The 134,819-nt window shown below is 52.2% G+C and overlaps 11 protein-coding genes, 1 long non-coding RNA gene and 1 pseudogene across 37 annotated transcripts; 8 read left to right on the top strand and 5 right to left on the bottom strand.

The window, feature by feature from the left end:
* Positions 1-1,239: 1,239 nt before the first annotated feature.
* On the top strand, positions 1,240-15,145 carry CADM4 (cell adhesion molecule 4). Its single transcript, XM_082369684.1, has 9 exons — positions 1,240-1,373; positions 10,276-10,422; positions 10,730-10,882; positions 11,152-11,286; positions 11,702-11,866; positions 11,993-12,083; positions 12,477-12,649; positions 13,465-13,593; positions 14,088-15,145. The coding sequence occupies exons 1-9, from the start codon at positions 1,310-1,312 to the stop codon at positions 14,195-14,197; spliced, it is 1,167 nt and encodes a 388-aa protein (XP_082225810.1). The 5' UTR covers positions 1,240-1,309; the 3' UTR covers positions 14,198-15,145.
* A 464-nt stretch (positions 15,146-15,609) lies between these two features.
* Positions 15,610-17,515, bottom strand: LOC309617424. The gene is made up of 2 exons (XR_014237998.1): positions 17,422-17,515; positions 15,610-15,819 (listed from the first exon to the last, which is right to left on the bottom strand). It is a non-coding gene; the product is annotated as an uncharacterized lncRNA (long non-coding RNA).
* On the top strand, positions 17,222-25,531 carry ZNF428 (zinc finger protein 428). Of its 2 annotated transcripts, none has more exons than XM_082369698.1 (3): positions 17,222-17,496; positions 20,401-20,605; positions 24,990-25,531. In XM_082369698.1, exons 2-3 carry the CDS (start codon positions 20,530-20,532, stop codon positions 25,496-25,498), a joined length of 585 nt encoding a protein of 194 aa, XP_082225824.1. In that variant the 5' UTR covers positions 17,222-17,496; positions 20,401-20,529; the 3' UTR covers positions 25,499-25,531. The 2 variants fall into 2 exon arrangements, with proteins under 2 accessions (XP_082225824.1, XP_082225825.1); XM_082369699.1 differs by lacking the exon at positions 17,222-17,496 and adding an exon at positions 17,694-17,858.
* SRRM5 (serine/arginine repetitive matrix 5) lies at positions 21,124-23,518 on the bottom strand. The gene is given in 2 exon segments (XM_082369683.1): positions 21,124-22,374; positions 22,378-23,518. Coding segments are annotated over 2 exon segments (1,173 nt in total). The 5' UTR covers positions 22,585-23,518; the 3' UTR covers positions 21,124-21,408.
* A 5,315-nt stretch (positions 25,532-30,846) lies between the features above and the next one.
* On the bottom strand, positions 30,847-34,100 carry ZNF576 (zinc finger protein 576). Of its 14 annotated transcripts, none has more exons than XM_082369705.1 (3): positions 33,969-34,100; positions 33,235-33,335; positions 30,847-31,579 (listed from the first exon to the last, which is right to left on the bottom strand). In XM_082369705.1, exons 2-3 carry the CDS (start codon positions 33,317-33,319, stop codon positions 31,152-31,154), a joined length of 513 nt encoding a protein of 170 aa, XP_082225831.1. In that variant the 5' UTR covers positions 33,320-33,335; positions 33,969-34,100; the 3' UTR covers positions 30,847-31,151. The 14 variants fall into 14 exon arrangements, 4 of the variants coding, with proteins under 4 accessions (XP_082225831.1, XP_082225828.1, XP_082225829.1 ...); XM_082369702.1 differs by having other exon boundaries at positions 33,716-34,087; XM_082369703.1 differs by having other exon boundaries at positions 33,497-34,085.
* On the top strand, positions 34,088-41,886 carry IRGQ (immunity related GTPase Q; the record flags this gene model as incomplete). Of its 3 annotated transcripts, none has more annotated exons than XM_082369674.1 (3): positions 34,088-34,343; positions 34,810-35,341; positions 36,592-41,886. In XM_082369674.1, 3 exons carry the CDS (start codon positions 34,088-34,090, stop codon positions 37,913-37,915), a joined length of 2,112 nt encoding a protein of 703 aa, XP_082225800.1. In that variant the 3' UTR covers positions 37,916-41,886. The 3 variants fall into 3 exon arrangements, with proteins under 3 accessions (XP_082225800.1, XP_082225802.1, XP_082225801.1); XM_082369676.1 differs by having other exon boundaries at positions 34,235-34,501; XM_082369675.1 differs by lacking the exon at positions 34,088-34,343 and adding an exon at positions 34,461-34,530.
* A 2,587-nt stretch (positions 41,887-44,473) lies between these two features.
* Positions 44,474-49,729, bottom strand: PINLYP (phospholipase A2 inhibitor and LY6/PLAUR domain containing). Of its 2 annotated transcripts, none has more exons than XM_082369697.1 (6): positions 48,833-49,729; positions 48,325-48,482; positions 47,085-47,201; positions 45,282-45,434; positions 44,902-45,045; positions 44,474-44,708 (listed from the first exon to the last, which is right to left on the bottom strand). In XM_082369697.1, exons 2-6 carry the CDS (start codon positions 48,392-48,394, stop codon positions 44,563-44,565), a joined length of 630 nt encoding a protein of 209 aa, XP_082225823.1. In that variant the 5' UTR covers positions 48,395-48,482; positions 48,833-49,729; the 3' UTR covers positions 44,474-44,562. The 2 variants fall into 2 exon arrangements, with proteins under 2 accessions (XP_082225823.1, XP_082225822.1); XM_082369696.1 differs by lacking the exon at positions 48,833-49,729 and adding an exon at positions 48,708-48,826.
* Positions 49,730-49,832: 103 nt separating this feature from the next.
* On the top strand, positions 49,833-74,142 carry XRCC1 (X-ray repair cross complementing 1). Of its 2 annotated transcripts, XM_082369678.1 has the most exons (17): positions 49,836-50,017; positions 50,874-50,966; positions 60,168-60,278; positions 66,863-67,021; positions 67,936-68,010; positions 68,107-68,212; positions 68,411-68,520; positions 68,602-68,707; positions 69,111-69,369; positions 69,683-69,799; positions 70,687-70,780; positions 70,941-71,073; positions 71,796-71,847; positions 71,940-72,076; positions 73,307-73,397; positions 73,799-73,874; positions 73,980-74,142. In XM_082369678.1, the coding sequence occupies exons 1-17, from the start codon at positions 49,967-49,969 to the stop codon at positions 74,091-74,093; spliced, it is 1,884 nt and encodes a 627-aa protein (XP_082225804.1). In that variant the 5' UTR covers positions 49,836-49,966; the 3' UTR covers positions 74,094-74,142. The 2 variants fall into 2 exon arrangements, with proteins under 2 accessions (XP_082225803.1, XP_082225804.1); XM_082369677.1 differs by having other exon boundaries at positions 49,833-50,017; positions 68,411-68,707.
* A 3,065-nt stretch (positions 74,143-77,207) lies between these two features.
* ZNF575 (zinc finger protein 575) lies at positions 77,208-81,615 on the bottom strand. 2 transcript variants are annotated; one of them, XM_082369694.1, is made up of 4 exons: positions 81,478-81,615; positions 81,091-81,200; positions 80,523-80,655; positions 77,208-80,074 (listed from the first exon to the last, which is right to left on the bottom strand). In XM_082369694.1, exons 3-4 carry the CDS (start codon positions 80,623-80,625, stop codon positions 79,416-79,418), a joined length of 762 nt encoding a protein of 253 aa, XP_082225820.1. In that variant the 5' UTR covers positions 80,626-80,655; positions 81,091-81,200; positions 81,478-81,615; the 3' UTR covers positions 77,208-79,415. The 2 variants fall into 2 exon arrangements, with proteins under 2 accessions (XP_082225820.1, XP_082225821.1); XM_082369695.1 differs by having other exon boundaries at positions 80,541-80,655.
* A 54-nt stretch (positions 81,616-81,669) lies between these two features.
* Positions 81,670-101,267, top strand: ETHE1 (ETHE1 persulfide dioxygenase). Of its 3 annotated transcripts, none has more exons than XM_082369686.1 (7): positions 81,670-82,009; positions 88,461-88,605; positions 88,769-88,917; positions 98,469-98,598; positions 100,269-100,358; positions 100,730-100,846; positions 101,074-101,267. In XM_082369686.1, the coding sequence occupies exons 1-7, from the start codon at positions 81,680-81,682 to the stop codon at positions 101,124-101,126; spliced, it is 1,014 nt and encodes a 337-aa protein (XP_082225812.1). In that variant the 5' UTR covers positions 81,670-81,679; the 3' UTR covers positions 101,127-101,267. The 3 variants fall into 3 exon arrangements, with proteins under 3 accessions (XP_082225812.1, XP_082225813.1, XP_082225814.1); XM_082369687.1 differs by lacking the exon at positions 81,670-82,009 and adding an exon at positions 86,853-87,000; XM_082369688.1 differs by lacking the exons at positions 81,670-82,009; positions 88,461-88,605; positions 88,769-88,917 and adding an exon at positions 86,853-87,000.
* On the top strand, positions 87,020-88,452 carry LOC309617421 (small integral membrane protein 30 pseudogene; annotated as a pseudogene). The gene has a single exon. The product of its transcript is annotated as a small integral membrane protein 30 pseudogene (transcript).
* A 1,121-nt stretch (positions 101,268-102,388) lies between the features above and the next one.
* On the top strand, positions 102,389-123,142 carry PHLDB3 (pleckstrin homology like domain family B member 3). 4 transcript variants are annotated; one of them, XM_082369680.1, is made up of 16 exons: positions 102,390-102,517; positions 102,987-103,351; positions 104,034-104,216; positions 104,441-104,578; positions 108,579-108,707; positions 108,920-109,081; positions 110,071-110,181; positions 110,343-110,426; positions 110,745-110,855; positions 116,053-116,152; positions 116,303-116,393; positions 116,478-116,565; positions 117,574-117,630; positions 120,784-121,003; positions 121,612-121,697; positions 122,711-123,142. In XM_082369680.1, exons 2-16 carry the CDS (start codon positions 103,118-103,120, stop codon positions 122,843-122,845), a joined length of 1,929 nt encoding a protein of 642 aa, XP_082225806.1. In that variant the 5' UTR covers positions 102,390-102,517; positions 102,987-103,117; the 3' UTR covers positions 122,846-123,142. The 4 variants fall into 4 exon arrangements, with proteins under 4 accessions (XP_082225807.1, XP_082225806.1, XP_082225805.1 ...); XM_082369679.1 differs by having other exon boundaries at positions 116,288-116,393; XM_082369681.1 differs by lacking the exon at positions 110,745-110,855 and having other exon boundaries at positions 102,389-102,517; positions 116,288-116,393.
* A 4,995-nt stretch (positions 123,143-128,137) lies between these two features.
* On the top strand, positions 128,138-132,212 carry LYPD3 (LY6/PLAUR domain containing 3). The gene is made up of 5 exons (XM_082369685.1): positions 128,138-128,295; positions 128,883-129,014; positions 129,783-129,953; positions 130,199-130,360; positions 131,222-132,212. Exons 1-5 carry the CDS (start codon positions 128,208-128,210, stop codon positions 131,704-131,706), a joined length of 1,038 nt encoding a protein of 345 aa, XP_082225811.1. The 5' UTR covers positions 128,138-128,207; the 3' UTR covers positions 131,707-132,212.
* The last annotated feature ends 2,607 nt before the right edge of the window (positions 132,213-134,819 follow it).

Genomic DNA, 134,819 nt, shown 5'->3' with positions numbered 1-134,819 from the left:
AGAACTCAGCACTGAGGACAGAAGAGGTGCCGGGAGCTGAAGTCTATTGCAGGACCTGGATGTAGTATTTTTTGGTAGTGATGGAGATAAAGAGCAAGGATTTTCATAGTTGGCATATCCCAGTTTCCCTGATTGTCAAATGGTGGTGGGAGAGGTTGAGGTCTCCTACCTTCCATGGTTTCTCACTCTTCCTGGGTTCTAAGGGTGATAATCCTGCACCAGGTCTACAAGGTCCCACAGAAGTGGGCTCAGGGAGACTCACCTCCCAGGAGGGAGAAGGGACTCAAGTCTGGAGAGGTGAGTCAGCACCAACAATGGAAGAGAAGCGGGGAGAGCACATAGAGAGACAGGGACACAAAGAGAGACTGGGGCTGGAAGAGCAGGGAAGCAGGGTGGGGAAGCTAGACGCTAGGGCCTGGGAGGGGTCCACCGGAGCCTCTCCCTCCGGGGAATGATGCAGAAACACGGTGAGGACAGGAGGGAGGGTGAGACCTGACCCCAGCCCAGCCTAGCCCTGCCCTGGGAGATCCTGGACCTGCCCAGACAACAAGCTGCTGCCTTCCTCTCAAAGTGGCTCAGCTCACAGCCTGGCACATGACACTTTCACCCTCACACTCACCTGTCCACAGAATACCTCTCACAGTCACCTCTCCCAAAGCCCACTCCCGTTCCCTCCACACTCACACCTTCACCTACGCTCCGCCTCTGGAATATGTGCACGCCCCCGCCTTCACCTCCACCCATCTGTCCACGGAGCACCTCCACCTGCCCACTGAACACCTCTCACACTCACCTTTCCCACCAAACTCCCCCTCCCTGGACACTCAGCCTCACACACATCCTCACTCAACACTCTCCCCTCCACACACACCCGCACCGTGGCGCACCCTTCCAACAGCACCCTCACCTTTCACGTGACACACTCCCCCTCACACACCCCCTGCACGCGCTCCCCTCTTCTCCATCATCCACCCCCTCTGCCGTCACCCAGCCCCCGCACTCTCCGGCCGCGAGTCGCGCTCGCACACGCCGCCTGCACGCCTCCGCCCGCGGACCCCCAGCTCTCGGGCGCCTCCCCTCAGTCCGGCTCCCCCAACCCTCTCGCGGCGCCCTCTCCCCCATTGTCTGGGGCCTCCCCGCGTCTCCCTGCCCCATCCCCGCGCCGGCCCCGCCCCGGCCTCGGCGCCCCGCCCCCCGGGCGGGCAGGGGGCGGGGCGAGGGGCGCGGGGGGCGGGGCGGGCGGCGCGGGAGGTGCAGGTGCCGGCCGGGAGCGAGCGGCGGCGGCGGCGGCGGCGGCGGCGGCGGCACCATGGGCCGGGCCCGGCGCTTCCAGTGGCCGCTGCTGCTGCTGTGGGCGGCCGCGGCGGGGCCAGGTAGGGTCGGGGGCCGGGGCGGGGGGCGCGCCGCAGTGACAGCCAGGCGGCCGCGGGGCCGCAGAGGCGGAACAATGCGCGCGGGGCCGGGCCGGGCCCCCTCCCCGGGACAAAGCGCAGCGCGGGCCGGGAGCCGCGAGCCGGGAGCCGCGAGCGGGGGAGGGGGCGCGGGCCCCGGCCGCCGTGCCGCAGCCCCCCCCCCGACCCCGCACAGGCCCCGATCCCGGCGGGACAAAGGGCCCGAGACCCCCAGTCCAACCCCAAGCCAGCCTTCTCCGGGCCGGCCCCGCTGTCCTTCTGTCCGGTCTCTGGGTCCCTCTGTCCGCCTGTCTCTGAGTCCCTCAGTCTCTCTCCTTGTCCCCCTACCCTTGTCCTCTGTCCCTCAGTCTCCAAGACTGTCCCTCTCTGTCCCCCTTTCTCCTTGCCTCCCTGTCCCCCAGCTCTCTAGCCTGTCTTTGTCCCCTACATTTGTCCCTTGGTCTCTGTCCCTTTTTACTGGGTCACTCTGCCCGCCCCTCATTCTCTTCTCGACTCCCTTCTCTGTCCCCCTGTATTTTTGCCCTCCCTCTCTGCCCCCATTCTCCTTCTCTGTCCCTGTCTCACTGTCACCTCTGGTTCTCTGTCCCCCATCTGTCCCATTCCCTTGTCTCTCTGTCCCCTATCTTTCTGTCATTCCTGTTTCTCTAGTCCCCTCTATCACCTATCTCCCTCATTCCCCGCTCTCTCCCCTCTCTCTGTCCCACTGTCTCCCTGTTCCCTGTCTCTCCGCCTCTCCTTTCTACCCTTACAGCCTCCATCCTGGGCTCCCCCATTGCCATCCTTCGTTTCTCCATATCTCTATCCCTTTGTGCCCCTGAAGAGGAATTGAGTCAGGGAGGGCATCCTGAAGGGCCCTGGAGGGAAAATGTGTATGGGGAACCTTGGCATGTGGACACACACGTGGATTCAGCAAGTGCCTCCCAAACGCTGCCCCTCTCCACCCGTTCACACACCCAGGCCACGACCTACAGAGAAGCCCCCTCCAGGACCTCCAGGGAGCCCTCCACATACCCTTATCACGCACAGTGAAAAGCTGGAGACCTCCAAGATAGGGTGACCCTGAGATCCGGGACAAGGTCAGGAAATGTCAGCCCCACACTCACACTCTCACACTGTGTGTGCCTGGTACCTGCCACAGGTCCCCCCGTCCCCGGTGGGGGAAGCCACTCCTGGGGGGAATGGATGACTGGGAGGTGGCTGAGCAGAAGTGGGAGGGCCGTATGTCCTGCAGAAATCTGGGAGCTGTGACCAGATGGCACAGGGCCGGGGGCCTGCCTGGGTTTAAATCCTGGCTCTTGCCATTTGCCAGGGTAGCCAATGGCAAGCACCCTCCTCTCTCGGGGCCTCAGTTTCCCTTTCTGTAAAGTGGGGATGTTGAACTCGGTGACCTGAAAGGAAAGGAACTGCAGCTTGGACCCCTGAAGGGGTTTCTGGCAAGTTGGGTGCAGTGACACCTTCCCCACTCGAGTCTGAGGCAGAGCCTCCCTCTCCTCTCCTCGGGGCAAGGTGAGGGGCAGAGTGGACCTGTCACCCTCCACCTTGCTTTCTTTTATAGTCTTCTGCCATCGCTTCAAAACTTTCACCATTACCTCCTTTCTTTGTGGCGGACACGCCACAATTTCCCAGATGAGCACTTTGGTACCTTAGCTACATCTCCATCCAATTTTGTCTTTCTTTCTTTCTTTGTTAGGCACTAAAAACCAGGCTCATAGATTCCTAGAACCAACGAATCCAGTAAACAAAGAACCTGAGGTTATTTTAGAACCGTTGACATCTTTAGGCTTCCAGAATCCCAAAGTCTTTAGAATCTTGACACCTTTAAAGTTCTAGATCCTTGCTGGCATTAGCATTCTAGCCTCCTGATATCTTCACAATTCTGAAACCTTGACCTCTTGGAGATCCTGAATCTTGACACCTCTGACATCTAGAATCTTGACGGCTTAGAATCGTGGGAATTAGGATTCTCAGAATCAGAATATAGCCTAAGATGACCACCTTCCCAGTTCGAGAATCCTTTCTCCAGCACTTCTGGGAGGTAGCTCTACAGGCTTGTCCCTTGTTTGGTTTTAAAGTCACTGCTTCCTGGAACACTAATCCCTTCTATAAACTTTCTCTAAATAAAATGGTGTGGGACTTTACAAGTTGGGAGAGAGCTAGGTGTCATGGGAAGCACCCTGGAACCAGGCCTCTCTGGTGTAATTCTGGGTCAGCCCCTGCCCTTTCCGGCTCTGAGCCTCACTTCCCCTTCTGTAATGCATGGAGTAGGCAGCTGGAGTACCTGATCTCAGAGGACCCTTCATGCTTTCCTTTTCTCTGGATATCTCTGAATGGCTTTGGCCACCAGATTTTAGGAGTTGTCCATGGTCCCCATGTTTCCCTCTTAGTCACTCCCCTTCCCCTCTCACCTTGCCCAGCCAGCAGGAGTGGGGATGGAAGATGGGGTTCATTTACACCCTTTCAAAACTGTATTCTCTTTTTCCTGGCTCCCTCATCTACCAAGAATACCAGCAGAGGCTGATGAGATTTATGCCAAGAGAAAGAAGGGGTCCAGGGTGGGCGGGCGAGAGGAAGTGAGAGAGAGATGGGTTGCCTGCCCAGAGATGCCCACAGGCAGAAACAGAGACCCACAGGCCAGGAATTGGATGGAACAGAAAGGAGCAGAGGAAACAGATCTCCAGATCCAAAGAAAAGATAAAGAAGCTATGAAGAGTTGGGGGGCTTTGTGGAGGGAGAGTTTGTTGATCCCGAATAATGTTTCCCTCCCAAGTGACTCACTCCTCCCTCCCTCCTAAAGTTCTGCCCAGCCACGCTGAAAGCAGAGTTCTGTCACTGGTCCTCACCCACCCATGAGCCGAATGCCTGAGTCCCCAGAGCGGGGGTCAGGTTCCACGATGGATTCCAAGACCTTAGACGCAGCAGGGCTGGGGCCTGGGGTGGGTTAATGTCGTGTGAGCCTGGCCTGTCCCCGTCTTGGGGAACACAAAGGCAGCTTTCTCTCTCTGGGTGGGGTGAGGGGGGGGTGCCGGGAGACCGTTGGACTCGCCAGCACCCATTGGCCTGTGGCACTAGGACACGAGCACCCACTGGTTCCTGCCTGTGCAGACCCCGGGCCCATAGGTCCTCTGGGAACCGGGCACCAAGGCTCCTCAGCCGGCACCCAGTGGGGCAAGAGGGCGGCTGCAGAGCCCGGGCTCTTCTGGAAGGGGGCAAATAGAGGGCGCTGGGGGCGGAGGAGAGGACAGTGGGTGCTCAGTGCGGGCTCACCCCCTTCCTGGACCAGGAATTCTTCCCCTGACCCCAAACCCAGGGGGAACCTCCGGAGGACTCCCCTACCCCCTGGCTGGGCTTGAGGCCCGGAATCCAGGGAGCTCTAAGTATCCCAGGAACGTGGGGACCACAGGGGGAACTTTGTGTGTGAGCTGCTGACTCACCCCTACGCCCCCACCTGATGCTTGCTTCGCAGACAGGAGGAGGACGAGCGGGCTGCGGAGCTGGGCCGTGGTTCTGGGGGTTGAGGACTGTGGAGCTGGAGTCAGAAGTTCCCAGGAGGGGGCTGGGGGCCTGGACTCTGGGTCTGAGGGAGGAGGGGCCGGGGGCCTGGACTCTGGGTCTGAGGGGGGAGGGGCCGGGGGCCTGGATCCTGGGTCTGAGGGGGGAGGGGCCGGGGGTCTGGATCCTGGGTCTGAGGGAGGAGGGGCCGGGAGCCTCGACTCTGGGTCTGAGGGGGGAGGGACCGGGGGTCTGGACTCTGGGTCTGAGGGGGGAGGGGCCGGGGGCCTGGATCCTGGGTCTGAGGGGGGAGGGACCGGGGGTCTGGACTCTGGGTCTGAGGGGGGAGGGGCTGAGGGGCCTGGATGCTGGGTCTGAGAGAGGAGGGGCTGGGGTCTTAGACTCCTGGATCTGAGGGAGGAAGGGAGCTTGAACTCCTGGGTCCAGAGGGAGAAGGGGGCTGGGGTCCCAGACTCCTAGCTCTTGATGGAGGGTGGGGTGGGTACAGACTCTTGAGTCCTGAGAGAGGAAGGGGCTGGGGGTCTCAGTCCAGGTTTCTGAGGGAGGCGGGGCTGGGACCCTGATGCCTAGGTCCTGCGAATACAGGCGCCTTCACAAGGCTGAGTTGGGGAAGAATTGATGCTTTGTGTGAGGATGTTCGGACTCCGCCATTGATGGGGGGCTGAGGGGGGGGTCGGTCAGGACGCAGGGATGTACCACCTCCCTAGGGGAGGATGTGGGGGAAGGAGGCATGATGCCACGAGCCCCCTGGGGAGAGGATATGGAGGCGGTGGCTGTGACCTTCCCGGAACTGTGACCTTGAGACTCCCTTGGGTATTCGCTGACTCAGGACCCAGGAAGTACTCCCCCCACTCGGCTTAGTCTCCGTGGAAACATCCACCAGCTGTGTAGTCTGGACCCCTGACTCCTGGGTCCTGAAGGAGGAGGGGGTTGGAGGCCCAGAATCCTGGATTTGAGGAGGGAGAAGGCTGAGGGCTTGGGACTTCTGGATTTGAGGGAAGAAGATGCAGAGGACCCCGATTCCTGATCCTGATGGAGGAGGGCACTAGGAACCAGGACTCCTGGATCCTGGTAGAGGAGGCAGCTGGGGGGGCTGGATTTCCAGGTCTAAAGGAGAAGGGTGCTGGATTCTGGGTCTCTACATATCACCTGTTCAGCCACTCTTCCCCAAACCCTCCCTAGTCCCTTTTTCCAGGCACCATCCCCATGACGACTCCAGGCTGTCAACACAGTTTAAAGGGCCAGTGCCCCAGTCCCCAAGCTCAGCCCCTCTCTGACCAGAAAGTCCTGCCTCACCACCCCCCAACCCCGAAACAAAAGCTCCTAGGACATTAATATTCCAGGCACAGACACTGTTGGTTACTGACTCCTCAGGAGGGGGAGGGAATAAGACAAAAGCCCCCCACCCTCACCCCATGTGCACCCTCAAGCAGAGAGCAGGGGACACATTTGGGGGGGGGCAGACCCAGAGGTCCTGAGGGCTCCCAAGAGATGTTGAGTTTCTGCCACTGACTTGCCTGGGACCCCTGAGCCTCGTTTTCCACATCTATAAAATGGGGGGCTAGCATTGGGCTAGTCCTGAGGTCCAGGATCCACGGATAGGCTTCAAGATGTTTTTTTTTAAAGTGCCAGAATGTGCAAGCAGGCCACTTTTCAGGTGGATGGGCATGTTTCCGGAGATTATAATAACAGCAGCTTTGCACAGAGGGCTCCCTGAGCCTCAGGTCCTGGGCTAATCCTTGTGAATCAGGCACTGGCATCATCCCCACTTTACAGACAGGGCATCTGAGGCTCAGAAAGGTTAAGCCAGTTGTCCCAGGTCACACAGATGGCAAGTGGTCCAGCTGGGATCCACCCAGGTGTTTAAGATGAGAATAATGTGATGTCACAAAGTTGTTGTGAAGATGAAATGAGATCCTGCCTGACACGTGCGATTCATGCATCAGTCTCCCCAGAGACGTCCCCATGCATGTGCCTCCCCAGGCACACTTCCAGGCACTAGGGTGCAGCAGTAAACCCAAGGGATTACACCCCTGCCTTCATGGGGTGTATATTCGAGTGACGAGGGACAAACAGACAACAAACAAGTATGCAAATTAATAAAATAATTTCAGTGAAATTTCCATAGAGGAAATAAAACAGTGGTGACGAAACAGGAAGTGTTCTGGAGGGGAAGGCACAGGGAGTGAGCAAAGGCCTCTCTGATCTGAGGCACAGAGACCTGAATGAGAACAGGAGGCAATCCTGGGATGATCAAGGGGGAAGAACATTCCTGGCAGATGGAAGAGCCACTGCAAAGGCCCTGAGGTGGGAACAAGCTCAGCATGTTTGAGGGACCTCAAGGCCAGTGAGCCCAGAGTGAAGTGAGTAGCAGGAGGGTGGTTGGAACTGTGGTCAGAGAAGGGCCACCATCAAGCACCTTGAAGACGCAGGGAAGGGGTCTAGATTTTATTCGAAGTGTAATGGACAGCCTTCAGAGTGTTGTAAACACTCTGGCTGTGTTGAGACTGGCCTGGGGGGAGGCAGGTGGGGAAGAGGGGAGACTCATGAATAGTTCTTGAAGGACCAGGTAAGAGATGGTGTCCTTGGACTCGATGATGGTGGGTGAGGTAGCCAAAGGTGAACAGGTTTGGGATATATTTTGGAAATAGAATCGATAGATCTTGCTGATGTTAGAGGTGAGGGAAAGGGTGAAAACTTGGATGATTTCTGGGTATTTTGGTCTGAGCAACCAGGTTGTGACATTTACCGAGGCTGAGAAAACATGGGAAGGAAAATATTTGGGGCAAGGATTGGACATGTTAAAATTGATATTCCGGGAAGGACTAGATAAACCCCTAATAGTGGCTTAAATTCACAAAGCATTATATTCAAAGACAAAAGAAGCCAGAAGTAGGCATCCAGGCCTTTTATGGCAGTTCCACATCATCACCAGAGACCCAGGCACCTTCCAGCTCTTGGTTCCAGAATTCCATCACATCCTAATTCCATAAAGGTGACCTGGTGGAAAAAGGACTTATCCCCTTTCTTTAGAAAGTCCTCTCAAAATTATCACGTGACACTTTTCCTGATATTCAGTCAGACAAAATTTTATCACATGGCCTCACTTAGCTGCAAAGGAGTCTGGGAAATTTCTCTTTCTGCTGGATATAGGGCAACTGTAAAATACAACCAGGGTTCTTTTTCTAAAGAGAAAGGGAAGAATGCATGCTGGGTAGGAAGCTAGCTGTCTCTGCCTCCTCTCCCCAGAATTAATCTTTTCCGCCCCTCCTCCCCCAAAATCAGGTTACCTATCCCTCTTACAGGGACCATAACACTTCTGATGGGATTTTACAGTGATCTGTGTCTACCTCCCCATAAATAATTGAAGGCCTTCCAGGACAGGGACCTCATGTGACTCATCTCTGGGCACCCAGCCCCTGAAAGCCTCCCCGCTGCTCAAATGAATGAATGAGACAGTATGTAAGAGACATGAAGCGATAGTTGTCCAACATTTAAAGGTAAATAACCAGATCTGATCATGGCTCTTTCCTGCTTCAGTTTCTCCACTGGCCTTCAGGATAAAAGCTAATCTCCTAGCCTGGCATTTGAGGCCCTTCATAAGCACATCCCACAACCCCTCACCAATGCTGGACACTCTTCACCCAGAGAACCAGGAATGGATGTGGATGCAGGTTATGGAATCAGAAAGATCTGGAGGCAGACCCTGCCTCTGCCACTCTCAGGCTGTGACCTTGGCCAAGTCATTTTCTCTCTCTGGACCAATTTTCTCATCTATAAAATGGGAACTGGGAAAAAAAAACAAACTGGGGACTGATAATAATGCCTCCCTTGTTCAGGTATTGTGATGATTAAATGGAAATCATATAGGTAATGCCCCTAGCACAAAGCCTGGAACAGGAGGTGCCTAATAAACAGAAGCTGTTATGGTTATTGTTGTTTTGAAGTTGACAGTGACAATGATGATGCTGATAATTAATCTCACCTTTGAGCTTCATGCTGTTTCCTTGGCCGGAAACACCCCCTTACTAACCCCCTACCTTGTCCCTCTGTTGGATTAATCAGGGTAAGTTAGCTGCTATAACAACAGCCCTGAAATCTCAATGGCTTAACAGAAAAGTGTATTTCTCACTCATGCTACAGTCCTGTGCAGGCAGGTCACAGGGGGCAGGAAGTCAGGGCCCTGGGCTCCTTCCAGCTTGTGATCCTGTCCTCCTCTGGGTTTTTGGGAGTCCTCTCCATTCAGCCAGTATGAAGGACTGCAAGTGAGATGAGCCAGGCTGGAAGAGGGGTTTCTCTCTTCTGCCTACAGCCCATTGGCCAGAAATCAGTCACATGGCCCCACCTAAGCACAGGGGATCCTAGGAAATGTAGCCTAATAGTGTGTGGTACCAGTTAACTTTAGCGGTGTTAAGAGACCCTCCAAAACATAGTGTCTTTAAACAACAATTATGTTTTTTGCTCATGACTCTGGGGGTCAGCAATTTGGACTGTATCAGTTGGGTATTTCTTCTCTTGGTCTCACCTGGAGTCACTCATGTGGCTACAGTCACCTGGTGGTGCCACTGGGGCTGGGTGGTCTGGGATGGCCTCACTCACATAGCTGGCAGTTGGTGCTGGCTTCTGGCTGGGCTTCTCTCGCCGTGTGGTCTCTCATCCTCAAGGAAGCTGGTTCGGGCATGTTCATCTGACAGTGTCAGGGCAGCAAGAGGGCATGCACGGAAGCTGCAAGGTCTCTTGAGACCTAGGCTCCAGAACTCATACAATATCACTTCTAGCAAAGTGATATTGACTTCAAAGCAAGTCACAGGGCCTCCCCAGATTCGCAGGGTCAGAGTGCTTCGTTAATGGGAAGAGCAGCAGAGTCAGCTCACAAAGGGCACATACAGGGATGGGAAGAATATCGTGGCCATCTCTACAGACAAGTTACAACATGTGCTCAGGTGTGAAAGACGGGGTTTGGTGAACACATAGCAGTTTCCCGTACCTGGTGAACTCCTGTGCACTCTTTAAAATGTGGATCCAATGGAGCTTTCTTGTAGAGCCTTCCCTGATCACCCCTCTCCCTGGGGTGGTCTTAGTCTCCACTTCCTCTGGGCTCCCAGCGTGCCCTGTGCTACCCCCATTAGAGCATATTCCACTGGATCTTGACTGCACCTCCTCTAGAGCAGGGGGCAGGTTTTCTCTATCTCCCGGACTCCAGCCTGCAGGAAGTGTTGGGTGTAATGAACTGAATGAAAGGGAAAGGAGAGGGATTGGAGGTTTGGATGGGCGAGGAACAGAGGGAGAGAGCAAAGACTGAATTGCACCCCTCAGTGAGTCTCCTATCCTGTCTCTCTGTCTGCTGGTCCAGGGGCAGGACAGGAAGTACAGACAGAGAATGTGACAGTGGCTGAGGGTGGGGTGGCTGAGATAACCTGCCGTCTGCACCAGTATGATGGATCTATAGTTGTCATTCAGAACCCCGCCCGGCAGACCCTCTTCTTCAATGGTACCCGTGGTGAGTGCTGGGGTCTGGAATCCTGAGTCTTGAAGGAGGAGAGGGCTGGGGCCTGACGGAGGACAGAGCTGAGACTCTGGACTCCAGGGTCTGAGGGAGGAGGGGGCTGGGGGCCTGGACTCCTGGTCCTGTGGGTGGGAGGGCATGAAAGGTTCTGGGTACCCAAGGGAGTAACTAGGTGGGCACCTTAGACGCATGCGTATGGTTGGAGAAAAGAGGCAGAGGGCTGAACTCTAAGCTCCTGGAGAAAGGGTGGGACTTCTGAGGTCAGGATTCCCCAAGTTCACTCTTGTCGTTCACTCTCTAGCCCTGAAGGATGAGCGTTTCCAGCTGGAGGAGTTCTCCCCACGCCGGGTACGGATCCGGCTCTCAGATGCGCGCCTGGAGGACGAGGGGGGCTACTTCTGCCAGCTCTACACGGAGGATACCCACCACCAGATTGCCACGCTCACTGTACTGGGTAACGGCCTCCCCCTCCTCAGACCCATCCCTTCTCTTTTCTCCTCTGCTTATCCCTTATCCTGAGACCTGACGCTGGCTGTTTTTAACCTCCTGGACATCTGGTCCCAGTAAATAAGGCCGGCCTTCGTGACCTCTGGCCTCTGTGTTTGACCCCTGCCACCTGGGACCCTTGTTCCCTTTGGTCCCTGGAATCCCGCAGCCTGGTTACTTTGAGCCCACCTTGGTGCCTCCCTTGACCTCCTCCTTGCCCCCTTCTCCCTGCGGCAGTGGCCCCGGAGAATCCTGTAGTGGAGGTCCGGGAACAGGCGGTGGAGGGCGGCGAGGTGGAGCTCAGCTGCCTCGTTCCACGGTCCCGCCCGGCCGCCGTCCTGCGCTGGTACCGGGACCGAAAGGAGCTGAAAGGTACTACCTGGGGTCAGGGATGGGGGTGGGCGGGGGAGGTGCCAGCGAAGGGCGGGACTTAAGAGGAGGCGGGGTTCCAGGAGGCATGGCTTGGGAAGGGTTGGTTTATATGTGGGCGGGGCCTGAAGAAGAGTGCACAGGTTTGGCAGACACTAGTCACTCAATATATAGCTATTGAATGAACTGATAGGTGAGAGGGCGTGGGGTGAAAGAGGGGTGAGCTTTGGGAAGAGCCACGTGGGGTGGTGGGCCTCTTTCGAGGAAGGGCGTGGTTTGGAGAAGTAGAGGCGAGGGCTGTGGATAAGGGGCGGAGCTTGGCAAATAGCCTGCTTCGGGATTGGCTTGGGGGTGGGGTGCTCCTTCGGTGGGCGGAGCCATAACCCCGACCAGACAGTGTTTGGGCGGGTCTTGGCAGGAGTGAGCAGCAGCCAGGAAAATGGCAAGGTCTGGAGCGTGGCGAGCACAGTGCGGTTTCGTGTGGACCGCAAGGACGACGGAGGTATCGTCATCTGCGAGGCGCAGAACCAGGCGCTGCCCTCTGGACACAGCAAACAGACGCAGTACGTGCTGGATGTGCAGTGTAAGTGCCTGGCGGGCCAGCACCCGGGGGAGGGAGTGTACCAACCCCCGCCGCCTGTCCCCGGGGGAGTTCCTAGTCTGCATGATGACCCGGACAACCACTCTCCCATCTCACTTCTGCCCACAGACTCCCCCACGGCCCGGATCCATGCCTCCCAAGCTGTGGTGAGGGAGGGAGACACGCTGGTGCTGACATGTGCTGTGACGGGGAACCCCAGGTGAGCTCTGGGGCCCGAGACTCCAGGGCCCTGAGGAGAATAGGGCTGGGGACCTGGACACCTGTGTCTCAGGAAAGAGGGGACTGGGCTAACAGAGGGGGCTGCGGCCCAGACTTCTGAGTCCTGAGAAAGTCCTGGAGCTAGATCGTGAGGAAGGAGGCCGTGGGGTCCCGGACTCCTGGATTCTCAGGGTGGAAGGGGCTGGGGGAAAGGCTGGGATTCCTGAGACCCTGGTGATGGGTGGAAGCTGGGTCCAGGACTGTTGGTTTTCTAGGAAGGAAAGGGCTAATAAGGACCCTCTTATTTGGAGATGCGGCATGTCTAGATTCCTGAGACGTCAGAATCGGGTGCTGGCACCTGCGTCCCTAACTCTCATTATATACCCCCGCCCAGGCCAAACCAGATCCGCTGGAACCGCGGTAACGAGTCTTTGCCAGAGCGGGCCGAGGCAGTCGGGGAGACGCTTACGCTGCCCGGCCTGGTATCCGCGGATAATGGCACCTACACCTGCGAGGCGTCGAACAAGCACGGCCACGCGAGGGCGCTCTATGTGCTCGTGGTCTACGGTGAGGACGCGCGGCGGCAGGCCTGGGGGCAGGGCTCAGGGTAGGGGCGGGGCCTCCTGGGATCTCCGCACTGTCCTGTGTGGGACTGGGCCTTGGGAACGAGCGGGCTGGATTGGATGGTGTTTGAGGCCCCGGCCTGTACAAAGAATGATTCCAGGGGGTCAAAAGCCCACAGAGTTCTTATAGTTCTGGGGCCAGACTGATCGTCTGGGTTCAGATTCAGTTCTGCAGCGTCCTGTTGCGGGTAACTTCGTGCCTTAGTTTCCTCATCGGTAAAGTGGAAATAAACAACAGCACCTACCTCATAGGGTTGTTGTGAAGACTATATGAGCTAAATATATAAAGCGGTTGGAGGCCCCTAGCACAAACTCAGTGTTATGTGTTTAGCTCCTGTGACGGTGGGGCAGGAATTTTGGAGTGGTTGGGCCCTAGCTCAGCATTTTAAATACCTGGAGCGTTTCAGACAAGATGGGGAGGGACTTGGACCTGAAGTCAAAAGAAAAGGGATGTGTTCTTTCTGTTCTCTGGGGGGTGGGGTGGGGTGGGGCGGGGGGGAGGAGACAGGTAGACATTAGTGAAATGACTCGGGGGCTGGGTCGGGCATTGTACAAACCTACACGCATTCCTTGAGGAAGCGGAGCATTAAGGATGGCACCAGGGGAAGGGGCCACCATGTGGCAGTGATTTGAGGGGCGTGGCACATAAGGGGGCGCGGTTGGACGTGGCGTGCAGAATGGTTTAAGAGATTGGCAGCGATTGGCCCGGGCTGGGACCGTCCTCTGCTGACCTGGGCCTGCCCCCTGTCCCTTTGGCAGACCCTGGTGCGGTGGTAGAGGCTCAGACGTCGGTGCCGTACGCCATTGTGGGCGGCATCCTGGCGCTACTGGTGTTTCTGATCATCTGTGTGCTGGTGGGCATGGTCTGGTGCTCAGTACGGCAGAAGGGTGAGTGGGGGCGGGGTCTCAAATTCAGCGAGGGGTGTGGTTGGTTGTGGCGTTCGGAAAGGGGTGGGGCCTAAAACCGATTCGAAAGAGGGCGGGCGTAGAGCCGGGAGGGGGAGGAGCCTAGATCCAGGATTTGAAACCTGAGGCCCAGATCCCAAAAAGGGGCGGGTCTTTTGGTCCAGGACCCTAAAAGAGGTGAAGGGTTGAAGCTGAATTAAGACCATGCGTTTGAATTCCTAATTGCTGAGTTCGTTGGGAGCAGAGCAAGGGGATACTATCAAGAGAACGGATAAGGGTTGATCTTTCCGTGAACTTTTGGAGTCTTTCTAATTCTGCTTTTACCTCTTCCTCTGCCCCTGTTTTGCTATTCCCTGGACTTGATTCCCTCTCCCTGTATGTTCCGTCTCTCTCTCTTCCTTCGTCTGGTATGTCTTGTCGGCCTCTTGGGTCCACACATATCTGTTGCCTCTGCCCGGGGGTCTGTCACCCCTCAGGCTCCTATCTGACCCATGAGGCCAGTGGCCTGGATGAGCAGGGAGAAGCAAGAGAAGCCTTTCTCAATGGCAGCGATGGACACAAGAGGAAAGAAGAATTCTTTATCTGACCCCACCTCCACCCCAGGCATGGGCCTGGGCTGGGGTCCACCCCACTGCCAGCTGCAAAGACATTTACCAGAGTCTGGGATGGTGGGCTTCTCCCCCCACCACTAACACCTCAGACGCTTGGGCAGGGATGGGGGTGTCGGATGCCTGGGTCTCTGCAAGGGCCAGAAGCAAGGGCCCAGAGGTCTGGGTCCCCCAGGGGGGCAAGGGCCAAAGGTCCAGACCCTCAAGTCCAGGGAGGGCGGTAGGGATTGGGTTGGGGGAAGATAACTGGGGGAAGGCCAAGGCCCCTAGGCTGCAGAACCAGGTCTTGTGGGGAGGGGTCAGATTCTGGGAAGGGTGGGGTGGGCAGGGAAGGGGAACAGAGATATCTTTGGGGGTCCCAGACCCCATGCCAGCCATTGGAGGAGTTCCACAGAGCTCTGGGCACCTCTTTGCAAAGCCATGTTTGCACGGTGGGGGTAAGGGTGGGGGGAGGGCGTGGAAACAGGGATTCTGTGTCTTTGTGTCATAACTTTGATGGGGGCGATAAGGGAGACAGCCCCAACTTTTCTCCAATCCCTCCTTCCCCAGGCTCCTGGGCTCTCCTTCCCTCCACCTCCCTTCCCCCACATCTGTCCCTTCCATATTTGTCTCTCTGTCCACCCACTCCTTGGGGGGCCTTCCCCATCTCTCCTCCAGGCCCCCCGGGGAGGGGGAAAGGAGTTTGGGGGGAGGGTGCGTTGCTCTCTATGGTTTTATATATAATATATTAAAAAAAATCAAAAATCTATGAAAATATCAGATTGCGCCCCCCTCCCCCCATTCCTGGCTTTTGCCCCCTTTTTCTTGTTTAAACACACACACACACACACACACACACACACACACATTTTGTACGGGGCAGGGAGGGTAACGGGGAGGGGGTTTGGCAATCCCACTAACCACCATTAAACTGAGGAGAGAACAAGTGTTTGGGGTGGCTGTGTGTCTGTTCCTCTGCCCAGAGCTGTACCACGTCGGGAGGGGTGCTGAACTGAGGGAGGGGGGAGGGAGGGTGATGGTTGCTGGTGGACGGTATAGGCCAGGAGAGGGTCCTTACTTCTCCAAGGGCACCTCCACCCTTCCAAGAAACCTGTTTTTTTTCTGGTCAGTCTTTCAGCCAAAAATCACCAAGTCTTGTCTCTTCAGTAGCCACTGAGCTACCCCATCCCCACCCAATAGCCTGGACCCTTTCCCCGGCTTACCCCCACCCCTAACATCAATCTCCAGAGGAGCTTTCAATTACTCACATCTTGCCCTGTCAAAACCTGTTCCTGCCCTGCTCAAAAATCTTTCCCTAGCTCCCCTTCATCTCTAGATCAAGTCAAAGCCCCTTAGCCTGGCATTCCAGGCCCCTCATTCATTCATCTAAATTTTAGACAAGTGATTCTAATTTTTGAGTCAAAAACATATTGACCTTACTTTGTGCCAGTCGCTGCTCAAAGGCCTGGAGATGCCATGGTGAATAAAACAGGCAAACGTTAGGTGCTCCAGACAGCTTAGCACTAAGCGCAAACTTGATCCTGTTCTAGGCACTGAGGACCCAAAGTGAAAAAGATTGACTCCAGTCTTAGCTTCACAAAGCTTTCATGAGGAAACCAGACTACAGCAAGGACGGAAAAAAACAAAACAAAACAAAAACTTAACTTCAGATTGCCATAAGTACTATTAATATAAAATACAGAGTAAGGGGATGTGGGTACTGTTTTCTTTTAACTTGTTATTATGGAAAACATCAAACATACAGAAGTAGACAGAACAGGACAATGAAGCCCCATGTATCTGTCACCCCAGCTTCAACAACCATCACCTCATAGCCAATCCTGCTTTATCCATAACCCGCTCACTTCTCTAAAGCCAATCTGGAGGTGCTATCTTAAAAAGATCAGAGGAAGCCTGTCACATTGACATCTGTGCCAAGATATGAATGATGAGCACAAGAGCAGCTACTCGAAGATCAGAAGGAAAAGCATTTTCAGGCAAAGGGAACAGCAAGGGCAAAGACCTGAGATGGTAAAGAGATTGGGGTGTTAGAGGGGAAGTGGAAGTAGACAGGATTGGATGGGATGGGGGTTGAAGTCAGAGATGAGCAGGGTTAGACCATGTGTATAGCTCCTGGGCCATGATAAAGGGTTTGGATTTTTTTCTAAATGTAACGGGATCTCATTGGAGAGTTTTAAACTGGAATGTGAGTCACATCCAGGAAGCCTGGAATTCTGCAATAGCTTCCTATACCTTCATCGTAAAGTCTGAGCTCCTAACGTCGCCTGTAGGAGACTTTCCCCTCTCTGACTCTGTTCCAGGTGCACCAAACTGCTTTCACTTCCTCCAACAAAGCAATTTTTTTTTTGCCTTTAGGCCTTTGCCCTTGCTGTTCTCTCTGCCAGAAAGACTCCCTGGGGCAGGCGCCTCCTGTGGCTCCCACAGCTTCCTCTGCTTTACTCATCCCAAGTCTGACCACTCCGGGTTGTGGTTCTGATTATGTGTGAATCTCCTTCCTTTGACTGGGGGGCCAGCAGGATAGAGGCTGGGTATGTTCACTGCGGAAACCATAGTGCCCTCTAGCACAGGGCCTGACACACAAGAGAGCAATAAATATTTATCCTGGTTATGGGGGTAGGGTTGTGAGGGTTGGTAAGGGTCTTGTCCCTTGTGCCCCCTCTCCGGATGCAAACTGATTCCGACTGAACGGAGGCTGCCCGCTTCGCGCTAGTCCGCAGTCCCTGTGCGCATGCGCTATTGCCCGGCGTTTTCCATCCCCCCACCACCAAGCCCCTCATATGCTAATCAATGCGCTCCAGAGTATGGCCCCTCCGGGGACTATGCAAATCAACTCTTCCATCGCCCGAGGCCTCCCATTGTCCCGCGCTAAGATTATGCAAATGAGCAGGCCTCAGGTCCAGGATCCAGGCAGAACTGGTACCCCCACCCCACCCCACCCCACCCCACCCCACCCCCAGCGCGTCCCATTCTTTGTAAGACGCGTTCATGATCGCTCACGCACGCGCAAGCCTTGCAGTTTCTCGTTCCGTCCGGCTGCGGACTGTACCAAGTAAACCCGGACAGCGAGGGGCAAGGCCCGGAACCCCCTGCGCGAGCCTTGTCGATGGCCCCACTAGACCCCTCTTCCCACCATGCTACAGGAATGGTCTATCTCGCCGCGCAAGCGCCCTAGGCTCTTCACGCCCCTCGCACTCCCTCCTACCCCACTTGCAGCGCAGGCGCAAAGCCTGGGCGTGCAGCCGCTGTCGCCGAGCCGGAGCTGGGGCCGCCAGCGCCGGTGAGTGTCCGGGATGGAGGTGCGCGGGGCATGCTGGGAAGCGGGCACTACGGCACCGCTGCATGATGGGAGTGACGGCTCCCGTCACGGAGGAGCCGGCAGCAGTCTTGGGCCGTGATGGCTTGAGGGCGAGATTCAGGCTCCCTTTTCTCCCCCAACGCATCTCCGTGCCGTCCTGGGGCATCCTGGGAAAATGGGACGCAGTGCTCTAAAGCACTGTGGGAGTCTGTCCCCTAGTCGTTATGGGCCTGGTGCATTCTGGGATTATCCTAGCTTCTTGTGGGGAACCGTCCCTTTTGTCATACACCTTCCGCTGAGCATCCTGGAAGCTTGGAGTGCTTCGACGAAGAGCGCCTTGGAAGGTGGTCATTATAGGCCCGAGGCATCCTGGGGAAAATTGCAGCAGCAGGGGGGACCGGTCCTTATGGTCCTGTCTAAGGTTTTGATCTTGCCTCCTCTCCCTAGCGTTGTGGGAATGGGTGCCTATTATGTTCGCGCATGGCATCTTGGGAGTTGGTTGCTGTAGGTTCATGACACTGTGGGGTCTCCGGCACTGTTTGCATTATGGTAGGGAGAGAACCTCATTTATGCCCCTCTATGATCGTAGAAGCCAGTCTGACCGCCATGTTCACTGTAGGAATGGGACTTTGGCACCAAGGACTGCCTCCACCTGACATCTGGAATACTCTGGAAGGAGCTTTGTGTGATGTGGGCTTGGGGAAGGGTAGGCTGCACCGGTGAGCAATGTCTCCTGCGAATCCCATAGGAAGTTCTGATTGTCCCTGGTGTATGGTTGCCGGTTAAAATATAGAACCTCCAGTTAAATTTGAATTTCAGATTAACAACAAAGAACTATTTAATATATCCATGTTCCATGCAGTATTTGAGGTGTACATTTCTAAAAGACTCATCTGGAATCAAATTTAACTGGGTATTGTATACTTTTATTTACTAAATCTGGCAACCTATCCTGGCATAAAGTAGAGTTCCCAAATTAAATGGAGCCCTATAGGCAATAGGGTATTATGAGAACTCTTCTCTGCCAGTTATGAATCCTCTCTGTCCTTAAAGCCCAATCCAAGTGTCTTTAGAAAGCTCACCTGCCATTGATGCCAGCTTTCCCGTGCCCCAGCCTCCTCCAGGCTTCAATCCTAATCTTTTTCTCTTTAGTCCCCAGCATTAAACTCGACCCCTAGAGTTTGAAGGGAATCATGCGTTTTCCACCATATTAGCCAGTGCCCAGCACAGGCCTTGGTATATAAGAGGTGCAGCTGAGGCTGCCAGCCCCTTCATAACTTGCTCTTCCTGGCTCTCTACTCTCAGGGAGCACAGTGGGAGAAAAAGAAGTGCTGTGTGTGTGTGTGTGTGTGTGTGTGTGTGTGTGTGTGTGTGTGTGTGTGTGTGTGTGTGTGTGTCGGGAGTACTGATGAAGAGGGAGAAAAAGGAGAGGAGTCTTGAAAGTCTTCTTGGAAGAGGCAGAGGTGGTGTTTGGCTGAGGAGAAGTATAGAGGTTCTTGTGTTTGAGGTGGGCTTTGGAGAGAGAGTAAGAATTCTCCAGGCAGACATGGGGGAAGGAGCACATCCTAGACAGCAGTTGTAGGATTTACTAAGACCCACAGATGTGAAAAGTCCTGTTGTGCACAGGGAGAGGTGAGAAGTCTGGAATGGCGGGGGTTTATAGAGGGTTGGGGTTGCGGGTAGTAATAGCCACTGCTAATGGAGTACCTGCCACATACCACCAATTTATATCAACGAGCCTACTGAATCTTCAAAAAATCTTTTCCACTGAAGGATCATTTTATGAGAGGTAGGATGACATGGCTTCAAATCCTAGTTCACCCACCTACTAGTTGGTATGATAATTCTCTTTGTGCCTCCATTTTCTCATCTGTGCAAAGGAGATAATAATGTCTCAACGTGGTTACAAGTACGTAAGTTAAGCCCTAGAAGCTCTTTTTGTACCTAGAAGGAAACAGGCTAGAGAAGATACGTCCTTTGTTTGAAGCTACGCAGCTAGAATGTGGCAGATTTAGGATTCAAACCTAGGCATCATCTTGCCAAGGTGTAAACTGATAAAGAATTAGGGCAGGGACTTCCCTGGTGGCGCAGTGGTTAAGAATTCGCCTGCCAATGCAGGGGACACGGGTTCGAGCCCTGGTCCAGGAAGATCCCACATGCTGTGGAGCGACTAAGCCCGTGAGCCACAACTACTGAGCCTGCGCTCTAGAGCCTGCGAGCCACAACTACGGAGCCCGCGCGCCTAGAGCCCGTGCTCCACAACAGGAGAAGCCACCGCAATGAGAAGCCCGCGCACCACAATGAAGAGTAGCCCCTGCTCGCCACAGCTAGAGAAAGCCCGTGTGCAGCAACGAAGACCCAGTGCAGCCAAAAATAAATAAAAACTAAATTAAAAAGAAAGAAAGAGTTAGGGCTGACATTCACAAATCAGTGCAGCCATACTAGTTTTTTAAATATAGAACTACTTCTAGACTGGTTGGTATATCACCACTATTCCAAGTAATCCCTACCCCCGGCTGCCACTTTGGACTCTTCCCCCCGCCCCAGACTTTCCCACAGCCTAGCAAGTAAAGGGTTAATGCCTGGCATAGGCCCCTGTTCCCCTCTCTGTTCTGATTGGTGCCCATGTTGGTACTCGCTGTTAAATACTTGGAGTATTACCCTTCCCACCCCATTGAATGAGAACCAGATGGGGAAATAAAGGCCTACAGAGGGGTAGAACCTGCAGTGAAGGCTCTGTAGGCAGTCAAGGCCCTTTAGGCAGTCAAGGACAGGGTTGGGATCGTCTTTGCCTTGCCCACAACACTGAGCGCACCGAGTCCTGGGGAGGCAGATGCTATGTAAAAGTTTATTGAGTCATCACAGGCCTTTCCTTCCCCTGTCCAGCATCCCTCTCTACCTGCTGACATCCTGCATCAGAGGACTTGTGGCCGACGTGTGGCTGTGGAAAGCTGGCCAGGGAGGGACACTGCCCAGCTGCTGCTCTGCTCCTGTCTCCTGTCCCCTCCCCTGGCCATGACAGAAACCCGTGAGCCAGCTGAGACTGGGGGCTACGCCAGCCTGGAGGAAGACGATGAGGACCTCTCTCCAGGTGAGATGGCCTTCGAGGTGGTGGTGTTGGCTTGACTATCTTCCTGGTTTGGGATTGGGGCTCCGCTGAGAAATCTTGACGGGGAGTGGCTCCTTATCTCGCTAGGTTTTCTGTTCTGATTAGGACTCTGTGCCCTGCTAGGGGATTCCTTCCTGCTGAGACTTCTGGGGGTTATAGATTGGCTGGGATTGCTCTCCTTGTTGTGATCGCTTTCTTTGCTGGAAGTTCTGGATCGGCTGTGGTCTCTCTTCTTTCTGGGAGTTCTAGATCGGCTGTAATCGCTCTCCTTGCTAGAAGTTCTAGTTTGGCTGAGATCTCTCCCCTTGCTGGAGGTTCGAGATTGTCTGAGAGCACTCTCTTTTCTGGGGGTTCTGGATCGACTGTAATATCTTTCCCTGCTGGAGGTTCTAGTTTGGCTGTGATCTCTCTCCTCACTGGAGGTTCTAGATTGTCTCTGATCTTTCTCTTTTCTGGGGTTTCTGGATTGGCTGTGATCTTTCTCTTTTCTAAGGGTTCTAGATTGGCTGTGATTTCTTTCCTTGCTGGAGGTTCTAAATCGGCTGTGATCTCTTTCCTTGCTGGAGATTCTAGTTTGGCTGTAATCTCTCTCCATCCTGGGGGTTCTGGAGCGGCTGCGACCGCTCTCCTTACTGGGGGTTCTAGACAGGGTGCAACCTCTCTCCTTACTGGGTGTTCTAGATCGGCTGTGGTCTCTCTCCTTGCTGGGGCTTCTAGACCATCTGCGACCTCTCTCCTTGCTGTGGGTTCTAGATCGGCTGTGACCTCTCTCCGTGCTGGGGCTTCTAGACTGGCTGTAACATCTTTCCCTTTTGGGGGGTTCTAAATTGGTTATAACTTTTCCCCTTGCTGCAGATTCTAGAGTGGCTGTGTCTTCCCATCTGACTGGGAGTTCCCTTCTGGGTACGACTTCTTGCCCTGCTATGATTTCTCTTCCAACTGTGACTTCTCACCCTGCTGTGGGCCCTCTCCCTGCTGCGACTTCTTGCCCTTCTGGGCATTCTAGACCGGCTGCGACTTCGGGGCTGGCTGGGGGTGCTAGACTGGCTGTGACTTTGGGGCCTGCTGGGTGCACTACCTTGGCTGTAACTCTCGACCCTGCTGAACACTTCAGTAGGGCTGTAACTCCATCCCCTGCTGGGGGTGATCATCTGACTATAACTCTTCGCTGTCCTCGATGATGACGGAGACGGGCAGTAACCTTTCTCCTCGAAGGGAGTTCTAGTGGGGCTATAACTCTTTGCCCTACTGTGGGTTCCAGCCAGGCTGGAACTCCTCCCCATATCCAAGGCTCCTGGGGGGCTGTAGCTCCTCTTTGTGCTCGCATTTCTAGGCCGGCCGGCACTCCTTTCCCGGTTGTTGGTTCTCGGCTGGCTGCCACTCTTCCCTCCACTCTGTTTTTGCAGGGAAGTAGGAGTTCTCACCCTGCTGGGCGTACCTGGTCTGGCACCATTAGTTCTTATCCTGCTGGGAGTGCTGGCCCCGTTGGCTGACCTCTTGGAGCTGCGGCTTCCCCTTCTGCCGGGAGTTCTGCCCCGGCTGTGGGTGCCTCTGCGCCGGGGGCGTCTTACCCTGCTGGCCTTGCTGGCTTTGCCGGCCCTGATGTCAGTGCTGGCTTTGCAAGGCGTTCGGGCCGTGCCGTGGACTCGGGACTTGTTGCTGGGCTGGTTAGAAGGGGCTGCCTTTGTACTTGCCCATTTGGGAGATTTGGAACTGCTTGGGCTCGTGACCAGGTTAGGGGCGGTCAGAGGTTAGGTGGACACTGAGGAGCTGTTGGGCATTGCCGACTTGGTGCTCTTCAAGGAGGCAGGAGGACTGGGAGACGCTGCGGGCATCGAGGGTCCCGTGGACTCCGGAGACATGCTGGGCTTCCGGGCTCTCGCAGGTGGAGAAGGCATGGTGGCCGCGCAAGGGCTTGTGGTCCAGGAAGTCACGGTGGACACAAAAGGCCTGGTAGCCATGGGTGACCACCTGATTGCCTTTCCCGGGCCAACTTCGTGAAGTCTCAGTGGGCAGTGAAGACTCTGGAGGGGAGGTGGTGTGAAGTCAGAGGTGGGGGGAGAAAGAGGGGTGGGGCCCCAGCTCAAAGCTGGAGGTGATTCATCTGTGGTTTGTAGCAAATGCCTCCCCAGGCTGCCTTATGCTCAGCATTGCTAGGGACACAGAGATGGGTCAGACCCAGGTCCTGCCTTCCAGGAGTCTCCAGTCTCTAGACCCAGACCGTCACTGTCCAGGCTGTCACGGTGTGTTACGGGGCAGGGGGAGCCCAGACGAGAGAGGCACTGACCGCCTGGGCAGTCAGGGAGGACCTCACAGAGGAGGTGACGTGGAGCTGGCGCCTTAAAGAGGAGCAGGAGTTTGCTAGTCGAGAAGGAGAGGGTCGCCCCAGGTGGGAGAAGAGCAGAGGCGAAGGCCTGGAGGAGGGAGAGCAGGGCCACCCTTGTTCATTCAACCCACACATCCCGTTGGGGACCCCAGATGAGTCAGAGCTGCCCCTGAGGGGTTCCTAGCCTGAAGGAGGAGACATTCTGGGGCCCAGATGGCTACAGCCTTTAGGACAGTGACAGAGGAGATGGAGCCAGGGTGGAGGGAACAGGGGAGAGACCCTCTGCCTGAAGTCATCGGGGGTGGTGACTTCATGGAGGACAGAGCCTGTGCTGGGTCCTGAAGGATGAGTAGGAGATCGCCAGGCAGATAGAGTGGGGAACAGCGTTCCAGGCAGAGGGACCAGCCCATGCCAGGGCCTCCGGAAACATTTGTTAAATGGCAGACAGACAGCAGGACAGAGGCAGGAACAAGTAAGAGACAGAGAGAGCTACAGGGAAGGACGGACGCTCAGCAAACATAACTTGTTCTTCTGAGCTAGGTGATGCTGGGGACCCAGCAATGAGTCAGACCAGGGCTGCCCGCTGGTCTGGTGGGAAAGGACTGGGACACAGGGGACCACAGCCCTGCAGGCTCGGGGCTAGGACAGACAGGGGGCAAAAGCAAGTGACCGGCTGCCTGGGATTAAGAGATCTGGGATGCCCTCACCAGGGAGGAAGGCCTCCTTCTGGGTCCTTAAAGGATAATGGGAGACATTTCCAGCAGAGGGAATGGCATGTGTGAAAGCCGCAGAAAAGCTCTGTCAAATTGAATGCCAGGCACAAAGAAAGTGTTCTAGATGCTAGGGACGCAGTCATGAGCCAGACGAAGTCCCTGCTTTCAGGGACAGGCAGTAAATGTATAAGCAGGTGTTACATACAATACCTTGAGGAGAAAAATAAAGCAGAGTTAGGGGCGTAGAGAGTGCTAGGGAGGGATTGCTGGTTAGACAGACTGACCAGGGTTTCACCGAAGTGACACTTGAGCAGAGATGTGACAGAGGGGAGGGATCAAGCCTTAGTCCGTCTGCAGAAAGGGTGGCAAAGGCCCTGAGGTGGGTGCCGGCCTGGGGAGTTGAGGGACGTGAGGAGGCGGTGGGGCTGGCCCAGTTGTAACGGGGTCCCCGTACGCTGCCAGAGGAAACTGAGGAAGGGGGGCCAGTGGATGCAGGGCTAGGCTGTCACAGTCCTAGGGGATGCTTTGGGCAGGCTCCTGCCACCACGTCTGTAGAAGCCGGTATTTTGCTGCCGCTGTAATGGGGGCTCCCCTCTCCACACCCCCCATAACAGTTGTTGGTGTCACCCTTCCTGTACATTGACTTTCCATTTTTTTCTTTTTTTTTTAAACCTAAACTTGTCCTAGGCATGTCCTTCATACCCATGAAATCACAGTAATCTATCTATACTTATAAATATTTTAACTCACTTAACTAGATATTTTTATATTTATATATATATATATATAAAACCACATATATCAGAGTATGTGTATGTGTTCTAATTTGCTGAAGTACCTGTTCAAGTGTTTGTCTCCCTAAAATGATCCAGTGTAGGCCATCACCCACCTTTAGCTTTTTCCCCGTTTAGCTGTGTGACTGGAGGCCAGTGAGTCGCCTAACCTCTCTGTGCCTCAGTTTCCCCACTTGTCACTTAGGGATAATAGTACCTCCCTCAGGGTTGTTGTAAGGATTAGTTGAGTTAATATATAAAAAACAAGGTTCTTAAAATAGCAGTGGACGCTGTCATTGTTGTTTTTATTACTCCTATGTCTCCTACTTTGTTCTTTTTAAACCCCTAAGATGCAGTTCTTGCAAGACGTTCATTTGCTTGACACACAGATACAGCCTGTTCTGCACGATGGGGATCCATCTGTGGGGAGAGCAGGGCCGGGCCCGGGCTGCCCTCTCCATACTGTGGCGAGTCTACGGGGCTCAGGGAGGGGACAGCCGGGCACAGCCCTCTGTCCCCTGATGCCGCCGTCTTTCCTCTTCCACCCCCTCTAGGCCCCGAGCATTCCTCTGACTCCGAATATACTCTCTCAGAGCCGGACTCCGAAGAGGAAGAAGATGAGGAGGAGGAGGAAGAGGAGACCACTGACGATCCCGAATATGACCCCGGCTACAAGGTGAAGCAGCGCCTGGGGGGGGGCCGGGGGGGCCCATCCCGCCGGGCCCCCCGTGCAGCCCAGCTCCCGGGCCCCCCAGCCCAGCCCTGCCAGCTCTGTGGCCGCTCAGCCCTTGGGGAGGCCCCACCGGGCACCCCGCCTTGCCGGCTCTGCTGCCCCGCTACAGCCCCCCAGGAAGCGCCAGCTCCTGAAAGCAGGGCCCTCGGGGAGGAAGAGGAGGAGCCGCCTCGGGCTGGGGAGGGCCGACCAGCTGGGAGGGAGGAGGAGGAGGAGGAGGAAGAGGAGGAGGAGGAGGGCACCTACCACTGTACCGAGTGCGAGGATTCCTTTGACAACCTCGGGGAGCTGCATGGGCACTTCATGCTGCATGCGCGGGGTGAGGTGTAGGCAGCGCCCCGACCTAGGGAGCTTGGCAGAGGGGTGGGGCGGGTGGGGTGGGAGGAGGGGGCTGAGGACATCGGGGTGGTCGCGGTGGTCATGGGGATGGGGTCCCACTGATCTGTGTCGTCTTAGCAGTAGTTGTGTGAAAGCCAGAATAAAAGCCAAATTCTGTGTGTCGGCCGAATGTGCATTTGAGGTCTGTGTGTGTGTGTGTGTGTGTGTGTGTGTGTGTGTGTATGTGTGTGTAAGCTCGAGTGTGTAAGGCATGCGCCTGGGCATTTACCTCACCATCCCTGGGCTCCTTGGGGAAAGCTAAGGATCATTGTTGCCAAGATAATTAACGTTTACTAAGTGCCTATGTTCAATGTGGTTCCCATGTATTTCATCATAGACCCCGTGATGTACAGGCTCAAACACAACAGAATTTTCTTGCTTACGTCATAGTCCAGGATGGGTGTTTCAGGTTGGCAGGTAACCTCCATATGGTGATTTGGGGACCCAGGCCATCCTGTAAGCCTTTTGTCATTCACGTGGTCATGGCTGGGTGTCCATGGCCTGGGTTCTGCCAGAGGAAGAGGAAAGAGAGCCTGGAGAGGTACACATGTTCTCTTAGAAGCCCCAGCCTGGAGGTGGCACATAGCGCTTCCACTTACGTTCCTTTGCTGAGAGATCAGTCACATGGCCACAGGCTGCTGCAAGGGAGTCTGGGAAAGGCGGTCTAGCCAAGTGCCCAGAAAACGGTTTGTGGAAGACAGCTAGTGCTCTCTGCCACTTCATCCAAGAACCTTCACAAAGAGGACTTTAATTATAATCATAGCTCTGCTTCCTGAGCGCTTCTTGGGTGCCAAGTGCCAGTCCAAGAGCTTTATGTATATTGACTTAGAGAAGTTGTGCATCTAGGAACTTACAAAAATAGAACTTTAATTATAATTACAGCTGCCATTTCCCCAGCACTTACAGAGCGCTGCATTTTATTCACATGAGATCATCGGGTCCTTAGAATAACTCTGTGAGGCAGGGGCTGTGACGCATTAATTCATTTAATAAGTATCTTTTGAATACTTGCTGTGCGCTAAGCATTGGGAACACACCAGTGAATAAAATAAAATCCTTGTCCTCGTGGAGCTTACATGGAGGTGGGAAGGGGCCACCGGTGGGGACAGATAGTAAACAAGAAATAAACAAGAAAGATGTAACATATGCTGGATGGTGGTAAGTGCTGGGGAGAAAAATAGAGAAGGGAGAACAGTTCTGGAAGAGGGTGCAGTTTAAATAGTGTAGTCCTCCCTGAGGAGGTGACATAGAGACCTGAGACCTAAGCAGAGACCTGAGAAAGGGAGGGAGGGAGCCTGGCACACGGGTGGGGAGAGCGATCTAGGCTAGGGGGCGGTGGGGCAGGAGCCTGCCACACGTGTCAATTAGGCGAGAGTAGCTCGAGGGATGAGGTCAGAGGGGAACAGAGGGTCAGCTTATTACAGCCTTGTGGAAACACAGGCTCTTGCTCTGAGATGGGAAGTACTAATTCACAGAAGCTTGGCACTGAAGCTCCTTTGAAAATAGAAGCCTAATTATAATAATAGCTAGCATTTACTGAGCATTTACTGTGTGCCAAGCTCTGTTCTAAGGCGCTTTACATGTGTTAACTCATAGAAGCTTGGCAACTAAGAACCTTCAAGAATAGAACCTGAATTACCATAATGGCTCACAGCGGACCAGGCCCTGGGCTAAGCGCTTTATATGGACGATCACATCGGATCCTTATGAGGTAGGGACTGTTACTTATTACTCATTCATTCAACAATGATTTATTGAGCACCTAGGAGATGCAGGCACTATTTGGGGAGCTGGGAGTAGAGTGGTGAACACAATGAACAAAAATTCCTGCCTTGGTGAGGTTATATTATAAAGGGGAAAACAGATACTTGAATATTTAAGTGAACATTTAAAATGTTAGAAGGTTATAAGTGCTGTGGAGGAAAAGAGAAGGGGGATGGGGAGGCTTGTGTGTGTGTGTGAAGCAGTTTCAAATGGGGTAGTCAGGAAAGGCTTCACTAAGAAGGTGACATCAGAGCAGAGACCTAGAGGAGGAGGAACAGGTCATGTGGCTGTGGGAACAGCAAGTGCAAAGGCCCTGAGGTGGAACCTGCTTGGGATGTTGGTGGAAGCGCACTTGGGGCCACAAGGCTGTTGCTGAGGAAGGCAGGGGGAAGACTGGTGGGAACACAAGAGCTGAGAGGGGCAGAGAAAAGCAGAGGGGAAGAGGACCGGGTCACACAGGCCATTAATACCGACTCTGACTTTCTCTCTGAGTCTGTCATCATCATCATAATTCTTAGAGGCATAGGGGCTACTATCATGACCATTTTACAACTGCTACAACCAGGGCACAGAGAGGTTGAGTAATCTTCTAGAGGTCACACAGCTGGGAAGAAGCAGAGGCCAGGTTTGAATCCAGACAACTGGAGGTAAGGCACCCATTCTTAGCCACTAAGCCACACACCAGAAATGGCTGTCCACAGCCACCATCTGACTTGCAGGAGGGTATTTGGTCTCCAGAGTTACTGAGGTTTTTTTAATCACGTTGGTTACCAACATTTAAAAATGGGCAGGTTTGACACAAAAATGGAAGTTTCTGGCTTCCTTGTGAGACTGATTGCTGAACCCACAATCCCATGGGGCAATAGTCTGCTGGAGCTGAGTAGGGGTCACCTCCTATTAATGGGGCATTCCCTCCCGCATGCCCAGTCCCCACTGTCTGGCATCTGGACCCCTTACACCCTGCTTGCCTCACTGATTTATGGTACCTGCTTGGCCCCAAAGAGCATTTACATTCTGACGCCTGTTACAGGACCTTGACCAAAGCATCTTTCAAAACCCATACTTTTCATCCTAGAAGCTCAGAATCTTATATTTATGCACTCTTTGAGACTTTCATAACCACTATAGCTTAGCATCAATGAATCTCAGAATCATCAAAGCAGAAATTCACAGCTCATTAAAACAACATGGATGGATCTTATTTCCTGGAGCAGCATGCCTAAGCCCTCTTCTGCCCTAAGACAGGGCTTTCTAAGCATAGAAATAGCGAATTATCCATTCATCATCAAAAGTTCCTAAGGATCACGAGAGACTGGGAATCAAGAGACCTAGTCTACTGCCAATGGGGTCATTCAGTTCTTCAGGGCCCAGGCAGGATATGGAGACCAAGCTAGGAATTCCAGAGGATTCAGTACCGGGAGTTGGTTACACAGGTACTAAAACGCTGAGAGCACAAACATGGAAAAGTGAGGTGACTGAGAAATGAGTGTCTGCAAGAAGCTCCCACCTCTAGGACTGGGATGCAGAAAGAGAAGCGCAATGACCAGAACCCAGTGGGAGCTTGGAGGGCAGGCCTCGCCACGTGTGTGGCTGGTGCAGGGACTGGCTACCACACAGCTGCTGCTTAAACCCCAAGAGGGGCACGGTGCCTTGTTCTGAGAGTGTAGAAAGGTGTTGGAGCCCGAACTGCTGCTGGAGGGGTTCCAGCAGGCGCCCAAGGCAAGGTGAGTCCCTTCTCCCCTCTTCCAACCTTCCTTCTGCCCATACCTCCTGTGGGATGAACTTAAGGAAGCCAGCTCTCCAGAGAGTCTGGGAAGCATAGCTGCAGAAAGCCCAGCCTCACAGAGCAGTGTGGAAGGGTGGGCTGAGGCTGAGAAATAGGTAAACAACTGGGCACAGTCAAGGAGTTCTTTCTTGAGCCTCCATGGTAAGCGCTGTCCTAGGTGCTGGGGATGAAGCAATGAGGAAGACAACCCACTTGCCCTCAGAAGCTTGGATTCTAGAGGAAGGACACGGATGATGACAGAAACACAGGTGTGATAATTCCAAGTGTTGAAGAGTGCTGGGAAGAAACGAAATCAGGCTAAGGGTTGGAGGTGCTATTTTAGCCAAGGAGGACCTCTCTGAAGTGGCAGGTATTGAGACCTGAATAATGAGGAGGCAGCCTTTCAAAGTTCTGGGTGAGAGGGAACAGCAAGTGCAAAGGCTCTGAGGCAGATGCCAGCCTGGCATGTGTGGCTAGAGTGTAGTGAAAAAGACAGAACCGGGAGGGAGTTGAGATTGCTTAATGGGCTGGGACCTAATCACTGTTGGGTTTTGTGGGCCTGGGTAAGGCCTTTGGATGTTACTTATGGGATGCCGTTGGAGGGTTTTGAATGAGGAGTGATGTAAGCTGACTTACATGTACACAGGGGGTGGTCTGTAGTAGAGAGACTGGAAGGGTGGGGGGAGCAGTAGTGATAGCAGACCCAGCCTCCTGCTGTCTTCTTGCTCTGCCATCCTGTTGTCGCTCTCATGGTCCAAGATGGCTGGATACCATGTCCACATTCCAGGCGAGAAGGTGGAGGAAAGGCAGGTTCCTTTCTGAAGCTTGAGGACTCTACCCAGGAATTTAGTCAGAACTCAGTCACATGGCCACGTCAGGCTGCAAGGAAATCTGGGAAAGGCAGTCTTTGTAGCCACCGTGTGCCTAGCTAAGAAGTGGGAGATAGCTCGGTCTCTACCATATCCATCTCACCTGTGGGCTTTCAAAATATCCCTCAATTCAAATGCAGTCTGTGATTATTGTATGCAGGGCTGTGATTATTGTATGCAGGGCATCGACCATTGTCTCTAGGGGCAGGGCAGGTAATGCAAGGGAGTAAAACTGGTCCAGTGGAACTCAGCCCAGGGTTGGGCCTTTCAAGAGCTGAAAATAGGATCTTAACGGAATATCTCCCTGTGTTGGCCAAATACAACAGGAAACAGAAGGTATCTCTGTTTGACTCCAAACCAGTTTGCCCACAGGGCCAGGCCAGGTCTGCCCTGAGCTCCCCACTCCCCATGCCCTTATGTTCTCTGGGAATTCCTGCTCAAAAGCCAGAGTTCCTTGTTTAGACATTTTATTGTGGACCTTTTGTTTTTAGATACTATTTCTGTTAGTTTATTCATGCCACCTCACCTACACATACAAAAAATATTCCGTGACCAGAATGGTACATAAAATTATTTAAATGAACAATAAATTATCTGGGGAGGAGGAGGGCAGAGCCATCCAATGCCATGGCCCCTCCTTGAGTGGGAAAGGCTGGCAGGGAGTGGGAAGAGACAAGGGCCCAGATTGCAACCCTCACATGACTCAGTACAGCCTCCGACTTTGCTGTCCCATCCCCAAAGGCTCAAGTTGCTCCACGTGTGGGACCCGTTCGGTGGCGTTACAGACAGGCGACACCTCACTTTCCCTCCCCCATTCAGGCCCAAATCCAGGCACTTGGCTCTTGCAGCCCCATCGCATCCATCTGGGAAGAATTAATGGTGATAACACAATCTGCAGCTAGTTGTGATTTCAAACTATTTAATTGGGAACGAGGAAGATACAAATAACAAATTTCCCTCTTTCTTGTTAATTTCATTTTTTTTAAACAAAAGATCTCACTATTGTTTGATTTTACTGTTTCCCTGAAGGCTTTTGTGTCTTCCAAAGACGGAAGCTCTAAATGAGCATCTTCTGGGTCCTATTGATCAGGAGTCCTTTGCCTTTCTAGGGAGGAAAGTAAATCCCTCCAAGGCTCCCATCCCATATCAGACGGGGGTCCCACCAGCCACAGAGCTTCCATTGCCCTAGGGAGGGCTGGACCAACACTCAGAGCTCCCCCCGGGCATGCCGGATGTAGTGCTGATGCAGCCCTGCTTCCTGGGCAAAGTCCTGCCCGCACTCAGTGCAGGCGAAGGGGCCAGGAAGGGGGTGGGCCTCGTGCGCCTGGCGATGCCGCCTCAGAGAAGCGGCCTGCCCAAAGGTCTTGCCACAGTCAGGACAGGGGAAGGTGGGTGGGGTGGTGGTGGGCACAGCCGGCTGGGAGGGCCTGGCCGCTGGACCGTGGCTGCGCTGGTGGGTGATCAGGGCCTTGGAGGAGGGGAAGGAGCGGGCGCACGTGAAGCAGATGAAGAGGACCCCCTGCAGCTTCTGGGCCACGAAGTCCGCTGGGTGCTCCCGCTTCATGTGACGCTCCTGGAACTTGGAGTCTGCGAAGGTGATGAGGCAGCGGGTGCACTGCAGGGCCCCCAAGTGGCCTGAGGGACACGAGGAGAGGTTGGGGGAGGCCAGCAGGAGTCTCGAGGGCCTCTCCCAGCCTCAGAATCGCACCAACAGTGAGCATGCAGGGCTTACTATGTGCCAGGTGCTATGCCAGGCCTGGACGGCAGACTTACTGGACCTGTGTTATGGATGAGCAGACCGAGGCTCAGAAAGGTTAGGTAACTTGCCGACAGTCATGAAGCTAGGAAATGAAACGGCGGAGTCAGGACCGGAACCAGGGGGTCTGCCCTTCCTACAGAGCCGTGTGACAAGAGCACAGCCTCTGGACCCAGACTGCCTGGAACTGACTCCTGGTTCTACCACTTCCGAGGCAAGTGGAAACGGCGTTTTCATCTGGAAAATGGGGTAATGACCACATCAGTATCTACTTTATAGGGCTGTTGTAAGGAATAAACGAATTAACGTATAAAAAGTGCTTAGAACAGTGCTACACGATGGTTTGCAATAATTATTGTTGAGAAAGAAAAGAAGTCCCACAGCTAGGAGCTGGCCTGGCGCTCACAGCTAGGCCTTGGTGTTCTCCTGTTCAGCATAAACAATTTCACAGAACATCGTCAGACAAGGCCATGCTGTGACTGAGACGAATCAAGACTTAAGACCATGCCATGATGCCTTCCAAACACAGACAAAACGTGAACACTGTCCAAGCCACGAAAATGGCCAGACACCCCCGAGTCGTGGCTAATTTGAGTGCCTGCTGCTGCTTTACCAATTACACCTGGAGCCTTGCTTTGTCCCTCCCTTCTTCTAGGTGAGATGTATTAAGACGGCCAGCCATGTAATTGCCCCTGCTTCCTGGCAGCGTCCATCCACAGCAAAACCCTTTTCTTGAACCCTTCCCCAGATCACCTACCACAAGCCTAAATCCTGTAATAAGTCCTTTCTTATTACTGAGATGCCCCACGGTATGTCTGCTTCCTCAGCGCAGTGAGCAATAAGCCCAACTTGGTCAACTCCAGGTGTGTTCCTGGTGGTCTCCGGCTGGAGAGCATTGACACTGTGGCTTTCATCGTTATAAATACTTAACCTCTCTCTGCCTCGGTTCCCTCATGTGAAAGTGATAATTACCAATTTCACAGAGTCTGTTAGGAGGACGGAATGAGATAACAAATGTTAAACTCTTAGAATGCACCTAGCACATAATAAGCATTCAGTAGAAGCTGCTGCTATTATCCTAGGTCAAATTGGCTACCTTCATTAACATTAAGCTTTCCCCTTTTCTGCCACTAATCCCCATACCAGCCAGCCCCGTGAGGTGAATAGTGGCAAGCCCTTTTGACAGATTGGGAAACTGAGGCCCAAGTCACACTGAGAGTCTGGGGCAGAGTTGGGACTGGGGTTCTCTGCCCTTTCCCAGCCACCTCTCCCACCCCAAGCCTCTCTGGATGCCACTCTGTGCCTCTGAACTGCATCCCATTCATGCTTATGTGGATAGAGCAGGATGGGTACGTCTGAGGGTAATAAGGGTAGGGGTGGGGAGTAGCAGGTCCTGGGAGGGCAGCTCCGGGACCATTAACAGCTCCTTCCCAACAGGCAAATCCCTGCAACGCCCTGGACACTGAAATGCTATAGAAATCCTTTCAGCATCACAGCTCCTGCACCCCACCCATCTCTGATCAGCACTACTCACAGATGTCACCTCCCGGACTTTGGGGACGTCTCTCCTTGGACGAATCCTGCTGCTCCATGGCCTCTTTGGGGTGCCGGTCCTCCATGGTGACTGAGACCCCTCTGGTCAAGAGAGGAGCACGCATGACAGAACAGTAAATCAAGTGAAGTCTCTTATCTACAGCGAGTCTTAGAGGGCCCGCCAATCCTATGACCTTTGACAGGCTTGGCTTTGCCAGCCTTTGGCCGACCCCCCACGAGATAACATCTCCTTGAATTCTAACCTGATAGAGCAGCTCGCTAGAGAAGATTCAATCCTCCCAGAAGAGTCAACTCCCCGGGTTTGTGACTCCCCTTAGAGCCTTCTCACTTGCGTGAGACCTCTGACCTATGCCTCCTACATCAAACTAACTCCCTGAACTCAGAGCGCGGGACCCTTGATCTTTGACACCAGCCTCATCGCCTTCTCTCCCACCTGTCTTGAGGCAGGTAGTGGTACCCACGCTTTAGCCTGCCTCCTTCCGGGAGACATCTTTCTCTGACATCCCGAAACTCTTATTGCACCTAGAGCCCCCGCTTCCCACGCGCGCTTTCAGCCGCTGTGACCCGCTGCCCCAAGCACTGCCCTCGGCTCCCTCCCGAGGCCGGTAGCTCAGGCCTCTGCTTTTCTCCAGACAGCAGAGGGCTGCCTTTCGTTGCGCCTGTCAGTTGCTCGTCACAGCGCCGTCACCCGAAGGGAAGCGGGGTAGGGCCCACCGAGTCTCAAAGTCCCGGTGGTTTCCACGGCCTTTCGCCTGATAAGCCTTTCGAAGCCCAGATCTCGGGTTGCCAAACGACTGCAGTGATTCAGTCGCGCCAACCCGGTCCTCAAAATAATGGGAGGGGTCCTTCTCTGCACTGGGGTGCGTAATGATGACGTTGCAAGCCTCCCTTGCCGTACAGACCTAAGCTTAGTGCGCAAGTGTGTTAGGCGCTCCTGGCGCGCACGCGCTTTGGCTCCCTCATTGTTCAAGGTTCGGCGACCGTGGAGGAGCGAGCGCCCTTCGGCCGCTCTGCGCAGGCGCTGCAAAGGGCCCTGTCCCCGAGGTTACGCTTTCAAGACACACCCCCTCCTAAAAGGAATGACGTCAGGTTAGAGCCCCGGGAAAGGGTCTGGACATCCCCAAATCCCGGCGCTTTAGCCTCATGGGCCTCCGTCCTCGGACCCCAGAGGCGGGGCTTCTCAGCGGCTGACCGACTGCTACCGACTGCTACCGACTGCGCTGTCCCGTGTGCCGGCTGTTTGCTCGGTCGGTGATTTGGAAGGGAGGAGTGAGGGGTAAAAACATCTGTGTCCCTGAGGGAGGAGGGGGCTAGAGGGCGATTTCTGAGTTTTTGAAGCGTAAAGGGAAACGCATCCAGAAAGAGGGCGGACAGGACTCCCAGGTCCCTGGGGAATAGGGCCTGGGCGCCAGATTTCTAGGTGCCTGGGAGTGATACCCGAGAACGAAAGAAGTGGACAGGGTAAAAGGCTGAAGTCTGAGACCAGAGTGGGGAAGCTAGGAAAGAAAAAGGTTGGGTGCTCCGTGACCCGGGTCTTCCTCTCCCCGCTTTCCAGCCATGCCTCCGCCGCGGGGTGACGTGACCGTCTTATTCCTGGGGCCTCCGGGCTCGGGAAAGTCTGCTCTGATCGCAGCGCTGTGCGACAAGGATGTGGAGACGGTAGAGATCCCCGACGGACGGCCGGATTCCGGGCTCCCCAGCCTGAGAGCTGCAGGCCCAGGCCTTTTCCTGGGCGAGCTGAGCTGCCCACCCGCAGCGCCGGGGCCGTGGGCGGCGGAAGCCAACATGCTGGTATTGGTGCTGCCCGGCCCCGAGGGGGATGAGGAACCCTTGGCCCCAGCGCTGGGGGAGGCAGCGCGGGCCGCCCTGGCCCGAGGGACCCCGCTGCTGGCTGTGCGGAACCTCCGTCCCGAGGAGTCACAGCATGTAGCCCAGGCCCGGGATCACACCGCAGCCCGGCTGGACAGCGCCGGGTTGGGCGCCGCGGCTCTCTTTGTGCTACAGACCGACTGCCGCAGCAGCGACGGCTGCGAGGAGCTAGAGCGCCTGCGGGCGGCGCTGCGGAGCCAGGCGGAGGCACTGCAGAGGTGAGCGCGGCGTTTCAGGGTGGGTTGAAGAGGACTGGTGCTTTATTTAGTCTGTACCTCCCACCCCTAAGGTGCTCTTTGAGGTCTGCGAGACCCCGCCCTCAGCGAGTTTGGGGCCAACCTTAACGGGGTATCTGCTGGAAGCCCTGCTCCCTCGTCCAAATCCCGACCCTCAGCGCAGGTTTTGAGGTCCACGAGGTTCCACCTCAAACTAGCGCTGTGTGCTTGACCCTTTTCTATCATCTAGGCCAAGGGTCAGCTAGAAGTCCGGACCTGTCATCCAGGTTCCGCCTCCTGCGAGCGCTCTGAGGTCTTGAGCCCCCGCTCCCTCGCGAGAATTCTAGGAGGGGCCGGGACCTAGCGCCCAAACACTGCCCCCAGGCCAAAGTGTGAACGAGGGCTCACTCTCTCCAGGCAAGCTGGTGATCCCCGCGAAGCTTTTACCCGAAGACTCCACTCTCCAGTCTTCACCCTCCTGCCCACCATCTGCTTGGTTCTCAAGCGACCCCAGTCTCTGGAGAGCCACACCCTAAGCGAGCTTGGTCGTTTCGGGGGCCCTCCCCCACTTCCTTTCTCTAATCCCCTCTCGTTTCTGTGTCCACTTGCTGGCTACCTCCTGAATTTTCTCCCCCAACCCCAAGCGGCCTCCTTTTATAGACGTCAGAACGAGGCTCAGCGAGGGGCAGCCTCTCCCCCAGGCCCACCACTCGTCTTTCTTCCTTAGCCACACGCCCTTGGTAAGAACTAGTAGATGAGGGTTCTCCCCTCACCTGTCTTTACAGCCCTCCTAACTCCTAGTCTCAGGAAAGAGCGCTCTTGGTGACCTTGCCCTTGTCGAATAGGGCTCGATTTTCGTTTAGTCCTCAATACAGTCGCCATGCTTTCTTTGCTCTAAACTCCACTCTCTATGAGTTTTGCCCCGCCCAGCAGGGCTTTTTCTTAATCCTGCAGGTCCCTCGGAAAGACCCGCTCCCGCAGAGTTGAACCCCGGGAAAGACTTAGCCGGGTCCCCGTTTTCGGCTCAGTTGGCAACCTGATTTCTGATTTCAGTCCAGCCGTCCCACCCCTTCTTTAAGCCCCTCCCTTTTCTTCATAGCCTCTGATTCTGTGCCATTAGTCTGGCCCCTCCCTTTCCTGATTATTCGGAAAGCTCCGCCTTGTCATCATAGCCCAGTCCTGTCCCCCTAGCCCAGCTCGCCAGCATTTAGCCCCTCTTCTGCCCTTGACCCCATCCCTCCCTTTCCCCGCAGGCTCCTGCCACCGGCTCAGGATGGCTTCGAGGTGCTGGGCGCTGCAGAGTTGGAGGCTGTGCGCGAGGCCTTCGAGACGGGTGGCCTGGAGGCGGCGCTGTCATGGGTTCGGGCCGGCCTGGAGCGACTGGGCAGCGCGCGCCTGGACCTGGCCGTGGCCGGTAGGGCTGACGTGAGCTTTGTGCTGAACATGCTACTCGGGTTAGATCCTGACGACCCAGGTGCGGTGCCTGCTTCGGCGCCCGCGGAGCCCATGCCCTACCCGGCCCCAGAGCGCCCCAACGTGGTGCTCTGGACCGTGCCTCTGGGCTCCGCGGGCACTGCTGCCGCCCCCCACCCAACCCACTACGACGCTCTCATCCTCGTCACCCCTGGGCCCCCCACTGAGAAGGACTGGGCCCAAGTCCGGCCCTTGGTGCTACCAGATACGCCGCTGGTCTGCGTGCGAACAGACGGCGAGGGCGAGGATCCGGAGTCCCTGGACGAAGAGGAAAAGAGCGGCGAGAGCTTAGAGAACGCAGGCGGAGGGGGGTTTGAGAATGCACGCAGTGAGGGAAGGGAGAAACGTGGCCCTGGATCGCAGAAAGCAGGCAGTGGGGAAGGTTCAGAGGACGCAGGCAGCGAGAGTTTGAAGCCGGTTGGCGTCGGCGTGAAGAAACCGGGCAGCGGGGACTCAGAGCGCGCGGCCGCACTGAGCCCAGAGGACGAGACGTGGGAGGTGCTGGAGGAGGCGCCGCCGCCGGTGTTCCCGCTGCGGCCGGGTGGCCTCCCGGGGCTGTGCGAGTGGCTACGGCGTGCGCTACCCCCGGCCCAGGCGGGAGCGCTGCTGCTGGCTCTGCCACCCACGTCTCCCCGCGCGGCCCGGACCAAGGCTGCGGCGCTGCGGGCCGGGGCGTGGCGGCCAGCCCTGTTGGCTAGCCTGGCGGCGGCGGCGGCCCCGGTACCGGGGCTGGGATGGGCCTGCGACGTGGCGCTCCTGCGAGGTCAGCTGGCCGAGTGGCGGCGGGCGCTGGGGCTCGAACCCGCGGCGCTGGCACGACGCGAGCGCGCGCTGGGCCTGGCGCCGGGGGAGCTGGCCGAGCGGACGCGCTTCCCGGGTCCGGTGACGCGCGCCGAAGTGGAGGCGAGGCTGGGCTCGTGGGCGGGCGAGGGCACCGCCGGGGGCGCGGCGCTGGGCGCGCTCTCCTTCCTCTGGCCGGCGGGCGGCGCGGCGGCCACAGGGGGCCTGGGCTACCGCGCGGCACACGGCGTCCTGCTGCAGGCGCTCGACGAGATGCTGGCCGACGCCGAAGCAGTGCTGGCACCGCAGGTGCCCGCGCAGTGAGGGGGGTGTTGAGGACCGGGGCTTCCGGGGTGCCCCGTGTCCCGGCTGCTCGGCTTGGTCAGGGGTTGAGGACTCCAAGTCGCCGTAAGAGGGAGAGGGCGTGGGGATCCAGACTCTGGCATGCTAGTATGGGATGTCTGGGCTTGTGAGATCACAGCGGTGGGGGGGAGGGGGGGAGGGGCGCGGGGGCCGCCACTCAGAATCCCGGGTGCTTGAAGGCGATGAGGGTTCTGACTACCGGTTGGAATGTGACTTCTCGTCACCAGGATTCCTGGGTCCTGAAGGGGAATAGAGTTCGGGGGACATGACTTCTGATTTCTCTGGGGGAGCAGAGGGTGTGACCCTCAGACTCCTAGACTCCTGAACTCCTGAAGGGAGTTGAGGGTTTGGGACTCCTCCAAGGGGGTATATCTTGGTCTCCAAAGAGTAGAAACTGGATCTGTTAGGTGTCTAGTCCTCCAGGGGGAGAGGAGGTGGAAGCCCTGCTTCCTGATGAAGGGGGTCTCCATCACACCGGGGACTCTAGCGTGGAGGAGGGGGTCTGGGTTCCCCAGGGAGCTGGAATCCTTGGGCTTCTGAGCCACAAAGGGATATAAGGTCTGGGTTTCTGGGGGGTGGGGGGGATAGGCCTGCATACAAAGGGGGCTTTGAATTTTCATTGGGGGGAGGAAGGCTCTCTGGAGTCTCAGAACTCCTGGCTCCCAAGAGGGCTGTGGACCTTGGTTCCTAATTCATGGGTGGTGGAAGGTCTCCATCTAGAGGAGGGGATAGGGGGCTGTGCGAGAGAGCTGGAGACCTTTGGTTCCTCTTGGGGAATAGAGGGGTCTCTAATAATTGCTCCACTAGGGGCCTGGTGACCCAGATTTCTTTCCCAGTTGTTGTGGGGAGAATGGTACCACAAAAATGAGAGGAAGTAAGAGTTCTGGGCATGGTGGGCTCTGGGGGGTAGCCGGAGACCAGGAATGAGGCCTTCTGGGTGTGGAAGGACAGAAACCCCTACCTCAGAGGTATCTCCCAGAAGTCCCTAATGGATTTGGATCCTGGTAACTAACTGCCTTTCTCTGAGTTTGACTGGAGAGGGATATGACTGCCCCCCATTTTAGAGGTGCTGAGCGATTATGGGGCTCTCTGGGGACCCTGTTCCTCTGTCCCTCTCTCCTTTAGGGGTTTCTCTCTTTTTTTGGTCTTGGTTTCTTCTGTCATTAAACCTTAACCCTTTCTGACCTTGGTATTATATACACCTGCCTTTTGGGAAAAGCAACTGTACTGCTGCACTGATCCAAACGCTTCTGTGTTGGCTACCTCAGGTATCCCCGAGAGACACAGAGAATGCCACAGTGAGCAAGGGACCCACGGAGCAGCTGGGCAGGTGTTCCAGACCGTGGGAATGTGCCACAGTGAGGCAAAGGCAGAAACCACAGTGCCGGGAATGTTCTAGGCTGCCAGCTCCAAGTAGAGGAGAAGCCACAGGTCAGAGAACGCTTCAATGCCAAAAACAGAAAGGGAGGACCTGAGAGGCCATCCAGCAGAATCTCTGTTATGTTAGATGGGGAAAGCAAAGCCCAGAGAGGGCAGGCTCTAGGCCCAACAGCACACAGCAAGGCCCCTGCCTGTTCTTATTTCCTGCCCCCGCCCATCCCCCAATCAACCTGATCTTCCTTCTGATGTTTGAGTGGGCCACCTGGGATCCTGCCTCAGGACCTTTGCACTTTCTGTTATTTCTGCCTAGAACGCTCTGCTCCCCGATCTTCCCACGACTGGCTCCTTCTTGTCAATCAGGTCTCAGCTCAAGTGTCCCCTCAGAGAAGCCTTCCCTGACCTCTGTAACTGAAGTAGCTCACACCCCCACCCCTATTATTCATCTTGGCGGGTTATTTTTCCTTGTAGCAATTATTACTGTAGAAAATGACCTTATTTATTTATTTACCTATTTATTGGTTATTATCCCCATACGTGTCCTGTTCTCTGCTGTACCCCCAGCACCTAGAACAGTGCTTGACACACACAAGGTGCTTAGTAAATAGTTAATTCATTAATCAGTGGCAGAACTAGGGCTGGAATTTAGGTCATCAGCCTCTTGCCACAAGACAGGGAAAAGGTGTGAGATGGGGGGAGAAACAAGTACCTCATGGGAGAGGAAGCTCCTGTCTGAGGTCAGGGGACCTGGGAAGCAAACACAGCTTTGCCACTGTCACTCCGGGTGACGTGGGCCAGTGCCTTATTTTCCCACCTGTGAAATGAAAGGGCTGGACAAGAACCATAAACGCTTCCGAGATCCTGTTTCCTCTGACAGCTGAACGCAAGGGTAACCAGTCTGAGGGGCGCTTCCACCACGTCTACCTTGAGCTCCCACCACCGGCACAATCTGTGCCATCAAAGTTGAGATGGCCAAGATGGGGAAGAGCATTTGGCTCTATACTGAACGGCTCCAAGCATTGTCCTCAAAGCTCTTCCGGCCTTAGGAGAATGTCCCTCATCCATTTCTGCAATACCCAGTACGACGCTGGCTCCTCCTCAAGTCCAGCGTTCAAGCATCTCCGTCAAGCCTGCCTGCCACGTGCAGGGGCAGGAGGCGCGCAGAGCCGTGCTGTCCAGTAGAAACAGGATGTGAGCCACACGGGTAGTTTCAAATGTTCTAGTAGCCACATTAAAAAAGGAAAAGGAAACAGGCGAAACTAATTCTAATATGTTTTACCTCAATATATCCAAAATATTATCATTTCAGCACGTAATCAGTATAGGAAAACTACTAATGAGATATTTCACATTCTTTTTACGCTAAGTCTTTGAAATCTGCTGTGTATTTCTCACAACACATCTCAATTCAGATGATAAATTTTCATCAGAAATATCTGACCTCAATTTAGACTTCAGAAAACTCACATTTGGAGAAGTCGATTCATATACCCAAGTTGTCCCAATTATCTTGGATAGTTTTCCAATAACTGAGATGAGTAGCAATTTTTTAATTAATCAGAAGTAATTAAAATGTAAACTTCAGTTTCCCCGTTGCACCAGGCACACGTGGTGAGTAGCCACTGTGTTAGACAGCACAGCCCTAGAACACTTCCCATTATCACAGGGAACTCTGTGCACATTGCTCTAGGGTCAGACAGCCCTTTGACTGACCATGGGGGTGACCTTGGGCAAGTCACTCAGCAAATGGCATCTACCTCACAGGGTTATGGTGAGAATTCAGTGTATGCACGTATGTACATGCATTCTCTCTCGTGCACAGCAACGAACTTGCAGCCCCTCCTGGAAGCTGGCACACTGGGAGCCCGAACGGTAGTCTCACCCCCATGCCTTTGCTCGGAGTGCCCTCCTCTCTTCCTGCCGCTTTGCCACCATCTCTGACTTGGTCCAGTCTGACATCTCTGCTCTCTACGTGTCTCTGTTCCAAATTCCCTCTGCCCTCATGCCAATGGGAATCATGCCTGAGATCAAATCTGAGAAAGCAAGACCCAGTTTTGTTTTCACGTGTTGCTGTCCATTGTGGGGTGTGCTGATTGTGTTTGTGTAGTTGTATATTGGCACTCTTGGGTGTCACGACTATCTTTTAGAGTGGTTGCCTTTTAAATCATGACTTTTAAAGGGATTGAATTTTAGACTCTGTAGAGGCAGCAAGTTGCAAGTGAGGCATCTGTCTCTGGGAGCATCCAAGCAGAAAAGACTAAGGCTCCCTTTTGGATGGATTGCTGGCTGCCATCAGGGTGTATCTACAAGGCACCTGCAGGCTGGAAGGCCCTTGAAGGCAGAAATTCAAGGAAAAGTATGGTGAATCTTGGCGTTGCCATCGCCAGAAGCAGAAGAGGCACAAAAGCCTCATGACCTTAGCTGAGTTTCATACTTGTCTGGATAATGATGGAGAGACTTGTGTCCACTGAGGTAGGAAACCATGAAGGCGGGTGAATCAAGGGTTGGTTGGCCTGTGGTGCTTTTTGGAGGAGTGAATAAAAAAGTAGAAATTCTATTGTGTGTCTGTTCTTTCGGGGTTTAAAGGGGAAAAAAGATGCTTGGGATTTTGACTGGAGCTGGAAGCCTAGACTCCTGGGTCCCTGGAGAGGAGAGACAGTGGGGGTCTGTGCAGGAGAGGATCCCTTGGGCTGGAATTGAGAGACTTTGAGTTTTGCCACCCTGGAGGGGCTGGAGCGGACTATTCATTGTTTACACCTTGGGGGCTGTGATGGTAAACGTCGTAGCTCCGGAACCAGCTTGGCCCATCAATGCCCCCAGTATGTTCAGCTTTTCTGCAGCCCTGCCCTGGGATTGTCCCTTCTCATCCCGACTCTAGACCTGGTCATGGGATCTGCTTGGCTACTGAGACAACAGCAAAGATGATGGGCAGAGGCTTGAAAAGTGCTCGTGCATTGGGACTTCCTGTCTTGCTACCCGGGGGACCCCTGTCACCGCCACCACATCAAGAAGTCCAGGCTAGGGAATTCCCTGGTGGTGCAGTGGTTAGGACTCGGCGCTTTCACTTCCGGGGCATGGGTTCCATTCCCGGCTGGGGAACTAAGATCCCGCAAACCCCACAGTGTGGCCAAAAAAAAAAGTCCAGGCTAACCTGCTGGTGATAAGAGACATGTGGCCCAGTCAGCCCTGACACCCCAACCAGTGTCAACCCTCTGAAAGAGAGCTGCCTAGCTGACCGGCAGCTGAACCCAGCAGACACCAACAGAACCATCACCCAGCTGATCCCAGACCACATTGCCAACCGATTATTCTAAACAACCGAGGTTTCGAGAGGCTTGTTACGTAGCAAAGGATAACTGATACAGGCTTGTCCGCGCTCTCTGTGATGTGGTCTCTTTCTCCCCTCAGTGTGACCCAATGACTAAAATCTTAAGCTCTGCCACTTTTTAGCTGCTACGACCACCAATGTGACATTCCTTCTCTGAGCCTCAGATTCTTCTGAAAACAGGGATGAGAATAATAGCGCCTATCACATGGAGTAGTTGTGAAGACAAAATGAAAAACAGCCCCAAGAGGTCATGGTGGCCATTCGTGCTGGTTATGAAATGTGTCTGGCGAGGCGGGGGCTGGAGTGGGGCATTCGGGGCCCGGACTGCGCCTTCTCCTCCTCTCCCGGTGGGGTTTGGTAGGGTCATGTGACTAGCTCCATCCAGTGAATTGTGTCAAGTCCCTTCTGGGTGGCAGCATTTAGTCATCCATGTGAAACCTTGCTGGACTCTCTCCCGTGCACAGAAATCGGCATTAAGTTGGTGACTGCTCCACAATTACGATGAGAACGCCCTGTGGACGGTGCTAGACGTGGAAGGTCAAGGATAAACCAAACTTTTTTTTTTTTTTTAAAGATTTTTTGGATGTGGACCATTTTTAAAGTCTTTATTGAATTTGTTACAATATTGCTTCTGTTTTATGTTTTGGTTTTTTGGCTGCGAGGCGTGTGGGATCTTAGTTCCCCGACCAGGGATCGAACCTGCACCCCCTGCATTGGAAGGCAAAGTCTTAACCACTGGACCACCAGGGAAGTCCCTTAAATCAGCCTTTTGTGAATGGGTACTTCTTCAGCAAATACCCCTCCTCTCCCTCCCACTGGAGGGGGAGTGTACTTCCCTGCTCCACTGATGTTGGCTTTGACCATATGATTTACTTCACTCCATGGAACGTTAGCACCCCTGACCTCAGCAGAGGCCTTTGGTGCACTTGGTTTTTGTGCCCCTGTGATCTGCCACGAGAAAGACATTAGCCAGGGAGCCGCTGATCCCAGAAGACTGTGAAATGCCACGGAGGAGAACTTGAATCCCCCTCCCAAACTGGACCCAAACCCATCGAAGCACAGCCAGAAGCAGAGCTGCCCCAGCCACCTACAAACCGTTAGAAAGAAGAAAGATTGTTGTTACAATCTCAGTTTGGGGATGGTTTGTTACACAAGCATTACTACAGCATGAATTGACTAATATAACTTTGTTTCTTTAAACCACTGTGATTAGGGACTTGTTTGTTACTGTAGCATAATCGATTCTGTCCTGACTGATGCCAGGGTCTAGCACCTGCCAACTAATGGCCACTCAGTAAGTGGCAGCTATTAGGATGATAACTATTTGGCCAGACACATTGTCTCCAGAACCAACATCGTCCTAAAGGTGCTGGGCACTGCACTAAGTGCTTTTTTAGTTTTCTTTCATTTGACTCTTAAGACAGCCCTTTGAGGTTATGACTATTAATATCCACATTTTACAAACGTGAAAACTGAGGCAAAATAGGGAGAGGTTAACCAGGAGAGGTGATCATGGACTCTGGAGTCTGATCTTCCCTAGCTGTTTGATCCAAGCCAAGTGACACCGCAACCTGTGCCTCAGTTTGTTCCTCTGTAAAATGGGGACAATACTTTCAACTTCACAGAGTTGTTGTGATTATGAAATGAGGTACCTCAGGAAAACACTTAGCATGGGGACCCGGCAGGGAGTAATCCCTTAACAGAAGGTAGGGTCTTGCCTCTCTTCCTTCCAAAGAGGGGGTTCCCAAAGGTTGAGACCCCCTGCTTTTTGCATCCCACCTCCCTGAAATGCATCACATCACAAGAACTCAGGCTTGTTCTGTTAAGTTGTTTAATATATTGGCACATGGGAAGCTGTAGCTGAGAACAAATCGAGACCAAATGTGGCATATGCCTCAGTTCTTCACTTAGCCTTGCCGGAAGGCTGGGGGTCTGGAAGACAGTTGGCCTGGGTGATGGTGTAGATACGAGAGGCTGAGGGCACCAGGGTCCCAGGCTTGGTGTGGCAGGCATTCTCTGTAGCGCAGCCCCGAGTAGCAAATATGACGCCTGTTGGGGGGGAGGGATTTCAGACGGGAGTCAGGACTTCCAACCCCTCCCTCCTCATGACCCTGGGGTCATGCCCCTGCCACCTCCTCACCCAGTTCTCTGGACCCACTCTCTCCCCTAGAATCTGGAAGTATGAGCCTCCAGTTCTGGAAGCCTCCCTGTACCCTCCTCCAGAAATCTAGGTGCCCCTCACCAGTCTGCACTTTGCCAGCACAGGTGATACAGTGGCTTTCCTGGCCAACACAGAGTACTTTCTTAGTTGAAGAGCATGTTTCCTTGAAGGGGCTGATGCAGGTAGGGCACTGGAGGCCATTCTCCGTACGATTGTTCTCGGGAGCTGGGGAGGAGGGTGGAGTGTAAGGTGTAAGGTACGTTAAACCCTTTCCCAACCTCACAACAACCCTGGGGACACCGGTTGCTAATGGACACTGCGTTTCACAGGCGAGGAACTGAGGCTCAGAGCAAGGAAGATGCTTGCCAAAGGTTACAGCGCGGGTCAGTGGCGGGTGCTCACAGCAGGCTCTCAGGCGGGGCAGGAAGGGACTCCAGATGTGGGGCTGAGCTGGCACTTACTGGGCAGGGGATCGTGGTTGCAGACATCGCTCTGGCAGCAGCGTGTGTTGGACACCATGTAGTTCTCAGGGTCCATGGTGATGGAGACGAATCCTGAGCTGCAGGCGCTGGATTTCATGCAACCCTTATAGGTGTTCACCGCCTGGTGGCCCTCTGCAGGATGGCGAGGGAGGGGAGGGCTCAGGGGCCCTGGCCTGGACCCTGGCTTCCAGGTCTCTCCCAACCTTACAGCTGCCCCAGCCCGTTGCTGTCTAGGGAGGTCTCTTCCAGCCCCCCAGAGTCATACCCCCTTATCTGCCTGGGGCATGGTCTGGACTGTTTATTAGGTCCACTCCACCCCACCCCCTCCAGGCTTTGGTGGTCTCTTGCAGTTCCCATCGGCAAGCCCTGGTGCCTGCCTGAGTGGTGCCTTCCGCCCCATGCCACCCCACTGCCATCCTCTAAGGGTCACACCTGTAGTGGTCTTTTTCAGGCCGCCTATGGCTATCCCCATGGCGGTGTGAAATGATCGCTTCCAGCCTTTCGCCCTCCCCTGACCCTTGGAATCCCTTCCACCAAATGCTGCAACGCCACCCTCGCCCCCCCCCACCCTGTAACACCCATATCCTTCTCTGTCTAACGTGGTCTCTTCCAGATTTCCCCAGGGTCACTCCCCAGACCTCCCACCGAAGGTCTCTTGCTGCCCTCCTTGGCTATTCTCAGGTCTTGCCTGAAGTGGTCTCCGTCCAGTCTCCACGGCCTTCCCCCTCCCCCTCCCCACAGTACGGTGGTCTCTTCCAACCCTAGAGTTTCCCCTCTTTACCCCACAGAAAGGTGTTTTTTCCCCCAACTTCCTCCTGCGGTCCCAGGGTCCCATCTCCCTCCCATATACTCCTGGGTGGTCTCTTCAAGACTTTCAGGTCCTTCCCCCACCTGCCCACTCTTGCTAGGTGAGTAGGGCAGCGTGCAATCTTCTATCCCACTTTGCACACCCCCTCCGGTTGGAATGGTTCCTTCCTACACTCAACGTGGGCCTTGCCTCCTGTCACATCCTTCCTTCTCCAGGCTCACGCCCTGCCCCACCATCTTCCTTTAACTAAGGGTTTCTGGGTCTCTTTCAGCTTTGAATGAACACCCCACCCCCCGTGGTTTCTTCCTTTGCTCCCCTTCTCCCCGATCCTCTCTCAGGTCTGGGACAGTCCCTGACATTTAAGTCTTGCCCCTCCTCTCCCATTGTACTCATATGTCTCCCCATTGCTGCAGCTCCACTTCTTCTTTGTGATAATTTGCTCCATACTTCAGGATTATCTTCCCTCTCCTGTCTGTTCTTTTATATCTCTCCCTCTACCCCAATATCATCTCTCCTCTTCTTGTCAGGAATGGTCTCTTCCAACCCATATCCCTAGGGGATCCCTCCCGCCCCAAATGGTCAACCTGGTCACATTCCTTCCAACCCACCCCAGCCCCTTCCTTCTCCTCTACACGCCCCCCTCCACCTCTTGCATATTAGATTTTTCCCCTCTCGCGATTTCTCTCTTCTCCCTTGTCCTTTCCTTTCCTAATCCCCTCCTGCCTAAGAAAGTCTCTATATCTGCCCCCCACCCCCACCCCATCAACTCTTTGGAGTCTAATGTTCAGAAATCCCTGACAACAGTGGTTTCTGTCGTTCCATCGGATTCTCTTCCCTCCATCCACCTCGAGATTGCCTTTCCCTCTTTCCTGCCCGCTCACCACTGGAAGGTTCCTCCCTGCGCGTGCTGGTACCTGCTACCCCGAAAGCACAGCCCCGTCCCCAGGATCTGACGCCACGCCCTGCCCTCTTACTTCTGTTGGTGTGAGCCACGATGACCACGCAGGAGTCCTGGTCGGGGTCACAAGTTTGCACATTTCCACTGCACGTGGGTCCGGAGCCTGTACACACCTCACAGCTCAGTGGGTACCCTGCAGTGTAGAGAGCAGGGCTCTAGTCAAGGGTGGTGTGGTCTGCGGACCAAGACTTTGGACGGAGTCCAGAGGGGGATGCGGGGGGCGGTCTGAGGGAGGAAGGAAGGGTATCTTCCTGATTGTTCTTGGGCGGGGCATTGGCGGCTGTCCAGGGAGCTGTCCGAAGCTCCGGCAGAGACGCGGTGGTGCTCCAGCAAAGCTGCTTTCAGGGGTGGGAAGCGACTCCACCAGGGAGCAAGTTTACCTAATTACAAGGCTGGGGACTTTGGACGCTAGGGTCCTCTGAGAAAGTTTGGGGACAGGGAGGGGTCCTGGTGAAGGCTTCCACGGACTTTTGTGAAACTTCAGGTCGAGCTGGTTCTCGGAAGTGAGACTCTCTTCCTTGTAGGTACCACACGTAGGTCTTGTAGACAGTAGGAGCCCAGGCAGGGGTACCTGAGGCTGGGATCTGCATCCCAGGTCAAGAAGGGAGAGCGAGGACCAGGAGGGCAAGCGCATGGGCTCCCTGGTCCTGAGAGAGGAGGCAACTGGGGGCCCAGACACTGGGCAACTGCGTCCTGGGGAAGGTGGGGCTCGCCTGAATTCCTGCATCAAGGGGAGGACACCAGGGGTCTGAATTCCCTAGAGTTCTGGGAGAAAGAAAATCTCTCCCCTGCCCCATCATTTTTTTTAAAAAAGATTTCCCTTTCTAATCATACTCTCATCTGATTTTCTAAAATTCAGACGTCTTTTTTTTTTTTTTGGCCGAGCTGCATGGCATGCGGGATCTTAGTTCCCCAACCAGGAGTCGAACCCACGCCCCCTGCAGTGGAAGCGCAGAGTCTTAACAACTGGACCCCCAGGGAAATCCCCAGATGGCTTATTTTGAGACCCTGCCTGTGGGACAGGGGATTCAGAGCCCATCAAACCCCCTCCTTTCTCAGGGATTCACACACACAAGTTTCTGAGCTATTCTTCCCTTGGGGCCCCAGTCTTTCTCTCCTTTACCCTCTGCCTTTGCCGTGAATCTGAATTCCCAGGACACCTCGTCTTTCCCCCTCGCCCCTGGAGGACCTTGCTGAATGCCCTCTCATAGTCCTCTTTCCGAAGGTCCCAGGATTCCAGGCCCCTAGTCACTTACCCAGGCCCAGGAGGGTGCAGAGCAGCACGGAGGCCAGCAGGAAGGTCTGGGGTTTTGTGGAAAGCCTCATGATGGATGAGTGAGTGAACCTGCAGTCCCAGGTCCCCAGCTCTTCTTATAGGAAGCTGAGGAGGGGTGGGTCTGGACCCACCCTACCCCTAGGGTGAGAAAGAAGTGATGTAAGATCTGGGGGCAGGTCTCTGTAGCTCTGGGGTGGGGAGGCAGAACCAGAATCCGAATGCGACATGGGCATCTTGTGCCCAGCCCCCTCCTCCACGGGGACCCCAGGAGTCTGGACTTCCAGCCCTCTCTTCCATCAGGACCCAGAAGGTCACTTCCCTATTTTCTCACATTCCCACCCCCCCCCCTTTTTTTTTTCTGACCTGAGGCCCAAGATCAGAATCTCAGAATCGGGTCATTTGATTCCCTGTAGGGTAGAGCGGCTGCTAGGACTGAGATACCCTTCTTTTTCTTCCCAAGGAGGTGCCCAGCGTGGGTGGGGCCCTACCTGGGAGCGTCCAGCATGTCCAGGCTTATTCTGTAGGGGCACGCTTGGCTCATATTCACTTTTCTGTGTTTGGGCTGCCTCCAGCTCCGACCGCACCCCAAGATGCCCTTCTGGGTCTCTCGGGGACTGAACGGAGGGGTGCTTGTCACCGGGCAGGGGTGGGCGTGGTATGAGACACATGCCCATAGGTCACATTGGAAAACTGAGGCATGGTTGGAAGCACTCAAGGCTGGATGTGTGTTTGGGCACATGCATTGTGTTTTATTTAGGTTCTTTTTTTTTTTTTTTTTTTTAATTTATTTATGGCTGTGTTGGGTCTTCGTTTCTGTGCGAGGGCTTTCTCTAGTTGTGGCAAGCGGGGGCCCCTCTTCATCGCGGTGCGCGGGCCTCTCACTATCGCGGCCTCTCTTGTTGCGGAGCACAGGCTCCAGATGCGCAGGCTCAGTAATTGTGGCTCACGGGCCTAGTTGCTCCGCGGCATGTGGGATCTTCCCAGACTAGGGCTCGAACCCGTGTCCCCTGCATTAGCAGGCGGATTCTCACCCACTGCGCTACCAGAGAAGCCCTTATTTAAGTTCTTTACCCACTCTCTCTGCCTCAGGCATAAGCTTGAGAGATCAGAGATTGTGTGTGTGTGTGTGTGTGTGTGTGTGTGTGTGTGTTGGTGGCGGGCATGGGGAGGGTAGCCAGCAACCGGTGGAGGGGATCCTGTTGCGGTAGGCTCCAGGCTCCCTGCAAAAATCCACTCAGATTTGCTGGCCTCTTGCTTTCCAGGCTTCAGTTGGGGTGGTGAGGATGGCGAATTTCTTCTGGGGACCAGTCCTGGAGGCCACGCCAGTGCTAGGCGCCCAGAAAACCTAGTGTGAAAGTCACCGGGAGGAGGGGCTAGAGCGCGGTTTGGCCAGAGGGAGGCGGGAAAAGCCCGTTGCTAGGCAACTCAGCCCCTCTCGCTTCTCTCGGGAGAGGCGCACTGGGCTTGCGCAGTGTTGACGCGACCTCCGGCGCGCCGCTGTTTGAAAGGCCCGAGCGTCGTGCGCTTGCGCAGTTAAGCCCGCGCCGGGCGCCCCAGCTGTCTGCACCCTAAACTCAGACCCTCCAGCATCTTCTTGGTCAGGCGAAGCCCACGACGTTGACATGCCGGAGATCCGCCTCCGCCATGTGGTGTCCTGCAGTAGCCAGGACTCGGTGAGGGACCGGCGTGGAGGAGGTTGGAAGAAGTAAAGGAATTCTTGAGGGGGCTCTAGGAGAACTTTTGGAGTCTAAAAGGGGTTGAACAATAATCAGTATCCGGGCTGCGAAGAAAAAAGAACTTTATTTGGGGTCTTAGGAACTGATATTAGAGAGACACAGATTTCCGTAAAACTGGAAGAGTGTTGGGAGAGAGAGTCAGGGGCTTATGAGGACAAAGGTCACCAGGTGGTTAAAGTCGTCTAGAGAGAATTGTAATTGCCTCTGATACAAGAAATATTTGGCTTTAAAAAATAGGCTGTCATGAGTTACTTTAGCGTAAATGTCCCATAAATAGATAGGCCGTCATGAGTTACTTTATGGTAAGTGTCCGATAAGTATCCTGAGTTTCTGGTAGACGTTCTGGATGCCTGTGTTTACTGCCATAAGTGGTCAAAAGGTCACATTCCATCCAGGCTGAGACCTGCCTGGTCACAATTCCTCAGTGGCCTCCCAGCTCCATTTTAGAGGAGCCCTTTTAGCACTACCGACTTCATTTTGATTTTCCTTTCACAAAAGGGACTTGGTGGAATTCTAAGGAGGGTCATGGGAGAATTTCTCAGAGGCCATAAGGGAATTCTAGAGAGATGTGGAATAGAGGAACTTCCAGAGAGAAAAGGAGGGATAGGGGAGCTTCCTTGGAAGGCCCAGGGGTGAATTTCCAGGGGAAAATGCTGTAGGGGACTCAAGGCAGAGTGTGTGGGGATTAATAGGGAAACTTAAATCCGGGGGATCTCAATGGAATAATCTGAGAGCTGGGGACCTAGCTCTCATCTCTGTACCCTAACTTTCCCTTTCCCACTCTTCTCTCCAGACCTACTGTGCAGAAAACCTTCTCAAGGCAGACACTTACCGAAAATGGCGGGCAGCCAAGGCGGGCGAGAAGACCATCTCTGTGGTGCTCCAGGTGATTCTGCCCCACCCCACCCCCCCATCTTCTTAGTAGGAGTCTGGAGACCCAGGGTCCTGACTCTGCTCTGGAGTTAACTGGCAGTGAGTGGAGGCACTTTCCCTTTGGGCGTCAGCTTCCTCACCCGGAAAATGAGCAGTGTGATCCCGGGGAGAAAGGTGATCCAAGCACTAGGCCAGGGATGAATCGCTGTGTGGCCCAGGTAGGTTGCTGCTACTTTCGGGGCCTCAGTTTCCTCAGCTGGAACAGAGCGAATCATTGCCATGTATCCTGCCTTCTGAAGTCTCTGGGCTCAGGGCTGGAAGGTGTCTCATATCATCTAAGCCAATCAACCTCATTTTATTTTTTTATTTTAAAAAATATTTATTTACTTATTTGGCTGCGCTGGTCTTAGTTGTGGCAGGCAGGATCTAGTTCCCTGACCAGGGATCCAGCCCGGGCTCTCTGCATTGGGAGTGTGGAGTCTTAACCACTGGACCACCAGGGAAGTCCACAATCAACCTCATTTTAAAGATGAGGAAACTGGGGCATAGGGCAGGGCGAAGTGAAGTGGCCAGTCTAAGCTACCATGTCTGGAATGCTGAACGCTTTGGTACATTCTCTGTGAAGTTGGAGGGAGGCAAAGAGGAAAGGGTAGTTTGACCCAGGATGGTTACAGAATTCCAAACAGGCTGTTCCTCTCCGGCATAAGAAACTGGTGGGAGAAGCGAGCTAGGTGTGTTGCCAAGCATCTGCTCTTTGCCAGGTGCCGCCGGCCTCGGTGTTTTACCTGTGTGACCTGACTCTTCATGGAGTTGGATAATGTAGGGGCTGTTATCACCACTAATAAGTGGCGGTGCTAAGACCTGAACCTATTGTGGGTGTTCTTAGCCACTTTGTCACGCTGCTTTGTGTTCATACCTTGGCTTTCTTGATTTTGGCCACATTCCTCCCTTCTGAATGTAGGGGGTGTTTGGGGAGGGATGTTGGGGGCAAGGCTTACCTGATTGAGTTAAAACATATTATTGTCTCTCTCTTGCCCAGTGGTTCTGGAAAAGTTTTGGTTCACAGAACCTTTTGAGAATTAGGGAGAATCTGAGAATTCTCTTCCCAGGAAAAATACACAGCCCCACAAGATTTTCTGAATGATTTTAGGAATTTAAATATCTCCTAGGTCCCTAACATAGCAAGAATAATGAGAGCCAACATTTATTCAACATTACAGCTGCCTGGGAATTCCCTGGTGGTCCAGTGGTTAGGACTCCATGCTCCGAGGGCCCGGGTTCAATCCCTGGTCAGGGAACTAAAAGAACAAAAATTACAACTGCCGGTCACCATTCTAAACACTTCACGTGGGTTAATTCATTGAATCCTCATAAAAACCCCATGACCTCGAGTCTTTTATTATCCCCTTTTACAAGGAAGAAACTAGGCCCAGAGAGGTTATACAACTTGCCTAGAGCCAATGTTTTTTTATTAGTCTTGGGACATGGATTTAAGACCCCACATGTCCCTCTTACTCACCCTGTGACCTCAGGCAAATGGTTTCTTTTCTCTGAACCTGTTTTCTCATCTGCCCATTGGGAATAATGTGATCTGAGCCCAGGGTTGTTGTGAAAATCCCGTGATGTAATGTTTGCAAAGGTGCCGTGTCAGCAGGCAGGTGTTTGTGTAAAGGGAGGGATTCGTGTGTTAATTACTGGGCGATGATTCTGCTGGGCTCTCTTATGATCAGGAACATCCCATTTGGGTCTGCACCCCAGTTGCAGTGGGAGCAAGAAGAGACAGGATATGGGGAGCGAGGGAGCCAGAGGAGCCAGACAAGGCACAGGGTTCTCTGGCCTGGGAGACCAAAGGGGATATTGCAGCTGTCACCAAAGTGGGAAGCCTCGAGAAGGGGCAGCTTGAGAAGGTGATACATTGGTTGCGATGTCCGGGTTTGCTATGACTTTGGGACGTCCAGGGGACAGCTAGCGATTGGACATGGAGCTGCAGATAGGGCTGTAGGAGTTGTCAGCACAGGGACAGGCCCTGGAGACTTGGGAGTGGCTGGATTCATTTGTTCATTCATTCATAGAAGCGCCTTCTGTAGGCCCAGCACTGTTTTAGGTACTGGGGCATAGTGCAGTGGACAGCACAAGACAAACGTACGTCAGTCCTGTGGAGACTTTACGTTGGCAAGGAAAGACTGACAGGTTAATAAGTAAAATGTACGTATGTCAGGTGACGAGTGTTAGGGAGGAAATTGCATGGTTAAGAGAAGTGAGGAGGGACTTCCCTGGTGGCACAGTGGTTAAGACTCTGCGCTCCCAATGTAGGGGGCTGGGGTTCGATCCCTGGTCAGGGAACTAGATCTCACATGCGTGCCGCGACTAAGAGTTCACGTGCCACAACTAAGGAGCCCGTGGGCCACAACTAAGGAGCTGGTGAGCTGCAAGTAAGGAGCCTGCCTATCGCAACTAAGACCCAGTGCAACCAAATAAATAAATAAATATTAAAAAAAGAAAAAACAGGAATGAGAAATGCCTCCAGTAGGAGATGAGGCAGTGGCAAGAGGTTTTTTTCTAAATACGGCATTAGGGAAGGCCTTCCTCAGAAGCTAACCTTCAAGCAGAGTGAGTTATGCAGGCACCTGGGAAAGAAACAGAGTCCAAGGCAGGCTGGCGCCTGGTAGGCTGGTGCCTGGCGGGCTGGAGGGACAACAGCGAGCCCTGTGTGTGGGTGGAGTGGAGTTGACAGGGGAGAGGGGTAGGAGCTGATGGGGTGTGGGTAGAGGACCCCTAACCTACGTAAGGCCTAAAAGCCATTGTAAGGATTTAAGCATTTACTCTGCATGAGATGGGAGCCGTGGAAGACCTCTGAGCAGAGGAGGAACAGAATGTGACTTAGGTTCTCACAGAATCTTCTATTTATTTATTTATTTGTTTATTTATTTATTTATTTATTTATTGGCTGTGTTGGGTCTTCGTTGCTGTGTGCGGGCTTTCTCTAGTTGCGGGGAGCGGGGGCTACTCTTCGTTGCAGCGTGAGGGCTTCTTATTGCGGTGGCTTCTCTTGTTGCAGAGCACGGGCTCTAGGCACGCGGGCTTCAGTAGTTGTGGCTTGCGGGCTCAGTAGTTGTGGCTCGCGGGCTCTAGAGCGCAGGCTCAGTAGCTGTGGCGCACGGGCTTAGTTGCTCCGTGGCATGTTGGATCTTCCCGGACCAGGGCTCGAACCCGAGTCCCCTGCATTGGCAGGTGGATTCTTAACCACTGAGCCACCAGGGAAGCCCCCTCTCACAGAATCTTCTGTGAGGTTTCCAGGTAGAGAATAAACTGCAGGGGAGAAGTGCTGGAGCAGGCAGCACTGTCACAGCAGTTGTCGATTTATTTCGTGTTGGAGACCCTTCGGAAAATCTGGTGGCATTTGGCACTTGCCAGCATGCAGGGTGACTCCAAACTCACCAAATGCTAATTTTGGTTCTTTTCAAGCAAGTGATAAGCGGAAACTTCAGGACACCAAGACAGGTAGATTGATCTGTGGATTTTCCTACTACTGTGTATTTTTTTCCCCTCAAATAGTATCTCACAGTATCTCTGTATTACCATCTGGGGTTCAGCCCTCTGCTCGTGACAGCCCCGCACGCCTTTTTCGTTTGTGGTGGCCGAAAGAGGCTCTGTCGCCAACCCATCACCTGCTCCCAGGAGGGCAGTTCCAGCCTCCTTGCTAACCGCTCCTGGGCCGGTGGGAGTGGCTGAGACGCAGCCCAGGTGTAACTCCCGCCCCCGGATGCCGAGGTGTGTTCTTTAGAAAAGATGTTCAGTAGCAAGGTGGACGCGTTGTGTTTCTGTGTTTCAGTGGTTTTCTCATCACCCAGTTTGCCACTGTGGTGTTTTAAAATTTCTTACCTTCTTTTGACATGACACGTGTGTACTGCAAAGCATACAGTCCAGTGAATCATCACAAACTGCAGCCCTGTGTACTGCCAACCAGATCAAGGAACAGGACACACCCCCCTCCCACGTTCCTTCGTGTCACTGCCCCCCGCAAGGGTAACCATGACCCTGATTTTTAACAGCATGGATTAGCTTTGGCTGGGTTTGATTGTACATAAATGGAATCGCACGGTATGTAGTACTTTCACCTCTGGCTGCTCTTTTCTTTCCCAGCATCGTTTGTTAGTTTCATTTTGTTAGTTTCATCCTCCCTGCTGGGTGTGGCTGCATAGTATTCCATTGTTGCAGATAACCACTGTGGTTTTATTAACTTATCAGATGGGTGTGATATGCGTATGGTGCATAAACTCAGAAGGCACAAAAAGGAGGGTATACAGTGAAAAGGAAAAATTCCTCCTCGCCACCTGCTTCCATTCCCTACCCCCACCCTCCCGATTTCTGCTGCCCAGGTCTTCCCTCCTGTGGCAGCCACTGTGAGCAGTTTCTCATGTGGCCCCCCCGGGTCACTCTGTCCACCTACAAGCATATATATCCACCCCTCCCCGCCTTTTAGAAAGTACACTGTATGTAAACAGTCCTCTCCCTTGTCTTCTTCCAAGAAACTATATCTTGGAGATCCATTGTCATGGCATCAAGTTCTACCTTATTCTCTTTAATGGTGCATCAAGTTCTATCTTATTCTTTTTAATGGTGCATCAAGTTCTACCTTATTCTTTTTAATGGTGCATCAAGTTCTACCTTATTCTTTCATGGATGTGGAACAGTTTTTTTTGTTGTTGTTATATTGGAGTAGAGTTTATTAACAATGTTGTGTTAGTTTCAAGTGTACAGCAAAGTGATTCAGTTATACAAATACATGTATGTATTCTTTTTCAAATTCTTTTCCCATTTAGGTTATTACAGAGTATTGAGCAGAGTTTCCTGTGCTGTACAATAGGTCCTTGTTGGTTATCTATTTTAAATATAGCAGTGTGTACATGTCAATCCCAAACTCCCAATCTGTGCCTCCCCGCAACCCTAGCCCCTGGTAACCATAAGTTCGTTCTCGAAGTCTGTGAGTCTGTTTCTGTTTTGTAGATAAGTTCGTTTGTATCTTTTTTTTTTTTTTTATAGACTCGGCATATAAGCAATATCATATGATATTTGTCTTGGAACAGTTTTTTTAATAAGATGTCTCTGGGACTTTGCAAACCTTCCATGTCTCATTTCTTCCACTGTCGTGAGTTCTGTCTTCCTGGGAAAGGTGCACACAAACCTGGGCCACAGATGACTCGTCTTGTGCTTAAGCCTTTCTCCTAACAGGTGATCCTTACTGAACACTCACTTGTTTTTTCTTGAGATAAAATTCACGTAACGTAAAGGTCATTATTTTAACCATTTAGAGTGTACAGTTCAGGGTTTTTTAGTATATTGACAATGTTCTGCATTCATTACTGCTGTCTAATCCAGAACATTTTCACCACCCCAAAAAGAAACCGAAAACCATTAAGTGATCACTCCCTATTCCCCTCTCCCCAGGTTGCCGCTGGCAACCACCGATGTACTTTTTTTTAAATAGGGAATTCAATTGTTTATTTTTTTTCACTCAAGTGAATTTACTGAATTAATCTGCATTTAACACTGCTGGTGTACATTTAAATCAACACTTGATATTAACCTTCTTTTTAATTTTTAAATCTTCAAGAAAAAAATATATTACTATTTTAGTTTAAACTTAAAAAAAATATATTCATTTATTTATTTTTATTTGGTTGTGCTGGGTCTTAGTTGTGGCAGGTGGGCTCCTCGGTTGCAGCTCCCCGGCTCCCCATTTGCAGCACGTGGACTCAGTTGAAGCCAGTGAGCTCCTTAGCTGTGGCTCGAGAGCTCCTTAGTTGCGGAGGCGGGCTCCTTAGTTGTGGCACGCGAACCCTTAGTTGCGGCATGCACATGTGATCTAGTTCCCTGACCAGGGATCAAACCCGGGCCCCCCGCATTGGGAGCATGGAGTAGGAACCACTGCGCCACCAGGGAAGTCCCTCCAATTTTTTTAAATTGAAGTATAGTTGATTTATAATGTTGTGTTCGTTTTAGATTTTTTTTCAGATTCTCTTCCGTTACAGGTTACTACAAAATATGAAGTATAGTTCCGTGTGCAACACAGTAGGTCCGTGTTGGTTTTCTACTTTATATGCACTAGCGTGTGTATGTTTCACTGATATACTTTTTGTCTCTGTGGACTTGTCTCTACCGGACATTTATATGAATAAGACCATAGAATGTGTGGCCTTTTGTGTCTGGCTCCTTTCACTCAGCATCGGGTTTTCTGGGTTCCTACATGTTGTAGCTTAGATCAGTGCTTCATTCCTTTTTACAGCTGAATACTGTTCCGTTGTAGGGAATATCATACAGTGTGTATCCATTCATAAACTGATGGGCATTTAGGTTGTTTCCATGTTTTGTTTTGTTTTTTTAATTTTTATTTATTATTTATTTATTATGTTTATTTTTGGCTGTGTTGGGTCTTCGTTTCTGTGTGAGGGCTTTCTCCAGTTGCGGCAAGTGGGGGCCACTGTTCATCGCGGTGCGCGGGCCTGTCACTATCGCGGCCTCTCTTGCTGGGGAGCAGAGGCTCCAGACACTCAGGCTCAGTAGCTGTGGCTCACGGGCCCAGTTGCTCCGCGGCATGTGGGATCTTCCCAGACCAGGGCTCGAACCCGTGTCCCCTGCATTGGCAGGCAGATTCTCAACCACTGCGCCACCAGGGAAGCCCTGTTTCCATGTTTTTATAAGAGATTTTTTATTTATCATAAGAAAGACGGGGGAGTACATGTGTGTGTTTAAACTAGAAGTAGTCGTATATGAAATAAGAACCATTCATTAAAATACAAATATGTACAGCCTACTAGATGGAGGGCCCCATGCTTTAAATGTGGGAGAGGCAGAGATTTTTTTTTTTTTTCAGCCACGCCCCACGGCATGCGGGATCTTAGTTCCCCGACCAGGGATCGAACCCTTGCTCCCTGCAGTGGAAGCTTGGAGTCTGAACCACTGGGCCGCCAGGGAATTCCCAAGCTGTTGAGTTTTTATGTCAAGGATTGAAAGTGGGGAATTGGGAAGCAGTGTTGGCTTGTCGTCAGGCAGTTGGGTCTGAATTTCTCTGCCAGTCACTAGCTATGTGTGACATGTGAGCCATTTATTTACCTGTCTGAGCCTCAGTTTCCCCATCTGAAAAGCTGGGAGAGTTACAGACCCTTCCTTCCAAGGTGGTTGTGAGGATTCAGTGATGCCTGGCCCAGGAAGAGCTTAGCTAAGTGTGGTAGGCAGAATAATGCCCCCCAGTAGATATCCACATCCTAATCCCAGAACCTGTGAATATGTCCTTTACATGGCAAAAGGGACTTTGTGGATGTGATGAACTGAGGATCTTGAGATGGTGAGATTGGCCTGGATGATTGGGGCGGGGGTGTGTGTGTGTGCAGCGTAATCACAAGGGTCCTTGTAAGGGAAGGAGGGAGGCAGGAGAACCAGAGTCAGAGGAGATGTGAAGACGGAAGCAGAGGTTGGAGCAATGCCATTGCTGGCTCCAAAGATGGAGGAAGGGGCCACAGCCGAGGAGTGCAGGGGCCTCTAGAAACTGGAAACAAGACAAGGAAACGGGCTTCCCTGGTGGCGCAGTGGTTAAGAATCCCCCTGCCAATGCAGGGGACACGGGTTCGAGCCCTGGTCCTGGAAGATCCCACATGCCACGGAGCAACTAAACCCGTGCGCCACAACTACTGAGTCTGCGAGCTTAGAGCCCGTGCTGCGCAGCAAGAGAAGCCACTGCAGTGAGAAGCCCGCGCACCTCAATGAAGACCCAACGCAGCCAAAAATAAATAAAATAAAATAAATTAATTTTTTAAAAAAGCTGTAATAATTAAAAAAAAAAAAAGACAAGGAAACGATTCTCCCCCAGAAGTTCTAGAAGGAATGCAGCCCTGCTGACACCTTTATTTTAGCCCAGCCAGGTTACCTGGGTGCCAGCTGTGTGACCTCAGGGAAGTGATACAACCGCTTCCTGCCTCCATTTGTTTACATGTGAAATAGAGATAATAACAGCTCCTGTCTCGCAGAGCTGTGGGGCGGAGAGAAGATACAGGTATTTCGGGTCCGCCACGTCTGAGCACTTAGATGTCCGCTGCAATGGCTGTGGGTTGTGGTTAGTACGTGTCATCTAGACTCCCTTCGGAAGGAGGACTATTATGATGACCCTCCCCTTTCACTTGTGAGGAAACTGCAGCTCAGAGAGGTTATACGCCACCCAGGGCTGCACCGCTTGGAAGTGGCAGGGCTGGATTTGAAGTCAGGCTGGCCTCCCCACAAGCCCAGGCTCCTTCCTTCCCTGGAGCGATGTTCTGCCTGCAGCAACGTGCAGTCAGTGTCCGGGCCGCCTCCCGACTGGGAGGTGACAGGGCAGATCGGACCGTCAGATGATCCTGGTGTAGGGTGGCAGACTAGGTACCTTTGGGGGTCGTAGTAACTTGTCATTCTAGGAGCCAAATAAAAGATCCCCAGAGTGGAAAGCAGGAGGCTTGCTTCAGCCGTTCCTAACTGCCTTCCACCCCCACCTGGCCTTTACTGTCAGACAGAAATGGCAGAAACTTTGGGGGAAGCCACCCTACAGTCAGCTCTTTCCTTCTTTTGACAAATAGTCATCAAGCAGCGACTAATATTGCCTTCTGACTGGCAGCGGCAGGGTGCCTGCTACATGCCAGGCCCTGAAGCCGTAGTATTTATGTGCGTAATCCTAGATAGGGTGATCATCCCCACTTTACAGGTGAGGAAACTGAGGCTCCAAGGGGTGAGCTGACAAGGCCATATAGCTAGCGTGTGGCAGAGCTGGGACTCAAACCCAGGAATCAGTGGTGAGCAAAACCAGACTAGGCCCCTACCCTCAGGGAGCTTCCCTGGAGCCCTGTGTGATTGGGGTTGGGGGTGACAGATATGCCATTTGTCTGCATAGTGCCACCAAGGAGAGCTCCGTGGTGGCGGGTTAGAGGCCCATCCGGCAGAGTGTGGCGGAGTCAGGGAAGTGGGTGTGGGAGCTTATGCAGTCGGTCGGTGAATATTTTCGAGCTCTGACTCTACACCCTGTGCTGCGTGCAGGGGACACAGTGGCCCCACTCAGCCCTGTCTTCACTGTCACCGAGTTGACTTTGCAAGGAGACAGGGGGGCCCGGATGGGGGTCATCCGTCTTCCGAGGTCCCGCAGGGAGCTGGGGAGGCAGAGCAGCACTGAGAGTGCGCTTTCCCGCCCCTGCAGTTAGAGAAGGAGGAGCAGATACACAGCGTGGACATCGGGAACGACGGCTCGGCCTTCGTGGAGGTGCTGGTGGGCAGCTCAGCCGGAGGGGCCGGGGAGCAGGACTACGAGGTAAGCAGGGCCTTGGGGTGGGCCCCCTGCTGATCCCTGCCCCAGGTGCCCCCAGCGAGGCCCCAGGCCTCCCCGGCGCCAGGCCAGGGTGGAGGCGAGTCACTCTGACCGTGGCCCTCTGGAGGAGCCCAGGGTTCCAGGAGACAAAGAGCAGACCCAGGTGATGAGCTGTGTGCGGCAGGGACGGGGCGCAGGGACGGGGCGCAGGGACGGGGCTGAAATTGCAACATGGTTGCAGAAACAACCAGAGGCACCTGTTTGTTCTACCATTCAGTCTGCTGCTTGAGAGCAAAACTCCTTTTTTTCTGGTCCCAGAACTTCTGAGATGTCGCAGCCAATTGGGATTCCGAATTGCTTGGGGTGCCTCTCTTAGTTACTTTATTTGTGACAAATGTTTACAAGCCTTTTGCTCTATTACAAATACAGTAAATCCCTTACATATGAATGAGTTCCGTTCCGAGAGCCCGTTCGTAAGTCCAGTTTGTTCATAAGTCCAACAAAGTTAGCCTAGGTACCCAACTAACACAATAGTATAGTACTGTACTGTAATAGGTTTATAATACTTCTCACACAAATAATACATAAAAAACAAACACACAAAAAAAAACATTTTTAATCTTACAGTAGAGTACCTTGAAAAGTACAGTAGTACAGTACAACAGCTGGCATACAGGGACACAGTCGCATCTTTGAAAGTTCACAACTTGAAAGTTTGTATGTAGGGGACTTACTGAATTTTAAAAATTGGCCCAATCCGCTTCCCTGGTGGCGCAGTGGTTGAGAATCTGCCTGCCAATGCAGGGGACACGGGTTCGAGCCCTGGTCTGGGAAGATCCCACATGCCGCGGAGCAACTGGGCCCGTGAGCCACAGCTACTGAGCCTGAGTGTCTGGAGCCTCTGCTCCCCAGCAAGAGAGGCCGCGATAGTGAGAGGCCCGCGCACCGCGATGAAGAGTGGCCCCCACTTGCCGCAACTAGAGAAAGCCCTTGCACAGAAACGAAGACCCAACACAGCCATAAATAAATAAATAAATAAACCCAAAAAAGTTTAAAAAAAAAAAAAAAAGTAAATACTATTTAAAAAAAAAAAAAAAAATTGGCCCAATCCTTTTTTTAACCGGTTGAATGAATTCGAGCCGGAGTGGTGAGATCATAATGAGCCAGCTGGTCAATCAGCGAATTGATTTTGGGTAAAAATAAACCTAGTGTGAAAAAGAGAGGTTACAATTTTAAGTGAACAAATCAGTTTTCTACAAGATACGGTTTTTTTTCTTGCAGTGAGAAATTGTTTTCAATTGAGGTATATTTCTCATATAATGAAACGCACAGGTCAGCGTTTTGACAGATGTACACACCTGCGTAACCGTCCCCCAGATCAAGACGTAGAGCATCGCCGGCCTTCCTGAAAGTTCCCTCGTGTCCCTTTGCAGTCACTCCTGCCACCCTCAGCTCAGGTCACCACTGATCTCTTTTCTTGCCTGTCCTAGAATTTCACATAAGTGGAATTTTATAGCATGTGTTCTTTTTTTGTGGCTGGCTTTACTCAACATACTGTTTTTTTGATGTTCTAACATATCATATATATGTCAGGGGTCTGTTCCACCTTATTGTTGAGCAGTCTCACTGTAAGTGTAGATCTCAATTTGTTCATCCATTCTCTTGTTGACGGGCATCTGGGCTGTTGCCACTTTTTTTTTGGCCATGCTGTGCAGCCTACAGGATCTTAGTTCCCCAACCAGGGATTGAACCCAGGCCCCAGCAGTGAAAGTGCTGAGTCCTAATCACTGGACCGCCAGGGAACTCCCCACCATTTTTTTTTTTTAATAAATTTATTTTATGTATTTATTTTTGGCTGCATTGGGTCTTTGTTGCTGTGTGCGGGCTTTCTCTAGTTGCGGCGAGCGGGGGCTACTCTTTGTTGCGTTGCGCGGGCTTCTCATTGCGGTGGCTTCCCTTGTTGCGGAGCACGGGCTCTAGGCGCACGGGCTTTAGTAGTTGTAGCACGCGGGCTCCGTAGTTGTGGCTCGTGGGCTCTAGAGCGCAGGCTCAGTAGTTGTGGCGCACAGGCTTAGTTGCTCCATGGCATGTGGGATCTTCCCAGACCAGGGCTCGAACCCGTGTCCCCTGCATTGGCAGGCGGATTCTTAACCACTGCACCACCAGGGAAGTCCACCACTTTTTGACTATTATGAAAAAAGCTGCTGCGAACATTCTTGTACAAGCCTCTGTATAGAGATCTCTTTTAGGTAAATACCTAAGAGTCGAATTGCAGGGTCTTCAGGTAGATATATGTTTGAACCTTATTAGAAATGGACAGTTTTCCAAAATGGTTGCACCAGTTTATATTCCCTTCAGCAGTGTACGAGTTCTCTTTGCTTCCCATCCTTACTTCTGCTTGATATTGCCAGTCTTTTAAATGCATGCGTGTTGAATTTTATCAAGTGCTTTTTCCACCTTACAAGGTACAAGGTACATTTTAACCAGTGAGGTTTTCCTTGAACACACATTCTTATTCTAAAGGTTCTAGGGAATTCCCTGGCGATCCAGCGGTTAGGATGCCACGCTCTCACTGCCGAGGGTTCAGATTCCATCCCTGGTCGGGGAACTAAAATCCCACAAGCTGCGTGGTGTGGCCAAAAAGATAATAATAAAATAAAAGTTCTATAAGTTGTAAAAAGACAAACTAAGGCACATTATGTTTTGAAGAGTTTATTTGGGCTAACAATTCAAATCAGGCAGCCAACACTGAAAAATGATTAGGGGTGCTGTGTGGATGGGCTAGGACAGAGATTTTTAGAGAGAAAACAGGGAAGCAAAGCAAAGCAATTATTTAATTGGCTAGAGCTTAAATGGTTCCCTTACTTGGGAAAATCTAGTGACTTGACTTGGCTCTTCACGATTAGTTGATTTCATTTTCTTAGATTCGAGTCCACCAACTCTGGCTTAGATTTTGGTTGGTTTACTTAGGCTACCTAAGGCACTAGAGTCACTGAGTCTAATGGCCTCCCTGTTTAAAATTTTAAATAAAATCAACGGTCTTTGGAACTATAAAAAAAAAAGTTTTCTGTTCTTCTTGGCAAACAGATTTAGATCAAAATTCTACTTTATGATTATGGAAACAGAGTAAGTGCATTTTTAGCTAAAACTTTATCTAATCGGGCGTGTGAATCTTTATTATTCTTATCTTATCTACCTAGAAAGGTGGAATGGTTAGCTTAGGGCTTGATCTTTTCAGAGTCTGAAAACCCCTATGTCGATAGTCTCCCATTCTCTCAAGATTTTTAATTAAACTTCTGCTGGAAGTTTTGTTATAACTCCTAGCCAAGACTGAATTAAAGACTCTGGGCCTTATAAGGTCTGGCTTCTGCCCAGAGACTAGATACGGTTGGAAGAGCCAAGAAAGAAAAGGAAAAAGGGCCGAGCAGGGCTGGTCCACGTTGATGTCACCCATACAAACCAAGCCAAAGGCACATATTTTAATAACTAGTGACATTTTCTACAAAATCATCAACATTAAAAAAATATATTTATTTATTTATTTGTTTATTTGGCTGCGCTGGGTCTTGGTTGCGGCATGCGGACTTCTTAGTTGCGACATGTGGGATCTAGTTCCCTGACCAGGGATCAAACCTGGGCCCCCTGCCTTGGGAGCATGGAGTCTTAACCACTGGATCGCCTGGGAAGTCCCAACATTTTTTTTTTTTTAACCCCTCCAAGTTCTGCAAAGGGGATATCTAAGCTTGCAAGGTTAACACAGTCTAGAGAATAAAGGTTTAATCCTAGAACCTTAAAGACAGTATTGGATAATAAAACAACTGGAGTTGTTTTCTCTTCACAATGAATGGGAGGAGAGTATATTCAGAGGGAGGCTCCCCCTTAGTGTGGGTGGCAGCTGCCAGCCACAGCTTGTGTTGCCCCTTCATTTAGTCACTAGATGGTAATTCAGCTCTCCCATCGGCTCAAAATCAGCCCTTTTATAAACAAGTGTAGTCAAGGCCAGGGAGCTGGCTTCCCTTCTGTATAATTTTTGTCATCTTTGCTGTTTCCTGTTCATAATCAAGAGCTGAGCACAGAGATACCTAGTTACAGTCTATGTTTTTCTCAGAAAAAAGCTTTTGTTTTCTAATTTCACAGCATGTCATTTAGAAAAGAGACTAAGTAACAGATTATACCCAACTAAAGATGGCTTACTGCCTAAGAATATTTATTGTTTCCTTAGGAGGGAAGTCCAGCATTAGGCAGACCCAGAGTTGATTGGGCAACTGAACAAAGTCAGGGTGCTTGGTTGGGCACCTCTTGATTCTTTTGGTCTTGCCCACATGGTTACAAGATGGTTGCCATTGCTCCATCCATCACCTAGTAGCATCCAAAGCAGAAAGTGGAGGAGTGGAATGGCAGAAAAGCAGTGGTTTTCTTCCATCCTCTGTTTCTCTTTAATGAAGAAGGAAAATCTTTCCCAAAAGGCTCCAGCAGCCTTCCTCTTAACATCGAATTGCCCATCCTTGGACCAGCCACTGGCAGAGGAAATCAGACCACTTGGACCAATCATGGTTCATCCCTTAGTGTTGGGCACGCAGCTCTTCCACTGCTTTTCAAAACTGCCTGGTCAGTTTTTGTTCCTTCATCATACTGTTAATAGCTCCGTTTATTTCTTTAGACTATTAAACACAATTACTTTTATATTGTGTGTTTGATAATGTCAATATGTGCAGTGTTTGTGGGTCTGAGTCTGCAGTTTGTGGTTTCTGCTGACCCTAAATCATGGCAGCCTGTTTCCTCATGCCTCATGGGTGTGTGTGTGTGTGTGATTGTTAATTCTTCTTTTGGGGAACGTATCTGTGGGAATTCTTTGAGGGCCTGGTTTGAAGTACGTTCCTCCAAAGAGGATTGGCCCCGGCATCAGGTGATACTACATACATGGGACCACTTAAAATTTTCACCTTGGGTTTTTCCACGCAGATAACTAGTGTGGATTTTTACTCCAAATCCTTGAGAGTACAGACCTGCGGTTAGGAGTCTCCAGAGAGAATTTTTCAGCTTTTCTCTGCTGTCCCCCCAGAGCTAAAGCCTCCCACTGACTCTCCCCACAAGGCACATTTCTCCCTAATTTACCCACAGAAGGTGTTGCCCGTTGGAGAGGCCCAGCTCTCTGCTCTGTGGCATGGTCCCTAAGATGCCTTTCTTCTTGACTTGGAGCACAGGCTTTCTTTCCTGGTCCCTCCTGCTCCCACCACCTAGAGCCCTTTAAAATCAAGCTCTCTGCCACCTGGAGTCAGCAACGGGGCAAACACCAACATCATTGCCACCCACTGTATCAGTCAGGGTCCCACCAGGAGACTGAAACCACACCAGTTAGTTTAACAGAGAGAATTAACGTAAAGAATTAGTAACGAGGTATTGAACTGAAGAGGCCAGAAGACTAAGGTGGGACGTGGAAGCAACTGCAGGGAGCAGTCACCACCCTTAGGGTTGGAGGAACAAAAGGAAGAGGTTGGCATGACTGAAGGGTAGATGTTTCGAAGCTTGGAGGTGGGGCCCTTGGAGCTGAAACTCAGACCCTGAGGAAGGGGAGCTCCCTGGCTGGTTCTGGTATGTCCCTGAGAGGGTGCAGTGAGGCCAGTTCTGCAGGTGTTGGGAAGCTGCAAACTGGGTTCATCTGCCGCCCCGGGGGAAGAACAGCTGCAGACGAAGGAGCGAAGCACACCTGGGCGCTGCTCGGGGGATCTGCAAGAAGGCTCAGATCCCGCCTCCCTCCTCCAGCCTTGCAGCCTGTCTCTCTAGCTCCCCCTGCTGGCAGAGCCTGACAAAGAGCGGCTGGAGATTAGAAATGTCCCCAGCATCCCAGAGCTGAGCCACCAAGGGTGGGGTGTTTTGTTTTGTTTTGTTTTGTTTTTCTTTTAAAAGTATTTTTTTGTTTTTCTTCTTTTTTATTTTTTCTATTTTATTTTATTATTTATTTATTTTGTTTGTTTGTTTTTTGAGGGCGGGTTTGAACTGAGAGACAGTCACTTAGTAATGGGTGCAGCTCCCCTACCTCTTTGGATTCTGCACTGTAATTTCTGGCCTCGAATACTTCCCTTCTGCTGACTCAGCTGTGCATTTCAAAAAGGTGTTTGAGGGAATTCCCTGGTGGTCCAGTGGTTAGGACTCCAGGCTTTCACTGCCAAGGGCACAGGTTCAGTCCCCGGTCAGGAAACTAAGATCCCACAAGCTGTGTGGTGCAGCCAAAAAAAAAAAAAAATACAATAAGGTGTTTGAATATTGTGCCAGTCATTGTGAATATCCTCTGCTGGGAGGGCTCCTGAAGCTCCCTATCCTGAGGGTTCCCGCCGTGTGGCCAGATGTGGAAGACTCTGGAAGAATTTAGAGAAGTGGAATAGAAGGATCCCTCTGGGGCCTGTGTCAGAGAAGGACTGACTGGAGGCCCAGAAATGAGAAGGGTCTAGAGGCCTTGAGGCAGGTTGAGGTACAGCTGGATCTGGCGACTCCCTGGTCCCTGCTCAGGCCCCTGCCCTCTTTCAGCCCCTAGGAGGTGTCACTGAAACCAGCCAGGCCTGGTTCTCATCCTCTGTGCCTTTTCCCAGGTCCTTCTGGTCACCTCGTCTTTCATGTCCCCTTCCGAGAGTCGCAGTGGCTCAAATTCCAACCGCGTTCGCATTTTTGGGCCCGACAAGTTGGTCCGGGCAGCAGCAGAGAAGCGCTGGGACCGCGTCAAAATTGTCTGCAGCCAGCCCTACAGCAAGGTACCCAGGGTGGGAGTGGGGTCCTTGGTCCTGAGCCATGAGAGAGGCGAGAGGCCGATGTTGAGTCCCAGAGGGCTGGGAGGACCGGACAGTTGGTCTCCCCGTGGGACTTCAAGGAGGCTGGGTCCCTGCATTCTCTGAAATTGGTTTGAGGTCCTCCCCATATAGGAATCTTCGCTTCCTGGAGGAAGATTAGGAAGGATGACCTGCAAGACCTCAGGGGAATTGGGAGGGGGAGCTGCTGACTTGTTGGAGATGGGGCCTCGTAGAATTGGGCCTCAGAGTTAATATCACGAGATCTGGAGTCGGAACGCTGGTTTAAAACCTGGCTTCTCCACTCCTTAGCTGTGTGACCTCTGGCTTCAGTTTCCTGATCCTTATGGGGTTGCTGTAAGTTAGGGATGCTAAGCTGTGATGACGAGACCCGAGTATGTAATGACAGCACACAGTAAAGGTATACTTCTTATACCTCTGGATCTGTCCCGGGACGTGTTTGGCCAGTCATCCCGGACCCAGTCTCCTTCCATCTCATGGCTCTGCATCCACCCAGCAGAGGGGGAAAGAGTCTGGAGCATTTCTGAGTTCCAGAAGTGATACCCAGCCCTCCCTCTCATTCCACAGGCAGGAATTTGGCACGCAGAGTGGATTCGCTTAGACACCCAGTAGCCTTTGCCAGTTGCTCTGAGGCTCAAGGAGCTGATGCATGTAAAGGGCTTTGCACCGAGCCTGACCTCAAGTTAGGGCTCAATGACGGCTTGCTGTTATTATCCTTGTCATTATCATGGGGGCACTTCCCCAGATGTGTGTGTCCATAGGAGGGAAAGAGCCAGAAAGGGGTTTCTGTAAATAAAAGGGATTGGGGCCAAGCCTTAGTCCTTGGCCAGACTCCCTGATTCCCTCCCCTCCTCTCCCAGGATGCCCCCTATGGCCTGAGTTTTGTAAGGTTTCACAGCCCCCCAGACAAAGAGGAGGCCGAGGTCTCATCCCAGGTAAGCTCTACCTGCCACCGCCCAGAGCCTTCTCCCCACCTCTTCACCCCCACCTGCTGACAGCCCTCCCACTGCGCTGACCTTGTGGGACCTTAGAAAGTGACCAAGCTCGGCCAGTTCCGCGTGAAGGAGGAGGATGAGAGCGCCAGCTCCCTGAGACCCGGGGCTCTCTTCTTCAGCCGGATCAACAAGACCCCCCCAGGTGAGTGCGGGAAACCTGGGTCCTGAATGAGTAAAGGCCGGGGGCCTGGACTCCTGGGTCTGAGGGAGGAGGGGCCGGGGGCCTGGACTCCTGGGTCACTCCCGGGTCTTGGGAACAACACTCTGTGTCCCATGGATAGGAGCCGAAGGGTCTGAGGGTCCAGCCCTCTCAACCTGGCTCCGCTTTCTCCCTCTGCAGTCGCAGCCAGTGACCCAGCAGGACCCAGCTATGCAGCTGCTACACTGCAGGCCTCCAGTGCCGCCTCCTCGGCCTCTCCGGCCTCCAAGACAGTAGGCAGCACCTCCAAGGTGAGATCATCGGACCCTGGTGGGGTGGAGAGGGAGGAGGTGAGCTGGAGGCCTCAGCCCATCCCACCCCCTCATCCTCAGGAGTCCCCCAGAGGCAAGAGGAAGCTGGATTTGAGCCACGAAGAAAAGAAGACCCCCAGCAAACTGTCCGCCCAGCCCTCACCACCCGCCCTCAAGAGACCCAAATGTGAGCAAACTGGATTCCTTGTTCCTACAGGGGCCTGGATCCTGGGTCTGGGGGAGGAGGGGCCAGGGGCCTGGATCCTGGGTTTGGGGGGGGAGGGGCCGGGGGCCTGGATCCTGGGTCTGGGGGAGGAGGGGCCGGGGGTCTGGATCCTGGGTCTGGGGGAGGAGGGGCCGGGGGCCTGGATCCTGGGTTTGGGGGGGGAGGGGCCGGGGGCCTGGATCCTGGGTCTGGGGGAGGAGGGGCCGGGGGCCTGGATCCTGGGTCTGGGGGAGGAGGGGCTGGGGGCCTGGATCCTGGGTCTGAGGGAGGAGGGGCCGGGGGCCTGGATCCTGGGTCTGAGGGGAGAAGGGGTGGGGGTGTAGCCCTACACCTACTAACTGAATCCACTCCTTGGCCTCCCCAGTGCCAGCTCCCACCCATACCCCAGCCACTGCCCCTGTCCCTGCCGCAGCACGGGGGGCGGCACCAGGGAAGCCCCGTGGAGAAGGCGCTGAGCCCAGGGCCCCCCGCGCCGGCCCGCAGGAGCTGGGGAAGATCCTCCAGGGTGTGGTGGTGGTGCTGAGCGGCTTCCAGAACCCCTTCCGCTCGGAGCTCCGGGACAAGGCCCTGGAGCTGGGGGCCAAGTATCGGCCAGACTGGACTCCAGACAGCACCCACCTCATGTAGGCCTGCGCCCCCTCCCCACGCTCCCCGCTGCCCCTCCTCTGCCTCCCTTCGTCTCCTCCGTGTTGCCTTCTCTCTGTTACTTCACCTCTCTCTATCCTCTGCCTCTTGTTCTCTTTCTATTCTTCCCTCTGATTCTTAAGTCTTTCCCTCGGCCTCCCTGTGTCTTTTCTGCTTCTCCCACATCTGCCCCGTGTCCCTCCCTGTCTCTCTCTGTCTCTCTCTCTCTCTCTCTCTGTGCCCCTTGTCTCTCTTTGCTCTTCACCTCTCAGATCACACCAGGCTGACACCCTCCATTCCGCTCCCTGCCAGCTGCGCCTTTGCCAACACCCCCAAGTACAGCCAGGTTCTAGGCCTCGGAGGCCGAATCGTGCGGAAAGAGTGGGTGCTGGACTGTCACCGCATGCGGCGGCGGCTGCCCTCTCGGAGGTGAGGCCTCACCGCACGCATGTGGTTTACACACGCACACCCCGACCCTGCCCCTTGTCCCCATGCTGGGCAGTGTCAGGGATCTGGAGAGAAATCAGGCCGGGCCCTGCTGGCCCAGAGTCAGCAGACTTCCCACAGGAGGAGGGGCCGGGGGGGGGGGGTGGGGGGGGTCGGGGGGGCGGTCCGTGCAGGGCTCTGGGAAGTCTGCTTAGCGAAGGAAAAGGACACTGCAGGCTGGAGACACAGCATTCCCAAAGCCTCAGGGCAGAGAGCGGAGTGTTGGGACCCGTTCACATTCCTTCACCCGAAGCCCCTGCTCGGCGCCAGGCTGGGCTGTGCAATGCTGGCCCCGGACGTCGGGTCCTGCCTTCGAAGGCCTCTGACTTCGATGAGGGGCCGGACTTAGCTCTAAAACAGTTTGGGGGCAGGCCCAAGGGGAGGACCGCAGTGAGCTAGGGGTCTTCACGGAAGAGAACAGGTTCGCCAGGCTGAACAGAGGCGGAGAGCATGCCTGGGCGGAGGAGCCAGGGTTGGGTCAGCCTGGTGTGTGCCCGGAGGAGCTGCAGGGGCACTTAGCGCCTAATGAGAAACTGACTTTGATTCTCAAAGGGGAGAATTATTTCTGGTTTTTTTTGTCGTTCCCTTTCTGAAATGAGTCATTTCTTCCTGAAGAGGGAAGGGAAGCCAGGAAGTGCTCTGGTCTCCGGTGTGGGTGCCTGGGGGTCTCTGGGGCCCTCCCTGGAGCTGGGAGGAGGGGCCACGATTGCCACCCTGAGTATTTAGTAAATACTGAATAAATAGCCAGTGCCTGTTGCCTCCTAAGCCCCCTCCCCACCTCCCCCAGAGGACACATCTGCTGTTTGTCTGAGGCCTGATTCCTCCCCCAGGTACCTCATGGCTGGGCCAGACTCGAGCAGCGAGGACGAGGGGGGCTCTCACGGCGGCAGCAGTGGGGATGAAGCCCCCAAGCCTCCCCGAAAGGTCTGATGCCCCCGGCCTGGGCGGGGGAGGGTGGAGTGGGGGGGGGGGACATGGGTGTGTCATGGTACCCAAACTCTCCACTCCCGCCTCCTGCAGGCGCCCCCCACGCTCACACCCACGCTGCCCCTTCCGTCCTTGCCGACCCACCCTCCCTCCTCAGCGCCCCCAGACCAAAGCCAAGCCCTCTCAGGCAGCAGGACCTAGCTCACCCCAGAGACCCCCAACCCCAGAAGAGACCAAACCACCCTCACCAGGGCCCCAGGAAGATGCTGACACCAAGGGGGAGCAGTCAGGTCAGAGCCTGAGCGGGGAAGGGCCGGGGGCCTGGATCCTGCGTCTGAGGGAGGAGGGGCCGGGGGCCTGGATCCTGCGTCTGAGGGGGGAGGGGCCGGGGCCTGGATCCTGGGTCTGAGGGGGGAGGGGCCGGGGGTCTGGATCCTGGGTCTGAGGGGGGCGGGGCCGGGGGCCTGGATCCTGGGTCTGAGGGAGGAGGGGCCGGGGGTCTGGATCCTGGGTCTGAGGGAGGAGGGGCCGGGGGCCTGGATCCTGGGTCTGAGGTGGGAGGGGCCGGGGGTCTGGATCCTGGGTCGGAGGGGGGAGGGGCCGGGGGTCTGGATCCTGGGTCTGAGGGGGGCGGGGCCGGGGGCCTGGATCCTGGGTCTGAGGGGGGAGGGGCCGGGGGCCTGGATCCTGGGTCTGAGGGGGGAGGGGCCGGGGGTCTGGATCCTGGGTCTGAGGGGGAGGGGCCGGGGGGCCTGGATCCTGGGTCTAAGGGGGGAGGGGCTGGGGGCCTGCATCCTGGGTCTGAGGTGGGAGGGGCTGGGGGTCTGGATCCTGGGTCTGAGGGGGGAGGGGCTGGATTCCAGGCAATGGATCTAAGAGGATTTGGAGGGCCACTGAGGCTGGGGGTTGGGATGCCTGCGTCTGTGCTCAGGCGTGAGACTGGGAGGGAAGGTTACCAGTCTTCCCAGAAGAGAAGGCAGGGGCCTCGCATTGACTAAGCTTCCATTCGCAGGACAGGACAATGGGGCAGAAGATTCTGGGGACACCGAGGATGAGCTGAGGAGGTAGGGTCTGGGCTGGGGGTCAGGGTGGCCCTGGCCTGGGGGAGGGGCGTCTGGTCTGCATGCTCCTGCCCCACCCCTCTTGGCCTCTCCAGGGTGGCTGAGCAGAAGGAACAAAGGCCGCCCTCCAGCGAGGAGAATGGCAAGGACCCGTACGCAGGGTCCACGGATGAGAACACGGACGATGAAGGTCCCCCGGAGTCTCCCAGTCTGCCGATTCCCGAGCTCCCAGGTGGGAAATCCTCCCTCCTGATGTGGGATTTGGCCCTGTTACGTCTCTGCCATGACTTGCCCCAGCCCGTCCTGGGATGGCTGCTGCCCCCTGTGACTTGTCTTCCAGGCTCCTCACCCCCAGTCCCTGGCCTTTGCCACCTCCTTGTCCTCTTAGGCCTGTTCCCTTCCCTTCAGCATCCTCTCCTGACTTCCCTCTCTGTCCCTGTCCTGACTTCTGCTGTGACCACTTCCATCACAGCCCAGCCCCAGGCGAGACCCCCTTCGGCTTTCCACTCCCTCACGGCGGGGGCCTCCCACTCCCTAGGCTTCAGGATCACCCAGGGGCTTTTAAAATCTGCAGGTGCCCAGGCTCCACCCCACCGGGTTCAGCTTTGTCAGTGTGTGGCGGGGCCTGGGGAACATAGGTGCTGTGGGCGCTGATCTCTGTTGGGACCTACGTGATGCCAGCATTGTTATTCGTCACCCCAGACATGATCAGGGGGGGCGTGGGGCAGGGCCAGGTCAAGAATGAAAGGAGAGGGGAACTGCCCTGGCGGCCCAGTGGTTAAGACTCTGGAGTCTGTGCTCCCATTGCTGGGGGCGCGGGTTCGATCCCTGGTCGGGGAACTAAGATCCCACATGCTGCGCGGTGAGGCCAAAAAAAAAAGAGAGAGAGAATGAAGGGAGAGCCGGGCAGTCAGAGGGTCTGAGCAGAGGTGAGGGTCAGTGGCCACTGGAAGAAGCCGTTTCTGCTTGGTTCCTCATGGGTGATGGGCAGGAAAGTACTTTGATCCTCCAAAGCCCCAAACATGGCATTGGCCAATTGATGGAAAATCGTGTCAAACTGGAACGAGGAACCACCCTGAGGGTCAGAGCCAGAGAAGGCGCTGATTAAAAAGTAGTGGGACAGCCATGGTGAGGAAGTGGCAGGATGTGAAATTTCCAAGCCAGGCCAAGCTAATGAAGTGATTGACCTGGTGTAAGAAACATGTTGCAATAATAGTAATTGTGTCTTTTATCATTCTTGCAACAAAACGAAGCAAAACTCCCCAGAGGCTCAGATGGGTCTGGCCGGGAACCACTGCTTGTCATGGATTATTCCCGTGCCAGGCTGTACACGGACACCCCTTTCCCCCTCCGGCCGCTGCGCTGGCCTTGCTGTCCTGCCTCTGAGTGTTCTGTGGCTCCTGGCTGGTGCCCTGGGACTCCAGGGGCCTCACGCTTGGCTCTCCCGCCATCTCCCCTGCAGACTTTTTCCAGGGCAAACACTTCTTCCTGTACGGGGAGTTCCCGGGGGACGAGCGGCGGACGCTCAGCCGTTATGTCACAGCCTTCAACGGGTCAGTCTCCGGGGACAGGGGAGGCAGGGGAGGAGGTGCGGTAGGTCGTGGGGAGAAGGGCCGTCGGGAGGATGGAGAAGGGCGGACCCCCAGGCTGGGCACAGGCTGTGGAGTTCCGTGCCGGTCCTGTTCACTCGGCTGGGCAGCCCTGGACGCATAGCTTCCCCTCGGGTTCCTCTTCTCTAAAGCGAGGCTCCACGCTGCCCTTCTGAAAGGATTGGCGCCTGCGGGAGCTGTCGGTTTCGGGGCTGTGGCGAGCCTGGCACGTGGGAGAGTGGGCGACCCGCAGGCGGCCTATAGGGGACGTAGGTGGGGATGGAGAATGGCCTCTGAGGATGGTTGGGGAGTAGGGTGTCAAGAGAGGGGACACCGATTCTCTGCCTCTTTTCTTCTCCTGCCAGGGAGCTTGAGGACTATATGAGCGACCGGGTACAGTTTGTGATCACAGCACAGGAGTGGGACCCCAGCTTTGAGGAGGTGAGTCCTGAAGGGGCAGGGAGAGGGAGACCAAACCTGCCCTAGCATCCCCCCGACCCCCTCCTGGCTCACATGTTCCTGCGTGCACCCCACCCCACCCTGCAGGCCTTGATGGACAACCCCTCCTTGGTGTTCGTCCGTCCCCGGTGGATCTACAGTTGCAACGAGAAGCAGAAGTTACTTCCCCACCAGCTCTACGGGGTGGTGCCCCAGGCGTGAAGTATGTGCTCATACACACGTGGGTTTAATAAAGGTGACTTGGTTTGGAGCGGCTGCCCCTCTCACCCGTGTCTCCCGGAACCCACAGCAGGTTCCCCGCTTTCTGTCTTATGTTTGGTTTTGCTTCCCCTCTGAAGGCCGGGTCTTTGGGCTGCCTAACGACTCCTGTGCTGGGGTCCCGGAAAGAACGAAGGGCTCTCTGTCTGGGGTCTGGTAGGGAAGGAGCTCTTTGTCACTTCTTCGGGGTCCCTCCCCCCTTTGGTGGCAGGTGGCAGGGAATTAGGAATCTGACACTCAGCACCACCCTCAGCTGGTCTGACCCCCCTGGAGCCCATTCCTGTGTCTCGGTTGTCCCTCTGGGGGTCCTGGACTAGGGGCTGGCATATTCATGGGATGGGCCTCTCTCTCTGTAAGTCTCAGCTCTCTGGGCCAGGGACATCTCCCTTTCTCCAGGGCTCTCAGAAGTAGCTGTGAAACCGTCACCAGTCTGGTTTGATATCACCTCATTTGGGAGGTAGAATTGGGGGAAGGGGCATTTTAATCACCCCCCCCCCAAATCCTGAACCCCCTTCAAGGCTCCACCACATTTAAGGTGGGAACTGAACTGGGCGTTAGAGAATCAGGGTAGAAGGTGGGATGGGGCCATGGTGTGGGCGAAGGCCGGGCAGTGGGAGCCAGCCTGGTGCCCGGGGGGCAGGTGAAGGAGCACGCCCCTCTGGTGATGAGGCTTCAGGGGCAGACCGAGCTGGAAAGGTGGGCACAGGCCTGGCAGCTGTGCCGTCCAGTGCAGCAGCCGCTGGACACACGTGGCTACTTAGCCTTAACGACAGGGACTTCCCCGGCAGTCCAGTGGTTAGGGCTCCGCGCTTCCACTGCAGGGGGCCCGGGTTTGATCCCCGGTTGGGGAACTGAGATCCCGCATGCCTCGCGGCGCGGCCATAAATAAATAAATAAATAAATGACTAAAACTTAAGGACAGTGAAACGAAAGGAAAAATTCACTTCCTCAGTTACACTGGCCACAGTTCAAGTGCTCACTGGCTCCTGGGCTGGACAGCACGGATGGAGAGCCTTTCCCTCGCTGTAGAAAGCAGGACAGGGCGGTCCAGAAGCACTGTGAACGGCAGGCTGAGAAGCTCGGACTTCATCCTGGGGAGGTCAGGAAGGGGTCAAAGGGCAAAGGGCAGGGTCAGAGCTGGGTAGCAAATGACCACCAACTTAGTGCCTTAAAACAAAAGAAAGGTATAACCTTCCAGGTTTGGAGGTCTGAAGTCCAAAATGGGTCTCACTGGGCTAAACATCATGTAGGCAGGGGGACTTCCCTGGTGGCACAGTGGTTAAGAATCTGCCTGCCAATGCAGGGGACACGGGTTCGATCCCTGGTCCAGGAAGATCCCACGTGCCGCGGAGCAACTAAGCCTGTGCGTCACAATTACTGAACCTGCGCTCTAGAGCCCACGGGCCACAACTACTGAGCCTGCGCTCTAGAGCCTGCGAGTCACAACTACTGAAGCCCGTGTGCCTAGAGCCCGTGCTCCGCAACAAGAGAAGCCACTGCAGTGAGAAGCCCGCACACCACGACAAAGAGTAGCCTTCGCTCTCCACAACTAGAGAAAGCCCGCACGCGGCAACGAAGACCCAATGCAGCTAAAAATAAATAAATAAATAAATTTTTTAAAAAAAGGTGTGGGCAGGGCTGCGCTCCTTTTGGAGGCTCCGGGAGAGAACCCGCGTTCTTGTCTTTTCCAGCTTCTAGCAGCTGCCCACAACCCACGCCCCTTTTATCTTCAAAGCCAGCAAGGGCCAGTCGAGTCTTACTCATGCTGTGTCACTGACACTGACTCTTCCTGTGATTACACTGAGCCCAGCCAGATAACCTGGGATAATCTCCCTGTTTTAAAGCCAGCCACTTAGCAACCTTCATTCCTTATGCTGCCTTAATTCAACCTTTGCCACATAACATATCCGTAGGTTCCAGGGATTAGGATGTGGGCATCTTTGGGAGGCCATTATTCTGCCCACCACACCCACCACGTGTGAGACAGTGGGGCTGCAGAGTGAAAAAACAGACACAAGTCCCCTACTCTTACGGGGCTGACACTCTGCCGGGGGAGAGAGACGGCAAGTGTCCTGCAGTGTGGGGCGGCGATAAATGCTGTGTGAGCAGAAAAAGCCAGGCAGTGTTGTTATACAGTGATGAGAGTGATCGGGTCATCAGGGAACGTGTCTCAGAGGACTCACCTGTCTGCAGGGACTTGGGAGAAGTAAGGGAGGTTCTGGGGGAACCATTCCAGGCAGAGGAAAAGCAAGTGCAGAGGTCTTCAGGCAGGACAAGTGCAAGGAGTAGCAGGGTGTCGGGGTATCAGGAAAACCCAGGACCCACCCTGACCCAGCACTGTCCCTTGCTTGGTTGCGGGCAAATCCCATCCCTCCTGCACCCAGCTTTCCCATCTGGACAAAGTAAGGTTGGACCAGATGGACACCCCCCAGATGAGTTTGTGTCCTTGAAACGTTGATGGCGGTGGGGTGGGGTCGCTTTGGAGGAAATCTTCCGGGGCAGCTCCACGGTAAATATGGACACAAGCCATACTGCTGGCTTTGGGGGAGGGAGCCTGCCCCTCCGCTGCCCCTCCCCCCTCCCCCAAGGGCCTTGCTGAGCAGCCTGCAGTCCTGAGGCCCCCTGATTTCCATTTGTCTGCTTGGTTCCAGCCTCATGCTGGAGATTGCACAAACCACCTCTCATTCCATCCTCCACACCTTTCAGATCTGAGCTCTGAACAATAGCTCCTCAAGAAGGCCTTTCCTCACCCTCTATATCTAAGCGTATTTGCCAGGTCTACCCTCATAATACTGTCTCTCTATCATCGTTGTAACTTGGTTTGCTTATGATCAAATTTACCAGTCTTTTCCTCTACGATCTGTACTTTTTGTGTCTTAAAGATACTTTCTCTGCCTCTGAGGTTACTAAGGGATTCTCCTTTATTTCCATCTAAATGCTCTAGAGTTTTGTGTTTCAGACTTAGATCTTAAAATCACTAGAAACTAATTTTTGTGTATGCTGTGAGGTAGAGAGCCTCATTAGTTTCTATGTTGCTGTAACACATTACCAAAATCATAGGCTTTAAACAACACAAATTTATTTTATAGTCCTGGAGGTCAGTAGTCCAAAATCAGTCTGAGTGGGCTAAAATCATGGTGCTGGCCAGGCTGTGTTCCTTCTTTTAAAATTATTTTAATGTTATTTTTTATTTTATTTATCTACTTATTTAAATTTTTATTTTGCTGTGTTCCTTCTGGAAGCTCTAGGGGAGAACCCATTTCCTTGCTTTTTTTAACCTCTAGAAGCTGCCTGCATTCCTTGACCCGTGGTCCCACATCACTCCAGTCTCTGCTTCCATTGGCAACATCTCCTCTGACTCCTCTGCTTCCCTCTTTCCCATGTAAGGACCCTTGTGATTACACTGGGCCCACTGGAATAATCAGGATAATCTCCCATCTTAAGAGCTGATCCTTCATCACATAAGCAAAGTCCCTTCTGCTGTGTGGAAGCCAACACACTCACAGGTTCTGGGGATTAGGATGTGGACATCTTTGGGGGACCATTATTCTGCCTACCACAGGGTCTCATTTAATTTTCTTCCCTATCTCTCAGCTCATACACAGATTAGCTATCCTTTCCTCACTCATCTACAGCAGGGGCCGGCAAACTACACTCCTTAGGCAGAATCCAGCCCACCTACTGTTTTTGTAGATAAAGTTTTATCGGAACATGGCCATGCTCGTCCACATATCACAATGCATGTGTCTGCCTTTGCGCTACAACAGCAGTGCCGGGTGGTTGTGACAGACGCAGTATGGCCTGCAAAACCTAAACAGATCTACTGTCTGGCCCTTTACAGGAAAAACTTGCCAACCTGTGATCTACAGGTGGGGACCGCCTCCTATTAGCGCCTCGTAAGCGCGCGGGTCTGTTCCTGAGCTCTCAGTGCCCTCCCACTAGCCTACTGCCAAGCCAGCACCACCGGCCTATTACTACAGCTTTGTAATAATTCTTGGTATGAAGGGAGGCGAGGCTCCCCTGCTTGTTCAAAGTGGACTTGGCTTCTTTACCTTGTGTTTGCCACTACTTGGTTGGTGTGCACCTCCCTCACTAGACCAGGTCTGTCTGGTTCACTGCTGTGTTCCTAACACCCTGTGCAGGGCCCGGCACACGGTACCTGCTTAATTCATATCTGCAGAACGAAGAGCAGTCCAATGTTAGCTCAGTCATCCTTGTTTTATAGCCGGAGGAACAGGCTCCAAGAGGGGAACCATCTTTGCCTGAGAAGATGCTTGTAAAGGCCTTAGAATACTCCCATTTGGGAATTCCCTGGCGGTCCAGTGGTTAGGACTTGGTGCTTTCACTCCCGAGGCCCTGGTTCGATCCCTGGATCCCTGGTCAGGGAACTAAGATCCCACAAGCCACAGCCAAATTAAAAAACCCACAGCGTGGCCAAATTAAAACACAAACAAACAAAAAACCCTCCCATTTTATAGATAAGGCATCTGAGTTCAGAGAAGTGACAAGTTTGTCCAAGGCCCTGCGGCTCTTTAGTGGGTCAGGGCTGGCTCCAAAGCTTGGCCTTAAAATTTTTTTTACGCTACTGGTATACACCCCTTGTTCTTGCTTTTATGATTTAGCTTATCTTGGGAATACTTCCATGTCAGTACATGTAGAGCTGACTTTTTTCCCCTACAGCTACATCTTCCATTCTCTGGCTGTACTGTAAATTCCTTAGCTGGTCCCCTATTGATGGGCACTCGGGTTGTTTCGCATCTTTGGCCGCTGCCTTCGCACTGCAGTGAACACCTTACTCTTATACCTTTTTTTCACGTGCTTATCTATAGGATAAATTCCTAGAAGTGGAATCGTTGACATGAGCATGTGTGCATTTAAAATTTTTTATACATACACTCAATGGCCGAAGTGGAGGCACTCATTTAAACTCACGACAATAAGGAGAGCCTGTCTCGCCACACTCCTCAGCAGCACAGGATGCTAGCAGACATTTAACCTTTGCCATATGAAGAGGTGCGAAAAACCAGAGCCAGGGCTTTCAAACCACACCTCCAGGTCCATGGTTTGGGGCCCAGTGCTAACTCTGCGGGTGATGTTTTACCCTCCCAGAAACGAGTTCCTCCTGCTAAGTCTGAGCCCAGTGCGGGGGCCAACCTCCCTTCCGGCTACCTGGAAGAGGCAAGTCCATACAGCCTGGCTTAGAGATGCCACCTCTTTATTGACTGGGGCTGGCAGCATAAGGAGCCAGTGAGCCAAGGGGAGCGTTCACTCCCGCTCCCCCGGGCTCTCGGCCTGGTGGTGGCTGTGTTGGTGAAGGAGTAGGAGGCGTCTCTGGCCAAACGCCTGGCCGCAGCTGGAGCAGCGATGCCGGGCGGTGCCCTGGCTGCCCGGTGCCGTCGGGGGGTCGTGACATAGGCGATGGGCGGCCAGTTTGGAGGGGAATGAAAAAGCCTTGGGGCAGTGCGGGCAAGGATAGGGGCGGGCGTCGGTGGCATGGTGCGTATGGCGGTGGGCCGCCAGCTTGGAGGGGTAGCAGAAGGACTTGGGGCAGTCGGGGCACGGGTAGGGGCGGGCGGGCGCGTGGGTCCAGAGATGGGCTGCCAGCTTGGAGCGGTGGCCGAAGGCCTTTGGGCAGTGCGGGCACGGGTGCGGACGGGCGCCGCTGTGCGTGAGGCGGTGGGCTGCCAGCTTGGAGGGGTAGGAGAAGGCCTTGGGGCAGTCGGGGCACGGGTGGGGGCGGGCGCCGCCGTGTGCCAACCGGTGCGTGGCCAGCTTGGACGGGTACGAGAAGGCCTTGTCACAGTCGGGGCAGCGGTGCGGGCGCTGGGGCGGGGGCCGCCGGCGGGGTCGGGAAGGCGCCCCCGCGGACGTGGCGGGCCCTGGAACCGACTGGCTGGGCTTCTGCGGCGAGCCCTGGTAGGGAGCTGGGGGACAGGAGGGTTGGTGGGCTCCAGGAAGCAGCCCTGAGTCTACACCAGGCTCCCCCTCGACCTTGATATTCTAGCGTATCTGGACACCTCAAGGGTCATACTGAGATTCCCCACATGGCATGTTCCTCCTTCTCACCCCCTGCCATGCATCATCCTAAGGGGCTCCAAAGGGTTACCTCGCTGGAACCCCAGAGCTACGGCTTCCCCAAAGCTACTAAAGTGTCCGTTTCTAGTATCTTCCCAAGTGATCACCCTGAAATCCTGCATGTCATCTCCCCTAGAAATGAGGGGTCCCCCCAAGACAACCTGGAGGATTCCCCAGAACTTGGCGTTCTTGGGGATCCGAAATGGTTATCACCCTGGGCCTTCAAAACTTCACCCTGAGATTCCCTCAACATATGATTCTCTTGACCCCAGTTCCTGGAGAATGCCCCCTACTCACAGGTGGAGCCGCCCTCACCTTCTCCTTCGCTCACAGGCTCCTTGCCAGTGGGACTAGGATCGGTGCCCCGGGCCGATGCAGACTCAGCATCTCGCTCCAGCATCTTGCCGGCCCAGAAACCTAGAGGGAGGGCCTAGGGTGGGAGAGGGGGCGACGCCGGTGTTTATCAGGCTGTTGGGGAAAGTGCTGAGAGCCTAATAATCAGGGGTCAGTATGTTTAGGCTCTATTTAAGTCTGGGGTCCTATAAGGCGAGGGTGGGCGGAGCCTAAGGGCACAATGGGCGGGGTTATGCAAACCCGACCCAGAAGCAGTCTATTTGGAACTTAGTCTCAGCGTTTGAGCCTTCGAGCGGAGTGGGCGGGGCCTCTATAACTAACTCCCAGCCGCCCCAGAGCGCGGAGCAGGCGGGGCCTATGTCCAGAGTGGGCGGAACCGGCCGAGGAACCTAAGACGGGGATGGGTGGAGCTATACTAATAAGACCCAAAGTCGGTTGCTCAGCAACTCTGTCCCAGGGGAGGGGCCTACGAGCTCAGTGGGCGGGATTCACATCGAAGAGGTAGCTTTACCCGGCTCTTGGCTTAGTCTCAGTCCATTGACGCCGCGTGAACTGCCTTCTTCTTGTCACTACATTTCAACCCCTGCGTGGAGTTGGAGCCGTGGAGGGTAGAGGGGAGACCTGGAGGAAAACACAGAAAGAGCGTGGCTCGTGTGTTGCGATTCAGAGAACCCTAATGGACTTCTCCCTCGAGGTCCCAAGCGTCTGAGCCTCCACGCACCCCCTTGGGATCATGGCATTCGGGCACCAATGCACCCTCCCAAGGCTCAGGCGCCCATGCGCCCCTCCGGAACCTATGCATCAGGACCCTCCCTTGTTCCGGGAGTTCTGGCGATCAGCCCCCCCAATCTACTTCCCGAAGACCCTGGCGTCTGTGCCCGGACCGCTGCCCTCTCACCTGCGGGCGGCCCCTCCCTGGGGGCGGGGCTCCGCGCCCCTCCCTCGGGGGCCGCGGCCACTGCGGCGCTGCCTTCGGACTCTGCACCGCCCGGCGCGCGCCCTGCGACGGGAGGGCAGGCGAGGGAGCGCGCGCTAGCTGCTGGGCCCAGCCTCATTTCCATTCCCTCCTCCTCCGCCGGGCCGGTGGGGCGTTAGTTCGCATGCGCAGTCGCGGCCCGCGGAGGCTGCAGCGGGGGAGACGGCATGGAATGAGGGGGTGGGTGCGCAAGGCAAGCCAATTGGTGAGCAAAGCGCAGAGCTACAGGCCGAGGGACCAGAGGAAAGTGTGCCGAGGCTTGCAGGGCCTACGGTGGCTGACTGGGGTCAAGCACGTGCAGGAGCTAACACGGGGAAACCTAACTCAAGAGATCTCTGAGATAACTTCCCTTTTGTATGTCCCCGTTCTTTTCGAGAATTCCGCTCGGGGCTTGAGTTCCGTCTCCCGAATCAGTTTCAAGAGCCCGCTGCCTATTCTACCCCTCAAGGCACTGGCAAGTAAAGGCTAGCTATTTCCTCGAGAGCGGAAGGGAGCGGGACGGGTTCAGAGCGAGCTGATGCCCAGTAAAAGTCACGTTATTTGCACAGCGCCCGGCACTCTTCGCCGCTGGGTGATTCAGGATTCTCCGCCCCTCCCACCCCAATGCTACGGCCCTGGGGCCGGGAGGGCGGCGGGCTCCAGGTGCCCGGGACCCCTTGTTCCCCGCTGGAGCTCCTGGTGCCAGGCCCGGGGTGGCTTCCTTGGCATCCTTCCCCCGGGAAGTGACGGTGCACCTTCCCGCCCCGTACAGGAATGACCGTGAAGTGCCCATAAACCACCCCCGCCCGCACGGGTGGATCTTCAGTCTGATAATCCACAAGGTCTGGCGAACCCTGGGAGCCGTGGGAGTTATACGGAAGGATTATTTGGGCTCATTTCCCCACTCACTCCTCCCAGATGATTTTGAAGCTATATGCCAGACCTCATATTCCATAAAAATCTTTTTATTACACTTGGTTTGTTTCAGTCAGTACTCAAACAAGATCCACAAGTTGAATTTGTTTGCTTTGACTCTTCAGTGTCTTCATTGACATTTTAAAAGGTTCACTGGTTGCTGCGTGGGAAACGGATTACAGGGAGGTAGAGTGGAAGACAGAAGCCAGTGAGGTGGCTGTTATATGTTAATTATATTAGTAATTATTAAAAATTACTATTATAATTATATGATAATTATATTATTATATGATATCGATAATTATATGATAATTATATTATTAATTACAGCATCTGATATAGGTCAGAATCTGTCTTGAGTGTTTTATATATGTTCATTCATTTAATGCTGACAGCAGTTTTTCAAGAAGAGGCGCTACTATTATCTCCATTGTACAGAGATAAAAATGAGGCACTAAGACTTATCCAAGGTCACTCAGCCAGGAAATAGCAGGGCCAGGATTTGAACACTTGCAGCCTGACCCTGGAATCCATGTAATTTGCATCTATGCTTTGCTGCCTCTTTGACTGGGGCAGAGGGTGTGATGAGGGAAAAGTGGTCTGGTTGGAGAGGTTAATTCATCAGGGCTTAGTAATGAATTGGGAGGAAGTAGCAAGAGGAGGGAGTCACGGATGACGATGAAATAATGATAGCCACCTCCCTGAGAGCACAACACCTGAGAAATTGTTCTGTGCCAGGTGATCTCCCAAACTCTTTGCATGTGTGAACTCATTGGATCTTTATTTTTTTAATCGAAGTATAGTTGCTGACAATACTATATAAATCACATGTGTACAATCTAGCGACTCACAATTTATAAAGGTTATACTCCTTTATAGTTATTATAAAATGTTGGCTATGTTCCCCTGTTGTACAATATATCCTTGTAACTTATTTTATACCTAATAGTTTGTACCTCTTAATCTCTTACCCCTATCTTGCCCTCCCTCCCCGCACTGGACCCACTAGTTTGTTCTCTATATCTGTGAGTCTGCCTCTTTTTTGTTATATTCACTCGTTTGTTGTATTTTTCAGATTCCACATATAGGTGATATCCTACAGTATTTGTCTTTCTTTGTCTGACTTATTTCACTTAGCATAATGCCCTCCAAGTCCATCCATGTTGCTACAAGTGGCAAAATTTCATTCTTTTTTATGACTGAGTAGTATTCCACTGTATATATATACCACCTCTTCTTTACCCATTCATGTGATGGACACTTAGGTTGCTTCCGTATTTTGGCAATTGTAAATAATGCTGCTATGAACATTGGGGTGTGTGTATCTTTTTTTTTTTTTTTTTTTCTTTTTTGGCTGTGCAGCATGTAGGATCTTAGTTCCCCGACCAGGGATTGAACCCGTGTCCCCTTCAGTGGAAGCTCAGAGTCTTAAGTACACTGGCGGTACACTGGACCGCCAGGGAAGTCACCACATGTATCTTTTCTTAGATCTTCACAGTGAGGGAGGAACTATTTTCAACCACAATTTACAGATGAGAAAAGAGAAGCCCAGAAGGGTTTAGTTTTGAGCCTGAGGTCACACATTTGGGAAGGCTGATGCCAGTTTCTAACTCTTAGGATATCTCGCAGCTGACTCTACAAAATCCCCAGAGGGTGTGCACGCCTTCAAGGGACAGGTAAGCGTCTACCAATCCTGCAGAAACAATTAGGAATGGGCCCCAGGATGGAGAGGTCTTGTTTGCGGGACCCTCACAGTAAAGTGTGCCTCAGAGTCTCTGTTTTCCTGGCTTCTCACTCCCCTGAGCTCCTGGCAATCCCTGTACCTCTCCTTGTTTTAGCCCTGATGTCTGCACCTCTTTCCCCCACCAACCAGACTGAGGACTCAACTCTGGGTCTCCAGTTTCGCTCAGCTTGAGCCAGACATTCAGGAGACCTCAATGTGAGGAATAACTGAACAAAGTTCTCTCCTTGAGTCTGAGCTCTTCTTTCTGCCTGTTTCTCCCCTCTCTTGGTGTTTCCGTGTTCTGAGAGATTCTCTCCTTCTCCCTGTACATTTCTCCCCTCTCTAATGCTCCCTGCTCCCCACATCTCTTCCCACCTCCACGATCTTCTAGAATCTTCGAGTGTATCTAAGTGACCATATTTCTTTGACAGACACCCCATTTCAATTCTGTATTTCCCAATGTATCTCTGAAAGTCTCTCCAGATCTCTCTCTTTCTCTCTCTCTCTCTCTGATATCACTGAGTCTCAGCACCTTCCTTGTTTCTGAGTGGCTCCCTGAGTCTCTCCCCTGATAAAGCCCACCAGGAATATACTAGAAGTCTGGCAAAGTTGGGTTTTATTGATTCGCTGTAGGTAAGGGTAGAGGACTGCAGAGGGAGTACTGGCTGTCTCCCCAAACACAGGGAGAGTTACAGTCTTCCCTTGGTATCCACAGGGGGTTAGTTCTGGGACCCCCATGGACACCAAAATTGACAAATGCACAAGTCCCTTATATCAAATGGTGTGGTACAGTTGGCCTTCTGTATCTGTGACAAAGTGACTTAGATCCTCCAGACAAGAGCGGGATGCCCTATTCTCACTACTGGTATGATTCCAAAGAGCAAGCTTTCAGACAGCCCATGACTGGACATTGTCTCAACTCTAGGTCCTTGGGATAAATGAACAAAAGCCGTTTTTAGAGGTTCACATTCCAAGAGAAGTCAAATGATCCCCAACCTGATTTTACAAGACATCGTGGAAAAAAAATTTTTTTTTTAATGATTCTTCCTGGGAAGACATAAACATTCCTGATAAAATACTTAAGTGATTTTTAAAAATTTATTTATTTATTTATTTATTTTTGGCTGTGTTGGGTCTTCGTTTCTGTGCGAGGGCTTTCTCTAGTTGCGGCGAGCGGGGGCCAGTCTTCATTGCGGTGGGCGGGCCTCTCACTATCGCGGCCTCTCTTATTGCGGAGCACAGGCTCCAGACGCGCAGGCTCAGTAGTTGTGGCTCACGGGCCTAGTTGCTCCGCGGCATGTGGGATCTTCCCAGACCAGGGCTCGAACCCGTGTCCCCTGCACTGATTGGCAGGCAGATGCTCAACCACTGCGCCACCAGGGAAGCCCCTTAAGTGATTTTAAAATAAAGTTTAACGGGATAATCTGTTGTTCTGGGACCAGGCACTCAACCAACAGCCCCTCAAAACACTAATGACATTGAACCAAACTTTTTTTCTTTCTAACAATGAAGGTCCAACCACTTGCTTTTCCTATAAAATGGCCCTGGGGCTATGAGTGTATTGGGGTCTCTTGTTGGGTTTCTACTTCTCCAGGGAGAGAAGTCTGTGCTTCTCCCACTGTGTCTCCCTCGCCCTTTGAGTGTCCCCCTGTTCTTTGTTTCTCTGGTTTTTAAAAATATTAATTTTTATTTTATATTGGAGTATAGTTGATTTACAATGTATTATTAGTTTCAGGTGCACAGCAAAGGGATTCAGTTATACATATGCACACATCCATTCTTTTTCAGATTCTTCTCCCATATAGGTTTTTACAAAATATTGAGTAGAATTCCCTGTGCTATACAGTAGGACCTTGTTGTTTATCTATTTTATATACAGTAGTGTGTGTATGTTAATCCCAAACTCCTAATTTATCCCACCCCACCCCCACCCCCACCTTTCCCCTTTGGTAACCATAAATTTGTTTTTGAAGTCTGTAAGTCTGTTTCTGTTTTGTAAATAAGTTCATTTGTATCTTTTTTTTTTGTATCATTTTTTAACAGTCCACATATAAGTGATGTCATATGATATTTGTCTTTCTCTGTCTGACTTCCTTCACTTAGTATGATAATCTCTAGGTCCATCCATGTTGCTGCAAATGGCATTATTTCATTCTTTTTTATGACTGAGTAATATTCCATTGTGTATATATATATCACATCTTCTTTATCGGTTCCTCCATCAATGAACATTTAGGTTGCTTCCATGTCCTGGCTACTGTAAATAGTGTTGCTATGATCATTGGGGTGCAGGTATCTTTTCAAATTATAGTTTTGTCCGGATATATGCCCAGGAGTGGGATTGCTGGATCATATGGTAGCTCTATTTTTAGTTTTTTAAGGAACCTCCATGCTGTTCTCCATAGTGACTGTACCAGTTTACATTCCCACCAGCCTTTAGGAGGGTTCCCTTTTCTCCACACTCTCTCCAGCATTGTTTGTAGACTTTTTGATGATGGCCATTCTGACTGGTGGTGAGGTGATTGTTCTTTGTTCCTCTGGGTCTTCCTGTCTTCTCCGTCTCTAAAGTCTCCCTATCGGTCCCCAGCCTCGTTCCGCTCCGTCCCGCCCTCGGCCCCAGGCACTTGTGGCCCCTTTAAGGCGGGCCCCGCCCCTGCCCCCGCCCCGCCCCTCTCCGCCCCTGCGGGGTTCAGCCTTGGGTGCGTTCGGCTTCCGCTGGCACCACTCAGTCTCCAGCCTCGGGCGCAATGGCGGGGTCTGCACTGAGGGTCGCTGGGCGGCAGCTCAGTCAATACAGCGAGTCTGGAGCCCCCATCCTCCTACGGCAGGTTCGCGGTGGCTGGACCGGGGAGCGAGATTACTGGATCCTGGGTGGCGGCAGGGGCGGAACTCCTGGGTCCTTTAAATCCGGAGAGATACCCGGGCCCTGATGCCTGGATCTTTGCGGAAAGGGGTGTAGGGCTAGACTCTTGCGTCCTTTAAAGGGGAGTGATCTGGGTCCCAGATATGGGACCCCGATCTGGGCTTCGGGCTGGACTCTTGCTTCCATTACAGAAGAGGATGATGGGGACCCAGGTTTGGGGATGGATGAAAGTTGGGACTCATTGGTTCCGACGGAGTAAGGTGCTGGGGTCCCAGACTCCTGACTCCGGGCAGGGGGATTCCTGTAATGGCTGCTGACTTGGAGGTGCTGTCACGCGGAACCTCTTAGCCTCAGCATCCTGAACTGATAGAATTAAACAAATACCGCTTTCTTTGAAACCTTCAGCCTTTAAGGACCAGTCACCTCAAGATCTCAACATCATGATCTTAGTTTCAATACAATTGTTCCTAGTCCTCTTTTCATTGCTTTTGGTGCTGCCTGTTGTTGAAGCAGTAGAAGCGGGAGATGCAATCGCTCTCGTTCTCAGTATTACAGGCATTTGTGCTTGTTTGGGGGGTCTATGCACGAAGGAGAAATGGACAGATGTGACTTTGAAGGACCTCCTGAATCAAACCTTGCCCTGAAAACCTTTGTGCTGTTGAGGTTCAGAACTGAGTTTTGGTGTCTGAAAGTTCCCAAGAAACAGTAAATAGGGTAGTTTCATAGTCTTGGCTTCCCTATAAATAGGAACAAACTGATATACTATATTAAATGCAAAACAAAACGTTTTCTTCACAACAAATAATGCACTGAAAAATGCCGTCTGTAATTTGCATTTGCTAGTTAGAAAGAAGGTCAAAGAAGTGAGAAGGCTGAACTTTGCAAAAGTAATATTTCACAGTTTAAGAATTCTCAATAGGAAGAAGAAAACTCTTGCCCAGAATCCTAGGAAATTGCCACTGTATCACTGCCTTCTGCATCACTGAGGAGTCTTTTCTCCATATTTTTAATGGATTTTTGTTTTGTTATCTCCCAAGTTAATATTGTACCTAGATATTAAATACAGTTGGTCAAAAATTAAAACTTATCTCTTGGTGGGGGAAAAAGTTTAGAAAATGTATTCGTTGTATCTAACGTTGAAATGGAGAAAAGATTTAATGGAAAAAAATATTTTATATTGACATTGAAATGGAGAAGAGATTTAATGTTTAACAAAAACAAAAAAAAAATTTATATTAACGGGTAACATCTCCATGGTGAGAAGTACTATATTAAATATAAACCCATTAAGTAAAAAAAAGGGGGGGGGCAGGGACTTCTGCTTCTGTATCTCAGGAAGAGAATCGAGTTGAGGCCTGGACTCCTGGGTCCACAGTAAGGGGGGATCTGAATCTGTGCTCTCACCTGTCCCCACCCCCTTTCCAGATGTTTGAGCCCAAGAGCTGCACCTACACTTACCTCCTGGGTGACAGAGAGTCCCGAGAGGCCATTCTGATCGACCCGGTTCTGGAGACAGCGCATCGGGATGCCCAGTTGGTCAAGGAGCTGGGGCTACAGCTGCTGTATGCTGGTCCGTTTGGGGGCCGGGCTCCTGGGCCTGAGGGGGCGGGACCGTAGAGTGGAGTGGGAAGCTAGGACCGGGACTCCTGGGTCTGAGGGAGGAGGGGGCTGGGGGCTGGGAATCCTGCGTCCTCTCAGTGCCCTCCTGGACCTGGCTCTCCTCTCTCTCCCAGTGAATACCCACTGCCATGCGGACCACATTACCGGCTCCGGGCTGCTCCGGTCCCTCCTCCCCGGCTGCCAGTCTGTCATCTCCCGCCTTAGTGGGGCCCAGGCTGACATTCACATTGAGGATGGAGACCCCATCCACTTCGGGCGCTTCGTGAGTTGGATGCTGGGTCCCCGAGAGGGTGGTGGCCTGGAGTTTTTGGACTAAAGGGAAGAGGGGGTTGGGGGCCTGGACTCCTGAGTCCTGGGGTAGGAGGGGCCCCAGGCCTGGGTTCCTGATCCCTGAGTTTCTGTCTCAGTGGAGAAGGGCGCCATAAACCCAGGTGAAAAACTGAGCCAAGAGGCTCTGGGCAGGTGTGTCTCTGGCCCATCCCCTAAGTCAACAACATTTATGGCGTTTTCTATAACCTTGGGGCAACTCCTTTGTCCTGGAGTCTCATAAAATTTGACTGGGAGCTGGAATTACAAGGTCACTGCTGGCTGAGGGAGAGACCCAGCTCTGTCTTCCCAGAGCCACTGTTGGAGGAAGGTGCATGCAGTTGCCCAGAGCCGGGACTAGGGTGAGGCAAGAGAGGAATCCAGGACGCAACATTTAAGGAGGCGCTCATTCTCAGGGTGGTGCAAAGGCAGGGCTGGTACCTTCGAGTGGGCGCCTCCTTAAATGTTGCTCCCTATAGGAGCCTGCTTGCCTCACCCTAACCCCAGCCCTGCTATTGCCTCACACAGGAATGGTCTGAAGGTTCCTACCTCCTCTCCTTTCTTTGCCACAAGCAGAATCAGCAGGTTTCCGGCCAGAATTTCAACCCAGGGCAATACAATGGGTGAGGAGGGTGCTAGGGTTGCCCTCAGAGGGAGGGGAAACAGCTGGCAGGACTTTTTTCTGATCAAAGTTGCTAAAGACTTAGAGAGTTTGGCTGGCTTTGGGGCCAGTATGTCACTTGGACTTGGCCTTCAAGTTAGAAGGTTTTGCTAAACGAGACCAATTAAACTGAGTCAGATTGTTTTGTGGAAATAAAGGCTGTGTGTGGGATCCAGAGGGTTTGGCTCCACTGGTTACAGCCTCTTTATTTCAAGCCTTTTTCTGGAAGCAGGTAAAAAAGAAAATGCATTGTACATTTAGGTACACTGTACATAATAAGCAGGTGCTAACAAGCATTTCTTGGGTTGAGAAGCCTTAGAGGTGTTAGAAATGGTTGGAGTTTTGTGTCAAGAAGAGCCCTTTGTTAAACTGGATGAGTGATGTTTTCAATGAATCAACATGGAAGGGCTTAGCTGTGGAAGATTTAGCTTTAGTGCTTGGGTTATTTATTTATTTATTTATTTTAAAAATTTATTTATTTGTTTTTGGCTGCATTGGGTCGTTGGGTCTTCGTTGCTGTGCGTGGGCTTTCTCTTGTTGCGTCGAGCAGGGGCTTCTCTTGTTGCGGAGCACAGGCTCTAGGTGCATGGGCTTCAGTAGTTGCAGCACGTGAGCTCAGTAGTTGTGGCTCGCGGGCTCTAGAGCACAGGCTCAGTAGTTGTGGCGCACGGGCTTAGTTGCTCTGCAGCATGTGGGATCTTCCTGGACCAGGGCTTGAACCCGTGTCCCCTGCATTGGCAGGCTGATTCTTAACCACTGCGCCACCAGAGAAGTCCCTGCTTGGTTTTTTTAAACAGCTTTATTGGTATAATTCACAAACCATCCAGCTCACCCATTTAAAGTGTACTTACTATTCAGTGACTTAGTATATTCAGAGTTGTACATCCATCATCACAATTCATTTTAGAATATTTTCATCACTCCAGAAAGAAACCCCACACCCCTTAGCTCTCACCCCAGTGTGCCCCTCTTTCACTCTACTAACCACTAACCTATTTTCTGTCTCTATAGATCTGCCTATTCTGTACATTGCATAGAAATATGGTATCATACTATGTGTGGTCTTTGTGACTGGCTTTTGTCACTGACCATAATGTTTTCAAAGTTCATCCATGTTGTAACATGTATCAGTGTTTCATTTCTTTTTATATCAGTGTTTCATTTCTTTTTATTGCTGAATAATATTCCGTTGTATGGATATATCACATTTTATTTTTTCATTCATCAGTCGATGGATGTTTGAATTGCTTCCACTTTTGGCTATTATGAATTATGCCACTATGAATATTCATGCGCAAGTTTTTGTGTGGATGTATGTTTTCATCTCTCTTGGGTATATACTTAGGATGGAATTACAGGATCATATGATAACTCTGTTTAACAATTTGAGGAAGTGCCAAACTGCTATCAAAAACTGTTATCCAAAGCGTCTATACCATTTTATGTTCCCATAACCAGTTGTGTGAGGGTTCCAGTTCCTCTACATCCTTGTTAGCACTTGTTATTATCTGTCTTTATGATTGTTCAGCATTTTGTTTGGTTTTCGTCTGAGTTCTTTATAAACCTTTGGAGATGGGCACTTTTTTTCCCTCTCATTTTCCTCCTCCCACTTAAAAAATTTGAATTGTAACATGCATATTATACAGTAAAAGGGGCACATATTGCACATGTACAGCTTGGTAAATTTTAACATATGTCTGTACTTGAGTATCCACCGCCCAGATCTAGATCCAGAACATGCCCATTGCCCCAGAAGTCTTCCTTGTCCCTCTTCCTGGCCATTGACAGCCCCACCAAGGGACCGTTCTGCTGACTTATTTAATCTTAGATTAGTTCTGCCTGTTCTGGACCTTATAAACAGGAACCAGTGTGTACTCTTATGTCTGCTTCTTTCACTCTACCTACTATTGTATATAATTGTAGTTCTTTCCTTTTTTGCTGTATAGCAGTGGTTGGCCAACTTTTTCTGTAAAGGACCAGATGGTAAATATTTTCAGTTTTGCAGGCCATGTGGTCCCTGTTGTAACTACTTAATTTTCCTATTGGTGTGAAAGCAGCTACAGACAGTGCATGCATGAATAAGCATGGCTGGGCTCCAGTAAAACTGTATTTATGGCCACTGAAAATTTAATTTCAATAATTTTCATGTGGCATGAAATGTCATTCTTATAAAAGCAGATGGCAGGCCAAATTTGGTGTACCGACCATAGTTTGCCAACCCCTGATGTAGAGCATTTCACTGTGTGAATTGATGACAATTTATATCCATTCTCCTTTTGATGGTTGATTCTAGTTTGGGGCTATTATGAATAATGCTACTCTGAAGATTCTTGTACAAATCTCTTGGTGGACATTACTCTCAATTCCAGGGAGTGGGTTTGCTGAGTCTTAGAACTGACACATATTTAACTTTAGCAGAAACTGCCAAACAGCTTATTTTTTTTTTAATAAATTTATTTATTTTATTTATTTATTTTTGGCTGTGTTGGGTCTTCGTTGCTGGGCACGGGCTTTCTCTAGTTGCAGCGAGCGGGGGCTACTCTCCGTTGCGGTGCATGGGCTTCTCATTGCAGTGGCTTCTCTTGTTGCGGAGCATGGGCTCTAGGCACGTGGGCTTCAGTAGTTGTGGCACGTGGGCTCAGTAGTTGTGGCTCGCGGGCTCTAGAGCGCCGGCTCAGTAGTTGTGGCGCACGGGCTTAGTTGCTCCGCGGCATGTGGGATCTTCCCGGACCAGGGCTCGAACCCGTGTCCCCTGCATTGGCAGGTGGATTCTCAACCACTGCGCCACCAAGGAAGCCCCAAACAGCTTTTTGAATTGGTTGTACATTTTATATTCACAGTGGGCCAAATTTGTATGGTTTCACTGTAGAATGGATTTTCTGTTTTAATAAGCAATGATTGAGATTTGAACATTCTAGCTCCCATGAGGGTTGGCGGATTCTGAAAGTTAGTGTTGCCTGTTAAATATAGCGATATAGAGGGGGTGCTGCTCAAGATACTAATCCCAGGTCCCCAGGATTCCTTAACCCTCTTAAAAATTATGGAGGGCCCTGAAAAGCTTTTGTTTACCTGGGTTCTATCAAGCAATATTTACTGTATTAGTTACATGTCAATTATATCTCAATTTTAAAAAAGAAATGGGAAATTCCCTGGTGATCCAGTGGTTAGGACTCTGTGCTTTCACTGTGGAGGGCCTGGGTTCAGTCCCTGGTCAGGGAACTAAGATCCCACAAGCTGCACGGTGAGGCTAAAAAAAAAAAAGAAATAAAAAATAAGTATTTAGATATGCAAAACATATTTACTGTATCAGAAGTTGAAACTGAGACTTTTTTTAAAACACAAGAATCCACAAGCACACATTCCATCAGCTGTCAGAGTGATGACATCATCACAAGTCATGGAGCTTCTGGGAAAACTGCACTGAACTCTCAGGGGAGAATGAGAGTGAGAAAGGGCAAAAGACCTCTTCACACTATTATGAAAATAGTTTTGATCTTGCAGACCCTCAGGGTTCCCTCGACTACACCACTTGGAGAGCCATTCTTTTTACAAAATCTTTGTCACATCTAACGACATAGACAATAATTCTTAAATAGTTCTGAAATCCAGCCCATGTTCAAATTTCTCCAAGTGCTTAAGAATCATTTTTACAGCTGTTTTTATGAACCAGGACCTGATCGAGGTTCACACATGGCATTTGGCTGTTAGGTCTATTGAGTCTCTTTTAATCTAGAACAGTTTCATACCCTTTCTGCCCCATGACATTGACTTTTGAAGCTCCCAGCCTGTTGTCTTGCAGAATATCCCACTTTCTGGATGCGTCTGGTTGTTTTCTCCTGGTGTTATTTAACTTGTTCTTTGAAAACTTCTCTTTGCTGTTAACTGAAGTAGATTGCAGATATTTCTGTATTGGATGATAATAAATAACTTAATAATAGTTAACAAATACTGAGTGTTTTGTTTTTCACTTAGAATTGTGAGAAAGTGCATTTTCTCAGCATGTATCTCACAAAATTTTCAGAATCAAATATCACTTCCTGGCAGCAGGGAGAGGTGGGACCCGTGGCTAGTGTTGGGGTGTGTGCCCCATTTATGGAGGACACCCACTACATAATTCAAGTTGATTATTCATGCTTGGGAATGTAGTCTGTCTACTGTAGAGGCTTTTTTTTTTTTTTTTAATTAGAAGCTGCAAATATACATTTTTGAAAAATCTTCCAAATGTTAAGGGTAAACAACAAATTCAGACTTTTAATAACTGCTGAGCAGTCCAAACAAAACATTGCTATGGCTGAACCTGGTTCTTGAGCCTCCACTGTGTCTTTTCTGACAAATAGATCTCATTAAACCTTCCTAACCACATAGTGAGATCAGAAACATTTTCCCCATTTTACAGAGAAGGGAGTGCAGGGAGGGAAAGTGACTTGCCCAAAAGTTATACTGAGAAAGTAGCTGAGCGAGGAATTGAACCCAGGAGGCCTGGTGGTTCCACTAGATCAGTGTTTTTAGAATTTTAAAACATTATTATTTTTATAATATAGCAATTATTGTGTTGGGCATTTTTTTTTTTTTTTTTTTTTGCCTCATCACGCAGCTCATGGGATCTTAGTTCCCTGACCAGGGATCGAACCTGGGCCTATGGCAGTGAGAGCTTGGAGTCCTAACCACTGGACCGCCAGGGAATTCCCTGGGCATTTTTAAAATGCTTTACATACATGAAATAATTTAATCTTTATAATAGCCCTATGAAGTGGGGACAATTATTATGCCCATTTTACAAATGAGCAGAGAAGCCCAGAGAGGTGAAGTAACTTGCCCAAAGTCACACAACTAGTAATAGCAGAGCCAAAATTAGAATCCGTGTCACCTGGCTCCAGCGACTATTCCTAACCACTAATCCATGTGCCCTCACCAAGAGAGAAATATTTTACATCTGGATTCAGCACTGAAACCTCAGCTTCATGAAATACCACTTACCCTTCCTGTGTACAAGGCACACTGAGACTTCCCACTTTATCCCATTCCTCCCTACTCCACTCTTTATGTCTAGCCCACTTTTTTTTTTTTGCTCATGGTTATGTCTGTGAGAGTCATCCATATTGTCGCGTATAGTTATAGTTTGTTCATTCTCATCCTGTGCCTCAGTTTCCTCATCTGTAGAATGGGAACAGGAGTGGTACTTACCTCATAAGGATGTGTGTGGCCTGAATGAGTTCAGTCATGTAAAGTGCTTAGAAGAGAGCCTGGTACAGGAAAAAGGGTAATCAATGCCAGGCTTCTAAAGAGTAGGTAAATCAGACTGATGGGAGAAGAGGAAATTGCAGGGGGCAAAGAGGTGTGGAGAAGTGTGCTATTTTCTGGAAATGACTCGGGTTCAGAGTAGCTGGGGAAAGGAGGATGTTATAGGACATGGGGCTGGAAAAGTGAGCAGGCACCAGAGCAGGGGCTGAGGAGCTGGTACCCTGCCCTAGGGGCAGTGGGAGCTGGGGAAGGGTTTTGAGCAGAGAGGGACAAAATTGGATCTGGGTGATAGAAAACCCCCCTCAGGGTCATGTAGGAGGTGGATTGGAGGCTGGTAGGCCAGGGAGGAGGCTGTCAGTTGGCCCAAGCAGGAGAGGCCTGAGATGGGCAGGATTATGGGGGTTGATAGAGGATAAATTCTAGATATTCCAGAGAAGAGAAAGATAAACAGGGAGGCTGATCATCAGCAAAGCCACTTGAGACACAGACTCAGTCACTAAGGGCCTAGGGGATCTTGATCTATGTGGCAAGCTGGATTGTGTTCAATTGGTATTAAAATTTTGTTCAGTGTATACACATAAGACAATTATATATACCATATACCATTGACCCTTGAACAACCTAGGAAGTTAGGGGCACTGACCCTCCCCACAATCAAAAATTGGGGTATATCTTCCAGTTGGTCCTTCTATCTGCGGTCCTTCTATCTGCGGTTCCTCTGCATCCACAGATTCACCAAACCAGATCATGTAGTACTGTAGTATTTACTACTGAAAAAAATCTGTCTATATGTGGACTTGCACAGTTCAAACCCGTGTTACTCAAAGGTCAACTGTATATACTCTAACTACTGGTTGTTTACAACTGACGTCCTTCTGATTGGCCAATACCCATGCCATAACTATGGTTAAATATTTTGAACATTACTCCTGAATATCCACCCCCCTTTTTAGTTCAAAAGACTCCCATGCTTTTTGTTTAAAAAAAAAAAATTCAGAGAGTATGGAAACATACAAAATAAAAAGTGAAAGATCATCCCTCTACTACCAAAAGGTAATGTTAATTTTGGGGGCCAGGGGATGTGATTTTTCCCACAAGATTTTGCAAGATTTGTGATTTTGCTTTGCACTTGTTTTGCATTGCCCATATATTTCTATTGTAGATGAGCTAGGAAGGTGTTTGGCAGAAAGTAACGGAAAAACCCATACAGTGGCTTAAATAAATAGTTTAATTTTTTTCTATAACAGGAAATTTGGAAGAAGGTAGTTATTCTCTTTGATTTGGCAGCACCATCATTTGTGGGATTCTCTTGGCTTTTTTTCTTCATGGTTGCAAGATGGCTGCTGCAGCTCCAGCCATCACACCTTGTGTTCAGAGCCAGATGAAGTGGAAAGGGCAGGTGCCAGTCCCTTTTATCAGGAAGGGAAAAGCTTTCCCAGAAATCCTCAGGAGACTTATCAAGATCTCATTGTCCAGAGAACTGTGCCAGAGGCCACCCAAGCTGTCAGGGAGGCTGGGAAAGTGCTTGGCGGGGCACACTGATGCCCCAGACCAAATTGGAGATCTGTGAGTGGGGAAGGTTAGAATGGATATTGGGTGTGGAAACAGTCTGCACATGGTGTCCTTCAACAATTAGCAGATGACTGACCTGGATGAGGATGCTAATTGGTGGGAGGGGCCTCTATTAAGAGAAGAGGAATGATATGTGAGTGAGAACTAACCTTTTAAGTGATTGTTAGATCATTGGGATAAAAATTTTTTCTGACAGTTGCTTCCCTGAACTGAGCGTGGGAATTTAGATAATCAGGGCTCCCTGGATGGTGTTTTTGTGCTCATGTGTCAGGGGTTCTTAACCGCAGAGTCTTTTTTTTAAAATAAATTTATTTATTATTTATTTATTTATGGCTGCATTGGGTCTCTGTTGCTGCCGCCCGGGGCTTTCTCTAGTTGCAGCCAGCGGGGGCTGCTCTTCGTTGTGGAGCACGGGCTTCTCACTGCGGTGGCTTCTCTTATTGTGGAGCACAGGCTCTAGGCATGGGCTTCAGTAGTTGTGGCACGCGGGCTCAGTAGTTGTGGCGCACAGGCGTAGTTGCTCCGTGGCATGTGAGATCTTCCCAGACCAGGGCTCGAACCCATGTCCCCTGCATTGGCAGGCGGATTCTTAACCTCTGCGCCATCAGGGAAACCCAACCACAGAGTCTTAGAAGTGACTTTGAGGGGTCAGAAAGTATGTGCATCTACGATGTTGCTAAGCTGCCCTCTAAAACGGCTATACTGAGTTGTACTCACATCCCAGGGGATGAAAGGGTTTGCCTCAAGCACCCTAAGCAACTCTGACAACTGCCAATCTGTTAGGTGAAAAATAGGGGTTTTAGATCTCTCCTTCCCTTCCTTTCTTTTAAGGAAGATCAAACATCAGATGTTTTTTGACTATTTGTTCCCTCTACCATGAATTTCCTGGTTTTTTCTTTTGCCCATTTTTCTTTGGGGGTTCTTATTGATGCTTAGGGGCTGTTTATATATTATGACTATTCACACTTTTTAATACTTTCTTATACATGCTGCTAATGTTGTCTCTGAGTTTTTTTGTCTTGTCACTCTGATTTTTGTCTTTTTCTGTAATGGAGTTAAACTATGTGGTCACATCTGTTCCTGTTTTTCCTTATGGCCTCTGAATTTCCTATCATGCTTAGAAAAACCTTTTTTACCTCAAGATTTTATATATATAAATATATATGTATTTATAAATATATATATTCTTTTATATTTCCTTCTAGAATTTTTTGGGTTTTCTATGTTTAGATCTTTCGTTTATCGTGAATTTTGTGTTTTATTTTTGATTATAAAATGACGTGTTTTAAAAATACATAAATAAATAAAATGACATGTTTACTGTAAAAAAAAAGAATATAGGAAAAGGCTAAAGAAAAAAAATATTTTGAGTTAATGAGTAAATTTATTTTTAAGAGATGACATTGTACAAGTTGCTTTGTAACCTGTTTTTTGCACTTACTGGATAGTAAATATCTTTTCATGCCATTAAATGTTTGTGTATAGCATCACTGAATTTTATTTCAATGACAATTTTAAATGACTGTTTAGTATTCCATATTTATATTAGTGTGCTTATCTTTTTCTTACTGATTTATAAGATCTGTTTGTACATAAAGTACGCTACTATGTGGTGTATTTGTGTTACAAATATATTTTGCCACCATGTTGATTCCCTTTAAATTTTGTTTATGATGTTGCCATTCAGAAACACCAAATTTATTTATATTCAAACCACTGATCTTTCCCTTAATGATTTATGACTTTTGGGATGGATGTTCTTTTCTAACCAGAGATCATATATTTATTTGTATTTTTGTTGTTGTCACTGTTTTATGATTTTATTTTCTTGCTTGAAGTTTTTAATTCTTTGGGAGTTTACTCTGGAGTGAGGTTTGAGTCCGGGATCTAACTTCAGATTTTTTTAATCGAAAAGAGGTTATCTAGATGTGACCCTGGGATGGGATGGGGTGGGGGGCTTCTGAGGCCAGCTTCACCGTGAGAGTAAAGCCACAGCCTTATTGGTGACTCTTTGTACTCTCCTTCTCTGCCAGGCCTTGGAGACCCGGGCCAGCCCGGGCCACACCGCAGGCTGTGTCACCTTCGTCTTGGATGACCACAGCATGGCCTTCACTGGAGATACCCTGCTTATCCGAGGGTGTGGGCGGACAGACTTCCAGCAAGGTCATAGGCCCCTTTCCCCAGCCCGAGATCTTAGTATGGTTATATGGGTGCCAGGGTTTTAGGTGTCAGTTGCAATAATGAATGAATGAATGTTAGACTTTTAGGGGGTCAGGATTAGATTCAAGGAGTTTAGTGCTGGAGTGGAGGAGAGTTGGGTTCAGAGGTTAGTGGTTGGGGGACAGTTAAGAGTCAAGACTGTGTGTTAGTTATTTATTGCTGTAAAGCAAATCACCCCAGAACTTAGTGGCTTAAAACAATGATTAACATCATCTCACACAGGTTTTGAGAGTTAGGACTCTGGGAGAAGCTTAACTGGATGGTTCTTGCTCAGGGTCTTGCGTGAGGTTGCAACCAAGCTGCTGGCCAGGGCTGACTGAAGGCTTGACTGGGGCTGGAGGATCCACTTCCAAGGTGGCTCACTGACGTGGCCAGTGAGCTCTTGCTGGTTGTTGGCAGGAGGCCTCAGTTCCTCACAATGCAGACTTCTCCATAGGGCTGCTTGAGTGTCTTCACGACATGGCAGCTAGATTCTCCCAGAGGGAACAATCAGAGAGACAGACAGACAGAAGGCCTAATTTTTTTTTTTTTTAATGAGCTTGTCTCGGAAGTTAAACTCTGTTATTTCTGCCATATCCTATTTATTAGATGCAAGTCACTTAGTCCAGACCACTAAGTCAAGGCAAGGGGAATTATGTGTCACATTTTCAAGAGAAGAGTTTCAAAGTGTTCATGGGCATATTTTTAACCCCCCATAAGGGGTTTAGCTGGTGCGGGGAGGGGTGTGGAGTTTGATTCAGGGGTTTAGCTGCTGGGGGCAGTTAGATTTGGCAATTTAGCTGCTAGAAGGTTGCTAGATTCAGTGGTTTAATTGCTAGGAGGTGGTGTTACATTTGGGGTTTAGCTGCTGGGGGCAATTAGATTAAGGGGTTTCGCTGCGGGAAGGGTGTTTACTTTCACAATATCAGGGTATGAGATTTGAGTATGTGTGTGAATGTGAGGTGGACACTAAATTGGGAGGATTTAGCTGCCTTGCAGGAGGCGGGTGAGGCTGAACGAAAGAGAAGAGACAGAGCCACAGCAAGCTGGCCGTGGGTAACCAGATCCCCAGGCTGCCTCTTTCTTCCTCTTTCCTTATCTCTCCATCTTGGTCTCATGTTTTTCTCTTTGAGGCTCCTAATCTCCCATTTATCCATCCCCAACACAGTCATGAGATCGAAAGATTTAGGCTGAAAGGAAAGGTGGCAGAACGTTCCAGAGAGGTTTGTCCCTGTCCCAACTTAGGACTCAGAGCTTCTTGTCAGAACCATGGCTCTATCCTCCTCTTTGGCCTCATGTCTTCAGTTTCTTACCTTCCCGTCCACTTTCCCTGCCCAGAATCCTTTCTTGGCATCCCCAGAGTGAGGGCATTTGGTGCTTCAGGGTCATATCCCAACCTTGTTTACAGTCATGCTGAATTCTCACCATTTCCCAATTCTTTGCCTATGCTGTTCCACCTGCCTAGAATGCCCTTCCCTCTCCTTCTTTACCCAGTCAAGGGGCTACTGGCAGAAAATGAGGGAGACGGTTTAGCTACAGTGATTTTTATCCTCTCATCCTTTTCCTGAAAGGAAGGGATTTGGGAGCTTCTCTCATCCTGTTGCTCCACTGACCTCTGAGTTTTCCCTCCCCAGGCTGTGCTAAGACCTTGTACCACTCAGTTCATGAAAAGATCTTCACACTTCCAGGAAACTGTCTGATCTACCCTGCTCATGATTACCACGGTGAGGGCTTCCTGGAGGAGGTGTGGGATTTACATAACTTACTATTTGAGAGGGAGCACCAAACCGCTGTGGCTTGCAGACTACAATTCCCAGGAACTCCTCTGGCCAAAAAGATCAAGTGCTTAGGTGTACTGAGTGTGGATGTAGAAACTACGATGCCTAGAATCCGGAAGGCCTAGGCTCTCCTGGGACTTCCTTATAGAACTTAGGGAACTGTGGGAAACTACATTTCCCATAGTGCCCATTGAGGAGGGAAAGCAATCTGTTAGGCCTGGGCCGGAAAGGCACCCTGAGGCCTCCTGGGAAATGTAGTTCTGGGAGGCCCAAGGCACTGGATGGCTCAACATTCCTCCCCCTCTCTTGGCCACTAGGACTTACAGTATCCACTGTGGAGGAGGAGCGGACTCTAAACCCTCGGCTCACCCTCAGCTGTGAGGAGTTTGTCAAGGTCATGAGCAAACTGAACTTGCCCAAACCTCAGCAGATAGGTGAGCAGTTGCAGGGGAGGAGGGTGCTGGGGTCTGGATTCCTGGGTCTGAGGGAGAAGGCGCTGGGGATCTGGACTCCTGGGTCTGAGGGATGGAGGGGCCTCAGGGCCAGAACTCTAGTTTCCCAAAGAAGGACTATTAGGATTTCTGGGTCCCCAGTGGGGCATAGAGAGAGCGGGAGGGTCTGCCTGGGCCCCTTGGTTTCACCCTTAGCTTCTTCCTTTCAGACTTCGCTGTTCCAGCTAACATGCGCTGTGGGATCCAGACCCCCCCTTCCTGACCCTCAGGTGCTCAAATCCAGTTAATAATGCACTAGGTGGGGTGAGGGGAGTGGTGCCATCATCAGAGCCTCTCTTCTCTTCCCCTCCCTTACCAGCCTCTCAAGCTTCATAAATAAAAAAAAATATTTTTTTTCCCTCTGAATCTGACTTCTGTTTTCTGGGGGACCCAATGGGTTTCTGGGCTGAGATGCCTGTAGTTAGTTCTGGTCCCTGGGTAGGCCAGGGAGCAAGGCAGCGTAAAGGTCCTGGAAGCCTGGAAGGAGATTTTCTAACTCATAAGATAGAAGCAAACAGATATCTGGGGCAGGGTTCCTCAGCTCCTTGGATTAGAACAGTCTTGAGTTTAAACCACTTGCCCTATGAGACCCAGAATAAGGTACTTCACTTCTCCAAGCCTCAGTTTCCTCATCTGTAAAATGGGAATAATAGTAATAATAATAGGGTGTCATGATGATCCAATGAGTCCATATGTATGAAGTGCTTGGTACACTGCCTGCACAGCAGACTTCCTATCAGTGTTCACTATTACTGTTACTATCATTTGAAATGATCTCTGAGGCACTTCCTGGCTTGAGTGACAGTATGCCTAATGGTAAAGACCATGGACTTTCCAGAGAACAAATATGGTGTTAACATTAACATGTGTAGACTTTGCGGACACTTGTCCCCCTCAGCCTCAGTTTCCTAACTATAAAATGGAGATAGTAATCCCTTTCTCTGTAGGCCGCTGTAAGGATGAAATAAATTAATGCGTGTAAAATGTTTATACTTTATACACATAGCTCCTGACATCCAGTGATCCTTTCTCACATACCAGTTATTTTCCTGTTTTTGCCCAGAGCGGGAAGAGTCTGGCTGAGACCTTTAACCTCTGCCCTCCACCCATAGCAAAGTGGTGGTGGGGGGAACATACTTCACCCTGTCTCTGGGCGGGTCTCTGACTCAGCTCAGGGCACCCCCCCTCCCCTTGCCCAGCTCCCCAAACCGGTCGGAGCCCTTCTAAAGGGCTCATTAGAGGGGAGAGGCCCCTATCTCCATTCCCCTCTTCCTTTCAGGATTCCCAGGGTCTGGACATTATACATAGGTGACCAAGGCGCCTGGCCCTCCAGGGGGGAGGAATGGGGGCGCTGGAGGCAGAGTTGGGGGGTCGTCATGCTGGGCTTTCCGAGGGTGGGGCCGGAATGGCCGGATGCCGCGGCTGCGGGCGGGGCAAGCTGGTCGCTCCCTCCTCCCTCGAGAGCTGTTGGACCTGTTGTCCCCCCTCCACTTCCGGGCTGCTGGGAAGGGGGACAGAGCAGCCTCTCTCTCCTCACTCTTCCCCAGCCACCTGTCTAGTGGGCAGAAACTGCAGCGCCGGAGCGCAGAAGGGAGCGCGCTGAAGCCTGAGCCGGTGAGGGGGCCGGGGCTTCGGTGGTGGAGGGGGCTGGAGTTCTGGAATCTAGCTCCGGGAGGAGCCGAGGGCTCAAGGCTCCTGGCTCGTCCAGAGAGGGAGACCAGGAGCCCCGACTCCTGGATCCCTCGGTGAGGCGGCAGGGGGGCCGCTCCCTTGCACAGTGGGGTCAGAGCTGAGATTACTGGGCTCCAGAGAGGACGCGGCGGAACCCGACTCCTGAGTCCGCGAAGGAGAAGGTGTTGGGGTTCCTCTAAAGTGGTCCAAGGGATTGTGCGGGGCTGCTGGGAGAGTACAAGGCTCGACACCTGGATAGCAGGGAGAGGCCGGTAGGGGGCGGACTAGGACCCCGGACTCAAATTCTGGTCAAGCCTCCGGGGGAGTGACGCCCTAGGAGCCATCGAACCCCGCCCCTAGAAACTCCAGGCCGCGCCTCCGGACTGCTCAGTCGCATCCTTTGAACTCTTAGGCCCAGCCTCCGGAGCGCTCTCCAGAGCTTTCGGGCGGGGCTCTGAGCCCTCCTGGGCCCCGCCCCCACGCTACCGGGCCACGCCTCCCGAACTCTAGGCTCCGCCCACCCGGTCGGAGTCCGCAGAGGCCATGGGGACACGGAGCAGCCCGGACGAGGGGACCCTGCCGCCCGCGGTCCCCGAGTGCGACGCGGAGGTCCGATCTCAAGGGGCCGCCCCGTCCCGGGAGCTCCCCGAGGACTCCCGCGAGCAGGAGGTGCCCGAGGCCGCAGCAGAGCTTCCGAGCGGCCACGGAGCTGAGCAGCAGGCGGAGGAAGAGGAAGAAGTGGGAGAAGGCAGCAGCACGGAGAGCAGCCGCGATGCGGTGAGGCACCCGGAGGGCGAGAGCCAAGGGGGGACCCAGAGAGGCAGACCCAAACGGGTGACAGAGGCACAGAGAGACAGGTATAGGAAGACCAGATAGAGACCCAGAGACAGGGAGACTGAGAGACAAAGACCCAAAAGAGTTAGAGACACTGAAAGACCAGAGACAGAGACTCAGAGAGATGGGGATAGAGACACAGACAGAAACTCAAAAACAAAAAGATGCTCAGAGAAACAGAAATAGAGACACAGAAACCTTGAGAGAGGGAGATACTCCGAGGGAGAAAGCGAAATAGCGATTCAGAGACGGAAGACAGATACTGGGTCAGGAAGATGAAGCCCAGAGAAAAGGGGGAAAGACTCAAGGAGACCCGGGGGGAGAGAAAGAGATGCAGGACCTTCGAAGAAGTGACGCCAAGAGAATGGGAACTGGATAAAGGAAAAGAAACACCATCCTTGTGTCGGCTCTGTGCCCCCTCCCCGGACTGCGAGCCCCTGGGCCACCCCACGGGGCCGAGCGGTCCCCGGACCTGCACCTTCCCCTCCTTGAATAAAAGAACTTGGTGGTAGAGTTAAACGCCGACTCAGACCCCCTGAGGGGATGTTTGGGATGGAGGACAGACCTATTTAGTGACTGCAGGGGGCGAGTCCTCCCCAATTGACCACGCCCTCTTCAACCGCAGGTGGAGGCTTCGCCTTCCGTTCAGATCCCGGCCACGCCACCCGCAGCCTCTCAGGCTGGGGAAGGGGTGCGAGGGGCGGCGCGGCGGCTTCAAGCCCAGCAGTTGGAGGCACTGACTCGCGTGGCTTTGATGGAGCAACGAGTGAAGGAGCTACAGCGTCAGAGGAAGGAACTGAGGATCCAGGTGAGGCTGCAGACCTCTTGGGAATTCTGGCCCCAACTCTTGGGGAACCCCCGCAAGGCCAGACTCCCAGTCCTTTCCAACTGCGGGAGCCCAGCTCCATCCTCTCTCCGAATCCAGGAGTTCAGATTCACAGGTCCCTCGTTCAGACCCAGGCGCCCGAGCCCCCAGCCCCCTCCTACTCAGACCCAGGCCTCTGGGTCCCAGTCCTTGTATTCTCTCCGCAGATGGAGGTGGAGGTGACCCTGCTTCGGTGTGAGCTGGCTGGGGAGCGAGTGGCCGTCTGGCGGGAGGAGGAGCAGCTCTGGGAGCTGCTGGGGCAGCAGGTGGACTCAGAAAAGGGCGGCCGAGAGCAGCACGAACAGGTCTGTTTGCCCTGCTGGGTCCTCCTCCTCAGTTTTCTTCCTTGTTGGACAGACATTCCTTGAGGTGCTTCTGGGCCCTGGGCCCTGAGGTTATCCCCATTCCCCAAACGGGGATCCTTGGGCTGGGGGCAGGGTGGGGGGAGTGGGCCTATGCCTCTTCCTGTTTCCCTCCTCCCTCCTTGGCCATGACTTTGGGGCCTGACTCACTGGTTCATCTTCCTTTGCCCATCTCTCTTCGCTCTTTAAATGTCATATTGTGAAAGACATCAAACCAACAAAAACAGAGCAGTCAGACGGGCTGCCAGGTGTCGTGCTCCCCCGCTTCAGCTCCATTCCTGTTTCCTATCCCCCAATTGGCTTCCCTGTCCCTAGTTTTGAAAGCCAATCCCAGACATCATATTGCCTGTAAATGCTTTAGTTCTTATAGATAAGAGCTCCTTTTAAAAAACATTATCCCTATATCATTATCACACCTGAAGAATTAGTAAGTTCTTAATACCGTCTCATTTCCAGTCAGTTTTCATAGGTCCTAGATTGTCTCAAAAACAGTTAACAGTTGGCTGTTTGAATCCGGTCCCCCAAAGGCCAGTATATTGTAGTTGGTGAAATGCCTTGTGTGTGTCGTTTCACCTCTAATGGTCCTTGCCTACTGTACTATTTGTTGGAGAAACCAAGTCTTCTGTTCCATGGTCAGCGTGTGACCGGTTGCATGCCTGGGGTGTCCTTGATCTCATTTCTCTTCCTGGAAGCAGGTGGTTGGTTAGATGTAGAGGCTGGGTCAGATTCAGATGTAGAGGCTGGGTCAGATTCAGATGTGCTGTAGTGCTTCCTGTGTGCTGGGTCAGGGGGACATTGTCTCTGGTCCTCCAGACCTCAGTGAGGTCACTCTGATCCCTTCGTAATAGTTATTTACCTAAAGGCTTTAACATCCATTGGTGGTCATTGCTTGGACCAGTTGGCACTATAGGTTGGAAAATGGTAACTTTGTAATTCTATCAAACTCTCTCTTTGCCGTTTACTGGAATATTGGAATTTCCTGGGGCTGGGTCCTGAGTCTTCATTTACTTCAAAGAGCCTATATTTCTCCCAGCCCTGATTTCTCTCTCAAAATGTAGACCTACGTGTCCCGCTTCCTAGGATACTGGTTCCTAGATGCTCCTTCCTCCCCCCAGGACCTGGGATTCCAGACCTCAACCCCTCCTCCCTCCAACCCAGGAGTCCAGGCCCCCAGCCCCTCCTCCCTCAGCCCCAGGATCCAGACCCCCAGCTCCTCCTCCCTCAGACCCAGGATCCAGGCCACCGGCCCCTCCTCCCTCAGACCCAGGAGTCCAGGCCCCCAGCCCCTCCTCCCTCCAACCCAGGAGTCCAGGCGCCCAGCCCCTCCTCCCTCAGACCCAGGATCCAGACCCCCAGCTCCTCCTCCCTCAGACCCAGGATCCAGGCCCCTGGCCCCTCCTCCCTCAGACCCAGGATCCAGACCCCCAGCTCCTCCTCCCTCAGACCCAGGATCCAGGCCCCTGGCCCCTCCTCCCTCAGACCCAGGATCCAGACCCCCAGTCCCTCCTCCCTCAGACCCAGGATCCAGGCCACCGGCCCCTCCTCCCTCCAACCCAGGAGTCCAGGCGCCCAGCCCCTCCTCCCTCAGACTCAGGAGTCTGGCCCCTTCTCATTCACCTTATCCAAAGCTGACCTCAGCAACTCCCTTTTCCACACTGTCCCTGTCTCACTGTCCCTTTGGCCACTGGGTCAGAGTCCTGAGTCTCGCTCTGCGTGCCTCCTTATCTCTCACCCCAAGCCTGTCAGTCACCGTGTCCTATTCTTTGTGCTCCCTGAACCTCTCTTTCTAGTCTGTCTCCTTTACATCTGCACTGCTCAGACCTCACCTCACTCTTATTTTATTTATTTTTTTTAATCTTTTTTTTTTTTTTAATTTTTATTTATTTATTTATTTATTTATGGCTGTGTTGGGTCTTCATTTCTGCGCGAGGGCTTTCTCTAGTTGCGGCCAGCAAGGGCCACTCTTCATCGCGGTGCGCGGGCCTCTCACTATCGCGGTCTCTCTTGTTGCGAAGCACAGGCTCCAGACGCGCAGGCTCAGTAGTTGTGGCTCACGGGCCTAGTTGCTCCGCGGCATGTGGGATCTTCCCAGACCAGGGCTCGAACCCGTGTCCCCTGCATTGGCAGGCAGATTCTCAACCACTGCGCCACCAGGGAAGCCCACCTCACTCTTATTGCTTGGAGGACTCATGAAGGAGCTGGTCTCAAGCCCTCAAGCCCATCTCCCAGAGGGATGATTCCACACCTAGATCCTTTCAATCCTTCCATGGCTCCCCATTGCCCCAGGATAAGGGCTCCTCAGCCTGGTGGGCCAAACCGAATGTGAGCTGCACCTTGCCTGCCTTTCCGCTGTCATCTCCCACCTGTGCTCCCCATCTCTTCCCTCTACCCCACCTTCTCCCTTCTTTTTTTTTTTTTTTAATTTATTAATTTATTTATTTATATTTTTGGCTGTGTTGGGTCTTCGTTTCTGTGCGAGGGCTTTCTCTAGTTGCGGCAAGCGGGGGCCACTCTTCATCGCGGTGCGCGGGCCTCTCACTATCGCGGCCTTTCGTTGCGGAGCACAGGCTCCAGACGCGCAGGCTCAGCAATTGTGGCTCATGGGCCTAGTTGCTCCGCGGCATGTGGGATCTTCCCAGACCAGGGCTCGAACCCGTGTCCCCTGCATTGGCAGGCAGATTCTCAACCACTGCGCCACCAGGGAAGCCCCACCTTCTCCCTTCTTGACCAGAGTTTGTCCCTACACTTCCTGTACTTTTCAACTTCCATTCATTTGCTCCATGCTGTTCCCCTCTATCCAAAATGCCCTTCCAGCCCCCTCTATCTCCACCGGTCTAAATACTCCCTGTTTTGTTTTGTTTTTTTCCGGCCACGCCACGCAGCATGTGGGATTTTAGTTCCCTGACCAGGGGTCGAACCCATGCCCCCTGCAATGAGGCATGGGGCCCTAACCACTGAACCACCAGGGAATTCCCAAATACTCCCTGTTTTTTTGAGGCTCACCTTAAAATCCTCACATCCAGGAAGCCTAGGATTACCCCAGTAGAAATTGCTCCCCGCGTTCTGGGTTCCCATAGTCTCTGTGTTTCACTGCCCTGATTGTCCCAGACTGTAACTGGCTGTGTCCCTTGATGGAGCCCAGGGCCCAGGTCGAACCCCCTTCTGGGTCCCCAGTATCAATCACCCAGCCTGGATATGTTTTGCATTCATTCCCTCATTCATTTTTTTTTAACTTATTTACTTGAAATATAGTTGATTTACAATGTTGTGTTAATTTCTGCTGTACAGCAAAATGATTCAGTTATACGTATATATATATATTCTTTATCATATTCTTTTCCATTATGGTTTATCACAGTATACTGAATATAGTTCTTATTGCTATATAGTAGGACCTTGTTGTTTATCGATTCTGTATATAATAGTTTGCATCTGCTAACTCCAACTCCCAATCTACCCCTCCCCCATCTCCAACCCTGGCAACCACAAGTCTGTTCTCTATGTCCGTGAGTCTGTTTCTGTTTCGTAGATTAGTTCATTTGTGTCATATTTTAGATTCCACATATAAGTGATATCATATGGTATTTGTCTTTCTCTTTCTGACTTACTTCACTTAGTATGATAATCTCTAGTTCCATCGTGTTGCTGCAAATGGTGTTATTTCATTTTTTTAATGACTGAGTAATATTCCATTGTGTATATATACACCACATCTTCTTTATCCATTCATCTGTCCCCTCATTCATTTCTTAAACAGCTGTTTACTTGACACCTGCCCTGGGTGGGCCTGTGTAAGTGTGAACTAGACAGACAGGGTCCCTGCCCTCGTGGAGCCAACACCCCAGACAGGGAGGGATTTGAGATCTGGCTGGCCTGGCCCCGGCTGGCCTCTGTTTCCCTCCCTGTGCTCAGGCTGAGGCCAAGAGCCTGGTTGTTCATTCAGGCGCAGAGGCACCTGAGCCAGGAGCGGGATCGTGTGGAGGGTCTTCGCCAGAGACTCCGGGAGGCCCAGGGGCAGCTCGACTTGCAGCCGGAAGACCAGCGTGAGCGGCTTCTGCAGGGAGTGCAGGAGGTGAGGGTCCGCTGGACCCACTCAGGGACCCGGTGTCCAGGCCACTCAGGACCCAGACATCCAGGCCCTCAGTCCTCTGCTTCCCCACCCATCTAGTAGCTCGGGATCCTCAGCCCCCTCCTCCCTCATTGCCCAGGATTCCTGGCCCCAGCCCACTACCCTCCTGGTTCCTAGGGGTCCAGGCCTCCAGCCTTTTTGTGTTTCCCCCACAGATGAGGGAACAGCTGGATGTGGCCCAGCATGCCTACGAGGACCTGGAATTCCAGCAGCTGGAACGAGAGAGCCAGCGGGAGGAGGAGGATTGGGACAGTCCCAGGGCCCGGGCACTGGACCCCAAGGTCCAGGAACTCCAGGCCAGCGTGGTGCAGCACAGGGTGAGTCGGGCTGGGCTAGCCCTGCCTCCCTCGCCATTGCCCCCTGTCTCCTCTGCTCCCTTCTTTGTCCTCGTGTCTCCCCTGTGTCATGTACTTCAAAATAGTAATGACAGTTGCTGACGTTTATTGAGCATCTACCATGTGCTGGGCACGGTCCTAAATGTTTCACGAGTATTGAGTCATTGAATCCTTACAACAATCCTGGGAGACACGTCTTAATATTTTTTCCCATTTTATCAGTGACGAAACTCAAGGTCAGGGTGCTCAAGTAATCTTTTCCAAGGTCGCTTCGTTCATAAAGGACAGAGCTGGGATCTGAACCCACTAGGTCTTCGCCACTGGGCTCCCTGCCTCTCAAGCCCTCATCCCAAATGATGCTTCCACTAGTCCTTTCTGGGGGCTTCACATTCAAGGGTCTGACAAGTCCCACTGGAAAAAGCAACATTTTGACTGTATTTAATACAAAGGTTCCCAGGGTTTTGGATTAGAAAGTTCTAATGTGGGTCTCCTTTCCCCGCCTCTATTTCTGGATCTTTTTCCTGTCACTGTCTCTTTTCCCATTTCTGTCTCACGGCTTCTGTCTGTTTCTGTTCTGTTTCTGTCTTGTCTCTGCATCTCTTGTCTTTTGGGGTCTGTCTTGGTTCTTCTTTTCTGTATCTCTTCTGGTTTGTCTCTGTCTTTCCCTTTCTTTCTCTCTCTGTTCTTGGCAACGGTGACTTTCTCTGGGTCTCTGTCTTCCTCGGTCTCTGGATTTTGGATCCTCCATCCCTCCAACTCACTTCAAGTCTCTTCTGGACCCCCCAAAGGGGAGGAGTGCACCACGGAGGTTAACTCTAAGTCCCCCACCCCCTCCCAGGCACCCAAATGCCAGGGTCTCTGTTATGGGGTGGAACAAACCCCAAGCTCTCAAGGAGGACCTGATTCTGTGGGAACCAGCCCGGGGACCCTGGGGCAGCTGAGTAACCAGGGCCCTGGGGGGTGCCCTGCAGCGCCGGATCCAGGTCTTGGAGGAGCAGCTCAAGTCACTGGGGAAGCAGATGGCAGCTGAGAGCTGGGGGCTGAGCCAGAAGAAGGAGGAGGCCCTTCAGGCCCTGACCCAGGTAAGTTCACCCCGGGCACCTGTCCTACTTTCCCCACTTCCCCCTAGGGCATCCCATTGCCTCCCTGCACCCCAGAGGTCTCCTGGCATCAGGGAGAGCTGCTGGGATGGCCCTTTCCGACCCTGAGGTGTGGCAGCCATTGATGTCTTGCTCTCCCCTAGGAACGGAGCGGACTGCTCAAGCTCAATTGCCTTCAGGGAACCCCTGGCGGGGACTTCTCTGAGCCAGGACAGGCCCTCACCAAGGTATGGGGATTTCATGCGCCTGTCAGGCCCCTCCTCCCTCAGACCCGGGAGTCCAGGCCCCCTGCCCCCTTCTCCCTTGGGATCCACGATTCTCAACCCCTAATCCCTTTTCCCCCTGGGACCCAGGAGATCCAGCCTCCAGGTCCTCCTCCTCAGGGAATCAGCCATCTCTGCCCATAGTCCTCCCTCACTGAGACCACATTTCAGCTCTCTTGGGACCTTGAGCCTTTGTTTTTCCATCCAAGAAATGGGCTGGCTCTGGAGGCATGGGTCAGAGCATCCTTCCAGCGGCCAGCCACCCCACCTGTTCTCCTGCAGCTCCTGTTCACCCAGAAGACAGACCGCCAGTTGCTGGTTCTCCAGGACCCCACTGCCCACGCTACCGCTGCCACCTCTTCCTGCCTCTTCTCCGTTCACGGCTCCCTCCAGGTGCCCCCCCAATGCCTCGTCACCTTGGGTCTCGCTGGTAACTGTGGCTTTCTCTGCGGTGGGCCCGGGGAAAGGGAAGGCTGATCAAGTGGTATTTATGTTTATCAGCCTCCAGCTTTATTATTCGTTTTCTTTCTTCTGCCTAACACCCCACCCCTCCCCTGGAGAAGTGGGACTGTGCCTACCCAGGTGTAAATTTTAAAAGCCACCCAACAGGGCATATTGATAAGAAGGTCTCCTCTCCCCACCCCACTGGCCCCTGGCTCCCTCCCCAAAAGCAGAGCAGCTACTTGTTTCTTGAATATCCTTTCTTCCAGATCTTCTTAAAGCCGGGGATCCCAGCTTATTAATGGGTTAAAACATTTATTGAGTATGTTGCTACCAACTTTTTTTTTTAATATTTATTTATTTATTTATTTATTTATTTTGGCTGCGCCGGGTGTTAGTTGCGGCCCGCGGGATCTTTGCTGCAGAATGTGGGATCTTTTTTAGTTGCGGCATGTGGGATCTAGTTCCCCGACCAGGGATGGAACCCAGGGATGGAACCTGGGCCCCCAGCATTGGGAGTGTGGAGTGTCACCCACTGGACCACCAAGGAAGTCCAGCTACCAACTTTTAAAATGAAATAGAGTAGACAGTGTCAGAGTGCTGCGTGTGAGGTAGGGGTGAATAGTCAATGAAAAGAGTTTTGTTTCAGTCGTGTGGATAGGGGACCAGCGCTTAGAAATTGGGAGCTCTTGTTCTATCATGTAAATGTTTTTTTCAGAAACATGTCATCAATTATTATCTAATTAATTATATTGTCTATCATATTTAATTGTTTATATTGTCTAATATAATATGCAACATTATCTTATTAATTAATATGGACAATATTCATATTAATATTAATTTTAAGAACTTAATGTAGGCCAGGGCCTGCTCAAAGCCGTCTTATGCCTTCGAGCCACATGAAATTGCTATTATTTGGAGGTGAGAAACAGTCAAATACTGACAGTTTGAAGTGCTTCAGCCTAATATATATTATATTATAGTATACTAATATATCATATATTATTGTTTCATGGATATACAATTCAATAATATGTATTACATATTCATGAAATTTTATGTATATATAATTTTATTTTTTGCTCAGAAGAACCTGCAGAAGGAGGTCCTATTATTATCTGGGTAAAGGGTTAGCAGAGCTTTTGTAACTTTCTAGCTGGAAGCTTGATAAAGGTGAATTGTCAGCTGTGTTGCCAGGCAACGTGACTTAGGGTAAATATGACCCTTATAAGTAAATCGCATATCTATAAATACTTGGTGGGAAGCTGGGTCCATTCCTATAGAGGTGTTACCTGAGTCATTGGCTCCTGTGTACACGGAACTTCTAAGGCCAGGTGGGCCCTATACCCACCGGCATGGATCCCATACCCACCTTGCACCTGGGTGTCACCTGGGGGCCAGACACTGACCCCTGGACACTGGCGGCCGTGCTGGGCACTCTTTTGTGTGCTCTGCATGAGGTCACTCGTTGAATCCTTGCATCAGCCATGGCAGGGCAGCGGGACGTTGCTCACTTTACAGAGGGGGAATCTCCCTGAGAAGAGCCGTGATTTACCAAAGTCACACACCCAGCTAAGCAGCAGAGCTAGGTTTGAAGCCAGGCTGCCTGTTTCCACAGCCTGTGCCTTGCGGGAGACGAGGATTTCTCAGGGATCCTTCAGAACCTAAGTGGGCGACTGGTTAGCACCAGCTCAGAGGGAGCAACCGGGGACCTCGGGATACACGAGGAGCCCAGGGAGTGTTTATTTACTCAGCCAGATAAACAGTAAACAAGTGGGTAAATGAATGCAGGGATTAACAAATGACTCCTCCTTGCCCCTTCCTCTCTCTCCCTCCAAGTCCTAGTAAATCCTTCTCAAATTCTACACCTTCTTGCCAGGATCATGTGATGACTAAGAGTACCGACTCTGCTTGGGTGCCAGTACCTGTTCTGCCACTTCCTAGCTGGCTGACCTTAGATACAGCTCTGTGCCTCAAGTTACTTAGCTGCAAAATGGGAATAATAACAGCATTCATTGGTTAATGTATTAAAACTCTTAGTGTGATGCCTGGCACATAACAGGTGCTCAGTAAATGTGGGCACCTGTTACTCTGATTAGAGTTATATTGATTGGTATTAGTATAATTATTATCATTCTTATTCCACCCACTTCCACCCTCATCTCTGGTTTTAGTGACCCTATACCAATCTCCTCACTGATTTTCTCTATTTTAGTTTTTGTCTCCCAATAATTTATTCTGCAAACAACAGCCAGAGTGATCTTCATCCCTCCTACTTCAGCTCTTCCCACCAAAAGCCTTCCATGATTCCCCCAGTCTCCTCACCGTGGCCCACAAGTCCCTGTGTGGTCTGACCCCTGCCCACCTCTCACCATCCCCCTCCCCGTACTGACTGCTCAGCTGCAGGAGCACTGACCCACCAGCACTCCATACTTGTTCCTCCCTCAGGGCCTTTGCACTTGCTGATCCTGCCACCTGGAACACCCTTCCCCTCAGTCTCCCCTGGCCAACTCTTTTTTTTTTTGGCCCTGCCACAGGGCTTGTGGGATCTTAGTTCCCTGACCAGGGTTCGAACCCAGGCCCTTGGCAATGAAAGCCCGGAGTCCTAACCACTGGACTGCCAGGGAATTTCCCCTGGCCAGCTCTTATCTTTTGGGACTTAGGTTCAGTGTTCAGAAGGCTGTTCCTGGTCTTCCAGTTGGAAGGTGATCCTTTTTTTTTTTTTAACATCTTTATTGGAGTATAATTGCTTTACAATGGTGTGTTAGTTTCTGCTTTATGTGATCCTTTTTTATATCACCCTTTTATAACACACTCTTTACTCACAGCAATTTCTGATGATACACTTATTTGTACAATGGCTCATTCAGTTCCTACAATGTCAGCGCCATGGAGACAAGGCTTGGGTCTCTCTTACCTGCCTTTTCCCTCAGTGCCAACAATCTAAGGTCTCTCAGCTGGGGAGTGCTGGGAATATCAGTTGAAGGAAGGAAAGAGTGAAGAACCACAGGAACTTGGGACTCGGTTTCCTCTTTGTGCAGCAGAGCGAAACTTTCCCGACTCCCAGGGCTTTTATAAGCTTAAATGGGTCTGCCGAGTGCCAAGTACACTGTTAGGCACTTGATAAATATTGGTCACTATTCTAAAAAACATTTTAAAATAATACGAATCTAGAAAATCACATCCAGGGGGTCCCTGGAGGTCCAGTGGTTAGGACTCCGAGCTTCTACTGGAGGGGAACTGAGATCCCACGTGCCGGGTGGTGCAGCCAAAAAAAAAAAAAGAGGGACTTGCCTTCATTAATTATTTGGTTATCCAGGGATATGGTTTTTGTAAGAAATGCAGGGAAAACGCTTGATGGTTTCACTTCATTCTCCTGTCTTCAGAATAAAGGGTTGGTTCTCCTGCATCCTCCAAGGTGACCAATTCAATTTTTCTTTTAGTATTATTAATGACTTGTGGATTACATTTATTTGAGCAGTGAGTACCCCTACTGGTGTTCAAATTATGCAACTTATTTATTTTTATTATCCAGGCAGAGTTTTTGCTGTTTTTTTCTTTAAGAAGTGATTTCAGTTTTCTGTCTTTATTACTCTCAAATAATTTTGTTTTCATTTTTTTGGTAGTTTTTTTATTTTGAAATGATTTAAGACTTACAGAAATTGCAGGAATAGTAGAAAGAATTCCTGCATACCCGTCACCCAGATTCTGTGATTAACATTTTACCACATTTGACATTTGCTTTATTATTCTCTCTCTGTACACACCCACCCACATACACACACACAGTTTATTCTTCTTTTCTGAAGCATGATTCCCCTTTACCCCTAAATACTTCTACTTTTATTACCTAAGGTCAAGGCCATTCTCGTACATAACAACAGTACAGCAATCACATTCAGGAAGCTACCATTGAGACAATATTATTCAAGTTCACAGATGTGATTCGTATTTTTGCCAGTTGTCCCACAAATGTGTTTTTTTTTTTTAAGCAAAAAACAAAAAAAGAAAAAAAAACTTTTTTCTGATCTAGGAACACAGGTTGCATTTGGTTATCATGTTTATTATTATTATTTTTTAAACGAATATTCCTTTTGTTCCAAGTCCAAAGGTCATGGGAGGATATTCAGAGAAAAGACCTTTCCCACCATTGTTTTCATCCACAGGGTTCACCTCCAGGGGTGGCCAGGGTTATTAGTGTCTCCCGTCTTCCCAGAGATACTCTGTATTTAAACAGTCATGTATATACTTTCCCCCTCTTTTTATGGGTAGGTGGTATTCTCTTTGCACTGTTCCGTACTTGCTTTTATCTTGGATGTTATTTTCTGTCTGATATAAACAGCATTCTCCGCCTTTTTATACGCTTTGGAGTTTTCCTCCAAGCGGATGATCCCTGGTTAATCCCTGCCTCCTTTTGATGGGCACTTAGGTGGTCCCCAGGCATCTGTGGGGATTAACCTTGAAATCGGGTCATTTTGCATATGTCTGAGTGTCTCCACAGATATAGTCCTAGAAGTGGAATTGGGGCTCAAAGTTACCTATGCATTTGTTATTTTGATTTTCTTTTCTGTTTTTGTTTGTTTGTTTTTCTTTTTCTTTTTTTTTCATTGACTTTAAAAAAAGAGCCAAACTGGCCTCCATAAAGGTTGTTCCAATAAAACGGCCCCCAGCATTGTGGGAGCGCACCTGGATTTTGCACACTCCCACCAACACAGCGGGCTTTTGGGGTTTTTTTTAACACTTTTATCAAGATATATAGTTCACCTACGCTACAATTCACCCGTTTAAAGCGTACAGTTCAGGGGTTTTTAGTATAGTCACCGAGTTGTGCAACCATCACCACAATCAATTTGAGACCATATTCATTATCCCTAAAGAAACCTCATACCTTTTAGCCATCACCCCTCAATTCCCCTCTCCTCCCAGTCCCTGGAAACCGCTAACCCACTTCCTGTCTCCCTGGATCGGCCCATTCTGGATGTTACACTGTGTGGTCCTTTGTGACTGGCTGCTTTCACTCAGCATCACGTTTACAGTGGCTTTTTGATCTGTGCCAGTGAGATGGTGCTTTTACTTGGCGCTTCTCCAGCTTCATGGTGGAGGCTGAGCATCTTTCCCTGTGTGCGTGGGCTTTGTGTGTTTTCAGGGCTCCATTGGCCTCCAGAGGACTGGAAGCCTGCCCCGGAAGAGGGGAGAGAGAGTGAGCCAGAGGGGATCCCCCCGGCCTCTGTCCTTCTTTTGTACTGGTGAGTACGTACCCCTTCCCCGCGTATGCTCTTCCCCATTAACCACCCTCCTGCAGCACAGGATGGAGGAACCTGGGTGCCTCTGCTGGGGGAGAGGTGGAGGGGTTTAGACAAGGGAGCGTCCCAGCCCCCCAGCCCTTCTCCCCGCAGGAGCCCTGGAGGCCTCGGCCCTCCCGCCAGCAGCCGGAGACTCCGGGAGACACCCCCTCTATCAGCTGCTGAACTGTGGCCCCAGAAATATGTGAGACATCAGGGAGAAGGTGGGGAGATGGGGGGAAGAGGCCGGGCTGCTGTAACCTTCCCCGTCTCTGTTCTCTGCTCCCAGTTGTGGGGCCCTCCACCCGGACATCGCCCGCACGGAACGGCTCCTGCAGCAGGCTGTGGCAGAGAGGGAGCGGCTGCTCCAGGCCAGGGTGAGACGGCAGCCCCTCCCTCCCCCCTCAGCCCCAGGATCCAGGCCCCCGGCCCCTCCCCCCTCAGCCCCAGGATCCAGGCCCCCGGCCCCTCCCCCCTCAGCCCCAGGATCCAGACCCCCGGCCCCTCCTCCCTCAGCCCCAGGATCCAGACCCCCGGCCCCTCCCCCCTCAGACCCAGGATCCAGGCCCCCGGCCCCGCCCCCCTCAGCCCCAGGATCCAGGCCCCCGGCCCCTCGCCCCTCAGACCCAGGATCCAGGCCCCCGGCCCCTCCCCCCTCAGCCCCAGGATCCAGACCCCCGGCCCCGCCCCCCTCAGACCCAGGATCCAGGCCCCCGGCCCCTCCCCCCTCAGCCCCAGGATCCAGACCCCCGGCCCCGCCCCCCTCAGACCCAGGATCCAGGCCCCCGGCCCCTCCCCCCTCAGCCCCAGGATCCAGACCCCCGGCCCCGCCCCCCTCAGACCCAGGATCCAGGCCCCCGGACCCTCCCCCCTCAGCCCCAGGATCCAGACCCCCGGCCCCGCCCCCCTCAGACCCAGGATCCAGGCCCCCGGCCCCTCCCCCCTCAGCCCCAGGATCCAGACCCCCGGCCCCGCCCCCCTCAGACCCAGGATCCAGGCCCCCGGCCCCTCCCCCCTCAGCCCCAGGATCCAGACCCCCGGCCCCGCCCCCCTCAGACCCAGGATCCAGGCCCCCGGACCCTCCCCCCTCAGCCCCAGGATCCAGGCCCCCGGCCCCGCCCCCCTCAGACCCAGGATCCAGGCCCCCGGCCCCTCCCCCCTCAGCCCCAGGATCCAGACCCCCGGCCCCGCCCCCCTCAGACCCAGGATCCAGGCCCCCGGCCCCTCCCCCCTCAGACCCAGGATCCAGGCCCCCGGCCCCTCGCCCCTCAGACCCAGGATCCAGGCCCCTGGCCCCTCCTCCCTCAGGACCCAGGAACCCAGTACGTGTCCCCCACTTATTATTGGTTAGCATTCTCGTTGATGCTTTCTTTCTGCACTCACAGGAAGGGACCAGAAGGAGCACGGAAGGCGCCTCAGACCCCCCTGTACCTGCCATCATGGTCAGTCCCGCCCCTATCCCTCCCCCACCACTACTCCCCTGGTCTGTCTTGCCACCCTGGCCTCTGCCCTGTCTTATCTCACCCTATCGCCTCCTCCAACGGCACAGGAAAGTATCCTGGGCTTGGCAACTGGAAGGGGAACTCGAAAGGCCTAGTTCCTGTTCCCATCAGGGCCGTCTGTATCCATGGCGTGTCCTCGGGTGACATGCTCCATTCTCTGTGCCTGGGTTCCCTCTTCTGTAAGTGGGTGCCTGTGTCAGAGAGTCAGCAGTTGCTGCAGAATGAGGGTAACCACGTGCTGGGGCTTTTAAATATTATTTGAATTTTTTGTTTTATTTATTTGATTCTTTTTAAAAACTTCTGATTATAGAAATATGCAAGCATATTCAAAGGTAGATTAGATTAATAAACCTCCCTGTACCCACCCACCATGCAGCTCTAGTGATCATCAATATTGAATCTTGTTTTACTTACCAACTTTATTGTACTGAATCCTCACCTACTTCCCACTCTGCAGTGGAATATTCTAAAGCAAATTCCAGATATTGTACCATTTCATCCATATCTCACTATGTATCTCCAATAGATGTTTTTTTTTAACATAACAAAAATTCCACTGTCATAGTTTATGAGATTATTAATAATTCTGCAACTTTCTGATACATGATCCGTATTCGCATTTCCCTAATTGTCTCCAAAATGTCTTTTTATAGTTGGTTATTTGAATCTGGATCCAAACAAAGCACGCACACTGCATTTAGTTAAAACGTCTTTTAAATCCCTGAGATAGAGTCCTCCCTCCCTGCTTTAAAAAATGCCATTAATTTGTGGGAAAAGTCACTTATCCTGTAGAATTTCTCACACTCTGGATTTAGCTGACAGCTCCTTATTAAAATTTTATTTCTACCTACACTAAGAACATGAATACTTTTTGTTATAACAAACACTTCAGAATTTGGGAAAGTGAAGTTCCCCTCACCTTACCTGCAGAAGCGCAGGTGTTTTCTATCGCGGAGAAGCGTTCAAATCTTTTTTTTTAATACTTTCCTACATACACCGATCAAACCATATTTGGTGAATTTATTTTCCTTGTAATCGAGCACATCATTCCCAACCTGCTTTTGGTTCTCTCAACCATTTGGCCTTTTCTTATTCATTTCAACCCAGTATTTACGGAGGGCCTACTGCGTGGTAGGCCCTGGGTTATATAGCAGTGACCAAAGTGACAATCCCTGCCCTTGGAGAAGCTGGCGTTTAGCAGGGGAGAGAGACAAAAAGCAGCATCAATAAGTAAAATAAGTAGCACGTCAGGTGCTGATAAGAGTTCGGGAATAAAATAAATTGGGAAGGGCAGTGGAGCCTTCTGGGTTGTAACACATAAGCTCTACCTCATTAAAAATGAAGCACTCCTGCTGTGTACCATCATCATTTATTAAACGGTTCCCTGTTGACTGCATTGGCCCCCCCCGCCACCCCCGCCCCCTTACAGCTCAAGCTGCCTTCTTGTGCCCGTGAGCAAGTGTGTCTCTGGGATTCACACCTGGAAGTGGAATCACCAGGTCGGGGAGCCTGACAGCAGCGAGCTCATCCAGGAAACAGCCCCATGTGGAGGGTGCTGTGATAACCGCCGAGTTTCAGTGTAGGGAAACTGAGGCTCCGAGAGGGGCAGGCGTTCCATGGAGGTGACACGGGTGGGCAGTGGGGGAGGTGACAGTCCCAAGCCCATCCCTGCTGTCCTGGATTGGGGCCCGGCTCCACTACATCCTACCTGGGTGACCTTGGTGAGTCACTTCCTCTCTAGAAGCCTCAGTGTCCTCGTCTGTCAAATGGGGGCAATAATGGGTTGTTTTGGAGAGGCAACAAGGTGATCACTTGGCACAGTGCCGGCCACAGAGTGGGACCTTCCATACGTGGTGATCGGTAGTGTTACTGTGTGGATTTGGTGAGATGACCCAGTGGGTGCCCTTTTAACCACCCCTTCCCCTCCTGTGCATTCCCCGGCTCCTCCCCATTTCCCCTCCTCCTCATTCTCCCCTGTCTCCGTCCAATGAGTCTCACCTCTGTTTCTCATCCCTTCTTGCTTTGGCCTTGCTTCAGTGTTTTCAGCCCTTGATACTCAAGAGTGTGGTCCATGGCCCAGCAGCTTCGGCGTCCCTGTTCCCCGGGAGCTTGTTAGACGTGCAGAACCTCACCCTCACCCCAGACCCCCCACCCCGGAATGACTGAATCCCAGTCTGCATTTTAACAAAATCCCTAGGGGGTCCCCTTGCATGCTGAAGTCTGAGGCCTCAGTTTGACCACGGGGATCATACCATTCTTTGCAGGGATCATTTGGGAAGAATAGGTATGATCAGGCTGGGCCTTGTAACAGTAGACACTTTGATCACCTTCATTCTTCTCCCCTTTATGGCCTCCTGAGATGACACTCTGCCCGGGGAGTCCTGGCTCGTCAGCTCTGGCTGTGTGACTTGGGCCTAGTGACTTCACCTCTCGGAGTCTTGGTTTCCACATCTGTAAAATGGGGACAATGATGTACTTACCCCTTGAAGAGAGTTTGAGAGGACACCGAGATTATACCTATAAAGTGTTTTTTTTAGCACAGGTAATAATCACTAATTTCATCACAACAAGAATAATAACAACAATAATAATAATAATGGAAACGGTGCTCTCATTTATTGATCACTCACTATCTGGTCCCTGTTTTACAGAGACGGTAGATGAGGGTCCCACCGGGGTCCATCACTTCTCTAACACGTCTCTGGTGTTTCAGGGTAAGCGCTAGGGTCAGGAAGACCTGAGTTTGCCACCCAGCTCTGCCACTTAGAAGCTCTGTGTGACCTCGGGTGGATTATTTTCTCTCTCTGTACTTCAGTGTGTTCATCTGAAAAATGGGGCTCATAGTAGCCCTGACCCAAGGGTGGCCGTGGGGAGTCAAGGAATGGATGCTGCTGGTAAGGCCCTGGGCAGAGTGTCAGTTAATCAGTTTAGTTGTTGCAAATATCATCTTGATCGTCATTGTTAATGAAAGGCTGTGCCGGGCCTTACACTTGAGCTACTCTGACCGGCTCCCCTCGGGGGCGGGCGTCCAGGCTGCAGGACCCGCCCCCCTCCCCACCATGAAGTCACTGCCCACTTCTCTTGCTTTCCCAGGCCCCGCCCACAGCCCCATCCCGGCCTCCTGGTCCTCGGGTCTTGGATCTCCGGCAACACCTGGAACGCTGGGGCCACAACCCGGAAAGCTGCCCGCACATACGGGTGTCCGGGGGCTGCTGCCGCGGACCCCTGGTGAAGATGGGAGGCCGCATCAAGACCTGGAGGAAGCGGTGGTTCTGCTTTGACCGCCAGGCCCGCCGCCTGGCCTACTACACAGGTAAGCCCAGCCTGGCTGCCTTGGGCCCCGGGCCCCCAGGACCCTGGAAGAAACCACAACAGACTTTCACCCCAGAAACCTAGGGGTCCCACCCTCAGCCCCCTTCTCTCTTAGGCCCGCGAGTCTGGATCCCCAGCCCCTTTCCCCTTTAGTGACCCAGCCCTCCTCAGTAACATGGGTAAGAGTTTTGTACCACTCTGGCTCCCCAGACCTCAGTTTCCTAAGATACCCTAGAGGAGCATTGTCAGTGCCCAGCCCCCAAATCTAGGGTTCCAGGCCCCTCCTCCTTCCTCCCTAGGAGAATCAATGATGCTGAATCTCTCCTTGAGTCCCTGCCCTTCTCAGGGGCCAAGGCACTAGGGGACCTAGGATTCCAGCTCCCCAGACCTCATTCTCCGGTCTTGTCCAGTCACCACACCAGTCTCCCACCTAGTCTCCCGTCAACATGCACTCACCTCCCAACCACAGTACTTTAGGGACCTACAGACTCTGTCACCATGTTCCTCACCCCAACCCCAGTCTCGGGACTTGGGCCCAGTGACTCCCCTGCTCCCCCCACCATACACACCTCTCACTGGCTCTGTTTCTCCCTCACCTCCCTCCATCAGACAAAGAAGAGACCAAGCTCAAAGGCGTCATCTACTTCCAGGCCATTGAGGAAGTCTACTACGACCACTTACGCTGTGCCTTCAAGGTGAAGCCCCTGCTTGGTGCTGCTCTGCCCTCCTGGTTGGAGCCCCGGCTGTCAAGCCTGATCTTATCCCTGGGAAAGGCCACCCACAGCCCCTACTCTATCCAGCACAGGAAACCAACAGATCATTTCACTGCAGGGACCAAAAATTAAGAGCTCAGTCTCTGGCTCTCAGCCCACTGATATTTTTCTTGGAACAAAAGTTTTAGAGCAGAAATTTGGCAAACGCAGATGCCAAGTTGAGAATAAATGTCTGAATTGGGCAGGGTGAGGACTGAGGCAGCCTGGGAGCATCTAAAGGAGACGATCACTCGTTAGCATCTGCCCATCATTGCCAAATGGTGATGGGCCCCATGGTGTCATATCATATTTATTTTTCCCCAGAGAACGCAGGAATTGGAACTTTTATAAAAAATAAAAGTGCAGTGCCAGAAACTGATACAATGTTTAGAAAGCTCTGGAGAGCAACTGTGGCTTTTTAGAGCTTAGGCTGGAATCCGAGCTGTGGGACATCAGGAAAGTGACTTCCGTTCTCCAGCCTTAGTTTTCTCACCTTCAGAATGGGCAATCTTCAGCCCATTTCTTCAGAGTTGAGGTTAGAAACAGATCATGGACGTAAAGGATTTACCTAATTCAGGGTTGGCAAGTAGGTACTCAATAAATAGGTTGTAGACACTAGGTTTTTCCCAGTTACAAACCAGGGGGACCTAGATTTTGGGGGGAGGGGAAATTTGAATGTCTATTTCTAATATAGGAGAAGGTAGGCTGGGGGATTGGGACATGGGTCCGTCCTCTTTTTAAATTCCTCTTGCTCCCATAATTCTAAGCGCCTTCCTGTGTTAATTCATTTAATCCTCATAACCCAACGAAGTAGGTAGCATCATTTAGGAAGTCAGATGGGGAAACATTCAGGGAGTCTAAATAACTTGCCCAACCCCACAAAGCCTATAAATAGCAAGGATGGGATTCCAACTAGGGTGGACTCATAACCATCTCCACTCCGCTTCTTATTCCAGAGCCCGAACCCTCGCCTAACGTTCTGTGTCAAAACCTACGAACGCCTTTTCTACATGGCGGCGCCAAACCCAGAGGCCATGCGCATCTGGATGGACGTCATCGTGACAGCGGCGGACGAGAACCACGCCCCCTGAGTGAACATACCCTCTCAGGGGGACGTCCCAGCGAGGCTCTGCCCCGCACGCGCTGCCTCGAAGCCACGCCCACTGCTGGAAATCCTGGGCCAGCCCCGTTGGAACTCTCCCGGGAATTTTGTGGGCTCGGCGGCTCGGCAGGTCTGAGCCGCGCAGTTCTGGGCTGCAGGTGTCTTCCCCGGACGGGAAGCCAGCCCCTGAGGCTCTGCCCCGGGTGGGAGGAAGGTTGCGGGGGCTGGAAGGAACTATTTATTGGTGCTCCTGTGATACCGAATTAAACTTGGAGGAAAAACAGTGGTTACTGCTGAGGTTCCCAGCACAGGCGTACGGGGCCCCTCGACCCCTAGGCAAGACATCTGAGTTACGGGTACCTCGGAGACCATGCATCCTTTAGCTGTTCTACCCTTTAGGAATGGAGACCTCCAACCCCAAGGTCATGGCTGGGAGGGGCGGGGGTGTGGGGAGGCATGCGTCCTTAGTCTTGTGGCAATTTTGTTTTTTCAGTTTGTGGGCCCGCCTGCTTCCACCCTTTTGGACCTGACTGGGCTATTGGCAATTTCTAGGAACTCCTAGGCTCCTGCCCTCCAGGCCGTGACACATGTTATTCCCTCTGCCCTTCCCTTAACCACCTAGCTCCTTATTCTTCGCGTCTTAATTGGGATGTCCCCTCCTTCAGGAAGCCCTTCCTGACTCCCTCAGCTGGATCAAGTACCTCCCTTTGAGCCCTCCTGTCCCACTCCTGAACATCGTGGGTCATCACTGGTGATGGATCTATGTCCTGATGGACTGGGAGCTCCATGAGGGCAGAGCCAGGGCTGTCCTGGTCATGGCTGTGTCCCCAGCACCAGAGGGCACATTTCACCCCATGAAAGTGAAAAAAAAAAAAAAAGCTATCCTTTCACCTGTCGGTCTTTATGTAATGTTCCCTTTGCTAAGTCACCTTTCCCCACTCCACCCTACTCATCATTTAGGTCATAGCTCAGATGTTTCCTTCTCCAGGATGCCTGATTCTCCTGGCTGAGTCAGCTGCTCCCTCTGGGCTTCCCATCCCAGCCCTGATCACTCTGCCTGCTCCTACCCCATCACGGCTTTGACTACTCTGGGTCATCCGTGTGTTTGATGGGTGTGTTTCCCGTGCTGGGCGGGAGCCCCAGGAGGCAGGGGTTGGGGCTATTTCTATCACTACTGAGTCCTTGGCACACAGCAAATGGCCTGTAGGGAAACTAGGTGTTGAGGGAATAAATTGATAAGAAAGACGCTGAGGATGGGGTGATTGTGAACGACAGGCATAGAACTTTTCATCATTTACATCTCACCTAAAGTGTCCCCTCCTTCAGGAAGCTCTCCCTGATCCCTGGTGGGCTTCCGCAGTCCCCTGAGCTCCCCAACTACAGGACCACTCCCTGACCACTCTAGGCTGTCACTGTGTGGTACAGGTCATTTCCTCCCTTAAACCTCTCTGGAACTAAGCATTCAGTCCCTCTGGTTCCCATCTCTTCAGGACCTGGGTGTCCCATCCCAGGATTCCTTAAGGATCCAGATGTGCTCCTGAAACCCCAGAATGCAAACACTCCAACCCCCAGGCCCTTGGGGACCCGAGGTGTTCCTTGGCCTCTACCCCCAGGTGTGAGACATCTGGATTCTTGGATCATTTCATCCCTCAGCCCCTCTGCAAACTGTGTCCCCTTACTGGGGCCAGCTTCACGGGCATGTGACTAATGCAGTTGACAAGTCCCATGTTCAGAAGAGCCCTCTTGGCTTTAATCATCTGTGATTGCCATCTGGAAATTCTTAATTTTGTATTTGAATTTGTATTTTGTAAGTGAAGTCTGAAGGCCGTGGAGCTTGAGCTGGGGGGATTGGAGCCTCAGCTCAAATGAGGTCCCACACCTGCCATCTCCCACCTCCCCGGAATAGGTTCTGTCTGCCTTCCCCTCCCTGCCTCTGCCCTGTGACTTCTGCCATCCTCCAGCCCCGACAGGGGCCTGAGTGCTCACGGGAAATCCAGGCACTTGTGCCTCCTGACATCTCAGGTGGGGCACGGTGGCGGGCGGCTGGTGGAAGGGGAACCCAGCAACCAGTTTGCTTTAGTTGTGGGTCAGGGTCTCTAGACACCTGTAAGGGTCTGTGCTCACCCCACCAGTATCCCTGTGCCTGAGGGAACGTGACATTAGACACCGTATGGGGTCGAGAGAGATGCAGGAAGAAAGGAAAAGAGCATTTCTACTTTAGTACCTTTCATGACACTCCTTCCTGCCTTTTGAACCAGGTCTCCATATTTTCATTTTGCACTGGGCCCCGCAAATTATGTAGCCAGCCCTGGCCCTGACCCCACCCCCCTTCTCTGACACATCCCAGACAGCACATCCCAGAAGCAGTGCGTCTGAGGCAGGCTGGGAACGTCACTGGGCTCAGAGCCTGCCCTTCCCCAGGGGACAGGAAACCCATAGTGGAGATGGCCCCAGGCTTGTCTGAGGCCCTGGCATGAACCCCAGGGCTGGGGACCTGGTGCCTCCACACTGACCCCTCTGTTCATCTCTCTGGGGAACCAATTCTAAACCTCTTTGCAGTGACCCCTGTGGAGGGGAGCTGGGGAGAGTCACAGAGTAGGTGTAAGTAGAGGTCCGGTATTTAAACCTCCCTCTGCTCTCTGGTCCTGGGCCAGGTTGCGGGGGGCGGGGGGGTTGGTGTCAGCACCCAGGATTCGGGCAGGCCTGAGCAAGAGGAGACTCTCCACCCTGGGTCCCACTCCCAAGACACCAGATCTTCTGGTCTGGCCAGTTGGGGTTCCTCCCTGAAACTCTCCCACACGGCTGGGACCTGCAGGGCCTCCTGCTCCTGAGTGCACAATAATAATAGAATTGTTACCCTGCCTCACTCCATCCCTCTGGAGACAGGGGGTTTCAGACCTGTTTGGCAAAGGAGGCAGCTAAAGTTCAGAGAGGGAGATGGAGTTGCTTGAGGTCACACAGCAAGAGGATGGCAGAGGCAGGAGTAAAATTTCAGTCTGTCTGACTCCAGACTTAATACTTTGTCCACTGCCTCACTCCACCATGAAAGACTCTCCTTCCTTTATTATAAAACAGACACCTCAGAGGCTCAGAGAGGTGAAGACACTTAAGTGGGGTCACACAGCAAACCATAAGTGAGGCTGGGATTCCAAGGCTGGGAGGCAGGGAAGTAGGGGGAAGTGTTGAATGACTTCACAGTCACTCACTTTCTCTCTCTGAGCTTCAGCATGATGACAAGCAACCCAACCTAGGTGACTGAGGTGCTAGTCATTGTTGGCAATGGGGGTGCCCCATGGGGTCCGGAGAACAGATAAAACCTTTATGAACACAGCCGCTATTTTTCCTGCCATAGGGAAATCTTATCTATGAGTCAGGAGAAACAAAGCAAGGTTAAAGCTGTAGTTTAAATAATAACATAATATAAATAATACATAATATTGGGTTGGCCAAAAAGTTCATTCGGGTTTTTACACCCTCTTACAGAAAACCCCGAACGACCTTTTTGGCCAACCCAATACAAGCAGTCACTTATATTAGCTTATATATGTGGATGCTTAGTCATTCTGTGGTTTGCACAGTGTTCTTGTTTGTTCCTGTGTTCAGACATAGAAGGCAGTAGTCCTGATTGTGTCTCACTCCATCGCAGTCACAGTGTGGCCCCATATGTGTTGGTGCAGGGGTGTAACAGAGCACCCAGACATCGCTGTGAGCCACCAGCCAACTCCCAGCCATCAGAGGCTGTTGTTCTCTTACCTGGGAGACTGCCCTGCTCCCTCCCTGGTCTCCTGGACTTCTCTTGCCCCTTCTACTCTTTTCCTTTTTTACTGAGGCCACAATGGCACTCCTCCCCCGCCCTTTTCTTTTGGTAAGAATAGTGTACATTCAGTGAAATGCATAAATGTAAAATGTACAGCGTACAGCTCGTTGATTCTTAGCATGTTTGTAGTTACATGTGTAACTACCACCCAGATGAAGATAGTAGGGGCTCCTTACTATTACTCCTTTGGGGCAATGCCCTCCCCAAAGTAACCCCTAGTTTGATTTCTATCACCACTGATTAGCTTTGCCTGTTCTAGAACTTCATAGAAATGGAGTCACATGGTATCTTTTATTTGTTTAAGGCTTTTTGAGCTCAACATAAAGTTGGTTTTTTTTTTAAGATTTTTTTTTGATGTGGACCATTTTTAAAGTCTTTATTGAATTTGTTACAGTATTGCTTCTGTCTTATGTTTCGGTTTTTTGTTTGTTTGTTTTTTAGCCGCGAGGCATGTGGGATCTTAGCTCCCCATCCAGGGATTGAACCCGAACCCCCTGCATTGGAAGGCAAAGTCCTAACCACTGGACTGTCAGGGAACTCCCAACATAAAGTTTTTGAGACTCACGTTGCCACCCAGGCCAGTAGTTGGCCCGTTTTCATTGCTGCATAATTCCCTGGGATTAGTGAATTCATTTCTTGATAAGTTTTTGCATCGTTTGCCAGATCGATAGTTTAAAAAGCAAATCTGATTGTGTCTCGGAGCTGATTTAGACGCCGTGAAACATTCTCCATCTTTCTCAGAATTAATTCAAACCTCTCCTCAGGGCCTGGAATGGGCCCTTTTGCCTCAGTTTCCCCCTCACTCCCCTCACTTTCTGAGCGCCAGGTACACCAGCTCCAGGTACACTGCTCTCATCTCTGTGTTCGAAGGGTCCATGCTGCTTCCAGCCGAGGTCTTTGCACGTGCTGACCCCTCTGCTTTGCAATGTGCTCTGCCCTCATCCCGACCTGCTGCACTGGCTAAACCTCCAAGTCTTTAAGATCGTAAGGCACCCGGATGATTTACATCCTCAGGGATGCTTCATTGACCAGCCCCCACTTTTAGATGCCACACCTCCTTGTGGCTCCCTACACTTTTTCCTTCGTTGTCCTCGCTGTAAATAACAATTTGTATGATTATTTGATTAATATCTGTCTCCCCCATCAGACTGTGAGCTCTGTGGGGACCAGCACTGGTTCTGTTTAGTCTCCAGCATCACCCGGCCCAAAGCCTGCACTCATGCAACATTTACTGAGTGCTGAGTGTTGAGTAGACCCTCTCTGTGAGCCTTATATCCTCTCCCCACCGCCACAAACACACAGACTTTCTCCTGGGAACTGCCGGGGAACCTTGACTTCCGCCCTTTCCCTCCTTGTCAGCTGTGGGTGACGCACCCAGGGGCGGGTGTCGCGCCCCACAGCGGAGGCTGATTTGGCCCGGTTGGGCAAGGCCAGGGTTGCCTGGGGGGAGGTTACTCAACCCGGGCTCACGTAAGAGGGCCCGGGTTGGGAGGCGGCACAACTAGGGGGGAAGCCGACAGAGCAGGACGGAACCATGGACCCCGCCAGGAAAGCAGGCTCCCGGGTAGCGATCTGGACAACGGGCTGGCTGCTGCTGCTGCCTCAGCTGCTGCTTCTAGAAGGTGAGTCTGCTGCCAGAAGGGGGCGGAGGGGATAGAGTGGGAGCTCTAGGGAGGGGGGTTCCCCTACCCCATACAGAGAGGGCTTGTGGGAAGGATCTCCCATCCTGGGCAGAGGGGTTGTGAGAAAGATCATCAGTCTCGGTCGGGGGAGGGGGTGGGCTGCGGGAAGTTTCCCTACCCTGGGCAGAGGGGACTGTGGGAAAATTTCTTCCATCCTAAGCAGACGGGGGCCTGTGGGAAGGGATCCCTCACCGAGCTGACTTGACTGTGGGTAAAATTCTCCCATCCTGAGTGGAGAACTGTAGGAAGGAGTCCCCCCACCCCCCGTCTATGGCAGGGATCCCCCACCTTGGGCAAAAAGGGCTGTGGGAAAGATGCTCCCACTGCAGGCATAGGGCGTTTGAAGGAAAGGGACACAAATGTATCTCCTGGCCTCAGATTTGTGGCGAGGTTTTCCTTATCCCGCCCTGGAAAAGAGTGTGCAATAGGATTGCACTGGGACAGAGGGAGTGGGAAGGACTATTTCTCCTTTGGGGGAGGAGGCTTCAGTAGGGATCGCTCAGTTCTACCTGCCTCTGTACCCCCAGGAGCGCAGGCCCTGGAGTGTTACAGCTGCGTGCAGAAAGCAGATGACGGATGCTCTCCGCAGAAGACTAAGACGGTGAAGTGCGCGCCAGGCGTGGACGTCTGCACAGAGGTCGTGGGGGCGGTGGAGACTAGTGAGTGGGGCCTCCCAGTCCTTGAGTACTCCTTTACGCTCCTCCATCTGGGCCCCGCCTCCTTATAGTCCCGCCCCTCCCTCTGAATTTGGCCACACACCCTTGAACGCAGCCCCATCCTTCCCTTTCAGCCTGGCGTGGGCCCTTCAACACAACCACGCCATTAGGGCTTAGAGGGATGAGGACGGAGAGTTGCGCATGGGTGGGGTGAACTGGGAGAACCCAGATCTGGGACCTCGTCTCCTTCAAGAGCACATCCTATCCATTTCCCCTGGACCACTGAGATCTCCCTACCCACTTCTGTCCCTGCCAGAATCCTCTCCACTCCAGCCTCCCCCATCCAATGGGGCCCTTGGTGATGGAGATCCCTCTAGAGGTCTTCTCCTAAAATCCCTAGGCTGAGGCTCCGCCCCTCTGACCCGCCCCTGTCTGCGGCCGCAGCTCCTAGGAGGCCCCATCCGTCTCTGATCCTGTGCCTTTTTTGTCGGTCTCAGTTCCTTCTGATGCTGCTTTCTGCGGTTCCGACTCCCTGTGGTCGTGCCCCGTCTTAGCTCCACTCTTGGCCCTCCCCCGTCGATTGTGTCCAGTGTCTGTCAGCCTGTCTGTCCCCTCAGATTCCGCTTTTTCAGGTTCCGCCCCTCGGTCTGTTATTGTTTCCCCTCGGATCGGTTCTTTCTGAGGGCCTCGCCCTCCCACCCTGGCCAATCCTCTGGTGCCGGTCTATTCCAGGCCCCGCCCCTCTGACCCTGCCCCCTCCCCTCTCCGCAGTCCACGGGCAATTCTCGGTGGCAGTGCGGGGCTGCGGTTCGGGACTCCCCGGCAAAAATGACCGCGGACTGGACCTTTACGGGATTCTGGCCTTCGTCCAGCTGCAGCAGTGCTCGCAGGACCGCTGCAACGCGAAGCTCGACCTCACCTCGCGAGCGCTCATCCCCGCAGGTCGGTGGGGGCGGGGCCGCAGGCCCAGGGGCGGAGCCATGTCTGGGCTGAGCGGCTAGGGGCGGTCACAAGGGGAAGGCGGGAGAACTCCGCAGGGGCTGGGGGCGGGGCCACGCCCTGGGGCGGGGTTAGAGGCTGAGCTGAGTGTCCGTCGAGGGGCGGAGACGTGGGCTGGAGGGACGCGGAGCAGGGCCGTGCTTCCTGAACCCTCTCGACCCCTTCCTTCCTCCCCGCCCGCCTCGCAGGCAATGAGAGTGACTACGAGCCTAACGGGGCCGAGTGCTACAGCTGCGTGGGGCTGAGCCGCAAGGAGTGCCAGGGTACGGCGCCGCCCGTCGTGAGGTGCTACAACGCCAGCGACCACGTCTACAGGGGCTGTTTCGACGGCAACGTCACCTTGACGGCAGGTGAGCGAGCTCGAAGCACCGGGCCTTCACGGGTTGTGGTAACCTTTCTGAGGCCTCATGGGTGGTAGGTATCCCTTTACCCAAAGGGTTCCCCCACCTCAGCGCATTCTGGGAACTGAAGGCCTAAGTTCGTGGCTTGTCCTAGAGCATCATGAAAAATGCAGTCCTATTCCCAGTATAGCACGAGAATAGGAATGCTTTTGTCCTAGAGTTTTTGGGGAAATACAGTTTTCATAGAGGCCTGCCAGGTGCAGAATGGGAGAATGTGCAATGGGAAATGTATTCAAGCCTCCAAGCTTCTGCCCAGGCATCGTGGGGAGTGTAGTTCTGACTCCTGAAAATTCAAGGGTTAGTGTCCCCACTTGTCCCAAAGTATTAGGAGAGATGTAGTTCAGCCTCCTGGCCTCTGCTTCAGGGAACCATGGGAGATGTTCTTCAAATTACATTCTCTGCCAGGTGTATTATGGCAGATGTAGTTCTGACTCTAAGACTGAATTTTGGTGGGGTGGTGTGAGGGGTGGGGGGAGAGAGAGGGAGGCAATGGTCTTCTGCTCTTTCCTCGTGTGAGAGGTGTAGTATCCCAGTTCAAACCTTTCTTCCAAGGCATTGTGGGACTTGTAGTTCATTCTACACATTTTTCCTCTCAAAGTACTATGGGAAATGTGGTCCACCGTGTGCCAAAGACAGTGGGACAGTGTTTCTCAAAGTGGGGCCCGAATTGAGACTTTGGGATTAAGGGATGCAGAGTCCTTCTGTCCCCTGTTTTGGGTCTTCTTGCTCTTGTCTTGCCCCTAAGTTTCATTCTGGCTGTGCCTACCCCCTCCCTCCAACCACGGACCTACCTGTGTCTCCCTCCTGCAGCTAATGTGACTGTATCCTTGCCTGTCCGGGGCTGCGTCCAGGATGAGTCCTGCACCCGGGATTCGGCGACAGGCCCAGGGTTCACGCTCAGCGGCTCCTGCTGCCAGGGGTCCCGCTGTAACTCGGACCTCCGCAACAAGACCTATTTCTCCCCTCGATTCCCGCCCCTTGTCCTGCTGCCCCGACCTCCGTCCACCACTCTGGCTGCAAACAACTCTGTCAGTACTTCTGCCCCAGCCCTGTCCTCCACTTTCACCACCAAACCCACCCCAGCCCCAACCAGCCAGACTTCTCCAAAAGAGGTCGAACCTGAGACCTCCCAGGAGGAGGAATCTACCTCGGCTGGAGGTGCTAGTGGCCACCAAGACCGTAGAAATATTGGGCAGTACCCCACAGAAGATGGAGCCTATAATAAAGGCTCTGCAGCTCCTTCAGTGGGGTGGGTGGCTCTTCTGTTGGCTGTGGCTGCTGGCACCTTACTATGAACTTCTCTACCTCTTGCCCTACTTCCTTGGCCATGGGTACCCTCACTTCCCATTACTCCCTCTTCCACCACTGGACTGGGCTGGCCCAGCCCCTGTTCTCCCTAGCTTTTGCTGCACTGGTTTGCAGCTTTGGGACAGAAAGTTACCGTTGTATATATCCTGCCAGGGTGTTCCAGCTTTTTGAGGGCAGCAACTGTATCCCCCTCACCTTTGTCTCCCCCTGGTCTCCTCCTGGTGCCTAGGTCAGAGGGTAGTCAGAGCTGTCCCAGGGAAGGTGGGAGAGACAGTGATAAGCTTCCTATTCGCTTTCTCACAGTCAACCTGGAATAGGAGAGATGGGGTCTGAGGGCTCTGCCTCCTGCCCCTGAATCTTTGTGGGAATCATTTTTTGGCATCTTTGTCTTCTTTTCTAGACTGTGAGCTCCTCAAGGGCAGGGACCGTGCCTTACGCCTCAGTGTGGTCAATGTCTGGCACATAAGGCTTCAATAAAAGCTTAATTACTTTGTATAGTGTTTTAAAGGAGTTATTTCTACCTCATTGCTGACCTACCTCAGTATAACCTACCTGAGATATTTCTACCTCCTGAAGCTGAGCTAGGGTGGAAATGCCAAGACTGAAATGGAGAAACTGAGATCCGGAGTCGCAGCCCTGGGGAACGTTGGTTTTGAACACTTTTCACCTCCTGAGGTTTAGCCGTGCTTATGGGTGATCCCACTGGTGAGGGGGAGACCGGGTGAGACCACTGAGCAGTGTGGAGGGGTGAATGGTACTCTTAGCAATGTTTGGGAGCAGAGGGGAGCTTTGTTTCACAGGTTTGTACACGGTCCTCAGGCCCCACCAACTTTGCCGTCTGTTTTTTTTTCTTTTAAATAAATGTTTTTATTTTTGGCTGTGTTGGGTTTTCGTTGCTGCACGCAGGCTTTCTCTAGTTGCGGTGAGCGGGGGCTACTCTTCGCTGCGGTGCACGGGCTTCTCACTGCGGTGGCTCCTCTTGTTGCGGAGCATGGGCTCTAGGCGCACGGGCTTAAGTAGTCGTGGCACGTGGGCTCAGTAGTTGTGGCTCACAGGCTCGAGAGCGCAGGCTCAGTAGTTGTAGCGCACAGGCTCAGTTGCTCCGCGGCATGTGGGATCTTCCCCGACCAGGGCTTGAACCCGTGTCCCCTGCATTGGCAGGCAGATTCTTAACCACTGCGCCACCAGGACCCCTCATCTATCTGGTTTCTTAAGAATCATTGTACAGCACGGGGAATATAGCCAATTTTTTTTAGTAACTGTAAATGGAAAGTAACCTCTAAAAAATTGTATATAAAAAAATAGCCTAGCTTAATGATGAAAAAAAAAAAGGAATCATTCAGTGGCTTGGCCCTGGCGTCCCACCTGTCCAAAGGGCTTGCGGGTGCCGCTGTCCGTTTTTGCTTCCTCTTGGGGACTTCGGGCCTGAGTCCCACCACCATCTCCTCCAATCAGATGAAAGCTTGGGTGCCCAGGGAGGAAAAGCCTGGCTTGGGAAGACCCTGGCAGGCTTCGGGACTGCTTGATGGAGGGGAACCAGGTGTGCAGAATGGTGAGATAATAATAGTAATACTGGGAATTCGCTGGTGGTCCAGTGGTTAGGACTCAATAATAGTAATACTGGGAATTCGCTGGTGGTCCAGTGGTTAGGACTCAATAATAGTAATACTGGGAATTCGCTGGTGGTCCAGTGGTTAGGACTCCCCGCTTTCACTGCTGTGGCCTGGGTTCGATCCCTGGTCCAGGAAATACAATCCTGGAAGCCACGTGGCATGGCCAAAAAATAATAATAATAATACTGCTGATATTTCCATTCATAATAGGGAGTAGTGTGAGTTAATAATAAAATAACAGTAAATAGTGATTATAGTAACAAAATAGGGAATAAGAGCCTGAGCAACAAACAATATAAGTATCAGTAATAGTAACTATAGTTACGGGAATGTTAGTCATTTAAGAGTCTTACCAGATGACAGGCTTGGGCTAAGGATGTTTGCATCCATCATCTCACTTGATTTTCCATATAAATTCTCAGACGGGATGATTGGGAAAACGCAGGCTCAGAACGGTAAAGTAATTTAACCCACAGCACGTATATATTTATTATGTGCCAGATACTGGTTTAAATGCTGTACTTGGATTAACATATTTAATCTACACAACCATCCTATGAGTTAAGTATTAATCATCTGCTTTTTATAAAGATGAGGAAACCAGGCCCAGAGAGGTTGAGTAACTTGCCTCGGGTCACCCAGCTAATAAGCAACGGAGTCCAAATTGGAACCCAGGCAGACCGGCCTTATAGAGCATGAACAAGAGGGCTGTAACTTTTCCCTCAGCTTAACTAAACTTTAGATAGACTTGTTCCTGCCTCTAAAGCGCTGTCCTCCCTCTCACCCTGGTCCCTTACAGAATCCAGATGGCCTAACCACAGATGCCCCAGACCTCCTGTTTCTTAGAGTATTTACTTTAGAAAACTTGTCATTGTAAATTCTTTCTCTGCTCTTCTGAGATGTATATAAATCTGTTTAAAAGACTCTTGCCAGTTTTACAACCCAGGAAATGTATTTCACAAGGACCTGGGAGCTATCTCTTTGAAATATAAACATCCAAGGAGATAGCACCTCTATCTCCCAGTTTCCCTAGAAGCCTGACTTCAGTGGGGACCTTTCTCCAAGTTGTGAAACTACCCCTTGTCCAGAAGGTGCAGGAAAGTTTCCTTTTCCTTTGGGTGAAGCCAATTCGCAAACAGATGACCTACTACCCTCAACCCCCACCCCAGTTCTTTTTTTTTTTTTTTTTAATTTATTTAATTTATTTATTTTTGGCTGCGTTGGGTCTTCGTTGCTGTGCATGGGCTTTCTCGTTGTGGCGAGCGGGGGCTACTCTTCATTGCGGTGCACCGGCTTCTCATTATGGTGGCTTCTCTTGCTGCGGAGCACGGGCTCTAGGTGCACGGGCATCAGTATCTGTGGCACGCAGGCTCAGCAGCTGTGGCTCACAGGCTCTAGAGCACAGGCTCAGTAGCTGTGGTGCATGGGCTTAGCTGCTCCGCGGCATATGGGATCCTCCCAGACCAGGGCTCGAACCCGTGTCCCCT

The sequence above is a fragment of the Balaenoptera borealis genome (assembly GCF_965194805.1).
Source record: "Balaenoptera borealis genome assembly, chromosome: 19".
Lineage (NCBI taxonomy): Eukaryota > Metazoa > Chordata > Mammalia > Artiodactyla > Balaenopteridae > Balaenoptera > Balaenoptera borealis.
This window is presented reverse-complemented; position numbering and strand designations above follow the sequence as displayed.

Excerpts from the sequence above, each read along its gene's own strand:
- ETHE1 (XM_082369686.1), top strand. The coding sequence starts at position 81,680 with ATGCGCAGTCGCGGCCCGCGGAGGCTGCAGCGGGGGAGACGGCATGGA. Across the intron at positions 88,606-88,768 it reads GCTACAGCTGCTGTATGCTG|TGAATACCCACTGCCATGCG; the intron begins GTCCGTTTGGGG and ends TCTCTCTCCCAG. Across the intron at positions 100,847-101,073 it reads GCCCAAACCTCAGCAGATAG|ACTTCGCTGTTCCAGCTAAC; the intron begins GTGAGCAGTTGC and ends TCTTCCTTTCAG.
- XRCC1 (XM_082369677.1), top strand. The coding sequence starts at position 49,967 with ATGCCGGAGATCCGCCTCCGCCATGTGGTGTCCTGCAGTAGCCAGGAC. Across the intron at positions 68,708-69,110 it reads CGCCCTCAAGAGACCCAAAT|TGCCAGCTCCCACCCATACC; the intron begins GTGAGCAAACTG and ends TGGCCTCCCCAG. Across the intron at positions 71,074-71,795 it reads CACCAAGGGGGAGCAGTCAG|GACAGGACAATGGGGCAGAA; the intron begins GTCAGAGCCTGA and ends TTCCATTCGCAG.
- ZNF428 (XM_082369698.1), top strand. The coding sequence starts at position 20,530 with ATGACAGAAACCCGTGAGCCAGCTGAGACTGGGGGCTACGCCAGCCTG. Across the intron at positions 20,606-24,989 it reads CGATGAGGACCTCTCTCCAG|GCCCCGAGCATTCCTCTGAC; the intron begins GTGAGATGGCCT and ends CACCCCCTCTAG.
- CADM4 (XM_082369684.1), top strand. The coding sequence starts at position 1,310 with ATGGGCCGGGCCCGGCGCTTCCAGTGGCCGCTGCTGCTGCTGTGGGCG. Across the intron at positions 10,883-11,151 it reads TGCCACGCTCACTGTACTGG|TGGCCCCGGAGAATCCTGTA; the intron begins GTAACGGCCTCC and ends TCCCTGCGGCAG. Across the intron at positions 11,287-11,701 it reads GGACCGAAAGGAGCTGAAAG|GAGTGAGCAGCAGCCAGGAA; the intron begins GTACTACCTGGG and ends GGGTCTTGGCAG.
- PINLYP (XM_082369697.1), bottom strand. The coding sequence starts at position 48,394 with ATGAGGCTTTCCACAAAACCCCAGACCTTCCTGCTGGCCTCCGTGCTG. Across the intron at positions 47,202-48,324 it reads CTGCACCCTCCTGGGCCTGG|GGTACCCACTGAGCTGTGAG; the intron begins GTAAGTGACTAG and ends TCTACACTGCAG. Across the intron at positions 45,046-45,281 it reads CAACCACGATCCCCTGCCCA|CTCCCGAGAACAATCGTACG; the intron begins GTAAGTGCCAGC and ends CCTCCTCCCCAG.
- ZNF575 (XM_082369694.1), bottom strand. The coding sequence starts at position 80,625 with ATGCTGGAGCGAGATGCTGAGTCTGCATCGGCCCGGGGCACCGATCCT. Across the intron at positions 80,075-80,522 it reads AGGTGAGGGCGGCTCCACCT|CTCCCTACCAGGGCTCGCCG; the intron begins GTGAGTAGGGGG and ends CCTGTCCCCCAG.
- LYPD3 (XM_082369685.1), top strand. The coding sequence starts at position 128,208 with ATGGACCCCGCCAGGAAAGCAGGCTCCCGGGTAGCGATCTGGACAACG. Across the intron at positions 128,296-128,882 it reads TCAGCTGCTGCTTCTAGAAG|GAGCGCAGGCCCTGGAGTGT; the intron begins GTGAGTCTGCTG and ends CTGTACCCCCAG. Across the intron at positions 129,954-130,198 it reads GCGAGCGCTCATCCCCGCAG|GCAATGAGAGTGACTACGAG; the intron begins GTCGGTGGGGGC and ends CCCGCCTCGCAG.
- ZNF576 (XM_082369702.1), bottom strand. The coding sequence starts at position 33,744 with ATGTCTCCCGGAAGGAGGCAGGCTAAAGC. Across the intron at positions 33,336-33,715 it reads GGAAGGAGGCAGGCTAAAGC|AGGGGTCTCAGTCACCATGG; the intron begins GTGGGTACCACT and ends TCTCTTGACCAG. Across the intron at positions 31,580-33,234 it reads AAGTCCGGGAGGTGACATCT|GCCACTTGGGGGCCCTGCAG; the intron begins GTGAGTAGTGCT and ends CGTGTCCCTCAG.
- PHLDB3 (XM_082369679.1), top strand. The coding sequence starts at position 103,118 with ATGGGGACACGGAGCAGCCCGGACGAGGGGACCCTGCCGCCCGCGGTC. Across the intron at positions 104,217-104,440 it reads GGAAGGAACTGAGGATCCAG|ATGGAGGTGGAGGTGACCCT; the intron begins GTGAGGCTGCAG and ends TTCTCTCCGCAG. Across the intron at positions 116,394-116,477 it reads AACTGTGGCCCCAGAAATAT|TTGTGGGGCCCTCCACCCGG; the intron begins GTGAGACATCAG and ends CTCTGCTCCCAG.